General features: G+C 39.6%; 2 protein-coding genes across 2 annotated transcripts in view; one reads left to right on the forward strand and one right to left on the reverse strand.

The window, feature by feature from the left end:
- Positions 1 to 16,078: 16,078 nt before the first annotated feature.
- Positions 16,079 to 93,257, reverse strand: klf7b (Kruppel-like factor 7b). The gene is made up of 4 exons (XM_042494011.1): positions 92,945 to 93,257; positions 37,161 to 37,812; positions 24,961 to 25,084; positions 16,079 to 16,329 (listed from the first exon to the last, which is right to left on the reverse strand). Exons 1-4 carry the CDS (start codon positions 93,044 to 93,046, stop codon positions 16,278 to 16,280), a joined length of 930 nt encoding a protein of 309 aa, XP_042349945.1. The 5' UTR covers positions 93,047 to 93,257; the 3' UTR covers positions 16,079 to 16,277.
- A 29,321-nt stretch (positions 93,258 to 122,578) lies between these two features.
- The window catches only part of LOC121949169 (protein DVR-1-like), a 65,185-nt gene continuing 43,584 nt past the window's right edge, over positions 122,579 to 144,179 (forward strand). Inside the window, exon 1 of the mRNA XM_042494787.1 lies at positions 122,579 to 122,668. Within this exon, the coding sequence (XP_042350721.1) occupies positions 122,579 to 122,668 (90 nt within the window). The remainder of the gene's footprint in view (positions 122,669 to 144,179) is intronic.

Here is a 144,179-nt window from a genome sequence, read left to right on the forward strand (position 1 = left end):
TTAGCTTCAGATAAAGGAGATGGATATCACTCCGATTTTCCTGATACATCTTGTGTGTGTAATGTAAGTAGAAAGAGAAGAAAACATTGTGGTCTTACAATATATCCATGGATGGATTACTGAATGGGACAGGGGGCAAGAGAGTCCCCTGAACTGCAAAATGTCACTCAAATTAACATGTACTGACCAGGAAGAGACTTAAAATGACCAAAAAAAGAAAACATTACCACAAAATAACCAAAAACAGAGACAGAAGTGCGACAGAAACGACTAGAAAGAAGCACAACATGACCAAAAAAGACACAAAACTACCACACAGACACACATCATGCATAAGAAGCCACAAAATGTCTTCAACAATCCACAAAATTACTACAAAGACACACAAAATAGTCATGAAGAAGCACCACATGACCTAAACAGAAACAAAATGACCACAAGTGGAGACAACATTTCCACAAAGTGACACAAAATGACCATGAAAGAAAAAAAGCCATGAAATGCACTCAGAAGCAAAATTACCACTCTCTGATAGAGAGGTGGAGGGGGGCTCCTCCGTGTCTGTGCCCAGGGACCCACTGTCCCATAATCCACCCGTGTGTATCTGTTTGTGTGTTGACAACATAGCTTTTACTCTGACACATGCAGACACCATGCTGTATTAGAGCTAATGCCTGCCCCTCAAAAATGTAACTACAGCAGCTGCAAAGACACCATGTAGAGAGTCAAAACAACATAAAGCAAGTTGAAGAAATATTCCTCAGTAACACACATTGAACAAAGCCCAAACTTCTGCCAAGTCTCAGGCACATGTGAATAAAAGAACAGGGTTGCGACTTTGTGTTCCTTGCTCTAAACACAGACCAAATTCTGCACAACGCCTGATTGCTGTCGCGTTTGCAACAACACATGAAAGAAGACAGTTGGAAAGTGCACCTTTTCAGCAGTTTCCCTGAACTCGTAGATTTGGTGCTAAGCCAGGCCAAACACTGAGCACACGAAAAACAACTCTTGGTCAGATGGCAAAACAGCACAGCATCAGAAATTCACAGCATGTTTTCTTCATGTTTTCTAATAAATCTGAACAGAAATCAAAACATTTCCATCACTTTCTGTCAACAAAGCTGGTTTCTGTACGGACAAATGCAAACTGATGTCATGCTTCTTTCCTGCAACAACATCCACCTCCACACACACTCTGGTAAATGTCACACTGGGCTGATTCTTCGTCATTGTGACTAATTCTCCAACAAAGAAGCTTTAAAGCTTCACTGCTAAAATCATTTTTAGGAAGACAATCAGGTAGTAGATTAAATGTGTGTGTGACAGAGAGAAATTGCACATGTGGTTTTACAGTTTATAATTCAGTTTGTTTTTAGAAACTCAATAGGCCGACTGTGGCGCGCTCACACAGCTCAGATTGATGGGATACATTACTAAATCACCACAAACAAAAAGCAAAAAAGATTAAACGTCTCGGAATTCAATCTACACCTCATTTATCTTTAACAAGACCCTCTCAGAGAGCATTTATCTTACCTGTAAAGCAGACAGACTCCTTCCTTCACTTCCTGGATGCGGGTGGCTGTTTCTCTAGCAGGTGATCTGAAAGTTTGCAGAGTTCACACAAAGGAAGACAGCAGTGAGCTTATTTTGCCTTTTGTATGTTTACATGAATCCACTTTGTAAAGATACTTCACCTTTTTAAATGTGTAAATCAATAAAAAGTAACACGCATCCATCGGGGCACTTTTCTGAAGACAAACATGAAAAAGAAAAAGTGACTCAAAAAGTTGTCATTGGTTCACTTAGGTCATCCATCTGACCCAAATGGACCAATAAGAACCAGACATGGAAAACTCACTGCATGTTAATTTAAACAGAAACAGGGATGCGTTTAACACCCTGTTATGTTACACAAGTGCACCGCCTTTAATACTGCCAGGTTTAATTAACTTCAGCTGAAGTGGCTTTAATCGCATGGGAAACATACATTTATATTAAATTAAAAGGTTGATATTTTTCCTCCATCTTATCCAAGTGAAGCCTAACTCCTACCGTAACTATATATCATGTGCAACACATTTTGACTCACAATTTGTCAAAAGTGACACCTGCAAATTGTAACCAATGTATGTTTACAAATTGGGAGTTTTTTCAAAATTGACGTGTTTCTATCAAGTGTATTTTGTATTCGCAACCTGCCTAATGTGACTGGAGCTGCTCAGCTTTACAGAGTTTCACTGTAAGCTTTACTATTTTGGTTCACTCTCACGGCTCTCATACTGCTAACAACTTGCTGCACACCACCTGCTCCGCACCAAACTGCAGACAGACAGTCAGTAACTAGCTGGTGAACACAGCGGAGCATTTAGCAGCTAAAGAGACAGATAGTCATGGTGAGTAATTTCAGAGCTGCTTTTATTCTGTGCGCGGCAGTCGTGATCCATTTCCTGTCTCAGTACCAGGCAGCATTATAAGGGTAGGTGGTGGTGGACAGTGCGGTCTGAGAGTCACTCAAATGAGCTGACACGGTCCTTCTGGGAGATAAGTACAGAATACGCCACGGGGCAGCTCACCACATTTCTGTTTATTTGTGCTGTTAAGGAAAGCTGACGGCAGCTGTTTCTGTAAACACTTACCAACACTGCGCCGACTAATGCTGCTGAATAAGATTATAAACAGCTCACTCGCCTTCCTTCTCCACCTCTGACAAGAACTGAATAAGCTCGCAAAACTTGAAAATGCCCACACTAATCATCATTGTGAATTCCCATTTTCCAGCCAACACAGCCCACTGCTGAGGAATGATAATAATCCTCCGCGTTTGGCTTTACTGAAATGTCTTCATCCAGCCTCTTAAGCGCTCTGTAAGCAAAGAAAACAGAAGCATGCGTGAAAATGCAAAGTCCGTATTTACAGAAAAGCCAAGTGACCAGTTAAGATGATTTAAATCAGAGGGATGAATATCAAGACTGTCCTTCCAGAGAAATACAATCACAATTTGCTCCCTTTTAATTAGTTAATTAGCAATTTCTATGTAAGAGGACAAACTCACAGAGGCGATATGCTGCATACGAGCTCCCTTACTTCTGCTTAATTGATCCCCAATTAGCCATCAATTATTTGATTACCTCATTTAGCCTGCGTGTCACTGGTTTGTATGTCAGCTCAGTCAGTGACAAGTCAGCTCTAATTAAAGAGCAGGACACTATAAGCAGCTGAGGAGAAGCCATTTACAGGCAGGGGAGAGCTATAGATATTCATGAGATTGTTTTAATCTGTAATAAAGAGCCAAATTAACCAGCAGTGTCGAAAATATGAGCCTTTCTGTTGTAGTAATGCAACGCAGGCTCTCCGTACGTCTGCGCTCTTGCCAGCGGCTGGACAGGACATGTCCATCTGCCTTAAATGGCCATTATGAAGGAATAATGTGCCACCATGTTACTCATAATTAAAGTTGTCTGGGTGACCATACAGGGGCGACTGCACTGTTTTTCTAGAAGTTTATATTCAGAGTTTTCTGCCTGCCTTGTTTAAAGTGAAGGTTTGAGGTGAAATTGAGGTAAAAGATAAGATAAGATAAGATAATCCTTTATTAGTCCCACAGTGGGGAAATTTCCAACATTGCAGCAGCAAAGGGATAGCAAAGTAGCAAGATAACTGTGCAAAATAAACTATATTAATAAATAAGTACAAAAACGTGCAGGATGAAGATGAAGGAAATAAGCACAGAGGACGACATAAACAAACAATATATACAGTATTTATGCGTTCAGGTGGAGTTTTTCCTTAACTCACTGTAAATCACACAGGTATACTTCAAATAAACAGATTGTAAGTCTTGATAATTTGCAAGTTCCTAAAAAAATCCATATCACTTTAAGTGCACACTATAAAGAATATTTTCACTGCTTTACTTTACTGTCAGACAGCCTTTTCTGACGGGGAACTCAGCCTGTTATCTTAAAGCTACCAGACTCCGTTGACAAAAACTGTAGTTTTACTTTGCAGAAACACAGAGCTGCTGGTCTACCGCTGCATCCATGAGTTAGTGTATTAGTATTAGTATTCCAAATATAGTGACACTGAAACTGACACTGAGTTTTAGGTTGCTAAGATGCTAGCAAATCGAGTTGAACCACCAAAACCCTAACCTCCAAAGTTTAGTTGAGGCTTATATGAGGCAAATTATGAATACAATTATCAATTTGCATGCAGTTATACAGGATGCATTCCTCTGCTCTGGCAGGGTATCTTTAATAATAGTCTTTAAAGACTAAAGTCTGACACACATTGCCACATCTACAGAAAATGAGAGTTTTTTGCAAAGACTGGGATCACTAACATTGTTTTACTTACTTCAAATGTATATTTCTTTGTATATTCTTATGCACTTTGTGAAGCTCTTTGTAACTTTGATTAGATAAGTCCTATACAGTAAAGTTATTATTATTTATTGTTTTATCTTGCAGGTTCACTGTTTGCAAGACTAGACCAAGATTCTTTTAGATTATTTTCCATCCTGTTCCTGGTGGAAAATATTACTCCAAACTCTCTTTAAGAAATACAACATATTAACAATGCCTTACGTGTAAGATAAAATGTGTCATATATCATCAGTTTTACTATTAAATCTGCATTAGTATAATCCATAAAGATACACTGTATTTGTGTACAAACTTCACATTTTGGATTTTTTCGCCTCAACCAGCCTCCTTTAGTTAGCTGTGCTATTTTAGAGGGGGGAAACTGTGGAAATGAGAGGCAAACTGTTTCAAAAATTAAGATTTTAAGATAAGTAGTGATACTGAGATTGTTGAATCTCAGATGCTGAGATCGCTACTGGTTATTACTTTGGTTTCCAAGAAAAAAAAAAGAAAAAAAGGGGGGGTGGCTGTGCAGCACTTCTTCTGCCACTAGACAGCAATAAATGTGACCAATCACACCTGAAGCACTTTTTGCACTTACCAAGGGTTTTTTCCTTAAGTCTAAATTCTTGCTTGTGTTGTACGTCGCTTTGGATAAAAGCGTCTGCTAAATGAAATTGTAGAATTGTAGATTTCTAACTAAAATAAGTGCTGGTTGGTGGATCAGATAAACGTAAAACTAAACCAGTTTCTCTTCCTTTTCCACAGAGAACCCAGACTGGTTCGCCTTCATGCCTCCCTGGGAGTCCCTACATGTTTCCCATTTAGCAGGTTTCAACATTTGATTTGATTCATATTGTGCCTTTAAAAAACAAAACAAAACAAAAAAAAAAACAATTTACCATTAACGTTACGAAGTGCTCCGTACATAATGTTAAGGCTTGTTTCCAAAGAGAACTTGTTGGTGTAAAATTAGCTTGCTAACGGTTAGATAACGTTAGCTAGCTGGTCGATTTTATCAAATATCTTCATGGCACACGATACGGGGCACAGTAACACTACGAGAGCAAAAACAAAGACGTCAAAGTGATGAAGTGAAGTGTTGAAACTGAAAATTTAAAGTAGTGACCTGTTTTAATTGTACAAAAGTAACGTTACTCACCCTCCCTCAGCGGAAAACTCACGAGCGCGCACCATGGGCGCGTGCACTGCTCCGTCCTGCTAAACCACGCCCATCCGGGGCGAATAGTACGGTCCATTTTAGGGGTGTCAGATAAATAATAAGATTGCTTGTTATATGAATGAATGTGGAAAATATGTTGTAATGTTTGCAGTTACTACAGATAAGAAAGATAAATGTTTCATTCCACCTCCTAAACTGTTGTTTTTACCTGTTTTGGGGGAGCATAGGGGCAGAAGTCTAGACCCCCTCCCCACACAATCTCCCCAGTAATTCAAACCTTAATTTGAGTATTTAAGCATTAGAAAGCTTTTTAATAAGCTTTGATAGAACAAAATACAAGACAGTCATGACCAGATTCTACCATTTATTACACATATTACATTCTTAAATAAAAATGCTCCACTTAACAGTTCTTGCATAGATATCTTACAATACCAATTTAGAAAAGAATTATGAAACAGACCAGTAACAAAAATAAATTTTCTTCTTCCTTAATAAAGAACATTACCATACTAACATCATATAATACAAATAATATTTTAAACACTTTGTACAGCAAAAAATTGTAAGTAAAACAAAATAGAACTCAAAGTAAAAAAAAAAAAAAAAAAGTCAACAGAGGTGACGGTAACAGAGGAGAGGCGGGCGGGTGTGGAGTGAAGGTTTATGGATCAAAGGTTGATATGAAAGGTATCAGAGTTACAGAGCCCCTGCAGGACGGCTGAGACGGATGCTGCCATGGTGAAAACACGCCTGCTGTCTTCTCTTTTCTCGACTTGTCGACTCATCTCGGGAAATATAAAGTTGTGATCCCTCAACAGTTACGGTTTGAGTTCACTGTGGTGATATAAAGGTGCAGCTTTCACTAAAAGATGACACTGGATTGGTCACTTTTCCCCCCATTATGAAGCAAGAGGATTGGCACCAAAATAATTTCTGTCTGCCAAATTTTTGAAGTCATTTTGGGTGCTAATGCTTATTATTTTGAAGGCCATTTTTCTTTTTGACATGTGTCTGATTCTTTTCTGATCATATCTGTTGATTGCAATAATATGTTACTCATAAGTTGCATTGCAGAGATTTTGGAGATTACATTTGATGTGGCTTTACAACAATGTCCATTTGGGCGAGCAAGCTCAGCTTCATGCACATTCCAGAAACCTCAAGCTTAACCAAAATTAGCTAAAAACGTTTGTTTGGCACTTCAACCTGAAGGACATATATACGTGTGTCCTCGCCATCATGTCCAAGATCTCTGAAAAGCTGCTAGTGAGCAGCAACATGTCGTAACCAACAGAAACGCTGAGCAAAAGTATGAAAATAATAAGACCATCATTGGACAAACGAAGCAATTTAGTTAGAAACTAAAGAATCCCCTTGAAAGTTGGTCATTTATGAAGGTCCGGGAGGAAAAATGTTGAAAGATGAGGGATTCTTTGGTTTCTTTTTTTTGTTTTTGTTCCAATAAGACTTTATGGTATCCAAGAACTTTGTCAAAATTGGTACCAGATGGGAAGTTACTGTCTATCCCATAAGTGAGTCTCAGTTAAATATAAATTTATCTTTCTACATAAGTGTACTAAGTGTACATAAAATCTCAGCTTCCAATAAATGGACTGAAGGAGATAAATGTTCTTGTTTCACTTCAGAATTTTTTCAACTTGAATCAGGACAGGCAGACACATTTCAGATCAGTATTCATACTTGTTAAGGAGTGTAAAATTTAAAATAAGTATGATAGAAATAACCCATTTCCCATGGCAGAAAATCTTTGATCCTGTGAGAATTTAAAGAAATACTTCAATCAACTACTTTCCTTGTGTTGTGTTTGATTTATGAAAAAAATCTTACATTTTCTAGCATGCTTCCATGGTGAACGAAGAATCCACAAGCAGAAAATTCTTGATGAACTGAATTCATAGGGGTCTGCGTTTAACAACAGCAAAACTACTTCAGAAAATACATTTACAAACTCTTACACAACTCATGCAGTATAATCCAAGTCTCATTTGTCCAGTTGTATGATCAGTGCTTTCCAAACACATGCATTTTTGCTGAAACATTTAGTGAAAAGTCATGTTTTGGGGAAGTACTGTGCAAACGACTGGAGAAATGAGACTTGGATTATACTGCACGAGTCGTGTAAAAGTTTGTAAAAGCATATTTTGATACAGTTTTACTGTTGTTAAAAGCAATCCCCTTTTAATCCAATGTATCATTTTTTATTCATTGAGTTTTTGGATTCTTTGTTCACCGTAGAGGCATTTGAGAAAAACAGTTTTATTCAGGAAATTAAGGTAACACGGGGTGAGTAAACGTTTCTCAACGGTTTGATACCAATCCTTAATACACATATGGAGGAACAACTGATCAAAGTCCAAAAAGTGGTTATTAAATGACTACCAGAATGCATCAGGCATTGGGGTCTAACTGAGCAGATAAACTGACAGAGATGGAAAAGCACCTACAAAGATGGATCGACTGAACTTAAACTGTACCGACCGACCGGACATTTAGCTGGTAAGGTGGAGAAATTATTGCAGTCTCATCAAAGAACTGCTTGGCGCTCCCAAGCTGCATAGCTCTTGAGAAATTTTCGCAGTACAGCTGGATATCTGAAGACTATGAGCAAGTTCAGCCCCAGAAGGCTCTGAATGGTGGTGGTTTTGGTGGAGAGGGTTTGGAGTGGGTGAGGTGGAATATACAGACACAAGGAGAGGGGGGTAAAGATCTGTGAATCTCTTATACTGACACATCAAGCATGGACAAACACAGTAGTTACAGACAGACAGAGTCACTCCGGGATGCCACTGATACCAAGAAAGTTCAACTAAGTCACAGCATGACTGAGTGTTTGTAAAGTACAACATACTCCCCCAGAATAACGGAGATGAAAAAGGCATTCTACTGGAGGTTTAAGTCGATATGTCACTCTGATCGATCGTGAGTGGACCAAATCGTTCTTGGGTACAAAGTGCATCCGGGGTGTGTAACAAATGTTAAGTGGATATTTGACAGAGTGCTCCAACAGACTAAGCTAGCAGTGCGTGCACATGGAGAGTGCGATAGCTAAGTATGATCATGTAGTGCAATGTTTGCGTGAACTAAAGCAGATCTATAGAAAATGCTGAAAAGTCTGAGACGGTGCTGTTGCCACATATGGTTAATTTCACACAGAGCGGTCGTCTGTGTGTAAGATCTCACGCTATTTACAAAAGCTGCCAGAAGTGACAATCCTTCTTCAGGGTGATATGGTAGAAAACTGTGGAAACTGAAGCCTGGTCCATCAAAGAACTCGTCCAAACAACTGGCTGTGATCAAAGATGAAGTCTAAAGGCTGTTTTCACACTGGGTTGAGTCCAAATTCTGCAAGAAAGCGTGAAATAATTTTGTCATGACATGCACACAAGTTTTTGCTTGTGTGATATGAACTTCCTTCTGAATGAACTCAACTGGCACAGATTTCAAACAACCTTATTCAGGTGGATTTCGGCACAGTTTCTTCTTCTGCACCCGAGTTTGGAAAAAAAACCCAATTTTATATTTTTAGACAAACCTTTACCAGATTTGAACTAACCTGCCAGTGTGAAAGCACCTTTGGTAAATCCCAAAGGGAAGAACTGTTCCTCTGGATTTCCATTGAACTTTAACCATTGGGTATGGGAATGGTAAACTTGTTCAGAGTTGGTGGTGTAACACTGGTTTCAATTGTCAACAGTTTAGGGCCCTGACACACCAAACGTCACACACCAAATGTTGGGCCATCATAAGCCTCTATTGCCCAAGTTTTTTGCAGTGTGTCGCACATCGTTGGTATAAGTTGGCCTTTGTTGGCTTTTTCGGATGATTCAGTATGTTAAATTGGCATTTGGGATGGCGGAGTCAGTCGGTGAATGAAATCACTAACAGCGCACAAGATGAAAAATGGAGGCGAGGAAAGTGGAAAAAACAGCTCAAGTCAAGAGGGCGCAAATTACCCAAACAAACTTGTTATATTAGGTAATTACCATTTCACCATTGAGCTCTTTCACAAAAAATGGTTTGGAATTGTTTGTTATATTGTTGACTGGCACACAGTAAATATGCTTTGCTATTTCAACATCTAGTTATTTGGTTAATGTGCTAACTGGCTAAGGTTCAATTCATTGATCCTGCATTCCCAAGGGTCTGTTTTGGTCTGTGTGACATTAATATCATTATCCGGCCCTGTCCTCAAAAGTCTGAATGGACCTCGGTGAAGCCCATCTTTTTGCAACCCCAAGTACTGTAAGCATAGCAAGTGCACTGACTGCGTACGCTCCAATCTTTTGTCCCACATTCCACTCCAATCCAAAACACTGCAATTTAGCCAGCGCTGTATCTCAGTTAAGTTAGTTTTAGGTTCAGACATTCACATCAGACCAAACAGCGTCTTCTTAATTTCAGTTTCACTTCATGCTGGCTGTAGGAGGACGGTAAAATGACCCCCAAGCCCTCCTGTTACAGTCAGTTTGGTGTGTCTGGGCCTTAACATCTTAAAAGACTCCATCCCACCCGTGATTTGAAATGTGACACTTGACATTACTATCTGCAGTGTACTAAGAAGCCGACTGAAACTAAAGCTTCTCCACTTCTGCCTATAAGACCATGAGAACATTATTTTACATTTGTGAACGATGAGTTCGGCTCTAGCTGACAGCAGACAAGAGACTGAGAATGTTATGATGCATGGAGAGTCGGAGCGTACCGGTAATTAAGATTTAATGGGACGATCATGTAAGAAAAACGATCCCTCTCCTTCCACCTTCCATCCGACGCTCCTTTTTTCTGCGTCTCTGCCTCTCGGCTCTTTTCCTCTACGTCTACTACATTCACAGCAGTTAACTTGCAAATATGCAAATCTTTGGGCAAAAATGTGTAAAGTGTGCATTCAGCATTCCTGCAGCTGATAGTGCATGGACAACTGCTGTGGACAGAGAGGGAGGGTGACGATGGAGGGATGGAGGGATGGAGGGAAACAAGAATGGCACTTTAACTGCGAAGGAAGAGGGAGGGCTCGGGGACACAGAGTGGATTAAATATCTGTAGGGACTTTGCAGATAAATGGTAATTTATTTTATCTGTAATCCATGAGATAAAAATGCAAGGGCTGATTTAATGATTTGGATATTCATGTGGTTAAATGATTTTTTAAATCCTTTTTTTTTCATCACAGTTTAGTCTCTTTGACAAATATATCTCACTGTCTCCTGGCATTTCTCGACGCTAACGGGATCTTGTGTTTGTTCCACATCAAATCTGTCCACCGGGTACGCAGCACTCAATCGGTCCGGCTCTAGGTCCCTGTTGTTTTTTTTTCTCCAGACCATTCAGTTTCCCTGTGACCCAGAGCTATCTCATTAGCTGTACTGCAACTAGAGAAGAGGACCCGGGAGTGCTAATGCTAATCAGAGCTGTGGGACGGCTGCTAGCTGGCCTGGAGGAGCCTGAGAGACGACAGGAGACCCGGAGCAACACTGTGACAGAAAACCTGCTTCAACGCGATGGAAATGAAATGTGAAATTGTATCTGAAGTGACTTTTAGATCTGTCAAATGTCAAGAAGGATTTTGATTAAAGAGGAGAAGATTGTGAGTTGTATTTGTTGCATGCTGGCCAGAAATTTAATTTTAACTTTAAAAATGTATGCTCTAAAATGGCGACGAAATCTTAAACAACTTTGTATGTCTATATACCGTCGGGGGCACAATTGTTTGATGTGTTATCCCTTAAAACAACAAGCAGTGATGCAATCTTTGCCGAGTGTAGTTTAAGGAATAGATTGGATTTTTTTGAAGTGTGGTTGTATGAGTCACTTATCAATGGTCGGTGTCGTACCTGCAGCAGATGTTGGTCAGCACACCCTCAGTTTGAAGAAGCTGACAGAAGTATCAACACAGAAGCTATGCAATACACTGCAACATCAGAACATACCTGAGCCACCAAAAAAACCCCAATATTAGTTCAGTGTGAGCTATATTTAGAATATTTTCAGCGCTTTACCTTAAAGTCAGACAGTGATTTCCAACAGGAAACTGAACTAAAAGTGAAACTTACTCATGCTCTCTTTAAAGCCAGACTCCATTGACAAAAAGCTGAACATGGGAGCTGCTGGTCTACTGCTGCCTCAACTGTTAGTTAGTGTGTGTTATGTGTGAGTTTAGCGTTTCAAGGGTTAGTTCAGATTCACCAAAGTCACAAAATAACACAAAGAAACTAACTGATCGAGGCAGCGGTAGACCAACAACACCTGTGTTCAGTGAAGTAAAGTTACTGTTTTTGTCAATGGACTTTGGAGGATGTGAACAGACTGATATGAAGGCGTCAGTTCCAAGTCATTAAGAACTGTCTGAATCAAGGTAAAGTGGTGAAAATACTCTAAATATAGCACACAATCAAGCCATACTGATTTTTTTAGGTGGCTAAATTCTGTTTAGCTGCTGCCGTGTCGACAGCAGGGCATGGCTTAGCTTCAGTGGCTGTACTCTGTCTGCTTCTCCAAACTGGAGGTGCTCTAACTGTAATCTACTGTAGCTAATACACTGACTGTAGATAAGCACCTCATATAACCCCACTTCAAAAATCCGAATTATCACTTTAAGGCTCATAATTTTCCCTGTTCATTGATTTCCACCTAAAATATTGGATTTTTTTTAAAGATGCAGATCAATTTCAAACATAATTCAAATGCAATTTTAAGTCAGCATGCATGCACAAATTTTCTTGATGCTGCAAGAGGACACTGATTCCATTTCCATAAATTAGCTCTTGTGATATTCACAGTAGTATAAGAAGTTTAAAGTAAAGTGTTTGTGCAGCAAATTATATTTTTAAGATCTGATTTACATCCAAATGGTGTTGTTTTCCCCCCCATTTTTTTTTTGTAAACACTAATATAAACTGAATTCTTAGATTTTCGGACACAAGAAAAAGAAACAAAACAAAGAGCCAAAAGTATCCTTCAGAAATCTGTCATCTAAACTAATCTGGCAAATACGAGTCTGAGTTTTGCGCATTTTAACATGAAGTGCAAGTTTTTATCTTTGACTGAAGTAATTGAGCTCCATGACTTATATGAATAAATGAGTGCATGAACGAATGAAGGGTCTGAACATAAAGCAAAAAAAACAACGTAATAATCACATTGTCAGCCTTTGCTTAGATTAAAAGCATTTTCAAACAGCAAATGCATCAACCAACATTTCTCCCACACATGTTCAGCAGTTAAACATCTGTTATCAACCACTTTGCTGAATCACTGCTTCCCTCACAGTATACCTAATGGGGACACACACATACACACATATACACATTCATGCCATCAAAAGCATCACAAAAGTGCTACGATCCCCATCCCTCTATGATTGTACTTCCTGTATAGGAGGGCTCCTTCCACATCCCATTGCATGTCTCAACATTTTGGCGTGACTTTGCATCATCCAAGCTGAAGAAAACAACCATCAATATAGCTTTTGTTAACAGAAACCAAACAATGAAACAAAATCAGAAGCGAAACACTGGATATCATCTTAAACGTGGGTTGCTTTACGTCGTATTTAGCAGAAACAGAGAGTTAGTAGAGAAAGCTGCCGCTGGATACAGAGGCCTCATATGGAGGCGGTCTCCCGCTGATCTCTCCTGACCGGGGAGACTCTGCCCGTGGCTAAAGGGCAGTTCCACGCTGGAGGTTTTTGGTATCGATTGTTCGAAGCTGCACCATAAAACCCCCTCGAAGGGGAATGTTTTAACTGTTTCACCTAATGAAGGCTGGCAAGGCCGACTGGCACGATGACTGGGCACGCTGGGATGCGCACCCCCCCCCCGCCAGCCTCAGGAACCCTGCACCCTCACCCAGCTGCACCAGTCACAGCAGCAGTGAGTATCAGACTGTTTGCTACGGGGCATATATAGGTGGTGGTGGGTGGATGGAGCAGCGGTGTCAGTGTTGATGTTGGCGGTATCAGTAAAGCCCTGATTGCAAGGCCAGTTAGTTTTTTTTTCTGCAACCATTAAGCAAAGGAAGCAGGCGCTGTGGATATGTGCTCGCCACAGTTTTTACCTCTCAGGTATCATTCTTTACATCAGAGTTTTTAGTGTTTGTGACATTCAGGTCAAAGATAAAAGTAAATTATTGTAGCTTTAATAAGTCAGCATGGTGCACACTGGCCGACAAGGGCAAATGCACTAAAACTGCTCAAAATATTCGCATTAGTGATCCCAATGTTTGCCTATGAAACCTTTTTTGCTAATGTTTAAGTCATTTTAGTCATTTTTCAGGACTTCCCATGATTGGAAAGCTGTTTTACCAGGTTTTTTAGGAACCGGATGTGATAATGTTATCTTTGTTTAGGTCGAGAGATTGGGATTCATCTCGAGGACATCTGAATTCATTTTATGTGTCAGAATAGAAAGGTCTTTGGGGATTATCGACAGGTTTTCAACACATTTTTGCTAAAAGCCCTGCTGCAGTCACTTCACTTCTTTTTATTTCTGATGGAAACAGCGGTTTGTACGCTCAATTGTAACCAACAATGTAACCAGAGTCTCTGAAGTAAAAAGCGCTGATTAAATGAGAGGCACAAACTGTAGCGAGGGATATGTGGGTGATTGTTGGAACTGAGAACAAGCTGATTTCTCACTTCAAAGGATTTGGACTCGTTTGTTACCTCCAGCCGAGAGCTAAGATACTCTTCTACTAAACAACAGTTGCTAAATTCCTACTGTGAAAAAAGATCTGGGAGCAGAACATATAATTCCAGGAAGAGTGTGCGTGTGTGTGTGTGTGTGTGTGCGTGTGTGTGTTCATGAGCTGATGTGTGTGTGTGTTTGCAATAAAGCCTGCCATGCAGTGTTTTGTTTTCCAACTCTGTTCATTAGTTTAATAATTATTTTCCTAAATCTTATTAGTCTTATCTCAAGAGGAGCCGTGAGCAAAGAAACTGCAGTGTAAGTCTGTCTGTATGTGTGTGTGTGTGTGTGTTTGTGTGTGTCGACGGAGTATGTGTGCTTGTATACAATGTGTAGAGCGAGACAGAATTGTTTTTTGTGTTGTATTTTTTCAAGTCTTTTTATGATTTTTTTTTCTTCGTGTTCCTTTTTTCGCTGTAGAAAATAAAGCACAGATAACATTGGAAAAAAAAGTCAGTGCAGTCAATGGATACGAAACAGGCAAATTTGACCGGGCTGATGCCACTGTGTCTGTTCGGCACCACCACGCAAAGGTCGGTTGGCGTCTTAAGTCCCACGTGAGTAACCAGAAAGCGGCTCCTCAGCCTCCATTCGTGCCCGACAGTGCTGCCGGGGAGATGAGAGTCTGTGAAAGCGCTCCAGGATGACTCTCAGAATCAACGAAAAGCAAAGAAAGAAGAAAAAACAGGTTTCCAGTTTTTAAGCGAGTCCTCCGCCTGACTCCGGTAGAGCGTGGGACCACCAAGGGTCATGCGAGGGTTTTGTTTTCCAGCTGGAGTGAATCGCAGGGCAGAAGGAGCAGCACAAAAAACTGAAGACCTCTCTGCTCTCTGCTTTTATTTCCATCCAAAAAACATAGAAATCCTGTTTCTGAGAGTTGGTGTGATTGTGTGTTTTTTTGTTCATCCACTGGTTGCTTGCAGACTGCAGAAGCAGAGCCGGTGCACATGGGGATTAAAAGACCAACAACGCTCTCCTCCTCATCCCACACATTCTGTTGAAGTCATCTTTCAGTTTTTTTTCTCCCTCAGACACAATTCAGTGAGTTTTAAGACATTTTCTCCAAGAGAGAAAAGAACAAAGTGTCATTCTTTGTAATAACAACAATAAGAAGAATTATCGTCCTCTAAGTAGAAAAAAAGGGAAGAAAGTGTCGCTGCGCATTTCTGTCAGATGGCCTGCGGAGGCGGCAGGCGTCTCAGTGAAGGTGAGAGATGCAAACACCCACTGGAGGAGAGCCTGAGAGCTGCAGCAGCACCCGCTGACCGAGGTCCCATGGGTGCATTGAAAACACCCAGCGTCCGCGCCCTGGGTCCGATTGTCAGCTATGCTAGAATCTGTACAGTCTCTCTCCTGCAGATTTGTTGTTGTTCTTCTCATAGATTACTGACTGCGGCAGATGGTGTTTTCTTATGTTCCGTGTATGAGAATCATTAAAAGAAAAAAGTTGAGAATTTGAGTTCAAAAATCCGGTAAAGCACTAACAACTGACTATATGGTTATTTAAAGTTTCCCCACTGAACTATCTCCTCACCTACAGTGACTTTATGGTTTAAACACACTGACTACAGAGAAAGAAAAAAAGGCGGCGTTAATGTTTTATCAAGCAAGTTAAGTATATGTTGGTTTGGCAGTGTCCAAGTCCCCAGAGCCACGTGAGAGCGGCCGGGGTTCACCGGGATGATGCATTCAAAGACGGGTGTGTTGAGTGTTCACAAGTGTGTGAGTGTGTAATTTTAAAGAAAAACAACAATCTAGCTACTCCTCGTTTTCCTCCGGTCCCAGTCTCCAATGAGAGATCACCGTCAGTCTGTCTGATCTTTATGACCCTCTCAGATGGATGCGCTGCCCTGCAGGCGTCATGGCCGCTGACTGGTTTATGGACGGGGTGAACAAGGCGGGCGGTTGGTAGCTCGACTGCCCATTCCTCTCCTCCTCCTCCTATCTCTCCTCCTCCTCCTCCTCCTCCTTTTTTCTCCTCTTGCTTCTTCCCCTCTCCCGCTCCTTTTCTTTTCGCCCTCAGATGTGCCTCTTCATGTGCAGGGCCAGGTGGTCCGACCGAGAGAAACACCTGCAGAGAGAAACAGAGAAAACATGTCGGGATTAATCATCTCAAATACGTGTGAAAATACAGGAAATGTTGAGATGAAACTTTATTAGCGCTTGGAAAGTGAGTCAGTGGAGAAGCAAAGACAAACAGGACACAGCAGGGGAAAAATATAATTAAAATTTGATTAAAGAAGAAAACAGGTTACATAAATGTAACTATAGTGGCTGTTTTAACATACCAGAGTACGTCTAGCGTCAGACGTTTAGCTGTCAGCTAATTTCAAAGTAAATATATACGTAGTATAAAGAATGAGAAAAATCGAGTAAGGTTGGAAGTTGGGGTGGTGGATGGGTAAAGCAAACACAGGACTTACACCCAGGAGATTGCTGATCATGTCCCGTGTATAATGGCGAAACCTAATATGTGTTCAGTGACGTCACATGAAATACATATTAACTAAAGTTACATGAAAAAAACGTATTTTAATCCAAACTACAGTTTTTCTTCCAGATGTTACGAAGTCTTGGTGACAAAACTTACAATTCTTGTGAACACAGAAATTTATTTTGAAAAACACTTTCATGTAATGAATGGAAATTGACATACTGTCCCTGAGTGTCCAAAAGTGATGCTAGAGGGGTACCTTAAGAGTCATACTTTAAACCACAGAGCCACTGACCACGCTGCCGTGTTTGACTAGTGGGGAGTGAGAACGTGCTGGAGTATCGTGAACGGGCTCGTGAAATACCCGCTGGCTCTGTGTATTTCTTGGAAACTCTCCATAATCTCAGGCCCCTTGAACTTCCCACTGGCTATGTGTATTTGCTGGAAATGCTCCATAGTTACAGCCCCACACACTGCACATTGGTACTGTGTACTGTGTAACTGTCCCCAGTGTGCTCTGATTTAAACGTAAGTGATCACTGACTTCGACACTCATGCAGAATTGTCACTCTGTTTGTTGGGCAGCTAAGCAACCTGTGATACAAACCTTAGACAGGCTGGAGATATATTTGCATTTTTAACCGCTGTGACGACACGTAGCAGCGTTGGAAGGAATTGTTCATATGCTTGGCAGTAGGTCACACCAGAGAACAGCTCTGGATTTGCATTATGTTAACCCTTTGAGACCTGAGAAAATGTCTTGATTTCTTTCAAAAACGTGGCAAAAGGCAATGAGCAACAACAGAAGAAATGACCCCGAAATTAGCAAGAAATTAGTAAAAAAAAAAATAGTACAAGAAAATTACCTGAAAATTACTTCATTAAACCAAACGAAAATCAAAAAAAGGAAAAATGCTTAAAATAATAATAATTCTGTAATATGATTTCAAAGATGTAATTATTATAATTAGCTATAAATGTAGTTTTCCCCTAGCTTTTTGATAATAATTTTCTAAATCTTGCTTTTCCCCCATGTCTTTGGAAGAAATCACACAAACAAACTTGGGGTTCAAAGGTTTAAACAGCTGTGAAAGGCCTCTGAAAGCAGCACAAGAAAAGTGATGTCTTGCTTTTCAAAGGGTTAACAATAACTTTGGCGACAATCCAGGAGGTTGTCAACTCTGGGATCACCACCGTTTAGGGCCTAAAAAGCAAATGTAATGCCATTGTAGATAGTTTGAATCACAACATTGTGACAATGGTGAGTAAGTTTTGCTTGTCCCTCCAACTCTGCCCGTACCATTCATGTGTGTATTGCATTTTGCGGACGTGTTGAATTATTTCTTGGCACAAACAACACTCTAAATGGTTGCAGGGGACATGAGGCAGCCATCATGCCCATGCGAACTCGTAATTAAAGTAAGTATCTTCAGCTTTAGTGACATAAGCTAACTACTTTGTTAGAGAGACCAAACAACCACAGTGTCTCACACAAAATTTAACACGAAACATTCAACAGCACTCTGTTTTCTAATTATTCAAGCCCTTTGGTTCAAACAGCAGTGAACCACAGTGGATAAAGTTTTAAAATTATGCATGCTCAGAAACAAAATGCAAACTTGCCCAGTGTGACTCCACCTCACCTGAGTGAGTTTCTGCTATGGGAGATGAAAATATTAATATTTCACCTCAAATGACTTCTGAGCTATCTAACAAGTTAGATTCTCTTTTAAAAAGCAGTTTCTATGGCTGCCACAGATGTTTCTTTAGACTCATATTTAAGCGAATAAGTATTACCAACCAGAAAAGCTAAAGGTAAGAGTATTACTTCAACGTAAAGCCACACAGAGAGGCTGGCAGAGTAAGACAGAGTTCACGGATTAACACACACATTCATTAATGCAGAGAGCTGCGGAGATTTTCAAACGCTTCATTATAAATGTACAGTGAATTTCAATAGTCTTACTTCATTATGTCACACCAGTGAAACCCAGACACAGAGACGAATACGGGCCAATCCAGGCTCACCGATTCCCTAAATACGACTCAAACACGACCATAAATCACAGCCAGACCTCTACAGCTCTGCAGTCAGTCCTCCAGCTCCGAGTGGAAATACTATTGTAGAAGCTAATTAGATATGCATCGTGAACATGGACACTAATGCAGACAGGCTGCCAGCACTCTCTGACGCTGGGCCATTTAACTCAGCGGTGACTGCACCTGGTGGGAGAGCGGCATAAAAGCAGGTGCTGCTGATGTATGATATAAGAATGGCGTTGTCACGAGTATTTTAATTTTATGACACCATTGTGAGGACATTAAAGCTGAGCATCCACAATAAAATGAATCACAAATGATATGACCAAAGGAGAGGCAAAACAAAACCTAGGCGAGAATAAAATGATAAATTAAAAATTCAATTTGCTGGAGGCTTTATTCATTATTAATTAGTCAAGGCTACTCAATGTAAGTGTGTGAGTGTTTGTGTGTGTGTGTGTGTGTGTGTGTGTTTAGGCAGGCTGTTTATCTATCCAAGCACGAGTAGACTGAGCTGAACACTAAAAGTACAATACAAAGTTGTTGTTTTTTTTCTTGTATGCTGCAGAAAAATAAGCAGAAATAAGCTTCTATTGTGATTTAACCTCTAAATGTCAGTCTTTAGGTCCTGCAGACGCCCCACAGTCAGAGTTCAATCATTAGGAAGCAACCTCACATTGAACAACCGGCTGAAAATGTTCAACTTGAGCAAGAAAATGTCCTCACAAATCAGCTTAAAGCAGAACTCCAAACAGCTGTCTGAAAATGTCAAAGTCCTGCACATAAAGCTGAGTGTCATACCGCAGCCAAGTGATGCTACTGAGCAATCATCTGACACACCTGCAGCGTATTAGCTGTGACCGCCACCTCTTTTTATTGTTTAAAACTGTTAGAAGTATCATATAGATATACTATATTACTCACTGGCTGTGTGGCTTGAAGGTTTGGTGGAAAAGAAATACAAATTGTAGTGACTGAAATCAAGTGTTTCATGAAATCAACACTATCTGATCCAAAAAGATGCCAATAAATGCAAGAAATTGTACAAAATCGGGGCTCAGCCCAAACCACAGGGGGGCCCTTTTCTCAGTAAAATCACTAGTTAAAATTAGTTAAACAAGCAGCCATTATTACTGAAGTCTCGCTTGTAAATGTAAAAACAATGGAAAATACAGTTTACAAAAGTAACTTGTATCAAAAACTGATGAATGTTCAAACATGGTCATTTAAATGCCTTCGAAACAAAAGTGTATTTGTCTAAAACAGGCAACCAAGACAAAACATTTAAGTTTTCTTAGTGCTGTTTTGGTGTTTTTTTTTCAGAAAATTATTTAAAAAGACAAAGTGCGGCTCTTGATGGGTCCATTCACACCAGTTTGTAAGCCTTCAGAGCATTACTGTGAACACGGTGTGAACGCACAGTTGAACTCTGCTCTCATCTCTGTTGTCTGTGATCCAGTGTTTCCCCTCAGCCCTCCGCTGGCCGTGTGCTACCTACTGTACACCTTCGCCAATCTGTGTGTGTCTGTGTGTGTGCGTGGCTGGACAGATGGCCATGCCAGTTACTGTGTCACTGTTGGGGTGCCGAGCAGCCAGACCAGCTGGTACCACCTCCCCTCCCCACACACTCCTCCTTCCCATCCTCCACTTCTCCTCCTCTAAACTCTCCCCTCTCCTCCTCACTTCTTTTTGTCCTCCTCCTCATCATCAGTCCTCCTCCTTCCAGCTCCATGGAAACATCAGGGGGTCCCCGCTTGATTAGGCAGGATTAATGACAGACTGCAGTGTGAGAGTGTGTGTGTGTGTGTGTGTGTGTGTGTGTGTGTGTGTGTGTGTGTGTGCGTGTGTGTGTGTGTGTTTGTTTCCCCTGGAGAAATTGTGTCAGATTGAACAGTCTATCTAATGTTAACCTCTCCATGGCTGCCACTTTTTGCCTTTCTCATGGTAATATTTGGTGAACTCCTCCCACCACAGATGTGTGTGTGTGTGTGTGTGTGTGTGTGTGTGTTACTGTAAGGATTGAGGTACGTCCTGGCTGTGTTAAGTACGTTTCCATCCACTTTGTAAATTGAGCATCAAAAGGCTTGAAGGGGAAATACTAGTATCTAGTATTTGGAATCACACCTGCACACGCTGCCTACCTACTGTAATCTCAATATGCAGCCAAAGTAGAGCTGGTTGTGTCCTAACATCATGGATGTATGAAGAGAACTGCACACAGCTTTGGTTTTGGGGCCGGATCATTCCTTTGAAAGTTGCTCAGTGGCACATAAAGCCAAAAAAGTTTGACATTTGGGTATAAAATCACTAGTCTAACTTCTACTTTAGCACTTTGCTAACTTGGATAAAGATAAAAGGATGTAATTATACGGCTCTTCTAGAATTACAAAATGTTATCAGACCGAATGCATTGAAGACCATGAATCCAATCCATCCGATAGCTGTTGAGATATCTCATTCTGGACTAAGTTGTGGACTGACATTACAATCTTGAATGCTATAATGTTGGCTAGGGTAAAAATAATAATGTGGAAAATTTGGTGTATTGATAAAGGTGAGATGTGAACGCTGCCAAAAGGAACAAATTTTTAAAAAGAAAACAAAGAATACATCTCTTCGTTGATAGTGTCCAGGTGTCTTTTCTGTCTGTGTAAGGACGGACACTTTTTAAAACTTGGAATTAGAGCCAACATATAATTCATGAGTTGAAACTCCTGTAGCATAATCCCAAAATAGGTTGTACAGAGCATTTAGAGTGCAGTTTGATGATTTTCTTTTAATACTACAATACCCATCAGCCTCAGCAGCCGTTGCTATGGCGAAGATGCTAGACAGCAGCCAAATCAGAGATTTATCAAATTATAAATGCTTAGGTGTTGCAATTGGTAACATCACATAGTGTCATTTTTAGTTTTAAACCAGGATTACTAGACCATGCAACAGAATTCATGCTCTGTGATTGGATGTTTGTTCTTGAAATGCCCCTTGGGAGTTGCAGTTTACATCTGTCGGTATATTTTTACATACACTGGCTTTTTCCTCTGATTTTTAACCACAGAAGCAGACATTTTCTACACAAATGTTCATCCTTTGCCGAGCTCCAGCTGTCAGTCACCAACACAGAAAATGAACATTTAACTCAGAAGCCCAAAAATAACTTCTCCCACTTCAATACTCTCTGTAGACTTTGAAGTACACAGAGTCTCAATTGTGAAACATCTTAAATTGTGTATCCAAGTGTGTCGTTGCTCCATCTGGACCTTTAAATGTTCGTGTACGACTTAGCATCTAAACGTCTTTGCATTCTTTATGCATGTGTGTGTTGTGTCTCTACACACTGTGTGTGTGTGTGTGTGTGTGTGTGTGTGTGTGTGTGTGTGTGTGCCAAGAAGGAGCTAATACAGTCCCAGCTCTCAGCCAGGATTAGAAGCTTCCAGCAGGTTTCTGGAGGGTTTTATGTCTAAAACCCAAACTAGAGGGAACCCACAACAGCCAATTACACTGTCTCCAGGGCAAACGTGAGTGTGTCTGTATGTGTGTGTGTGTGTGTGTGTGTGTGTGTGTGTGTGTGTTGTTCATCAGAAAGGTAGTGCAGGCACACACACATACAGAGCGAGTGTATGTTAAAGTGGAGCTGGCATCTGGTGCCACTCAATTAGCTGCGACCGGTCTGCCAATAGCCAGAATCCATTTAACTGCCAGCACAGGGGCATGAGTAAGCACACACACACACACACACACACACACACACACACACACACACACACACACACACACACACACACACACACACACACACACTCTACCTTGAGGACCAAACACCACAACAACAAAGATGATGTGATTTCCCTGGCTTTTGTCCACAAGGAGATTAAGTTTGCTTTTATTTCCAAACACACGTCCCATCATCTTTGTTTTTTTCTCTTTGCTTTCCACTGAGGTCAAACTGCAGCAGACAGGAGTTGACAAAAAAAAAACAATGCATAAAATCTTCCACAGCTGGCCAGATAACATGACTAGAAAGCCAATAATAAGCCAGCATCAACATAACGTTGCATTTCCGTGGCTGCCAAAAAATGTAAACCCATTAGGAACTTTTTTTGAGATAATAACCTTCCTTATCATTACACTGACTTAAGTCTTGAACCTTTATCTTCAGGAGTCCAGATAAGAACTCACCTGAGCTCCTCCTGTAAACCGCTGCTGAAGGAGGAAACTGTCTTTAAGAAAATGATCACGTCCCCTCTAAACTTCAAACGGACTCATTTGCAGTTTTTTGTCTCGAAAAGTGTTTCAGGAATTTTGTTTCCTTGTGCATAAGAAAATAGATATGAACTGAAGTGAACTGCTACGTGAGATGTATGTGGAGCAAACCTGAGTGAGAAAAAAGGTTTTATTTATCATTTATCAGAGCCTCTGTGCAAAGTACCTGCCTACTGTTGTGGATGCATTACCAAGCAATGCAAAGAAATGTACAAAGAAAGAGAGAACAGTTGCACTGTAATAATGTAGTCCCAAATGTCTGCACCACTCTATCGTTTTTAAAGGAGCAGTGTGTAGGAGTCAGATGGATCTGCATATGTTTTCACTACTGTATAATCACCTAAAAATTTGAATGTTGTGTTTTTGTTAACCTAGAATGAACCGTTTATATCTGTACTGGGAGTAGTTATCTACCATGGAGCCTGCCGTGTTAAACCACCGTGTTACTTATAGGGACTTTTGCATTTTTACATTGAAGTGTCAGCTTGAATTTGGTGGCGCAAATACACCTGAAGTTTCTCCTACACACTTGGAAAGAGAGGGGTGAGGCTAGAGTCACTGACAGCCAATCAAAATCCATCCGAATTGTTTGGCGCCATTGTTTTAAAGTGTTATCATTCATCAGTGTTGATGCTCACATCATTATTGTTATAGTTATTATTTGAATCATTGTTCTGTGGACAGCACTTTACTGTTATAACTTTGTTTTTTTCTGACAAGGAAAACTGTCCTCTGTGTTTAAACTTATCAATTACATCTGTAAAATCTTTAAAAATGTTAGCTGCAGACCAATGTTCAAGACCAACTAACAACGGCGACCTCGCCGCACTGCAGCGTGTTGCACGCTCACACTGGCAGCATTGTTGCTGTGAAGCTGCTGCAGGGCTGCCTGCTGCTATGACTTCTGTATTTCCACATTTATAAGCACACATTCAACTCATTTATGAAGTCGTACAACGTTTCACAATAAAATGCCTTGTGTCAACAACTGATGGGATTCTGTCAACAGAGACATTTTCAGAGGACTTTTATTTTGAAATGGAAGCAGGAAAGTTTGAGAAAAAGATATATTCCTATTTCCTTGTCTCTGACATATAAAGACATATAAAACATAATTTTCAATTCTTTATTTCTGCTGACAAACGTGCACAGAATACGGAAAAATTTGGTTTCTCTCCATGTGCTGCGGCTGACAGGCAACTGAGACGCAGCTGATGAGCGCTGCTCATGCAGGCAGCGTGGCTGCTCTAATATATTAACATGGATGCCAAAAAAAGAAAAAAACAGGTTCCACAACACTCACGCGCAGTTCAAGCAGGCAGTGTGTTACAGGCCTTACAATTTGCTGTTTTTCTCTAATTCATACACTTGTTAACTGAATATCTTTTTGTTTTGGACTGTAGGTTGGACAAACAATAAGTCTGAAGACTTTGGCAGGCTGTTGGAAATTGTGATGGGCATCTTTCACTATTTTCTCACATCCTCTAAGATTTCAAAAATTCAACTGATCAACCAAAAAAGGCCCTCTTTTAAAAAATTTAACATTTAAACTTGTCAGAAGAAGCCCAGGTGTTACTAATAACATTTAAGATGGCTTTGTTCCATTTAAGTGTCCCAGTAAGCCGTGACAGTGTGCCAGTGAGCAGCACGCACAAAACCAAGACCCTGAAACTGAATCAGTTAAATGAAATTTAGCCATCGTTCATTTTTTTGTTCACACTTGGGCTGTTGCCACTGTGATGTGTCCAAATGTTTTCTGTGAAAAAGGCAAATTGACAGTTAAAATCATTAGTTGCAGCCCTAATGTTGACAAAAAAGACCCAAATATACGATACACCGGCTGGCAGCTTGTTGGGAAATGCAGGTTAAACACGAGTCCTTCACAGATGAGGTGCATCAGCGTCCTCCAAATGTAAACTTACTGTATGTTTGTCATAGCTTTGTGTTGTCTGTGTGTGTGTTTACCTGTCGCAGTGGTTGCACTTGAATGGCTTCGCTCCGGTGTGTTTGCGGTAATGTCGCGTCAACTCGTCACTGCGGGCAAAACGCCATTCGCAGCCCTCCCATGAGCACTTGTAGGGCTTCTCACCTGAGAGAGGCAGAGAGAGAGAAAGAGAGGAGAAGGTGTCACATTTTATTACAATTTTTTACATCTAATTTCACACATCTACACTACAGCTGTTCACTAATATACAGGTAACAACCCCTGGCTCTTTCCAGGCCAAAACATACACACACACCCACACGCACACACTCACACACAGCCCAGGGGCCGGGCAGGCAGACCAGTTTTAACACAACACCCATTTCAATGAGCCAATACACTCAATTAGCTGTAAATGAAGTCTTTCAGCACTGTGGCGTGTTAATTCATAATCCTAAATTCACCCTGAAATGAATCTCCCCCTTTCCTGCCCACACACACACACACACACACACACACACACACACACACACACACACACACACACACACACACACACAGAGCCTGAGGTGGTGGGATCTGAAATGTAAATGAAGTTTCATCCCCCACTTCACCAGATGGGAGAAGAGATGGTCTATTGTTCTCAGCCTGTAGTTATCTCTCCATGATAGAAAGCCTTCCAGCTGTGTGTGCGTGTGTGTCTTATGGCTAGAGGTGTGTGTGGTGTGTGTGTGTGTGTGCGTGTGCATGTGTGTAAAAGCAGACTGTCTTCAGATGGGATGTGATGATGTCTGACTGTGTAAACGCCCCTGTGAGAGTGTGTTTCTCTCTGTGGGTGTGTATGGGGGGTCAGCAGATAAATCATTCACCACTGCAAAAAATAATACTATGACTAACAATAAGAAGAATAAAGGACTGTTTTCCATCTGTCCTCAATAAGCGACTTTAAAACTGAGTTTCAATTCAATTTCATTTCACTGTATCCCGAAATAAGTCTAATTAAAAGAGCAGTGAGTAAGATTAAGGGGGAATTAGTGCCATTTAGCGCTGAGATTGTAACCAGTTGAAACTTCTCCTAGTTAAAAATTGTTTAGTGTTTTTATCATTAGTGGAATTATTTGCGGAGGTCTCTTAACAAAAACATATGGACCAGGTTAATAATACTGGTAAAAACACTAAATAAAGCAGTTTCACAATACAAATCAGTGATTCTCAGATGCTGTTAAGTTTATCAGAAAATGAAAAATGAAGCTATGGATGTTCAGCAGGGGGACAACTTATTATAGTTGGTTATTTAAACCAGTAAAACACTAAATAAAACAGTTTAACATTAGTTATAGTTTTAACACTAGTTTTCTGATGCATTTGTTGCAAATGGACTGCTAAATATGGTGGCTGATGCAACATCATAACTGGGCCCATTTAGAGCCAGTGTTTAGTTTGTCCATTGTAGGCTACTGTAGAAACATGGTGGCTCAATATGGCAGACTCCTTGAATGAGGGCCCGCACCCTCGATAGAACGATATATCTTTCTAAGTTAATGAAAACACAGCAATTCTTATTTTCAGGTTATTATACAGTAAAGAAAACATAGGCCTATTATCAAATCATATAACATTTCTGCAAATATATTCCCCTAAATTTTACACACTGGACCTTTAAATGACCAGATCTATAACAGAGTTACTATATAGACATGAAATATATATCAAACTGCAAAAAAACCCAGAGTTTCTCAAACACAACTGTACTTGCAGACTAAATTTTTCATTTTTCACTGAATTGAACCCCCTGCTGCTCTAGGTTTTTCTGGGTCTTTTATAGGAAAATCTTTAAAGGTTTCTTTTCTGGCATGACCTTGTGTGTGAGTGTGTGTGTGTGTGTGTGTGTGTAGTTGGTGTGTTTCATTTTATTTTGGGTATATCCAAATGTATTCATTTTGGTTCAAAACCTGAAGGAGTGAGAGTGGCTCTGGGTTACAGAGAGGGTAGCTGCGTTGGTGGGACTGTGACTGGCACCATTGAGTAGATCAAACACAGTCCAGGACGTCCAGCTTGCAGTATGTGACAGCTTATCAGACACCAAAACACCGCACAGAGGTTTATGATCAAAAAAATGTATGATTTTGAAAAAAAATCAACATCGTTTTATGTTCTGTCTTCACAATAAAATAGTGGAATTATGCCGGAAATGTCCACAATTAATCGAAAGCCGTGTTTTGCTGCATGATGTTGCATTGATTTGCAGCAGAAATTGAGTCTGGTTTGACACTTTGACACTTCAAGAATTTAGAATATTGATGAAAAGGAAACCCTTTAAAACACAGACTTTTCTCCACTGCACACCCTGCGACTGGCTAAGCCACACTGCAGACCCCTGGTGTGTGACTGTGTTGTGTGAACTGGGGGGTGGTAACTATAATTGGGGTCTTAATGACTCTTAATGGGGAGTAATACAGCAGCTTACAGTCAGTTAGCCAGATGTCCTGGCAGCCCCGTCGCTCCCACTGCAGCACACACCAATCTTCTTAAGGAGACAAACACAAACACACACCGATCCAAAGCAAAGTGGAGCTAATGTGAAGCATTGCATAATTTGGTGGAAATGAAACTGAATGCAATAGAGAAGGACATGTTAACAAGTACACCTTCTAAAAAAAAAAAGAAAAAAAATTAGCATTTGACAAAGAATCATATTTTATTTAAGTATAACCAGTTTCCAGTCCTGCATTGCCTCCCATATCTTGTCATTATTTTTTTCCAAGCAGGTGCAGTGTTTTGCATAGTGATGTCTATAAGAAACAACCGAGCCAATGAGAATTTTATGGAAAGACTAACAATTTAGTTATCTTTCTGTGTAAGAGACAGAAAAATGATGCCAAACTTAACGAATAATAATAAGAAAAAAATGAATTGCTCCTGGCAACTCGAAGTTTCTCTGTTGAATGAAATTATGTTTATTGGGGCTCAACAATAAGAACTGCTTACTTGCCTGGGGCCAGTAAAATGCCACGTTGGGCTGGTGTAGTGTAGTGCAGAGTCATTTGACCCCGGTGTGAATGCTGATTGTACGCAGTCTGATTGCATTAAAAAGCCAGATGTTAGCAGTGTTGGCAGGGTTTTTTTGCAATGGGAATCAGGCTTAACTGGCAAACTATGACTAAAAATGATTACTCAGAGTAACAGAGGGGTTACTGTTGTTGTTTTTAATTATAGGAATGCACTAAGAAAAACATGATTATGTATTTTTTTCTAATTTTAAGATAAATGCACAAATGTCCATCGAGACACAGGTGCGGCTTCCCATTTTGACTCTCTTGTACCTTCTTTAACTTTCATGCTGTTTACCCATGAGCCCCCAACCTTACTACGAGGCATAACTTCTCCACTACATACCAACTTCTCTGAACTTTAATTGCCTTAATGCAGCACCTTGAATCATCCTGCCTGAATAACAGAGGCTGAAGAAAGTACACCTTCACATGGCCTTAATATCTGAGGTGCAGAGCAGCCCCGACAGCGAGGTGATGCAACGACACGTAAAAGATGATGTGCCACAGGAACATCCAACTGAGAATGATGCCCTCTTCCCCCTTTATTTCCCCCCAGTTCCTCTGTGTCTTTGATCGAAGTCGTCTTTTATCCACAGACACAAACGTGACTGCAAGGTGACGCAGGACTAAATGAATTCCAGATCATGAGCCGCGCTGCTCCGGGATTTGCATATTCAAATTCTCCAGTCAAATCTCATGCAGTCGGTTGCCGATTTCCTCAACGGGGATCTGGGTTTTGTTCACGTCTCATCATTGTGTGTTTTTGAAAGCAGTCAAGTCAGTTTTATTTATATAGCCCAAGATCAAAAATCACAAATTTGCCTCAGGGGGAGCCAGGCCTTCCTCTGCCACCTCGCCTACAGTTTATGATTGGTTGAGAGGACAAGACAAAATATAATAAAGTATTCTTTAAAGTCTCCAAGCAAGCCTCTGTTTCACTAGATTTGTAATTAATTAGGTTTTGTCATCGAGAGTTACTTTCATTGTATTTTCAAAACCTGAAACATGCTCTTAGGGATTTTCCGTCCACATTTTAGCTAAATCAGTATCTATTGCTATACTAAATTGTTGAAAAGTTGAGCGACAAAAGCAACATCAAAATTTCTCTACCATCAACATCAACTGTTGCCCTGAGTCTTCGAGGGGAACTTCAAACATTTTACAGACTGAAGTCTGTTAATGCATCTTTGGTAGTACTGCTGGGTGTGTGAAAAAAGTTGTATAAAGCCTTATTCAGCAGCCATATTGTCAATTGGGAAGTTGAGCAATTACTTAAAATGATGAAAAAGAGTAACAGAAGAGTTACGGGTCTTTTTTAAATGGTAGGATCTAGGGATGTCAGTCTGGCGCATTTTAAAGCACGACCCATTTACAGGTGGTGAAATTTTAATGTTTTGTGATGTAAATGACATGTAGCCGGCTAGCTGTGTTAAAATGTGGCCACTGCGTGAAAGAGCTGTGGCATCATATTCAACGTAATACTAGCAACCAAATAAAAGAAACATCTGTACTTTGATTTAAAGTTTTGTTGTTTTTAATTCACTGTGGAAGGTATTGTAGTTGTTTTACTTTTATTTCTTTTGTATGTATATATATATATACACATAAAATTGCCTTTAAAAAACGTCACTGACTTTTTTGTGCTCTCTTTTTAAAAAAAAGTGTCAGTTCAGGCACCATTTAGGCACTGGTACCATCTTTAAAGTGTTGTTTTAGCCAGATATCAGGAAAAAAACCCAAAAAAACCCAATATCCAACGCTAAAAGTACGTGCTTAAAAAAGTGCTTGAAAGTCCTTTCATTTGACTTGTCCCTGTCCATCCCAACTCTGGATGAATTAAGATGGGAAGAGACTTCTTTTATCCTGGAAGAGGGACCACTCCTCAGTTGCTCTCCCTGAGCCCCCCCCCCAACATTATAGGCTTTTTTTGGGGGGAGTTTTTACTTAGATGATGTGAGGGTCTGAGGACAGAGGGATGCTGTATGCTGTAAAGCCCTCTGAGGCAAACTGTGATTTGTGATAATGGGCTTCATAAATAAAAAAGGAATGCTACACACATTTATTCTTAGAGGTACAACAGGAAGTCCTCTTTTTGGTGTTAAGGCCCCCAATCCTCTGGTGCAGCTGTAAAAATGTGTGATCCTACAACAGATTTACTTCTAGCTCTGTAACGAAGCAGAAAATCCTCCTCGCTGAATCTTCAGCAGCAGTATCTGAATGTGTGAATCCTCCTACTCACTCCACAGAGTCTTCCTCACTCAGGACTGAATACAGGACCAATATTTCTAACATACAATAGCAAACCACTTGGCAGCTTATCCTGCTGGAGAAATGCTACACTCTCAACCTTCCTGTGTGTGTGTGTGTGTGTGTGTGTGTGTGTGATACGGGGTAAGAGTGGGGGCCGCAGGTGCCAGACAGGCGGCCGTTTCACACCCGTCTTCTGTAATTGGCCAGAGCACCCCATCTTCCTCCGATAGGACCCCCCTCAAACACACACACACATACATGCTATAACACACACACAGTTGGAGGAATGAAGCAAGGCCAGCCCGGGCCTGACGCCACAGCAACCATGATGCCAGCCAATTATAGCACGGCAAGGCAAGGATGCGTGATAAAGTCACCTAGCAACTGAGAGAAAGAGAGAGAGGGGGGTGAGTGAGAGAGAGAGAGAGAGATTAACAGGCATGGACAATCAACCAGCTACCAACCAATTATGGAAGAGTGTGATGCAGTTGCTTGGCAACCTAAACTGAATGAGCAAGTGGGAGAGCGAGTGAGAGAGAGCGAGCAGGTTGGAGGTTGGATTCAGTGGGTGTAGAGGAGTACGGAGGTATATATGTGAGCAGAGGTCTGAGGTTACAGCGGGGTTTTTCCTGAATCCACATGAGGCTGCGCTACCTGCTGAGGGTGGGGGCAGGGCGGGGGCTGAGGTCTCGGGAAGTCAGACTCAAGCTGAAGTGGGTTTTTTTTAATGTTTAAACCATGAACTGCATCTCACATAATTTTACTTTGCATCACAGCTAGCCATTTTGCAAACAATGTGTGAAATTAGGTTTTTTGTGTTTTTGTTTTACTGTCTCGCTCTTGAAAACAATAATTGTCACTCAATACGTTATCATTCTGAGCTGCAGCGAATGTACAACTGCCAGATATCATCATTTCTGAACATTAGTAACATTCACAAAAATCAATGCAAACTTGTTCTCTAATGATGGATTATAAACCTCAGTGAATCAGTTGGCTGCCAGGGGAAATAGAAAAACAGACTTATATACATTTTAAAAAAGAAAAAGACTGTTAGGGAACACACACTACACATTAGAGTTAAATGTTCTGTAGGATATCCGGAGAAAATAGAAGATTCAGAGGTCGCTTACACGCAGCTCTCAACATGGAGCTGGCCGAACCAGCGGCTAGAAGCTAACAGTACTAACAACAGCTACAGTGCTGACAGACCTGACGATCACAAAACACCAGTTGCAGTTGACAGAAGTGAATGGAAACCAATGGCTGCTAGAAACAGTTGAAAAGTTAATAAAAAATAATTCCAAAACTGTGTAAAAGCCGGGGATGCAATTACTTTTATTGACAATTATTCTGTTGATTATTTCGATAAGTTGTTGTTTGGTCTATAACAATGTCAGAAAATGATTTTAGTGTCAATCAGTGTTTCCCAAAATCCAAGAGGATGTCTTCAAGTGTCCACAAACTAAAGATATTCAGTTTACTGAGTTAAGAAACATAAAATATTCACATTTAATTTTTTTCTTTTTTTTTTTTGAAAAATGGATACAACCGGGACATCGATTATCAAATAATTTGGCAATTAATGTATTAGCTGACGACTAATTGATTAATCTTTGTAGCAGATTCTTTATGATTTATAGGTTGTCTGCGGACAGCCCTCAACATGGAGGTGGCTGAGCCGGCTGCTAGCAACTAACGGTGCTAACATCACGAACTGCTACTACTAACTGCTAATAACGTTTATAAATTCAGGGTTGTTTCTATGACAACACGTTTCCAATATCATCAGTAACTGCCGTATGATTGCACTGAGACACACATGTACACGTGGCCAGACCACCTTACCACAACAAACCACAGAGAAGCTCAGATTACCACACACACAGGCAACGTGACTTCATTTTCGGCTCCAGAAGCCGTTATTTACTATATTTTTACGTAGAAAATAGTGGTTTGTTCGCTGCTGTATTAATGCTCTGAATATCACATGGAGAACCCTTAAAGAACTGCTAAGGATCAGAAAAGTCTGGTAGTGATATTTAAACGGTTGCATAAAATAAAGCAATTCAATATATAAATCACTCATGACTTCCAAAAATAACAACTTTTGTTTGCAAACATTAAATTTCAATTAAAAATGTTGACAAGCATGTAGGTCTTCAAAATGTGCCGCAACAAAAATCAGTTGGTTTGAATTTGGATATGTGGCTGAGTGAGAAGTTTGGAGAATATTACCCAAATCAAATTCAGACATTTGCTCTTAAGTTTTATTCTATTTTGAATGAATGTCGTGTTTGATGTTGTTTTATGGTGTTCGTATCAAAGCGTCTTTATTGTTTCATTTAAGAGATTCTGTTTTTGTGTTTGTTTTTACTCAAATCTGTTAGAAAGATGGCTTTTATATAAAAAAGGGGGTTTATATTTATGCATAATGAGGTCTTTTAGAGTCATTTTTTATTTTTTATTTTGTGTATTGTCACTGTTGTTTGGGTTTTTCCTTTACTTTGTTTGGAAACATTAGAGCTGCCATTCGACGTGTGTGTAAACCAGACAGCGAAGGAGTTGTTTGAAGGTGTATTTCATTACTGCCGGAGCGAGGCTCGTAGTTTCCACCCTGCATGTCTGTCTTCGTGCTTCGCTATTCTAAACATGTCTCTGTTTTATTCCTGTAATGGAAGCACATCATCATCTGACAGCAGCTACAGTGTATTCCAGCTCACCCACATCCAAATATTGTATCAGGTACAAGTTTAAATTGCAGCAAAAGGTGCCTTCACACTGACGTCTATTTCATTGAGTACAGCTAAGACAAAACACTCTTACACTCCTTCCAAACTGCTCTGCTATCTCGAGTGCCAAGTAGCAGTTAAGTATATTGTTTTGGACTGCAGCTTGAATAACAAGGAGGATACAATTATAAGCCAAGCAGTGTTTTTAGAGATAAAATCAGATCCGAGAGAGTGAAAAAAACAACCAGAAAAACCCTGGCTCAGACTCAGAACAGCACTGCCTGGGTACTTTAGAGATTTACTGAATTAATTTGTGCATCTATTAATGTTACAACTTTCCCTAATTGAGCGTTTTTATATTAGAAAATAAACTCCACATCATAGCTGCAGCTCAGAGATATGGTTTGGATATGAACAGAGGAATATTATTTCCAACATTAGGTGGGATTGCGGCTCATGTGCAGTAAACTCCTGACAGAGCTCCCTATAATGATGTTTCTAATGGCCTCTGGTGTGCACTATGTGACAGTAAGTGTATTGATGCTGTGCAGGCTTTCTGCAGTTGCTCCTCCCTGTAGTCTCTGCTACGTTAATCCCTCCCTACATGTATGTTCAATGATTTATGGTCATAATAACCCAAAAAGAGGATTAAGCTAATTAAACCACAGTGCTGCGCTTGTAGTGAACACATCGGGAGGGAATACACCGCCCCCACAATTATACCACACACACACACACACACACACACACACACACACACACACACACACACACACACACACACACACACAAGGACTCACTGAAGAAGCTGCAGTGTCTCCAGGGTGTCTTTTTTTCTCCACAAATGATTCTGCCTTTAAAAGCTCATCGCTGGTTAGCATGACTCGACTGCAGAATCATCAGAAGATTAAAGATACTGCAGCTAGCGGCCAGGCTACCAGAAAGCTAACCCCTCCGCTCTGGATTAGCTATAATAAAGCTACAGCCGTGGGTTCCCCCGGCTATGCTAGGTGCTGCCCTGGAAATGTAATGCTACACTTAAAGCCACGCAATGGTCGCTGGGATCATATAAGCTTGTAACACGCTGGATTAATGATGCCAAGGTTGCCAGTATTAATACAGTAGAAGGTCTGCAGGCTATGTACTGTAATCCTGATGAACACTTAGGAAAGTGCTAACACTGGATGATGACAACTGGAGGCCATGAACCTCTCCACGTACTGTAAATGACGCTGATGTTAAAGCCAAAGTTGAATAATGCTAGCTTCAGGTGCTGCAAGTCTGCACAGGCCTCATGCTGCAGATAAATGATGGATTCAGCCTCAGTCACTCAGGCTAAATGATGTTCAAATCCAGAAAGCATTTTGACTTGAAAGCAGATGAAAAGATTTATAAGAATGTAGAAATCTGCGGTACACTTGTACTGTCACTTTAAAGGGGAAATAAACAACTTTTCAACTTCAGTTGTTGAAGCGTTGAACTATCACAAAGACACTCAGATCACTTCTCGTTTTTCTTAGAGTCAACATCTACCAACAACACAGGATACATTTTACAATACTACTGTAGCTGAGGGTTGCAAGTTGTGCCTAAACTTTTGAAGGTAATAAAATAATAACTCAGAAGCCTCTGTAATCTGAACCAAGACAAACTTTTTATAATAAAAAGTCCCTGCTGGATTTGGCAGGATGTTTTTGTGAATGTTGTGGCCTGAAATGACTAATTTTACAGCAGGTTTTCTAAAAGTTTGCAATGCAGGTTGCAATATTTAGTTCTAGTTTGTATCTTTTTAAAGTTACAGTTACACAGGATGACATCATGATACTATGCATTTTTAGATCCAACATTGGTAAAGAGTTAAACAAATATTTATATAAGTCTTAGCTGCTCCAAAGTTTTCCTGTCGTTTAAGTCAGAGCCACTCACGTGCTTCACATGTGCTACGAGCGATAATCGCTCAGGAAAAACACAACAGGCTGTTCCTTATCAAGTAACCTTCAAGCTGAGGTTACTTAATGCTGTTTAAACTCAAGCAAATCACAAATTCATCACAATCTGCATCAGTCAAATCCATCTGCACTCATGTGTCCCTTCATAGACCTGAAGCACGCCTCCACACGCTAACGCTTTGGAGAGCTCACGGCAAGCAGCCCCTGGACACATTAGCCTGGTGTGTGTTCTGTCTGAGGTTCACTGGGAGGGCAGCTGTAGTTAGCAGCGAAAGCTGCACGTCTGACCCAGTTGGACACGGCTGAATTACCAATGTCATTTACTACTACCAGTCTATCAATCATCAGGCAATTACTGAGGCAGGGCCTTTTGGCCTGAGCTGGTATCAAGACTCCTGAGGAAATTAATAAATCCAGAGGACCACCTGAGTAGCAGAAGAAGATCAGTGGAGGTCATAATCTCCTAAAAAAAACATAACTGATGTTTTCTTTACAGATTTCTGCAGAAGCTCAACCAGCTCTCGCAGTGAAGTACCCTTTGGCTTATGTGTTTTGGCTTTACTCAAAGCTCCTGATTTAAGCTCGTTGTTGAAATTACTGCACCTCGTCTAACTACAGCACTCGCAGTCATTTAAGGACACCGAAATGGAACACAAACCATGAGGTAAAAATGCTGACTTTCAGCTTTAATGCAAGCGTGTTAGCAGTGCGGGAATTTATATATAGTCCGCTCATTTTAGGGCACAGAAAGTTACTGGAAAAGTTGTGTAAACTTGAATGAGGTCATCATTTTCAATATTTGTTGCCAAGTCTCACAGACACCATCAGATACTTTATCTCCCCAGATGACGCTCTTTTGGGCCTGTACTACATCCAGCTCTGCTTCTTGTGTCTTGTTTCAGGGCTCTTTTCCTGCAGTTGAGTCTTCAGCAGTGAAACACATGATGATCAGCTGGACCGAGCTCTCTTATGCCCCTTTTCTACCGACACAGAACGGGTTGCGTTTCAATCAAATATAAATTGGTTCGGAGCCCAAAAAGTTGCTTCCCAGCTGGACCCAAAAACTACCAGGTTCTCCTCGACCTGAAGTGTGAACCATGTGGTCATTTAATAATCAGGAGGTTAAGAAGAGTCTCGCACAAAATGATCTTCTGAATCTTCTTATTGCTAATAACTAATCCAGGCTTGTTTTTGTGGATAAAAACAAACATCTGTAACAGGTAATCAATGCAATCTGCCATATTGCTACTACTATTGACTTCCTTTGTGCATTGTGCAGTCCCCTTCTGCTCAAAACTGGAGGAAGCGCAGGCTGTCAGATATCACAGATGTTCAAGTATACTCAACAGACAGGTTTAAAATCTGGTGGATTTGGTGGAAAAAGGTTATTGGACAACCAAGAACGTCACAATGTTTGGCCATAAAACTCCTTGGTTGTTTTGTCTGTATAATGTCCTGCTGCACTGTTCTAACAAATGGGCCTGGGTCTTATTTTAACACAAGCAATTGGTGAGTATGTAGATCAGAAATGTTGGCAGAGTCATGTTTCATACAGTTGCTTACAAACTGAAATTAAAAACTACTCACATGCATTCACTATGCTCGTGCATTGGCAATTTTGCAAATTGCACTTTTCATGTTTGCATGTTGCAAATTTGGTCAAAATGGCCCCATGTATGCAAAGGAAAACGACTCTTACACTTCTCAACCAAAATGAAATTATAATTCCCCTTAAAATTATGGCTAAAAGTTATCACTGCAACCTTATGACCACAGTTAAATTTTAAGTCCAAAGTGCTGGACAACAGAGCTGAAATACTGTCTTGGACAGTATTGGCTAGGGATGCATGATAATATTAGCATGTCATCAGTATCATTTTATATTTGCTTTAAAATGAAATATCATTATTGGCAAACATGCTGATTTCTGCCGATATCACAAATCGGTACATTTTTTTTTTTTATTTACAAAGTAAACCTGGACAAAATATCAACCCTAAGTTGATGTATTTTTCTTATTTTGCACAATGAATGAATATTACATACACTGAAAAACATTTTATTTGATGTCTCCATCTGCTGGCGGGCCATCAGGACAACTTGGGCTAAAAGTGGATATATTGATATTGGTATTGGTTATCTGCATTTTTTATAATGGCATATCAGCAAAAAATCCAATATCATGCATACCTAGCATTGGCATCTGAATACAGAGTGCTTGTGGTGACGGTAACTGTGATGAATGCACAGGTCTTACCTGTGTGAGTCCTCTGATGTGCCTTCAGGTGGGAGCTCTTGGTGTAAACCTTCCTGCAGCCGTTAAACTGGCACCGGTGGACTCTCTTTTTGTTCTCAGGTACGTCTCCTCCCAGACTTCCTCCTCCTCCCTGCTCGCTGTCACTGAGGGCTCCCCCTCGGCTCGGAGGTGACGGTAACGCTCGTGCTGCCACCAGTTTAGCCGCCCCCAACCCCACCTTCTTCGCCACAAATTTGAGCGTTAGTGTACCGTCTGCCGTCGCAGTCAGTGTCTGTGTGGGTTTGATGAGGTGGCGGCCGAGCTCTGGTGACGATGGTGGTGTTAGGGATGTAACGGCGGCGCTGAGCTGTGCGGCACTAACTCCTGCCAGGACTTGGTCCTTTGGTGTGGGGGTCTCCGTCCCTGCCTCTGCTATGGTCCTGCTGGGGTTGGGCACCTGGAGGATTTTGGCCTGGACCTTGGGAAGGGCTACCAGTAGTGGAAGTGGGCTAGGCTGGTCAGGGAGGCTGGGAAGGAGGGGGTCCATCAGGTCCTCGTCACTGTCGCCTCCCTGCATGAAGGTCGGCGTTAAGAGACAGTCCAGCTCCTCATCAAAGAGCTCTGAGAGTCGCTTGGGCTCCGTCTGTAGGTACCGCTCCAACTCTAGACATGTCTGCAAGAAGAAGAAGCACACGGACCCAAAGTCAGACATAAATATAATTTAAACCTGTCAATTCAGTGTTTTTACAACTCCAGTCACACTTTCTACACATGCACGATGCTGTTTCACTGCAAGGTTTAAACGGCCTTCAGTCACCAGGGTCATCAATGCAAATATGGCTAATTGATTAAGTCCCATAAAATGTTTTAATATAGCCATTATCACATGAGTTTAATGACCACCAGTTGACTCGTAACATACAATCACATCCAAACATCTGTACAGGACTTTAAATCTGTTAGGTACTGTTGTTGCTTTGCCAATATCTTTGTATCAACAGCGTTTACTTCTGCCAAAATGCCAACCAATTCAAAATGATCATGTTTAAGCATTGTTGACAATGTTAATGACAATGAAGCGTACGTTCCCAAAAGAGGCACAGTCTCGTTAGTCAAACTCTCACTCCGAGACCGTGTCAGCCCACAAACACCTGGTAAAAAGCAGCTGACATTAGAGGAATCATTTTCCCGTTGAGTCCCGTATGAGAGGATAGTGACCCGGAGCAAAGCTGTTACTGATGCAGTCGCACAGCATATCGTTAAAGATACGGTGTCCTTATAAATAATGGAAAAGCCTGGGTTTATCCACATGAAAACAATCGACCCTCAGGTACGTGCTACCAAGCTGCAAGTATTTTGCCGAAGTTGCCCCGCGTCATCTGCACAACTGTACATGTGATAAAAAAGAACGTCCTACTCAACTACAACAAAACAATGGTCCAGTAATTTGAACACAACAAATAACATTGTTTGTTAACATGAAAATAATGTTGAGCAAAGGCTGTATGAGTTTAGAATTGGTCATTTTCATTACTCTACTGTTCAAACTGCAAAACTGTGCAATATGCAATACTGTCTTGTATCCCTTTACATTTTCCAGTTTGCCTTTGTTAATTGAAAGCAACATTTGTTTTGAGTAATTTTGTTTGTCATTTATAGTTTTTTTTTTTAAGAGGGGAAAAAACGATAAATATCGTAACTCGAGTTTGGTGTGAAAAAAGTGGAGATTTTATCTCTAGGCCATATCACCCAGCACTCATTAGAGGTAACCCCCCCCCCAAAAAAACAAATCTGACTGCTTGCAGGATCAACCATCTGCGGTGTCAAAGTCACACGCCTTGTACGTTCAACCTTCCAGGATTTGTACGAGTGAAAGAGGTCGATTGTAAGGAAGATGTAAACAGAACTTGTTTAACTGTTTGAACAAACAGCCAATGCAATTGTTTAGTCTCTTTCAGAGGTTTCTGCAGACTGCAGCCTGTTCAGAGCTGCTGTTTACTAGTCTATTTAAATTCAAATACCCACTGTAGGCTTTATATTTCTCTGCAGCTGTTGACCATGTCACCTGGCACATGGCAGTCCTGGGAGAGGAGGGATTTAGTCTGTGATTGATTGCTGCTGCCTGGCCGAGCTCTCCAGAGCCCTGAACTGTGGAAGCCTTGCCTGTTTCCCTCTGCTCACCCAAATCAACCAGCCGTGGAAGTTATATCGCAAGATAGAGGAAGAAGGGAGAGCGAGATGAAGGAGGGAAAGTCAAAAAGAGATACAAAGAAGGAAGGGATATAGTGAGAAAGAAACGAGGAAAAATAAGCAAGTATCTCTATAACTGTTTATTCAGCTTTTATCCAGAGATAACAGAGACATCTGTACAACAACTATACAGATCCAGATTTGGCAGCAGGGCAGCATCGCCACAGTAAGGGGCTTTAATGCCTTGGTCAAGGGCATCGGCCACATTACCTCAAAGGATTTGAGCCAGAAACCTTTTGGTCACTAACCCAATTTTCTAACCTTAAGGCCAAACACATAAACTTTTATGTTTTCTGTAATTCCTGCTCCCCTCTATTGCACTACCAACTGTACTTTTGAGGTCTACGTGGGACCGTCTAGTCGATCCTGCTTCTGCTTTGATCTCTCACACCTGCAACACTGTTTTCTTTTTTTCTTAATCGAAATCCTGTCTGCCTCATCCCACAGGGAAAATAAGACACATGTATCTGTAACGGCTGATCATAATCTACAGAGATAAAGTTTCCACAGCTGTTTGATATAAAATGCAAACTAAAAACAAGCCTTATTAAATGCTACTAACAGGGTAACAACAGTGCCTGTGATGGTTTAGATTGTTTTACAAAGCAAACAGATGCAAACCAGATGGTTGAACATCAGAATTCAGAGCAGCAGTGTTTGTAATTATTTACAGAATTAAACTGTAAAAACATATGCAAAATAATGTGGTGATTAGATATGGTTACATTCATGGTTAAGGCCAAAAATATCATATTTCCCTTCATGAAATTTCATCCTGCAATGACACCGGTCTGACCGACAGTGGAGTAGGGTCGTATTTAATGAAAATTCTCACCCACATCTGCTCCTCACAAAAAGACCTCCTGGATTTTAAATGTGTGCCTGCATGTTCCCATAGAAAGACAATTTCATGAACTGAAACAACATCATTTCCAAAACTCATTAATACTACCACTCAACTGTCATACGTATGAGTCCGATCTCGAGTATAGTTGTGTGGCAAAATCTGTCAACAAAGCTATGCAGGTGCATCAACAAGTGGTAAAAAATGATTTCTACATCACAGTACAGAGCAGCATTCAACACTGAGTGAAGAAAGGCAGCGTGATTTCACAACTACATGTCCAACAACAATGTTACTCTCAGCCTGGTCTCACTCCCAAGGTGTCTAAAAAATGCTGCTTGGACTGTGGCCCTCAGCATCAGATTTAAACGCACAATGTACCCTTTAGCATTTGTACGAAATGCATTAGGCTTTCATCCAACTCCAATAAAAAAACATCTGTATCATTCTTAGATGTACAGAGAAATGGACATAGTATAAAGAGTGCAAAAGTCTGCTTAGTGCAGGTGGGGGGGAGAGATGGATCGGTCCAACAAGCGCAGGACTTTGACCCAAGAGACAGGTGTTTGTGTCCTGTGTAAAACTAAAAGTCACCTCTGAGTTTTTTTTGTCATGTGAGTCGTTGGTTACAAGAGTTGATTGACAAAACTAACATCAACCACAATCTTTCCCTAAACAGAGCCAAGCCTGAATCTATCGCCAACGCTTTCTGCATCAAGATACGCTGCAAAACGCTGACCCTTTTGTCATAATGAAAGTGGGGGTTTCTGCCTAAGCGCCAAAATATGACGAGTAGGGATGAGTTCACGTTGCTACTCCTGCTGCAGTTCCTCAAACCATTTTCATGGACAAATTTTCATAACTTTTCAAGCACCCATAATTTATTCATTTATTTTTTTAACCTCCCCGCCTGATGTTTTTCAAACATATTAGAGTCAAATTCTATTCAAACATAACTTTAGCTAGCTGGCATACATAAAGAGAGACAGAGCGCAGGATAGTGAACAAAATGTTGTCACACAGTGATGCATATTAGAGCTACATTATGTCAACAGCTATATGTGATATCGCATGGAAATTATTCGAGGGAAATTACCGCAACAATTTCATTACACACGAAGTTCCACGACTATTCCAAAACTTTTACTCGTTTAATTACTGTTCCAGGCCTGAAAAAATGTGATTGTGGAATCCCATGACTTTTCCAGGGTTTCAATGATTGTGGGAACCCTGTGTACGACCAGTTGTAGTAAAACTTGGACCATTAAGAGAATGTGCTTAAAAACAGAGGAGCGGATGATTGTGTATGGTGAGAAGTGTTTTTTCAACTTTAGAGACAGCGTACTCATAATGGTGATTGTTAATATACTAGTGCAGTTCTTTTAAAGTGCTGTATCTTACATGATTTTGATTTATGGATTTGTCATTAGATAGCCACTTAACTGTTGCTTTAAAATGTTTTTAATTGTCATTTTATGCTGAATTGCCTTTCTGACCTGTTTTATGTTCATTCTGTCTGTTGTCATGTGACGCACTGTATTTATAATGCCCTCATGGCAAACCAACACAATGCTACACTTTTGTATTAAAGGTGCTATATAAATAAAGTTCATTATTTTTATTATTATTATTATTCCTACATAATCTGTATACATCACTAGAATAAACCCACTTTTAATATCAATCCATAGTTCAATAAATGATGACTTCCAGGAAAAGAGTGTGAAAGTTTTGATTTCAAAATCAAGCAAAATCTTTTAACGCTATTATCAAGTAAACAAATCCTGTATTTATAACGTTCATGTTTTTGTGATGTTTCTTTCTGTCCAGAGAAAGAAAAAGAGACACACACACACACACACACACACACACACACACACACACACAGAAGAAGAGACAGAGAGAGAGAAGACAGCAGGCCAGTCCAGACCTCTGTAACCGTCCACTCAGCACTTTCCTGCGAGCTACCTGGCTCGAGCACCATCCTGCAGCATACTGCCTTTACTGTATCTGCCTGGAATTGAATTAATTTCCTCTGTGTGGCCAAAGGCCTTTGGCAGCTGAGGGTTCTCATCCTGATCCTTTGGCTCTTTCCACCTCTGCCATCGGAGCAAATTACAGCCACTATAGAAATGTTTTTTTTTCTTAGCAGCAGCTGGTTGACTTGGTCCATTCAGGCCGGCCAGCGCTGGAGCTTTGCTCCGCTCAGCCTCAGCAGCGAGACAGACAAACCAACACATTTAGTCTGAACATCTGTTGAGTGCCGATAAGCTGAACTTCCCTCTCCCTTCTTTTCTCCCTTTCTTCTTCCTTTTAAAAGAATGTCTTTTTTCCTAAGGATGGTCATTTGCATATGAATATAAATCAAAGATATCTCTTTGGGAGGGTCTCACTGCTTCATAAGGAAACTTGAAAATGAGAAGCAAACATGTACAGAAGCAAAGATGATGCCAAGCAACAAAGTCTTTACAAAGCTGATAGCAGTGCTGTGAGGAAAACCTTGGGGTTAGCCTCTTGTCCAGATTGTTGCTGTGATTTGTTGGCACTGGTATTCCTTTGAATAATTGCAGTGTGTAATACAATATCTGGTCAAGCATGCTGAAGGAGGCTATTATACCTCTGTTTAAATTAGATCAGACTTTGCTAATGCATCTAGAAACCAATACTAAGATTAGCAAACTGACATCAGAGTGGAACTTAAACAGACAAGTGCTTTATGTCAAGACAACACAGCTGCGAGTTTTGGGTAGTAGAAAATATATATCTATATAGAATATATATGACCCCTCGGGGCCATTTCACAGCCTTAGATCGTCAGGCGGGGCCCTTCTGGCCGTTCCAAAGTCGAGGCTTAAAACTAAAGGTGAGCGTGCCTTTGCCTCCAGAGCCGCTCAGCTTTGGAACGACTTGCCCGAGAGGATAATTTTCACAGAATCAGTGACTTCTTGTAAATCACCTCTTAAAACCCATTTTTATAGACTTGCTTTTATGCGATGTCATCTATTTAAATTTGTCTGTTTTTATTCTGCCTTAGTTCGGTATTAATGTTTGGCTTCTATTGTTACCGGCGCAAGAAACTCCTCTCACTTCTGCTTTGCTTTGTTTGTCAAAGCACGCTGTAAACTCTGTTTTTAAGAGTGCTAAATAAATAAAGTTATTATCATTATTATTACAGAATGATGAGCGCGCTGCTCATTGATTACTCATTGAGATTATATAGAGTCCGAGCACACATACATATAACAATCCTAAAGTTAATACGATGAAAGTTATTACTTGTAGTAAAAGAACAGTGTTCAATGTTGACCCGGGAAGTGAATCCACATCAGATTTGTGGAGTCCTGAGACTAAACGTCAACTAAAAACCACCTTTATAGACAAGCCTTTCTATAGCAAACCCCACCGGTTATGATTTTCTTTGTTTGTTTTGGTCCCGTCTGTCACTCATTGTACTGTTTTCCATTCTGCAATTCATTGAAACTTAATTAATCATTCCCTCATTTATTTTAGGTGTGTGCAGATGTGTTTGTAAAGTGTTTTGGGACAGCATGTTCTAAAAAGTGCTACATAAATAAAGCTTTACTTACTCGCTTATATAAGATCACTAAATTAAGATAAAGATTTTAAATTTTTCCTCCCATTTGTGGTTTAGAAGATATCATGATCTATCAATCTAGCAATTGTGCTTTATCGACATTTCGAAAAATATCGCTCAAGTTTTGTGCCAATCTGTAATGGAAAGCCGCCTACAGAGAGGAACCATACTTGGTGCTGATAATATCTTCATTTTTTGGTGTGACATGGCATAAATCTGACAAAACCGAGTTCAAGAGGGCCTGAAGGAAAAGTAGCCTCCACCTTGTTGATTATTTCTTTTACTGCTTAGTCACATATGTCAACAGTTACGCTAATAACTAAGCTTTAATTGCTGATGGGAATGTTAACCAAACGTACTACAAAAAAACCAGAGTTATAAAAAAAGACTGAGGACTTTTCCTCTCAAAGTGTGCCACTGCTGCTCATCTGGGTAACTTGGCCATCTGGCTGACACAGCTACAGACTCAAGATACTAGGAGGATGTAAAGGTCATTAAGAGGAGCACTGTGATATATAATTTATGCAGTTTTTGCCCTGAATTTAAGGTTTCTGGTTCATTAATGTTTGCTTTTATCCTGAAGGATTCGGGCTGATGCTGCTCACAGGACACAAGCAAATATATTTATGGAGATAAAAGCAAAGTTTTGCAAGATTATGTTTTTCTCTTTTTTCCCCTTTCCTTTCCAAAGCTCCTTAAATTTAAACTTTGCTACTGCACTGTATGTGTTATATACATTATTCATCATCATCATCAGACACAACATCATTAATATTAGCTCTCTTTGATGCAGTAAACAAGCCTCTATTAGCGATTTCTGACGGCACACTGTTCAATTGTTTTCACTCAGACTAGAAATCAAAAATAGAAAGGTCTGTGTGTCTCCTGGTGGGGGCTGGACGGATGCTGAGGATTGTGGGAGGTGGGCGGGGAGGACAGAGGGTAGAGGGAGCCCGAGGCTTTGGAAGAGGAGCGGAGCGGCAATCAAACCCACGGCTGGCAGCGAACGCACCGCCTCTGACATCACATGTATGACCTTCTCCTTCGTCTGTTTCTCCTACACACCATGAATATCAGGTAACAATGACATGTATGGCCTGCAGCGTGTGTGTGTGTGTGTGTGTGTGTGTGTGTGTCAGCTGGCTAACAGCTCAGACTGATAGCATGTGTAGGGCTCACCTCCTGTGCCCCTGCTCAGTCCCACACCATATGGAGAAAGGTCACAGCGAAAAACACACACACACATTTGGTGGCCAGTAACACTCATTCCTACAGAAGATTTTTTTTTTTTTTGACTGACTGTCGGACCGTTTCAACACTCGCATGGACACAATTCTCTTCTGGTTGAATCACCAGAACAAACAAGGAGACACTGAGCCGGCGAAAATCCGCTTCGCTGACAAAAAGTCAAAAGTACAAGACAGTGAACACAACAGTTTGAGGACAGAAGTGGATAGAGACTCGCTGCAGTGAGAAACATCCAATCACAGAGCTTCAGATTCTGTTGCTGGCAGCGAACGGCGGGCTGAAGTTGGAGACTGAGCTCTATCGAACAACTAAAGAACAAATAAATAACTAATGCTGCACTCACTTCATCTTCGGCACAATGGGATGAAGAGGAAAACCTCCCGTTATTCTGACTTCCAGGAAGGTTAACACTTCTGCTAACCCTGCAGTCAAATTCAGCCAAAATTAGCTATTTGTACCAAATTAGTTGCCCACTAATAAATAAACTTTGTTCGATAAGTAACACCAGTATCAATTCATCCATTTTTTTCCACCTAATCTTAGTGATCGTTAAGTCTCTTCTGTAGTTGAGTTAACATCATATAATGCCTTCTCTTTTCGTGATGGCCGACCGACAGAAGGAGACATGAAATACAATTCTTTCCCATGAATGCAATATTCATTCATTGTGCAAAATAAGAAAATACTTACTTAATACGAGTACTTATTCACTTTGTCAAGGAAAAACAAAAATATCAGTTTGTCATATCAGCAGAAACCAGCATGTTGGACAATTCTGATATTTCATTTTAAAGCCAATATCTGGCAATAGCATTGAAATGTCAATATTATCATGCACCCCTACAAAAAACCCACAAGGACAGACTGTATAGCTCATTTCTAATTAGCTGAATCAGCTGTATTCATGTCCTGGATTTAACCCACTTGTAATTGTCTGCATTGGTGGCTTTGCAGCCATTTGGCCACCAGTTTGCTGACGCCTCTGTAGTTGTTTTCAGCAATTGGGAAATGATGCAGCTGCCAGTAATTCCCAGTTCTACCTTCTTAGAATTACAACTTAGAGGCTGATGTGACCATACAAAACTAAAAGGAGAGAAAAAAAGAGAAATTCTGTAATACTGTGAAATTATCCAGTCGGTGTTCAGAAAACTGAGTCTCAAATGTTCATTTCCAACGAGGAAACTCTTATGGAACCAGTGGCTATACCTGTTTGCTGCAACTTAAAGTGTTCACTTCAACTTCTCAAACCTCCCTCCACACTCATAGCATTGCAAGGGGAATTACTGTTGGCGAAACAAGAAAGAAACAGATCGGCAAGCAACTACCACAATTTCCAAAGTTACCGTAACTGTTCCACCTTCTGCCATTGCCTCAGAAACTTCCATTTGCATGTTTCATATGCAGTGGATACATTGAAACTTTACATTTCTTTGGTTTTGATTGAAAACTGTGTCCTGTGACACTGCTGTGATTAACCTGTGGTTAGGTTTAGGGCACAAAAACCGTTTGGTTAGGAAAACAAAATCTTTTTGCTTAAAATACCCGATTTAGTCACTAAAAACATGGCTAGAAATGCATCTACCCTGCACTGAAAAATACCCACTTTTGTTGGTCTTGAACAGTGGTCTGCTGGCTCACATACATGTAATCTGAACTACGTCATTTTAAAGTTAGAAATGTAATTTCTCTGTGGTCTTTGGTTTAACTGGTTATGAAAATCCTGTTTTGGATGTGAAATAACTGACGTGCTGTCATTGTGCTGTTGATTGAGCCTTCATTTTCCCAAGTGATCATACTCAGTGGCAGACAGAACTGCAGGGTGAACAAGAGGTTTATAGGGACAGAAACTAAAAGCATGATGTCAATATTCGATAGCCACTACACTGTGCATAAACATGTACTACATAATGATAAGTTAAAGCAAACATCTTGCCTGCTTCCACCTTGAGGGGCTCCAATTTCTTTGGTTTGATCTGTGCAACAAATCAGTCATCAATAAAGACTTTTACTCTCTGTTTGTATGACAGCTCACATGTACAGAGAAAAATGGGTTCTGCAGTTGCAGTTAATGTACTCATTTCACAGAATTATTTCCACAGTGTTCATTTCATGCTTTTCAATTAAACTTGATTTAATTCTGTAACTGTATGGAGGTCAATGTCAAACAAGGTCAAACACAAATGCAGCGTCACTGCTGAGGGGAAAGTCAGCTGTGGCACGTTACACTGGATCTAAAAGCTCTTCATATCTACATAGTGATTCTACTTTTTATTTACTTGTAGCATCTGTCATATTTGTGTGTGAACAGTGTGTTTTATATATTTCATGTGAGCTGCTACACTTTCAGCTGAAGATAAAAACAATAGATCCATCTTTTCCTCCTGAACCCCCTGTTCCCTCAACGAATGTTTCCCTTTATATTTTGAGTGTTTGATTTAATATCTCGTCCAAAATAGCTACCGGTGACGTGCAGGTCCTGCCTCTGCGCGTGTGTGTGTGTGTTTGCTGCCTGCTGAGGTCCATTAATAATGAATGCAGAGAGCAGAGGGCTCTGGATGGAAGCGCTAAGAGCTTTTGACAGACAAAAGATCATCGAGGACGGAGCTCAGCAAACAGACTGAAGTGGGTTCAGCAGGAGATGCTCCGTCTGTGTTTGCATGCACACGGTTATGTGACTATTAGCAACATTTCCATTAGGACAATGGTGAAATTAAGCCATTTACGTTCCTCCGTAAAGTGACACTTCCTATAATGGTCTGCTTCACATGTGGTTATTGCCACATAAAAGACCGAGAAACATCAACAGCTTTCCTTCCTGCAAGAGCTTAGATTTTACAAAGCCGAGAAACATTAAGTGAAGAACTGATTCAGCCTATTAAAATATGTCAGTGAATGTTTTGATATCATGACTTGACAGTCTCTTATAATTTTTCTCAACTATCAAGTTTAGTGAACTGAAGCATGCTTTTGCAACTTCTTGATTCAGCATTGTTTATTTTTCATCTCTTACGGCAAATTTCCAGAACTGTCACCATGTTATTCCCATAAAAATCTGAAATGAAATGTGATATTTGTATATGTGCGTGCTGTGACAAATAAACAATGACCAGCTTTGCAAGACTGAGATACAACAAGGAGGCGCATCTAATTCTGTTTACGGTGCTGAGAGACCGGTCACAGAAATCAGTAGCCCACACAGATATAATAAAGGTGAAATCTCACTTCAGAAAAACTCACCAGCATGACATTCGAAACACGCAGAGTTCAGAACAAGTCCCTTCTACACAAACGTCTATGAACAGAGAAAATCTCTGCCAAAACGACACCAATATCAGCCTACCTACTGTGCTTTCACTTTACAATAACTCGTTGCCCATCATGACTTTCCATATAGTGATGCGTTTCTGGTTCTGCTCTCAAGATTAAGACGTCAGAGCGACAGATGAAGCAGCAGCAGCTCTGGGATACATGGTGGGAATCGTGAAGTAAATGTCAGGTAAACACTTACAGGTAAAAAACAACCTTAAAGTAACGGTATGGGATTTTGCAAATGGAAAATCTTGACAAGCTGAGCGGTGATATTATACATTCAAACACTGGTACGTGTGAAAAAATGAAACTAGTGGAGAAAATGAAGAGACCTGCATCTGCACTTTGTCTAAACTCCATGCATCCAGCTACATCTCGATCTTTTCTTTTACTGCTCATCAAAATTTAAATGCTGACGTCAGTTGATAACAGTCAAATAAGCCACTCCGTCTGCAGTGAAATAAAGGCTGACACAGCCGACATGTCCAACACAATTGTCCACTGCATTATAAAACAGCATGCATGTAAATAACAGTAAGTTAAGCTGGTAAAACTCAAACATCTTGTAAAAATTTAAATTTAAAGCCAATAGTTTTGGTAATGAGGTGATGTTTTTTTGCTCTCTTTAAGGTTAAGCAGATTGACTTGCTTAAAAACATTATGTGAATCTGTGTCTTACAGAGAATATTGAAACGAATAATAGTCAGAGCACTAAAAAAAGCTATAGGTTGTCAGAAGAACTACATACATTTTCTGTTCAGTTTACATGGATATAAATGGTGAAAAGGTCATGTAGAGATTTAAAAAGAGAGGTGAAGTCTTTCCTCTTTCGTTGAACAATTACAGTGACATTATTTTTGAAAAAATATGTTTAGTAATTAATAACGAGAGACAAATATTCTTTTGATCTGCTTTGAATTGTGCCATGAATTGAGCATATCATGTCTGCCAATTTAAAAAATAATTTTGCAAGTCAGAAATGTTGGAGTTTGTCATAAAACTGTTTAAGTACAAAACAGTTGTTTGTAATTTTCAAGACTACGCAAATGGTGCAAGTGATACATAGCTCTCGCTCACTGAAACTATGATGCCTGTGTGTGTCATACCAGGATCTGGTGTACATATTTTCTTAAATATGTGTATTTTTTTTTCTAGACCATTTTTGTTGGCACATCGTAATTTTATTTTATTTATGTTACTGTTCTTGCACCTTATTTTTTTTAATCATACTTGGCACCTTGTTTTTTCTTATCGAAAATTTTAATATTTTTATGTTAGCAATTGTTTTTACTATTATATTTGTGTTGTTCTTTCACTGCTTATACTTCTTCGTACCTCATAGCTGCTGTAACATTGTGAATTTCCCCACTGTGGGACTAATAAAGGATTATCTTATCTTATCTTACTTGTACAGTACAGGCAGCGGGTCTCTCATCAGGGTCTCAACATTTCTGCGTCGAAAACGTTGCCAGAAAAATTTGTGTCTTTTCTGCAACAATTTATGGCATACATGTGTAATTTGTAAACAGAAGACTCCGTTGCTACTTTTCTGTTTTTATTTTATTGTTTAAAGTACATGTTAGGAGTAGAAAATTGGTAAAAAAGAGGCAAAAACAGTGGATGTTTCCTTAAAAAGACACGACTCAATTGTCAAAAATGTAGTGCTGGGTCTTATAATCCGTAAATATTCTCGTAACTCCATGTTACTGAAATTAAATCCCACAAATAAAGAACACAACGCTTCAGTGTATGTTCCTCGTATTAGTCTCATTCATCTTAACTACAGTCGTGTCACAGCTGCACTCGTGAACCTCCTCACTGACACTAAACTGATGCTCCCGTATGAGGAATCAGTTTCCCCTCTCACTGCCGTGTACGCCTCCTCTCCTCCAGTCTGATCCTCCAGTTTGTTCCTGTCTCTCTGTATCTGTGTGTGCATTACACAGTGTTTATTTTCACTCAACATTATACAGCTTTTGGCTTCAAATTATGTTTTTCTCTTCGCTTTCTCATACAAATAGGTCCTAATTAAAGTGCTTTGGCTTCTATAAACTGCTCTTTGAAGCTCTACCTCTTGATGGATCTCGCTCTCTCCACACAGCGGGCTCTGATGGCTAATTAGCCACTCAAAGGAAAAGGCAAAAAGAGGCTCTTTATTCAGCTAATTTGCTGATGCGGCTGTGTACACGGCGGATGTGTGTGTTTGTAAGAGTGAGAAGAGCATAATGACTTTTAACTGATGTGTGTGAATATGTAATGCCTCATGCGTACGATATCAAACCGGTGCCATTGGCAGCGAGCTGCCTCCTTTATGTCTGAGCAAGCATCGGTGCTGCAGCGTGGATGTGTGTTTGGTGCTTTGTTTGAGACTGAAGTGCAGTTTGTGTGAAGCTGCCTGTGAAGATGCTGTTTGAGTTACTGAAGCGGCGTCTGTGCAGAGTCACATTGACTTGCAAACACACATCCTGCAATCTGATCAAAATCACGCAAAACAGGATGCATTAATATTCCCTTATAGTACATTGACTTGTGCTAAATCCACTTCCTCCTCATCCACATGGTGTCAAAGTTACCAAACCATTTTTAGCTCAAATTCTGAGTTTTAAACATCTAATCTTTTAAAATCTGCATGTTTTACAGCAGATCGTTTCAAGATGAATACAAACATAAGAATTTTAAAATGCTAGAAGCACTCAGTGTGTTTACAACATGTTAGAAAAGGTCTAATTATTGTGTTAGTCTGACCAAAACTGGACCTTTAACATACATGTAAACAGGTAAGTTGGACTGAAATTCAGTCGAATTTCTCAAAGTGGGACGATCACACCGAGATAATGTGGTTGGGTGTCGATTTACTCGCTCATATATACGCCTCAGTTGGACCTGAACTGGCCTTGGTGTTCGGTGCATGCTAGTCACCCGCACCGGGCTTTGACCCAGAAGTCAAACAGCATAAATTCGCAGAAAAAGATGGGAAAAGTGCAATCAATTGTTTGACTAAGTAGAATTTCAGTCGTCCAAGATTTCCTTTGACTGAAATAAAGGCCTACAGTGCTGAAACATCTGTTTGCCTACAGCTTATTCATTGTGCTGTTAGATCAGCAGTTTTCCAGACAGACGCCGAAGCAACCCAAACTGCCATTGTTTTCGAACCATGAGCATTAATCTGCTGCGATATCAGCCTCCACTCTTCTGGTTTCAGGCTTTTTTTTTTTCACCAACAGGGATTTACTCCCATTCAGCCACAAGAGCATTAGTGAGGTCCAACACTGATGCTGGGTGATAAGGTCTGGCTCACAGCTGGTGTTCCAGTTAATCCCAAAGGTGTTGGATGATGGGGTTGAGGTCGGGACTCTGTGCAGACCAGTTAAGTCATACTAAAGTGGGAAAACCATTTCTTTATGGACCCGGCTTTGTGACTTCCCCAACTGTTTCTGCAGTTGGAAGCACATCATTGTATACAAACATATGTGGACAGGGGTGTCCAAATGCACTTGGCCATGCGGTGTATCACAGCAGCATACAGTACACTAACTATCCTCTCATACAGCCGGACTCTCGGCTTGCTTATGGACAGCTGCCATTTTGGAGACACCAGCTTCCTCCATGCCTCCATTGCACTGAGCCAGCTGCAGAAACGAGCCAATATCATTCTGCTGGATGGCGACCATCTCGACTTGTCTCTGCTCCCAACACTGCCACTGCTACTGCTTCCTACACCAGTGAAACTCTTTAAATACTGCAGTGCTCTGATGTGGTTATGATAGTTATTTCACTAAAGGAATCTGGAATTTTATTTCCCAATCAATCTGGCATTGTACATTTCTGCAAACCATGTCAATGCTACATTTGTACATTTTGTACGTGTCATATCAGTGTCACCCTTGTGGTGTACTTCTGATTTCATATATTTGAGCTGAATTTGTCATCAGGAGGTGGAAGGGATGGTGGATGGCGTGACTCCTATTCGAAACTGCTGCCAATTGCAGACCACTGTTTGAGATCAACAAAACCAGGTGTTTTCAAGGAATACATCAGCTGCGTTTCTAGCTGTGATTGTGGCACCAAATCTGGGTATTTTACGCCAAAACATGATCTTTTCCTAAACATAACAAGTGGTTTTATATCTAAATAATAACCACACATCAACCACAGCGTTGTTGAAACATAAAACGTCAACATATTTGCAGCATATGAAACTTACAAATGTTACATTTCCATGGTTTGCAGAAATGTACGATGCAAACATTTATTTTGGTTACTGACCAATCCGGAAATAGTAAAGTAGCTATAAAAATTACTGTTCCTCACACAGAATCAAACTTTTAAAAAGTATTAAATGATCTGAATCTGAAGAGTTGACAATTTAAATATCATAAGGACAACAATAGAAAATATTTTCACTGCTGTTCTTCTGCTTTATTCTTACCTTTCCTTTTATCTTTCTATTTTATGTGCACATTGTCTGCAATTCAGTAGTAATCAGAGCTGAATCTGCAAACTGAACCTAAAGACACAAAGACAATATTTCCTCACCCTTGTACATAAACTAACAAACAACTGTTGAAACTGCATTTTTCGTAAGATATCATAAAAACTGTTGTATGAAGATATGGTGAATATCTTATCTTATATTTCAACAAATTTGCCTTTGGTTGAGGACCATCTTACATTTTTTCACAGCTCCTCACACACATTTCCTCTAATAAACCCCAAATTAAAAAACCCAGACATCTCTGACAAAACATCATGACACCATCAAACACACAGACGCTACTGAATACCGAGTCAAAAATATGGTCCAGGGTTGCCTCACTATGCACAGACATACTAACAAAAAACATCACAATCAATCAGTTCGGTGATAAAGACGCAGACACAACACTACATTACCACAGTGACTGAGCCGACACTTGTGTGTATGTGCTGTCGGTGTATTCACTCTCGCTTCGCCTTAATTGAAAACGCAGCACCACAAACAGAGCTGAGTCCTGTGGGGTCTGATTTGAAAAGCAGGTGGAGGCTTCAATAAAAAAGGTTAATGGAGACGAGACCTGATGGAGGAACGCGGCGGCATCACTGCAAGCTCTCACACTTTTTGATCTGAGAGGAGATTAGGCTGAAAACAGGGAACATGGCTCAGTTTGGGGCTGCAAGAAACGCATACTTTCATCAGCAACAAATCCTTCTGCGGGGTTTTTCCAATTAGCTAATTAATGACATATCAAAACGCGTTAGCAGAGCCCAAAAAGGTCTATAAATAGCTTTCTTATTCTGAACAACAGTAAGAAGTCTAACTTAAGCCCAAAAGTGTTGAAGAAGTTGGCATTGAATGTCTAGACTGATTTGTACATGTGTACATTTATTAAGTAATTAATGTTTAATGATGTAATTAATATTAATGTGTTACATTTATATATACAACCACTACATTTATTTTGTTGAAACTGTATGTTCTTGAAATTACAAATCAAATATTCTCTGTTTTTGTCATATTGTCAAGACTATCGTTATTGCAAAAATACCCTGAAGTTTAACGATATTGTTATTAGGCCATATTGCCCAGCCCTATTGTATATAAACTGGTTGTGGGAGCACAATATCCTAAAGTAGAGAAATATATATAAATACATTATATTACTATCATAATTAATAATGTTATCACTACTCAATATAGCTGATGTGCTTAATTGCATTTTAGAGTATTAACTACTGTGGGCATGCACAACCAGTATTCAGAAGTAAAGCCGGATACATGCAGTGGCCACTGTGCACACGCTAATTAAACTAGTGTCTCGCAAACTATAGTGTCCGGCAAATAAAAACAAGTAAATCAGAGCTTTTCTCTTAAAACTAGACAGCTAGTGAGAGAGAGAGACAGAGAGAGAGACCAGTTTAACAGTTCAGAGCTGATTAGAAAGCAGTGAGCTCCAGAGACAAAGAAAGATAATTAGCCAATGAGAGTGGGAGAACAGGAGTGAGTGAGTGCATGAGGAGAGGAGGCTCTGAGCTTTTACTGCTCACTCACACACACACACACACACACACACACACACACACACACACACACACAGAGCATCACCTCCGACCTCCAGCCTCAGCCAATGAAATTTTAATCAACAGTCTCTGATGGAGGAGAGCACTCAGACTCTCCTGCTGTGTAACTGCTCTCTCCCCATCTTCTCTCTATTCTCTCTATCTTTTCATGCCTTTGAGCATCCGTCCTCCTCCTCCTCCTCCTCACTCTCACCTCTATAAACACCTCCTCCCTTCTCTCCTTTCTCTTCGCTGCACACATTTCACTTCCTGCTTCCTCATTCACAAAGCAAAAGGTCACCTGCTCCTCTTTCTCCTCCTCATTCACTTTTGCTTCTGTCACTGTCTCACCTCCCTCTATTTTCTCTGCTTTTTCTATTCTTATCTCACTCTGCGGCTCCTCAGCGATACAGCTTTTGCATCACTTTAGTAGAAACCATTTTACTGCCTAATAGCAAATCATTATTTTCATGACTAATCTATACAATAAACAGGTGAAATCCAGCTGATATTTCTTACGATTGATCCTGATTAACAGTAATTATTACACTGATTTTATTGATTTCGTTTGCATACTCTGGCTGCACACAAAATGACAAAACACAAGCAAATGAAAAGGATGTGAAATATATACACAATGAAAAAAATCAAGCCAAAAAGCATCTTGTGTATTTTTGCACAATGTAAAAGAAAAGAAATATAACGAATAGTGACAAAGTAACAATTTTGAAAAAAAAGTCAAGCTATTATTGCTTTGACTGATACTGCAATTGTGATATGATTTGCAATAAAAGACGACATGATCATTTTTACATTTTTGTTTTCATTTTTGCTGAAAAACATAATTGTGGTGTATATGTGTATTGTGTATATTACATTTAAAATGGCATTTTGATGCACATTTTGCCTTTAACAAATATTGCGCCTCCTGCTATTAGAAAATTGTAGTAGTCCATAACTGTGATTTTGCTATAATTTTGGTTAATACTCATCCCTACCACAGAGTCAAGAACAAGAAACTTTAAGTATTGTGCAGTCCTGGTTAAAATAATAAGTGAGTTGTTGCAGCAGCTGAGAGACTAAAAAAAACACACAAAAAAAAACCCCATTGTTACCAAAACCACAAAATGTTGGATATATTTATAGAAACGTGACTGAATGCTTTCTTAAAGACTAATGACTAAAATCATTTCAGAAAATGTGTCTCTGTGGATTTTTACTCATTTGCTCTTTTTTTCTTTCTCCTCCTCTTACATCAGAGACATCCGTACTCATCCTCTCTCTCTCTCTCTCACACACACACACACACACACACACAAACACACTCCATCTTCACTGTCCACGGTTATTAAATACAAGGACATAAAATTAATTAACAGCTTAATCACTCACACGCACGAACACGCATCCATACACACACACAGAGAGCTCTAAAAGGACACGGCAGGTAGGGCCTTTTAATTTGAGGAATAATTTAATACTGCTTAACCAGGCTTATGGCCATTCTCGCTCTCTTTGTCCCCATTGTGTGTGTGTGTGTGTGTGTGTGTGTGTGTGCGCGCGCGCACGTGTGTGTCCTAGCTATTTCATTAATTGGCCGTGATGGAGGGATTGAAATCTGTGGCAGAATCATCTGTTCCTCTGTCTGTTGTGCTTTCTGTTAATGAAGCTACTCTCTCTCTCTCTCTCTGTCTCCGTCTCTCTGTCTCTCTCTGTCTCTCTCTCTGTCTCTCTCTCTCTCTCTGTCTCTCTCTCTGTCTCTGTCTCTCTCTCTCTCTGTCTCTCTCTCTGTCTCTCTCTCTGTCTCTCTCTCGCTGTCTCTCTCTCTCTGTCTCTCTCTGTCTCTCTCTCTCTGTCTCTCTCTCTCTGTCTCTCTCTGTCTCTCTCTCTCTGTCTCTCTCTCTGTCTCTCTCTGTCTCTCTCTCTCTATGTCTCTCTCTCTGTCTCTCTCTCTCTGTCTCTCTCTCTCTCTGTCTCTCTCTCTCTGTCTCTCTAAGTCTCTCTCTCTCTCTCTCTCTCTCTGTCTCTCTCTCTCTGTCTCTCTAAGTCTCTCTCTCTCTCCGTCTCTCTCTCTTTGTCTGTGTCTGCAGGTCATTCGTCATGTCGGACTGCCTGTCCTCCACCATGAGGCATTTGTCCAGCCTGGAAAAATGATGGGCTTGCTGTCTGCACATCACAGCCAGACAGTGCATACACATAAGTACACACACACACACACACACACACACACACTTCTAACCTTTAAGTCTGCTCGTACATGAATGGGTCTTTCTATAAAACGCTTTAGCGCCTCTTTAGTACCACTTGAACTTTTACAGTCTTCTGTAATTTTTTGCAAAGGAGCAAACAGTGCGGTGCATCACACAGGAGTCCTGTTTCACAACAACAGCACGTTTTGCAATTATTGAAAGAATCTGCTGCAAAACATTTTCAGTCTTGACCATCCGAGACTTAGTGGATGTCATATACTATCCCACAATATTTTTTCTTTTATATCTATTACAGTCTTAAAGTTACAGTCAAGATGGCGGTGAAGACAACAATTACAGGGACTAATTTATCTTTCATCACGCCTAACTTTAGTGGATCATAATAAGAGTTGCCCCCTGAAAGTGGGAGATTTGAATCATCAGTCACACACCCCTCAGTCGACTGAGATCACTTCACCTTTAATCTGTCATGAAAATCTAATGTTTTATTTTCATTTATACATGCTTTCTCTTCTTTTTTCCTTGCCTTTGTATGTTCTGCTGATTTTACTGCATTACTGTGCAAACACTGTCACTGCCATAAAGTATATTGATTTCACATGTTCTAGTGTTGAAATAATTTAATGTGATATAATTAAACCCCCCATTAACTACATGCTTATTTATATTTTATTGTTTTAGCTCTATCTTCTTTCATTATTCTGCTACAGTGACTCTATTTCCCCACAGGGATCATTAAAGCTGGGTCTCATCCAATTTCAAAATAAAGCGTTTGAATAAATCTCATCAGTGTTTGTATTCTCATGTAAATACAGCTTCTGTCAGCCAAAGTGTGTCTGAGACACTTGAAGCAGCGAGTGGTTTTCACTCCCGAGTGCTTTTGTTCACTTTCATTCACACCGCAGTCTGAGAGCCACGGACTAAAAGTGAATGTTAAACACTTGACTTTAGGAAAACCATTGACTCTGAAACTTAAATAAGAGTAAATGACAGAGGTAAAGAGACACTTCTGCCAAGTGGTCTGATGAAAGCTTCAGGTAATTCCTGATAGAGGACAAAGAATGATATGAACAACAAGAACAACAGGATAAAAACACATCTGCTTGATTCACAGACTCACTCATTCACATTTTGCAGGCTGTGTACTCTCCACAAAGAGAAGCTGCTCTGTCAGACCAGTTTTGCATATCCAAACCAGCATCTCAAACCAGAAAATAAACTAGTGGGATACACCTGCAGATGTAGATGCTGATGTTTACGGGCCAATAAAGTAATACGCAGGTGCGGTTAAGAAAATTTAAAGGGGACTTATTGTGCTTTTCCTTAGATTCTGTCATATAGGCTATATAATGTTACAATGTCAGATGTTCATATTAAACGTGGCAAAACTTTTAAACAATGAGGTAAACGTATGTAAAAGTAATCCCTGCGAACAAAAACTCTGGCTTCAGACCATTCTGAATATTCTGTTTCCAATGTCTCTTTCCTCTTTCGAGACAAGCTTTCATGACAAATTTCCGACTAAGTTAATGTGCTCCAGGCGCGCTACTGCAAGTGTTAACATAACATACACTGCAACATGTAGCTACATGGTAACGTCGAGGAAATATGTGATCTTGGTTGCCAATGTTGTTAATTTCTCCTTGAATTCAGAACATGTTTCTGCTGGAACATGTCTGGTTCATTTCCCTGGCTGCAGGTGCAATGATGGGTTTTCTACACATTCATTTATTTGTGGAGGCATGCAACAATAACATCTGCTGCCACATATTGATATTTTTTTTTGTGCAACGTTAACATTATCTGCCACCATATTTTGATATTTTTTTTTTTATGCGAATTTTTTTACAATTTGGTTTTTCACCACATTACACTCTCGAAGCACAGAGCGTATTCTGGGCACAGACGGAGCAGCAGAAAATCACGAGCAGTGAAAGTGAAACTTGAACGTTCATCGAGCTGGGTCTAAAAGTTACATTCATTCGACTCTACGGCAGCTGTACTTCTCATCGATCTGATGTGATCAGCTCTGATTAATCAACTGATTAATTAAACATCCCAAAATCAAACTGCTGCTTAGGCAAAAAAGAAATCATGAGGAGTGGTAGAGTAACGCTTCCTAGGGCATTGTTTTCTCATCACATCTCCTACTACATTACCTTGACAAAAAATTTGCTTGACCTTCACATAAAAAAGCAAAAAAAAAAAAACAACAAAAAAAACACGTATTTGTCTTATCACCGACTGAGGCTTTACTTAAAAATGTCATGACCACGTGTTGTGATCAAGCCTGTCATCCATTATTCACATCTCTTGAAAAACCCAAAATATAAACACGAAATCACAAACCCACACAGCCAAATCTCAGCCTCTTAAGACGACAAAAATTAAACACTTGACACAAAATGTTTTCTTATAAATAAATGAAAAGTTTCCTTCAGATGGCACAAACATCATCAACACACTGATAGCAGAGATCTGCTTGTTAGTATTTGCCTCTTGGGGGAGGTCTGTTCATATTTTCAGCCATAACAACTTGCAGTTTGATTCTGTAAATACTTAATGTTTTCATTACTTATGTAACAGTAAAACACTGGAATGTGCTTTAAGAAGAGAATTGTCTCACTTTTGAAAAGGCGTTAAACAAATATGCCTCTGTGTCAAGGTTTGGTAAGATAAAGATGCATTAGACAGTATTTTTCCTTTTCAGCATTTGATTAAATGACTCCAGGATATGTGAACTTAATGTCAGTGCTGCTATTACCAGGAGAATCAATCCACCGAGTATTTCTCAGCACCTTTCAAAACAAAACCAAAAGTGATTTTTACTATTTCTAATTGTAAAAAAAGCAACTCAATCACCACAATAAATGTTGGCATTTTACATTACTGCAAACCATTTGTACGATACTGATAGTGGATATGTTGAAACGTAACACATCTTTACTTACAAACAAAATTGTGATTAACACCTGGTTAGACTTAGGTTAAAAAATACTTGGTTATGATTAGAAGAAGATGTTTTGGCTGAAATTGTCCTGTTTTGGTGGAACAATCCTGGCTAAAAATGCAGCAATAACAGCCGCTATTCATGTCAGTACTCCATCTTGAAAAGCAACGTTTCTGTAAAAAAACAACTGATTTTCGTAGTCCTATCCGGGCTGGGACCACAGCAATGTCTCGGTAAAAAACAATTGCTTTTCTTGGCTCTATCTCTGCTGGAAACACAGTGATGGGCTGCAAAAAGACGACCGCATTTCCCGGCTAAAAACTCTTTGGAAATGCAGTGATGACTTTCTAAAAAAGAAAAAAAAACTGTTTCATAGTTTGTTGGTCTCGAACAATAGTCTGTAGATTTGCAAGTGCCTCGCCATCCACCATCTCCTCAACCTCCCAATAACAAAGTCAGCTCATACACAACTCACGTTAGAAACATTGTTATGAAATGTGCAAATGTAACCTATCCGTGGTTTGCAGAAAGGTAAAATTTAAACATTATTCTCTTGCAACCGAGCTATAAAAAAACACAACAGCTTAGAACTGGAGCTAAAACAATTTGGCTATATGCTACCTGCCAAGCATGAAATGACTAATCCATAATGATGATTTCTTTGAACTGATGCTCCAACCACTGAACCATTTCATTCAAACCTTTTTTTTTGTCTGAATGCATCACCAGAAAGGAGATGAGGCAAACTGTACTACCTGATTTTTTTTTGCAAACTAAAAATATCCTCCACTGACTGCCTGCCGCAACAACTCTCTTAGGGGAGCTACAGTAACGCAACAGAGAGAGTGGAAAGGTGGAGCGTTTCAGTGTGTGTGAAACAGAGAGCAGCATATGTATGACTTAGTGAATATGTCGTGTTGTGTTCTATCTTTAGTGCTGCTCTCCTAAAAATTTAATGATTATCAGGGTCATTTTGATGGGCTGATACTGACGTGACAACATTTTTGGACAGAGCCGTCAGTGCACATTGTTTCGGGCTGTTATCGATGTCTAACAATAAAAATACATAAATCTGTTTGTTTTCATTTTGTGTTCAAGTTCAGGGCTGAATGAAATGGCAAGTACCATTGGTAAATAGGTGAATGGATAGATAAAGCCAACCTTTAGTGATGCAAGACTGAAAAACAGACAATACGTGCCCATATCAAATAAAAGCCCTCAGGTTCAAATGTCAAAACACATTCAACATCACAATTCATTCACAGGTGTCACGACTGAGGGTACAAAGGACTCGCTGAGGCGTTCTGTGGAGCATCTGGTCATCTAATCAGTCAATAAACACGTTTTCTTTTCCACACAAAGCGCCCATTCACGCTGAAGTCCGAACTCTCATTTATGTTCCTCTTCCTCCAGAAACAATTTCTATTAGATCATGGATCATGCCAATAACAGAACCAATCTGTTGTCACGGCACCATGCCCCGATTACACCGCCATTAATTTATAAAAGCAAAATTTTGGACTGAAATTCATGCATTTCAATTGCGATTGGTGCATTTGCCGGCGGAGGCGAAGTCAATTTGAGCTTTTACGTAAGGTTCAACTGCACTGACCTTTGAGGTGATGGAAAACCAGAGAGTCACAAATGATGAAAGATTTTTTATTAGCTGTATCTCTGATTCCAATTTCATAGCCCCGCCATGTTCCCCTTAACAAAAAAGATGCTGCATGGTCTGCGGTCAAGTGCAAACAGCGGGTAGTACAAATGCTTTCCCCTTGAATTAACTGTATTTACTTTATGTCCAGTTGGCAACCAAGTGCACATTTAGTCACTAGGTCAACAAGCTTCGAGCACTACAAGACTGAGGTTGCTTTACCACTTGCTCGCTGGACCAAGTAATAAATTCAAGGCTCTGGCCATCAAGCCTTAAAGGCCTGGTCTGAACGGATTAGTTGGTAACTTGAAAAAATTCAAGAAAAAAGAAAGTCCTGAAGCACGTTTATTTTATTAAACATATAATGCTGGTCCAGCTCGGACATTGATAAATTCGCCTGCAATCCTCTTTCAGCCAGGCTGTTCTCATGCACTGTGAGAATACCTATGAAAAGTAATGCACCAGATGTCTTATATAATCCATGAAATCATGAAGGCTGCCATCAGGTAAAGGATGTGCTCAGGAGAGTAAAGGGAAGTAAAGGAGGTAGTATACAGAATGAAAGTCCATGCAAGGAGGAAGGTTGGGGTGGTGAATGGATCAAACAAACACAGGACTTTCTCCCAGGAGACCAGTGTTTGTCAGTACGTAATGTAACACTCTTTTTTTTGAATACTAATACATAACTTTACTATCCAAAATCCAACATACATAACTTTATGTTAAGTACCAAACATGACGACAGCCAACCAGTAATCTTTTCGTCAACCCAAACTGAACAGTAGGGGTGCTAATTCACTGAGCCTTCATTTGTAAAATACAGAAGAAATGTGACTTCCAGCTAGTCTGTTAGAACTGAAGAAGCTGCACAGATAAGAGGCAAAACGTCTTCAAGAAACTCAAGAAAGTCCAGTTGCCTACAATACAACACCGAGATTTACAATGAGCTGGATGACTGAGAATGTTCCCCAACATATATAATAAAAACTGTTCTTCGTTGACACGTTGATGCAACACACACCTGCCTATGTGAGCCATTTAGCTCAATCTTGCATAGTAGAACTTTTAGTTGAGTCAGATAAATGTCAGATTATGTTCCCACCACGAGCAAACCACTCTTTAGTTTATAAACGGCCTGAGACCACGTCCTCTAAGGGGTCTCAGTGTTGTGCTGTTCCTGAGTTCAATTGCTGTCCTCAAATCTGCCCAAATGAATCGTTGATACTGAATTGTATGAATAGGGACAACAAACCAGAGTCTAATGGAGCAAGACTGAACGACAATAACGATACAACGCCTAGTTATAAATATATATCTGTAAAATATAAACCAGTTTAATTTAATATCAACCAGAAGGCTCAGATATTTCCTGTTGGGCCAATAATCAAATCCTTTGCTAGTTTGTTTTACTTGCGTTGAGATTTAAGTGGCCAGCTTCATCTGTGCGGGTCTGATCTTTGTCTTTTGATGTAAGACCCTCAAGGGCAGAGTTATCTGGAACATTTTTTAAGATTAAAGGACATTCGGACACAGCTGCAGTCAGCTGTGCAAAAGTTAATCAAGAAGGTGATAAGGTGGTTCCACAGGGAGCTTCTGCTTTCATAAAAATAATGTCAAACTTTATTATTCGGTCTGACATACTGAGGGCTGAAGGATTCCCAGGTGAGTATTTGAACCGATATTAGTCTTTTACTGAAAATGTCCACACAGTCATGTATGTTCACCTCGTATACGACAGATACAATCATGTTTGATTGACAGAATATGTATTGAGTAGTTGTTCGGACTGATCAGTATGACACAATCAAGAAATGTGTGGCTCAGGACAATATTGACAAAAACAGGCGTAACTCTGTCTAAAGCTAATAAGCTGATATCAAACACACACACACACACACACACACACACACACTCTAACATCCTCTATCAGGCTTCTCTCCTCTCTCTCCCTTCCTAATTGACCATGAAAGTACCCCATAAATCGAGTTACTGCATTGTGCCTGTCTAGTCATATAAAAGTGCTTTAATGGTTTTGCTAGGAGCTCTGTTGGGAACATTAGGCAGAACTCTCCACATTCATTAGCCCATTAGCCTGTTTCAATATTGACACTGTCTCATTTGTCCCCTCCCCTGTCTGTCAGGGCCGAGACACTCTGGGACCAGGTCTGAAATCTGCCCTCTGGCTCTGCTTCGGTGCCGATCAATCTGCACAGCTCTGCCGTTTGCTAACGCATTCAATAATATTGCTTTGGGAAATCTGTTGAACTTCAATATTGGTGAGGCACTACATGGAAACTAATCATCTCTTATTTCTAGTGGGAACTTTGCACAGTGTCCATTTGTCTGATAATATAATTACAAAAACCTAAAGTTATATTCATAATCATCTAGTGCTTTAAGTGTCTCATGTCCCCTAAATGTAATTGAAAGACAGATAGTTGCCCCCGAGAGATTCAAAATATGTAGAGGAAACAGCTGAGCCAAGTCTTAATTGTTAAACACAACAAAAATAATTTCAAATACCAAATGTACATGTAAAGAAATCACAAAAGAAATTTGGCTAAACTATAAAATGGTGCCCATTTTACACCAGAGCATTTCTGTGTGATATAACGCTGCTGGGTTTTAATATTCTATTCAATCTAACAGGACTATTGTTTCAATGAAACGTCGATCAACTGTAACAGCATATTCATACATAAATACTACACTATAGGGATGTCATGAGAACTGACACTTCATAACTAAGTCAGCGCCAAAATTCTGTCAACATGACAGTGGTTGTTTTCTCTACTCTCCTAAGTACCATAGATGCACCTCCTCTGGATCTGATGAGCTTATAACACTTACAAGTGTTCTGGTCTGCTGTTTAGTGCCAAAGGAAGAAGAAGAAGGCTAACAGCTCAAGATGACGACAAGTGCAGCGTATTTTGTTAGTTCTCTGCAATGTGAGCACTGTGTCTTTACACTTTACTACAAACACCAGCAGGTCGAGGTGCTGAGCATCTATTCGACATATTTAGAGCTGTTTTTTTGTTGAGAGTTGATAAATGTTCAACTTTGGGTAAAACGCTGCACTCACTTATCACTGTCTATTATCACCCAGCCGTCCAATAACAGTGAAGGAGGGGTGGGACAAACAGCTTATCAAAAAGACCAACTTTAACATCTTACATGCACTAGTGCTAAACAACAAAAATAAGAGAGGAAGAATATGTTAATATGTTGTAGGCTATTAATATGTTTCCTCACCCTTAAGAGCTCATGAACCACACAGACTAATACTTTGAGGTGGATTGGAGGGGACAAATAATAGAAGTTTTACGCAGTGTTTGCATATTTGCATTGCTGAGCTTCTGTGCTGGTAGATTTGGTTCATCAAAGACATTAACAAAGCAACACAGAACATGAAATAACCACAGCAGAACCAACGCTTTTAGGCATACATCTTTAAATGTTACAGCCAGCGCTTTAAATGACGACAGAAATATCCGCAATTGAAATCAATTGTCAGTCGTCTATCCAGAAGTTACTGTTGTCATTACCATGACCTCACAGCGATTCGTTCTATAAAGGAGTGTATGTTTGACTACATCGGATTTATAGTTGCTTTTTTGTTTACCTTAGTATTGTATTGGATAGAGAATTGAGAAATTTCACCGGTATTGGTATCAACTCATAAATAACTTACCTGCTTACACTGTTTGCACAGCATATACATTATACAGCGCTACTGCACAATGCAACTCTCCACAACAACAGTGGAGGTTTGAGGGGGAAATGAGGGTTTTAGCAGTTAAAACCACAGAAACATAACTGCAAACAGTTCAGGATTACTTATTCTGCTAATAAAAAGCAAATACCAAGGACATCATCTCATCTTCATAAAAGCTGCATTACTGAATGACTCATAAAGGGCCTCATGAAACCTCTTTAGATATAAAGAGTCAAAGCTCAGAGAATAAAGCTGCGACCGCCTGAGTATTGTCTTTAATGCACATGTATGTATATGGTAATTTCAAATCATTATTACTGTACATCAAATAAATGCAATTCATAACATTAAGACTGTTTCCAGCAGCCTTCCTGAGCAACACTGCACTGAACCCAATGAACCCGCTGAAGTAGAACATTATGTTAATGCTGAGATATGAGACTGCATTTCTGCCAACTAGCCAGAGACCAGATAGCATGCGTGTGAATGCGCGTGCACGCAAGCACTACACACACACACACACACACACACACACACACACACACACACACACACACACACACACTCTCTCCACACTCACACACATTATATCTCCCATCCAAATCCACAGGGGGCTTCTGGCTTTATTTAGGTGTATGAAAGACATACCGCGGCGTGTGCATGGCAGCTGGTCCAATCATGATAAGTATGCAAATTCACATTTGATTACTTTTATACTTGTGCTTTGTGGAGCGAGGTGAGTTTTACTTCAGTATCAGCGGCTGTCAGCAGGTAGCGCCGCTTTGAATCCTTTGAATCCGGAAAATGCTGATATTACTGCTGCATTTTCTCCGCCGTGTGACAATATGACAACCCATCTATAACTCTGTGTGTGTCTGTGTGTGTGTGAGAGATGAAGTAGAGGCCTGTTTAAGGTCAGTCAAGCTGTGTTGAGCATGGCCTTTACCGTCCCGCCCCCCTGTAGAGGGTCCTGCAGGACGCTCTGCATTGCGTGACCGAGTTCACGGACATTTTTTTAATGTCGTGTCGGTGTCACGGAAAAGAGGAGCAAGCATCAGTCTGCACCACCTGAGGCCTGCACATGCTGTCAGAGGGCAGAGCCAGTGTTACATATACGAAACCCTGACGGCGTAACCCTAATTCTATGACCGCACCACCCTGCTGATCCCAGAGCTGCTGACTTTGTTGGGGCCACGTTCAGGTACATGAGCTATTTATGGTGCTCCACTTGTACTCTTTCCTCAAGCAGGGAAAACTGCTTCAAACCTCCTCCCGTGGTCGTTTCATATTTATTAATTCTGTGTTACTTGTCAAAAATGGCCGCCCCGGTGTATCTGATTATAAATCCATGATAGTAATGGAGATATATCATCACCTTAAGTTGTATTAGATCTTTTTGTAAACATTACAAGTTTTGGACTTACTTTATGGGCTGTACACCTCGCTGACCTGAGCTAACTTACTTTTTAGTTAATAAACCTGAGCAAATTAGTTTGATTTGTTTCCACAGACATATGGAGAAGGCAAAGAGCAACTTAATGCATGGCCCAAAAAAAAAACAAGAAATCAGTAAAAAGTTACAAGAAAATAATCTGAAAGTAAGCACAAAAAAAGTTGAAACACACAAGAAAACGACCCAAAAAGGTGCAATTTTTTTTAAAGTATTATTTTGTGTGTAACATAATTTGAAATATATAATTATAATGATTATAAATTGATTTTTTCTGGACCTTTTTTTCCTCGTGTTTGAACATTTTCTAATAATTTAGTCATTTAGGCATAGTCATTTTCTTTATCACCTTTTGCAGTTTTTTTGATATTTGGTTATACAATAAAAAAACCATAGTTGACTGGGGTGACCAAGATAATTCGACTGTCTGACGATGCTAAGGAGCCTCCGCTGCCAATCTCACAGTCAAATTGTTGCAATTGTGGGGAAATGTGTGAAGCACCCTTCTATATTGGGCTATACGGAGGTGCTGAACGTCTGATTTTACATGGAATTGCTTGGCTTCTCTTATGAATCTATTAATCAGAGAGCACTGAGCGCACCCTGAACGTGGTTCTCGCACAGCACAAAATCTTTTTTTGCTTCATGAACAGTCATAAGTTCTGTTTTTAACCACAGAAAGCATGGAGGAACAGAACTAAGTCATGTGCTATACAGACAGTGCTGCACCTACATACTCACCTTACATTACAGTACATACTGGATATTAAGCCTGTGACACTTATTTAAATCAGTAATTTCAAAACATATTAGTAATCCCTCTTTTCCAGTTGCAGTTCCGACTCTCTGTTTTCACCCACACACTGGATGAGAGCTCATTAGTTCACCCAACAGTTATTAGATGAACTGTCGCTCATCGCCCATTTCTCATTCACTTAAATGAGGTTATTGTCGGTGACGATCGTTTGGTTTAAAAGGCTGCTACTCTGAACAACAAGCCTGATTTTATCACCCACACGTCAGTCTGCACACAAACAGACACCACAAGCTGTTAAATGATGTTCTGCATGATGGTGTTTATATATGATGTCAGCACCATGGAGCTCTGTGTGTCTGTGAGTGTGTGTGTGTGTGTGTGTGTGTGTGTGTGTGTGTGTGTGTGTGTAAGGACAGACTGCGTACTACAGCACACATGCTGACTTTTACCCCCTGATGTATTCCTGGTATATTGCTGACAGCCTGAAGTCTGAAGAATACATTCATTTAATGATTGCTGGGTGTGTGTGTTTGCGTGTGTTTGTGTGTGTGTGTGTGTGTGTGTGTGTGTGTGTGTATGTGTGTGTGTCAGCAGTTGGCTAGTGAGCAAACAACAGCCTCCCCACTGCTCGCTGGAGTCAGTGGATCCATGCGTGGAGGTCACAGCACAAAAAATCTGACAGACTTTGATGATCATATATTTTATCGAGGACAGATGGAGTCGATTAAATTCAATCAAGACAGCAGACAGATAAATCAAAAGAATAATAACACATCTGTTTACCTTTAACCACAGACGACCCAACAATGAAAGTTCTGGATGTTGGCATTGGAAGGATTTGAAGAATTAATGTTATCAAGTTTTGGAGGCGGGACTTTCAATTTCTTTTGTGTGTTTGGCAGCTTTGTGTATTATATTAATGAAGAGGAAATACCTGAACAAATTAGAGATTCTAACCTAACTAAAAATTTAAAAAATGAGTAGGAGGCTGCAATTGTGGTTGGGAATCGTTTAAAAAATTCTGATACCAGTACCAATACCAGTTCTCTCAAACCTGGGGTTTGTAGTTAAATTTTGGGCAAAAGTCCCATAATAAACTCTGAGCACATTGTAATTTAAATGGTCTGCGAGAAAACTACATTTCTGCACCTCCGTCTGGCTCTGTTTTCCGGCTTTAGAAAATTTAGAGCCTGGAAACAGAGCCAAGAGGAGGTGAATTTGGCCAATCACAGGACATTTCAGAGAGAGGGCCTTTTGACCGTTCTACATATGCACATATGATTCCCAGACCTAGAGGAAATCGAACGAAAATAGGACAGCACTAAAAAAAAAAAAAGGAAAGAAAATCACAAAGGTTTGTTGTTACTGTTACACTATGGCACAGGTTTCTACAGGTCATACAATCCTAAAAGTCAAGCTTAACTAACAGATCCATGTGTTTAAAGACTCTTCTATCCTACATCTCGACAATTACAAGATAAATTGCAGAATTACATTGTTAAAATCATAACGTTTTTCATCAGGATTGTGCGTTCCTACATACTTGACTGACAGAAGCTGTGTATTGTAGTGAAAGTCTTTTCTTTGTTGCAGCCCTTTGCCTCGGGACCATCACTGTGCCAACAAAGTGAGAAGCTGCATTTATTTTTTATTTTTTATGGATGCAGGGGATATTGTCAGTCTGAATGCAGCCTAAAGAGGCAGAGTTTAAAAGGTCTTTTGGGTAAAGCTGCAGATAAAGTCCACAAATGGACACTGACTGTGGAAACAAACACACACACACACACACACACACACACACGGTTCTATTCATTCGACGTTGTTCATACATCAGTGTATGCATTATCATAAACTTTGCAGACCCTCATAGCTGCATAAATGTGGAAAGTAGGCTATAATTTGGGCTTAAATCCAAGTTCAGAGAGACTGTGTAAAAAGCGTAAACAGTTAAAGCTAAAAATTGTTTTTCAGCGGGTGAATATTTGGATAAAAGAGTTCTAAAAATAAAGTTGAATGCTTCAGATGTATAAAGGCATTGATGCAGTCCACATGTCTGTTGGCGTCTAGACTCTCCACGTTTCCTGTCACTCTGTACTGTCTGTTACCCCAACATAAAGGCAAACGTGCTATAAAAAGACATCATCAGTGTTAATCTTTGTAGACCATCACGACTGCGTGTGATCACGACGAAAAAAGACGCATCCAAAACTCTGAATAACCCAGAAACACAGACAGAGAGAAATAAATGAAATACAGACATGCTGGGATGAAAAGAGAAAAAGATATCTCCTGTTCATTTCGGTAAAATTCAGATTCAATTCAGTCCTTTAGAAGTGAAGCAGACAACATGTGTGTGTGCGTATCTGTGTGTGTGTTTGTGTGTAATCTAATCAGGATATGGAGATTACCATTAAATCGTCCGGCAGGGATTACACTCCCTTTCACCGAGCTGATTCAAAGGCCGCACTTATAAACGGGGGTTAACAGCTTGTTATAAGACGCTGGATTGTGTGCCTGTGTTTGTGTGTGTTTGCGTGTGTGTGTGTGTGTGTGTCCCGTGTGCCGAGCTAATCTTCATCGCTCAGAGCAATGAGAGGGCCAAAGAAAAGCAGCTGGCGCGGTGAACAACACTGAGACAAAGACGTGACGAGAAATGGGAGGAGAGAGGGCAGAACAAAACAAAAGACACAGACACACACAAACGCACGCACGCGCACACACACACACACACACACACACACACACAGATGATGATAGAGACACACTCAATGAGCAATAACAGTGCCGGAGTAAAGGACTGTCACCTTTGCCCTTTGCAAGGTCACATCACTACAGCATGTTACCGTGTGTGTGTGTGTGTGTGTGTGTGTGTCAGAACATATAACATCCTCGCTAAAAGCTTTGGTGTCAAAATGAAACTCCAGTTTCAAGCCTGGGTATCTAATAAAATTCCTTATCAGTCAAATCAAAAACAAAAACAAAAATGACGGCAGGTTTATGTCGACAGCGACAGTTTCACACTGATGTCAGGTGAGTCACAAAAACACAACTTAACATTTAAGCATGCCTTTTTCACCTGTCCGTGAACCGAAGACTTGTGTGCACAACTACTGATTTGTGCAGACAGCTGTGCTCTCATCTTTGTGGGAATTGCACTCTAACACTATAGTTAGTTTGCTGTTTAAATAAACAAGTCTGACAGTCACTATTTTCAAATGTAGGTGACAAATATCCGAACAGCATGGCATTTCTAAAATGGAACAATGACACGCAATATATACAGCATTTATCCAGGTGTTTAGCTAGCATATTTTCTATACTGGACTTCAGAAACCTATTAACAACATAGACTATATATAAAAAAAGGATGACGATTCTCCACTTCCTCCCCATGTACAAAAAATGAAGCCAAAATATCCAAGATAAAAACGCTGCAATGTTGCACTTAAGGAGTCAAGGTCTGTGCGTCCGTTCAAATTGTGAGCAGCACTATTGATCTTGAGCACATAGACTGACACAAAGCTGTCAATGATGACGTCAAACTCCCTCTTTATAGCATCTGATAACTTAAAAAACAAAATCATCAGACTAACAAACACTCAAACAAACACCATGATTATAACTACTACCTGAAACGACAGAAACCGAAAATCAAAATCTAAATGCATTTGATTTGTAATTTGAGTTTTTAGTTCAGCTCATTGGCGGTCAAGATGTTTCTCCACTTTTGGGAAGCTGTTATGTTGTCCATCTTGAGTATACAGTCACTAATTGACAAGCATATCAAAGTAAAATGCAAAAGGTTTGATCATGTAGGATCACTTGATCCTGAACAGATCCTTATTTTCCACCAACATGAAACCGATTCTGTTCCAGTTCCTGCACCTAATTTTGACCTGTTCAAAGCATTTTGACCCAAAATAAAATGGTTTAGAACCGGAAAAATTGTTTGTCCGCTGCAACCAATTCTCTTGAACTGCATCAGTGGGCCTCTGATATTCTACAGGCTGAAAGAGAGGAGGCCAAAGACAACGATAAAGAAGTCAGGTGAGAAATCGTCAGACAAAAAGGGGCGTACGGTAGTCTAATTAACAGTTGGCTCGTGTGTTTTTGGGAAAAAAAACCCAAATATCTGTAAAAGTGGAGCAAAAGTTTGAGGGTAATAAGTGTAATCTGCAATTGTGCAGTGCCCTCCGTTGATGGAACGTCATCATAATGGTTATGCGCAAAACTTGTGGTAAGGGGGTTGGTTTGCAGCACCAAGGTTCGACCTCTATATTTTCAAACATGCACGGAAGACCCCAAAAAAAGTAAATTTCGCTGTGATCCTTTACTGAATATTTTCCTGCACTTTGGAATAGCAGAGCTATCAGGGAGAGTGTGCCGAGGACCTGCTGATGTGTATCAGAGGCAGAGTCAACATCACCGCTGACCGGCCGATGATGCTGTTTGGTAAACTGTTTACAGACCAAAGAGAAGCAGAGAGAGAAGCTTTAAATCAGCACTCGAAGCCAAGTAGAAAAGTATCGCTTTACAGCTCAGCTGGAAATCTGAGTGAATTTTAAACACACTTTCACCAGGAGCCAGCAAGTGTCACAGACATATTTCTGGAGGCAGAACTAAACCTGGAAGCCAAAAACACGCACTTGCTCTTACTTCAGTTTGTGCAAATTTTGCCGTTTTATGCAGAGCTGTCACTTATTTTAACTCCACGTAGCACATCTGTGTGCACATCTGTGTCCTGACTCAGTGCAGGGCTGCTGCTGCGACATGCTTAATAGCACGGAAAAACAGACTGTCCACTCAGTTTTCACATGCTAACCTACATTTTGAGAAAAAGCACATCAAACTTATGTTGGTAATAATCAAAGCTATAAATCAAATAATTATTTCTGCACTGCTCTTGTACTGTTTTTGATTAATGATGAATGAATGAATGTTTTACAGTCTGACGTCACAGCTTTGCTGTAAGAAAATTAATACTGTTAAAGTTGTTCAGAAAGGAGACTGATGTAAACATGTTTTAAGGCAACATATTTTGTATTGAACTATGAAAATATCTGAAAAGATTTAAGAATTTAACTTAGTTTTCCTTCAGAAATGTATTTTGGCGTAAAAGTTGCTCAGACATGCAGACTGGACTAGAACTGCAATGTGAGGTAGATCTTAAAGGGGAAAAAAATCAAAGTTCTCTGATCCAAGCTTCTTAAATGTGAATATTTTCTGGTTTCTTTGCTCTCTATGACAGTGATCTGAATTGCTTTGGGTTGTGGACAAAACATACATGTAAGGGGGCGTTACGGGGGTTTACTGGTCAACTTTTTCCCCCGACATTTTCTGAACCAAACAACTAATCTAATCCAACTAATATAATGCAAGTAAATACTCACACTGATCATTAATTTAAAAAAAGTTAGTTGCAGCTCTACAATGTAGATATAAAGACAACAGCCTTTTAGTTTGTGTTGCCTGCTGATGCTTGTTACCATGGATACCATTTAACAATATGCCAGTTCATGACATTTTACCCCTTTAACCTCAACTTTATGCTGTGTCTCTGCTGGCCGTATCCAGGTATAGTGTGCTGGTAATATAACTACTGGAAGATGTATTTTCTCAAATTTGATGGTAAACTACCAGTTTCCCCGTTTTTCCAATCTTTTGTTATTAAACCAGGCTTAGACATGTCCTGAACTGTCCCTGAACTGTACTGGGCACACAGAGATTAAGCTCATATCTCTCTTTTCATCTCACAATGAAAAAAAGGGAATTTCCTACAATGCTGGACTGTCCCTTCAATATGCCGTATTTGAATCGTGACGTCCCCACGGTAAAGACAGCTGTGTGTTTATAGATACAAAATTTACTGTCCAGAATCACTGAAGTAGATTAGAAAATTAAATTATCTTTCCTTTTAAGATGGGAAACACATTTATAGACACACACACGCACACACTGCTTAAGGTGTAACACTGATCATAAATAAATGCATAACGAGTGAAGTCATCACTTATACACACACACACAGTCCCACTGCCTTTGTTTAACACACACACAAAGAGTCACGCATGCTCACACAACACAATGACCTCATCCCTTACATCGTCCCTCCTCCACCCCATCAAAAAAACCACACACACACACACACACACACACGCGCGCACACACACACACACACACACACTTATATACAGAAAGGGTCAATCCATTAAGACACAACAGCAGCTGATCCCGTCCTTTATGTTCCTCTCATTTAAATTCATTCATGTCATTCTCTGTAATGGACTAATGTAAATTTAACAGCGAGTGCCAAATCATATCAGGATTACACGAGCAGATATATTCGTTGCAGTAACATGTGATCATTGAGATTGAGTGTGTGTGAATTTCACTGTTTTTTTGAGCTGAAACTGTGACTCCAAACCACAGAAGAGGAAAAGCTAAAATAAAAATCGCAGACTTAACAAACGAAATACACCAATGAGCTTTAAACCATATTAACCGCACTGAATAATTAAAGATATGTCAACTGTTGTCACTTTAAGGTCGGACATCTGGAACACAACCATTTTAACAAAACATGACACCACAAATCGACCAATTAATTTGATGCAAAACTAGTTTTTAAACACTATCTACGACTAAGATGTACATTACTTGAGTAGTGTTTTATCCTAAATTACCTCCTTGTTGCTTTTTTTGGTAACACTGTTTAAGTGCGAGCGTTTTTATCTGTCTGATCTTGTATTGTCCTGTTTTACTGTCTCCTACAGTCTCTCTTGCATGAAAGGTCTCTGACTGGACTTTACTGGTTTAATAAAAGCCAAAGACTAAAAAATAAAAACATGCTTTATATAGATTTGATCATACACAGTGTGATCATACATACTGTTTGTGAGCAAGAGAGCTTTTACTCAGGTGAGTTCAGTCTACAAATATGTGACAAATAAAAGGAAAATCCAACATTAAGGCTGTTTGCCGGTACTATCAGATACTTAAATTTGATGTTTTAAGGAACTTTTCAAGATAATTTTTTAACCAGATTTAAAACTTCTTTATATGTCAAATCTGTCTTATTCAAGTACTGCAGGTAAGTATAAAGGTAAGTAGTATGTGGTTCCATGCAAAGGTAGGAATATGGTTATATCCTGTAAGTAGTCTATAAAGTAAAATGTTGAGTGGTAGATATGTATCTATATTTAAAGATATGTAACATCAGAAATGTGGACTTCCATGCTGAAAAGCTTGACTTATTTTGATAAAAAAAAGAAATCAAAAATGGATACATGCGGGGAAAAAAGCTAACTGTGGCAGTTAAGGCCTCACAAACTCAAATTTAGGACATTTTAAGACTTTTTAGGACCTGCAGACACACTGTAGTAAATTGCAATGAGCCTCAACAAAAGCATCACTGCCTCTTATTCCCTAAATTGCTGAATTCAAATGTAGGGATGAACTGCAGGTGTTTCAGGTTTTGCCTTTAATCTGCAACTTATATAAATGATTTAAATAAAAAATAATTATCAATAATATGTCAATAAATGTGTTTCAGGCAACATGGTGCGCAAATATCCTTAGAAACTGAAACGCTGAAGGAAACTTCAACAGCAACTCTGCTCGACTAGAGACACAAACAGCATAAAATGGAGTCAATGCAGAGCCCTCATAGAGATAGATGCACAAGATTGTGTGTGTGTGTGTGTGTGTGTGTGTGTGTGTGTGTGTGTGTGTGTGTGTGTGCGCATGACTCCAGGGAGGCTGCTACTGTCATCACACCTTTTTTTTTCTTACACCAGGGTCTCTCTCTCTCTCTTTACCTCCAGAGGTCTTTGTATTTTGAGGAAGCCACTGATCTCATTGGCCTTGCTGGAAAGCAAAGCGGGTGGACACATGACTCATACATGCCTCTGTGTGTGTGTGTGAGTGTGGTTGTGTGTGTGTGTGTGTGTGTGCGTGTGCGTGTTGTCAGACCAGCCCTCTCCCTCCCTGCATTAGAAAGTTGTCTTGGGGGTAAAAGAGAAACACCCTCTCTTTCTCCGCTTTGCTGTGTCCTGCAGTTCATCCTTAAATAATTCAAATGTCTCCCCTCTTCCCCCGACACACGCACGCACGCGCGCGCGCACACACACACACACACACACACACACACTCTTGATGTCTACAATTGGCATCAAAGTGAAGTTTGCTTCTCATCCAGCTGGAAACTGAGGCCATGTCCACACTAATGTGCATAAATCTGAAAAGGCATCTTTTTGTCTTCGTGTGGGCTCCCCGCCTGACTCTCTGTGGACACACTGGTCTCATGCTGTAACGTGAACTGGAAGACAACTATCCACGCATCAACAATCTAAGCGATTGAAATCTGACTCACTACTTACCACCTCTAACTCTCCCTCCAATTGCTAGTTCGTGCTGTACGCCAATACACCTGGTCACATAATAAAGGTACCGTCTTTGTTACACATTTAGTGATATATTTTTTTTCCTTTATGCTACTCCACCTACAACATATTTTAAAAAAAGTGAGTTGCTTCAGGGCCTCGATGCAGCAGCCCAGAATCTATAGCTCTGGTTAACAGGTAGCATTTATGACCCCCAATCTAATCACTACGTTTTATTTGTGCAATCATCCAGCAATAAAAACGTCAGAAAGATACAGTACGTTAATAACAACACTTGTGCTGTTTGATCAGCTACACCGCCCACACTAATAAGAGAGACAGAGGAAGCAGAATGGAGTTTTAAAGGAACATTTCACCCCAATATCAAAAAACATGTTTTTACTCTTAGCTGTAATGCTGTTTCCCAATGTAGATTGTTTTGGTGTTATCTGCAGAGTGTTGGAGACATCAGCTGCAGAGATGTCTGCCCTCTTTCCAATATAATGGAGCCACATAGCCCTCGGCTTGAGGTGCTCAAAGTGCTGCTCACAACAAGGTCTGTGGATTATCTTGAGTAACTGGATCATGATTTCTGGAAAGAGAAATTGATTTTGAGGTTTCAAATGTATTTTTTGGAGCTTTAAGCACCACCAATCGAGTGTAATCTAGTTCCACTATATTGAAAAGAAGGCAGACATCTCATCAAAACGAGGCAACTTACACCAAAACAATCTAGACTGATAAACAGCACCACAGGAAAGAGGAAAATATGTGCTTTGGTCTAGGGTTGAACTGTCCCTTTAAACTGAAAAGTCCACCTCAACAGATGAGGATTTTCATGCACAACAGTCTTTTTTTCTGAGAGAAAATAAGAGATGTAACCATTCCTTTTAGAAAATGACGACCCTGTTTAACGGCATTTTCAAATTAACTTGCATTACTGTGGACACACCCTCTAATTGCATGTCTTTTTCTCAAATGCACACTGTCTCATTGTACTTTGTCTCTGCTCGTGTCTGCTAACATGTACATATGGACCGGGAGCACATTTACCCGCACACATACACACTACAGCACTTGTCTATTCCCTCAGGTATTGCTGGCAACACTGTGGATTAAAATAGCTGACGACCCACATATCCCAGTATAGCAGGCATGGCACTGCTGGGCCAGACACCACAACCATTTGTCCACATACAGCAGCACACAGCTGGCCTGATTTAGAGATACTTAAATAACATGCAATTACGACAAATATTGAAAAATGGTGACCTGATGAGCCACAACTCAAACATTAATCATGAATCAAGATTGGGTTTGGATGATTAGGGAATAGGAAAGTTTGGCTGGAAGAAAATATATCTCAGTGAAAGTAATTGGATGGGAGCAGTTCTTTTTAGTAACACTTTGAATAAAAATGAATGATTCAATCAGGGATATTTTAGTTCCAAACTTACTGTACGTCTCATCCAAAAAACACTGAGTCAGATGACTAAAAGCTGCAGCAGGAAACACATTAGAGGAAACGACATAATGTGGGTTTCGTTAGTGACTCAGACATTTAACATTTCTGGCCCGGCAGCTGTTTTCATTTTTTGTTTGATATCTGGTGATCAGATCAGGTGGATGTAACCAATGAGAGCTGGAGGAAAACATTAAAGCAAATCGTGACACCAGCAGGAATGAGGCAGCTATAAATTACAAAGAAATCTGAGCTCACGCACACAAAGTATCACAAAGTATGTGATGAGACATAATTTGAAGGCAGGACCAGTGGAGGGAGAACAAGCTTGTGTTTAACATTTCAAACACATTATACTGAATGACATCAAAGACAGCCGGCAAAAGGAAATGAGACTGAACGTGCACTTCCTTGTACACATTATTTAGTGTATTTTGGTCTGGGTTTCGTTTCCTTAGTTCCAATTAAAGGTTCCCTGTGGGGTTTTCTTGTCAACAAAATAAAGCTATATTTACACTGAATGCATCTTTGTTTTGAAGGTACTCATAAAACTTGAGCAAAGCCAAAAAACTTAAAATAAATCAAAGAATTAAAAATAAATAAATGTAAAAAAAAAATAAAAAAAAAAAAAAAAAGACTGGGGTGCAGTTCATATAATGGCCACTAGAGGCAGAAATAAACAAAATTCAGTTTTGGTCTCTTGGAAGCTAATTTCAACAATTATATAATTTCAACGCTACCATGGCGACAACAATGGTCATGTACCGTGGCATAACCCCAGATTCACGTAGTGACGTAGTGACATAGTCACGTAGTCACGTAGTCAAAGATTTTTCAGTTCATGAAAATGTACTGTTGTGGTCGCCTAAAAATGTGTTTGCAGTGTTCGGTTGTACTAAAAGATCAGTTGGATATTCAGTTTTAGGTACATTTTGTTTTAATGGTTATAAACCAGTTTTTGGCTTTAGGGAAAATTAACATTTGCATTCTCACAGTTAACAAAAGTAACTGGGGCTGATCCAAATGCAGCTTTGAAATTTCGATTCCTTTCATGGTAATTAATGTCCACATCAATATTCGAATGCTTCGTTTTTTTGTTTTTCCACCAGGAGCAAATAGAAAGGCAGCCGCAAGCGTGTGACCTGAATGAGGCCAATGTTGTCAGCACAGTCACTGACTCTTGCGTCAAGCAATTAAATTTGATGTCTGATAAAAAAAAAAAGGAACAGATTAATTTAAATGAGGCCGAACCTGTGATATGATAAAACACACTTTATGGAAACATTGCGTGCAATAGTCCACCTTCCAACTTCTCTTCCCTCTCTTTATCACTTTCTCTGTCACACGCAGCGGCACCAAGTCCCTATTTGGTTGGGTTTGAGTAGTCCTGGCCGAATCTTCGAATATTCGCACGTAATTATCTCTAAAGCTTCCAAGCCCCAAAAAGTATTCTTCATAGCACTAAGAGTAATCTATAAATTTGCAAACTGAGCTAGCATCTAGTGTTTCGGTCAGCTCCACTTTCTTGTCCAAATATGATCACTTCTGGCTCCAAAAATCCAAGGTGGCAATGGCCAAAATGTTGAACTCTAGGATTTAAAACGGGAGCTCACAAACTAATGGGTGATTTCACTATGGCTTCGCCCATTATTTTATAAAGTCTACGGTTACCTCCACCTGTGGATAAGTGAAATCGTATGACAGCATTGGCAGGATTGTGTATCGTGTTCTTGTGCACACGGTTTAATAAAACAGATTTGGTAATAGAAAACAGCTCCACAGAGGTCTAAAACTCCACAGGGCCTTTAAAGAAAATCTTAATGCTACAGCATACAATTAGATTTTGAACAATAAGTGTCCTTCTAACTTTGTGGCAACAGTTTGGGGGACAATTTCATCTCCTGTCAACAAATCTAGTTTGGAAATATCTGTTGATTGTCAGTTTTCTGTCGTTGTATTTCTACCTCATTCTCTCTCTCTCTCTCCGAGACAAAGAACTGCGTCGGCAGACTCGTGAAGAAAAACAGGACAAATTCCCAAGGTCATCCTCCTCCACTGCATATGACCCATTTACTGTGTCCCACTCTGCACACACACACGAACACGCACACACCAACCATGCATGCATAAAGGCGCACTGGAACGCTGGCACGCTCCATCCTCGCTGCAACGCTGTTGTTCTGTCCCCACAAACACACACACACACACAGACACACAGACACACAGAGACACACACACACACACATACACACACACTGTATATTATGCTCAAATGCCCTGAAACAATGTGACATCCCTGATGAAACTGTGAGGCAGGAGCTGGTTTCATGCGAACACACTCTGACTGAGAACGGCTCGGCGATAACGTAACGTCATTACATTTTAACATCTAGAGATTTCTACTGTGATGACATGACAATAGTGTCATCAGTTTACACTCTAAATTAATAATGATATTCAAGTTGTATATATAAAAAAATTAGGCATGACATCCAAATGAGTCAGTTTTGGTTTGTACACTTCAGGTAAGTTTTGTCTGATGTAAAACTTAAACAGTGAAACAATTTTGCATCCATTTGTCCACTTGTGATTTATACACATTTTGGGAAAATAAATTAATTCTGTGATACTGATCTTCCAACTAAAGTTTTTTTTTTAATTTGATTTTTTTTTTTATCTTTGATCAAGTAGGAACAATTTGATAAGAATTCTGGTTAAATTAAAATTATATTCAAACTAAACAGTCCATTCAGTTTGACTCACTGGTTTCATACACATGCTTTCACTTTATAGCCTGAAATTTTTGTTCATTTCTGAAAAAAAAAACATAGAAAAGTATAATTTATTTCACTATTTTTATGAAGGTGAACAGAAAACATACCGTGTTGCCTGCTGAAAATGTTGTGAGCTCCATTTAAAGGCAGCTTCAAGCTGCTCAGCTCTGTTTACTCCGGCACAGAAGTTGTGCCTTTGGAAACAATTTCAGAAGGGACACATTTGGCACAATTACAATGTCAGTTACAAGGACGTTTTTTTCTGGGGAAAATTTAGTGAAGCTGCAGCATTGTTTCTTTGTCTTCTCGTTGCTCACTACACAACAGTTACTAAACCACAAACGAAGCCATGTTTTTATTTTTTGTCGGTTGTCAGTAGGTGACATTGGTCGTTATTGAGATATCCCGGCGACAGGGAGAGGAACTTATTGGGATTAAAATACGTCTGACTTACTTTAGACCAGCATAAGAAATAAAACTAAGCAAGGTGTTAGGAAATGCACGCACTACTTTATTAGGTTTTTGTGAAACCAGCAATGAATTTGTGTGTGTGTGTGTGTGTCTGTGTGTTTATCCTGGACACTGTACTGCCAACTGTAGGCCTCGCCAAGCCAGCACACACAACCACACACACACATACGCACACTTCCTCTGCCACTGTCAACATCCTTTGCACACCATGAATGATGTCATTACCAAAACACACACTCACACACACACACACAGAGAACATGTGAGTGCCCTGGTGGCTGTTGGTTCAGCACAGGAGCGAAGCACTAAAGAGACAGGAAGAGGCTGTATTTCCGTCCAGATGTGCAGATATTAAATAAATTCACCAAAAAACAAGTCTGCAAATTAAAATATGGATCATTAACTTGAGCTGAATATTCTCAGAAGATCATAACATTATGAAAAAAAGCTGCTGCCGTAACTCTTCCGGTACATTGTGACATTTGAATGCTGCTTTTTGTTATTTTCATGAATTATTTTGTCTCCTCTGGCAAAACACACCAGGATTTTGTCAGCCTTATTCTTTACGTTTTGGGAATCCTGACAGCTTTCTACTCCAGCAGTAATAAAAGAGCAGAAGAAAAGAGGGGGAAGCAGGTCCTACAATGTCATTGTTTATTTGCAAAATGTGTTTCCATCAGCCTTTATTGCATCTTCTCTTTGCTGACACATCAACTTTTCCACCTCGGGCCACAGCAAAAACTTTTTGCTATATTTAGGCTTTTTCTTTTCCAAATTCCTATCCTCCTTTCCATTCAGTTTTTTAATGTGCAAATTCAAAATGCGCATAAACAAAAGGATGTTTGGGAGCGAACAGGGGGCAGAGAGGGAGGGAGGAGGGAGGGGGAGAGAGAAGAAAAGACAGACAGAGAGACAGAGAGAGGTTGGGAGGGTTGGATGGATGCCAGGTCACAAGGCTTTATCCCAGAGCCAATCGGTCTGCAAACACTGGCTCAGCAGGATGTAGAGACACAAACGCACACAGCACAACACACCTGTGTGTGTGTGTGTGTGTGTGTGTGTGTGTGTGTGTGTGTGTGTGTGTGTGTGTACACGGCTCAGCCTGTGATCTCCACAAGGATTTCTCTTAATAAAAACGAATAAAATCAAACACTCTCTGATGATCTGTTTGGAAAAAACTTCCCAAATACGAGTCTGTTTGACCAACAAATCCAGTCTCATAACAGAAAATAGAAGTTATAACTAAAATAAATACCTACTGAAGATACAGCCTAGAGAACTAGTTTCATTCAAGCAACAAACACTTAACTCTTAAATCCTTAAAGGTAATCCTTAAACTTAATTGCTAAAAAAAGGCAAATATTCACATTTGAGAAACTGAAACCAGAGAGCGAGTGAAACGATTAATCAACAGGAATGCATGATTATATCGGGACGTCATCAGTATTGGTAGATATTGGCTTTAAAATGAAATATCTGAATCTGTCAGCATGCTGATTTCTGCTGATATCTCAAACCAATAATTTTATTTGTTTATTTAATTGACAAAGTGAACATGTAGAAAACATCAAGCCTAAGTTGAAGTACTCTTCTTATTTTGTAGTCTTTATGTGTATTTATGTGAAACAGGGATGCACAATAACATTGGCACATCACCATTATCAGCAGATATTGGCTTTGAAATGAAGATTTCTGCTGAAATTAAAAAAAAAAAAACTTTTTATTTGACAAAGTTAACATATACAAAACATCAACCCCAAATTGTCTTTTTTTTCTTATGAAATAAATTAAGGCATTGTATATCATGTCTCCATCTGCTGGTGAGCGATCATTATTAGAGTATAAATAATATGAAGTTAATTCCACTACAAGATGAGACTTGATCACTAAAAGTAGGTAGGAAAAAAGTGGACGTATCAGATATTGGCAAAAATCCCTGTCAATTATTAATCCCTATTAATCAACTAATCGTTGCTGCACTTTAGTTCACCAAAGTTGACCCTTCTTTACAGTCTTTACTAAATTAGGCTAAACATCTCCAGCCAAAGAGATAAAACTGATATCTGGCAGCAAACAAGAACATTTTTCTAAAATGTTTGACTTTTCCTTGACAAATTCCAAATACAGAAAAACTATATATTAGCTGATGTCCACAGCGTGTTTGAAGCATGGAGAGATGAATGGGTAAATCTCCTTGTAAACTGTAGTAATCGGGCTCCATGGTGAATAGTGCTGGAGAGTTGCCCTCCATAAAAAACCACTCATCTTGAAAGATCAGGGCTATGGCTTTCACAGTATAAGCTCTCTCCATCACGAGTGCAGTTCATTTGTTCTGCTTTCCTGCCGCGGCAGTCTGACTGCTCACTTTCTTATCTAATCTCTGCCACCGTAGACCGGGTGCCTTATTCACTTACTGAATTATGGGTTCTCGGGCAAGAGTGTGTGTGTGTGTGTGTGTGTTTTACTCGAGTGATTTCAAATTATGAGGAGAAGACAATAACTGTGTGTGTTTGGGAGAACGATAAAGAAGAAAATGAATGAATGCAGTGATTAGAGCAGCTCATATTGAGGAGAATATTGGCACCAGCTTCCACACTGTAAGAAGTGAAGACGCTTCTATTATTATAGCTCTGACTTCTTTTACAGCTTTGAATATTTTTCTGTCTTCTGCGGTTTCCAGTTGTCACTGGACTATAATATCTACATGTAGTTATGATTGGCAAAAGTAAGTATCTCCAAATTATGACGATCAAAACGCTTAAAAAGGCCTCATAATTATGTGCTTAGAACTCATAATTTAGACTTCCATCCATCCATTTTCGATAAAGCTTGTCCTGTTCAGAGTCGCAGCGGGCTGCAGTCGGTCCCAGCATGCAGCGGGCAAAAGGCAGGTCACACTGGACAAGTCAGCAGTCAATCACAGCGCTGACACACAGTTCTGCTAATCGACCTGAGCCTGGCGGGTTCAGTTCAGAATGAAACTCAAAGCAGCTGAGAGGTAAAAACCATGTCAGCCTCTTAGCTGTAATTCCAAGCTGTTGCTGTGGGTAATTTCTGACAGCTACAATACAAAAGTGTCAACAAACCAGTGGAAACATGGCTGCAAAACCATCAATGCTGGCACTCCAGTCTAAAAGAAAATCAGAAATTAACACTGATACATCTGATGGCCATAAGGAGCAATATATCGAGTTTGACTTGTTAACAAACATCTGCTTTAAGGCTTAATATCCAGTTTTGGTGGCATGATCTCAGGTGGAAAAACTGCAATGTCTCTGTAAAAAACAACTGCTTTTTTGGCACTATCCCAGCAGAAAACAAGTTGATGAAAATTAGCCACTTGTCACTGTACTTTACCCAATGGAAAGCGACAGATCGCTAAAAAACACCCACACATGGGGGACATAAAGCTACTGAGAATCCGCAATGACTGTAGAAAACAACTGGTTTTAATGTTTGTTGGTCCGAAACCGTGGTCTGCAGTGGTCTGCAGCTTGGCAGGCCTCTGCCTGGATGCCTCACCATCACTTTCACCTCATGATGACAAAGTCAGCTCGTATGTTTTATTGCTTTAGTAATGTTTAAATTAAATGTGCAAATTTAACTTATCAATGGTTTGCATAAATGTAAAAAATATATGGAATGTGCTTTTCGGTAAAATGGCCTCCATTTATGTTGATTACTTTTGGTTGGTTGATCATGAAAAAGCTGAGTCATGTCCTAGAAGAGGAGCTTTTTTTGGCAAAATTGGTTTGTTGGGCCTGGAATAGAAACCAGAGCGTTATGTTTGGTGACTGAGCAGCAAGATAAAATGTATTTTGGACTGATCACCGCAGCCATATTAGAATAAAGAAATCAATCAAATGTACAATGCCAACATTGTTTTTATGGCAACTGGGCTGGTTATCCCTAAAGAAACATGGAAGTCTGCATCAAATTTCATAGCAATCGATGTTATGGTTGTTTAGGATGATTCATCAAGACCAATGAAACATTAGGAGAGCCCAAAATGAGGCTTCAATTTTACTAAATATATCAACGAGGCTAAAAACATCATAAAAGGAGTAAAGTAGCAAATTTGTTGCTTTTAAAAAGTTGAAATCGTCACACTGCAATATTTAGAAGAAGTTTTTTTTCATTCATTTTCTTTAAATAAACCAACAGATTCACTGGTTCAATGTCCCAGCACTAAAAATGTATTATAATACTGTCATACAATAACTGCAGTACTAAAAGCTCCAGTTAATGTTTTCAGGAAAAGTGATGAATTGAGTTTTAAGTTATATTTTACTTTCTGACATTTGGATTACATAATCAGCAGCTATATTCCTTCTTCTCTTCATATCTCTGTGTTTCTGTGTCGCTCTCTGACTTTCCTATCGTCTATTTCCTTCTTTTCTCTCCATTCCTTTGTGTTCCTCCCTCGTCTTCCTCTTTTTTCGTCTACTATGACTATGAGGAAGCAGCTGCGCACCACAGACAATTACATAACTCTGTGTGTGCGTGTCTGTGGTAACACGGGACGGATGGCGAGAGACGCGAGAGGAAGACGGAGTGAAAAACCGTCCTCTCTTTCCTGACCAACTTTCACCTGCATTTATTCATCTCACCTCATGTATTGTCTCTACTGGTGTTTTCTTTCTCTCTCATCCTTTCCTCCACTCATCCTCCACCCCCGCCCCCCTCCATCCCCTCCTTCCCTACATACAGAGTTACTGGGCTGTGAAATGTGAAAAACTGCAGCATGCATGGCAATTCATTATCTTGTCAAACTTCCCAGGGCCAGCCTCAAGCCACGGGAGAGAGAGACAGAGTGAGAGACACAGAAGACCAGTTCATGCAGTGGTCCATGCAGCAGGTTAACAGGTTACAAAGAGAAGAGAGGAAGGGGAAACAATGGACTCTGTACATGAGAAGCTGCACAGTCTGAGTATCCTGGGACTCTTATAATCAACATTTTGATTCATTTATTGATGTGACCAGGACCTGGTCTCATTTTTAATTGTCACAAAGGCTTGAAAAAAAGACATCGATGCACAATCAAGGAGTCAAGTCACAGCCAAAAGATGAGAAAATCCCAGATAAAAAAACGCAAAGAGGAGGAACCACAGCAAGCGAGGGCTGGGTGTCCGCACTCGATACCTCTAAGAAACCAAGTATTAACAAATCTTCTCCAGTCAAACGATACCTGCTTTAGGGCTGGGCGATATGGCTTTACAATAATACTGCGATTTCTGCGAAAATTTGCTGCACAATATATATCCCAAAAATCTCTAAACTAATGTACTAAAATAGCACTAAAATAAAAAATTATTTAATGAACTACAGTTACAATAAAGTCAAATAAAGTCGCTAATGCCATATAATAAATTTAAAGTACTGTTAGAATTAAGTTCAATAAAGTACTGTCAGAATAAAGTTATATAAACTGTATAAAAGCAAGTATCGGCTGAAACCGATGACATGCCGATATAATCATACATCCTTATTTCACATACATACATGAAATGCAAAAATACAAAACAACATAAAGCCAACCCACAAAATCATACTATAAAAGCTACAAATCACATCAGACATTACAAAAAGTGAATGCAGTGCAACAAATAAGTCATTTCCTGTATCACTCAGTGTTCAGCCCAGGCACACTGAGGCTACTAACAAGCCAAACTTTGATTTAATCAGTTGACAGACCTATGCTAGATCCATAATAACGCGTCATACGAATGGATGTAAAAAGCCGAGCAGCTGCAGTGTTACTTTTCTCAGCCAGGTGCAAATGGACAAATTCAATTTGTCTTCCAGAATTATGAGCAGGTCATCATTACAAAACCAGCACCTCAACTTTGACAAGGGAATTAGGTCCAAACAGGATTTTAAATAAGATTTGTTGTGAATTTTGTGAAAGACCTTTAAAGATTTTGATGCATGACGTAAATGTAACCTGTGAGGCAGCATTTCCTCCCAGGCTGGTTAGCATATCCAACAAGCGCCATAAATCAAAAGCTTATGCTGAATTATTGTGTTATTGATGGTTCAGTTTAGGTGCAGTGCAGAGTGAGAAATGTTTAACAGAAATTTGAAATCATGGAGCTTGTTGGAGCGATACACAACCAGAGGGTGAAGCTCTGCCTCGGGGAGAGGTCTTGATTTTATTTGGCCTGCACTTTTAACAGAAGATTTGATGTGGAGAAAAAGCAATAATTAGTGAGATTCCTTTTGCAGAAATACTTTAATGATTGGACAGTACGAGCAGTAGTTCAAATCTGCAGTATACTGACAACATGCACTGTTGAGAGAGATGCAGGGCTGTACTTTGCAGGCTTGTCAGGCCTAATGGAGACACTGTATATCAGTGACACAGAGCTGGTTGGTCGAGCATAGTGCTGTAACGACACCGCAGCAAATAAATCAATCAGCTTGAAAAGAACTACAGACATACAGGGTACATAAATTAAGAGACAAGATGAGACAGAGACTCAGAGAATCAGCATCATGCTTCTAAATGAGGCAGGATACCTGCATGCAGCGTTTGTTTACTGTATATTACGAGTACGTGAATGCAGATCTGTATTCACAACAACCACATGAAGCAGCTTTTTATCTGCACCGACCCTTTGTTGTCACTGTCCATTTTTCCCTCTTACTCATCAGATTTTGGCATGGCTCTGCTTTGAAATAAATGGATTATATCTAATTGGGAAGTCTGGGTTTGCCATTTTATCCTTGGACACTGCGCACACACACACACACACACACACACACACACACACACACACACACACAAATCCCTAAAGCCCATCACATCATTCCAGACCTGCAAAGATGCAGCAATTATATGCAGAACATGGGCTCATACTGTCAGAGGCAACAAGGCTGATAGACAGGCGAGAAAGAGTGAGAAAGACACTGTGTGTGTGTGTGTGTGTGTGTGTGTGTGTTTTCCACATGTTTAGCCATGATGCAAAGCAGCTGATAAAAGAAGCCAGTACAAGGAAACAAAGACCAGGAGCATGATGCAGGGACAGTCGGGAAAGATAAATGACATACACAAATCTGGTTGTTTGTTTGCGTGAGTATGTGTGTTACTGAGTGAGTGTGTGTGTGTGTGTGTGTGTGTGTACGTGTGTGTGTGTGTGTGTCCGTGAGTGTGTTTCTCTGTCCGTCTGACAGCAAACGGCCAATTACTGTCGAAAGTGGCGGGATGAGTCCTGCCAGACCATAGCTTTCCATTAGTGCATGCCAGCCAAGCATGTGTGTGTGTGTGTGTGTGTGTGTGTGTGATGGAGTGAATGAGGGGATAGAGGGAGACAGAAGGAACAAGAGTGGAAAAAATGTGGGTGTGCCTGGTCTTAGTGTGTGTGTTTGTCTCTCTCCTCTCTCTGAAATTGTCCCCACTAGTGCAGATAAAATTGACAAAACACATCTTTTTCTATCAGTTTTGGCCTTCCATCCACAATAAGAGCATTTTCCACTCTGAAAACCAGAGCTTACATCAAAACCTCTGTCTCTGGAGAGAACAAAAACTAACATCCTAGTTTCTGTGAATAAAATGGAGATTTAGAATAAAGCTACATTCACAAATATTCTGGGATATATTCAAGAAGCAGTAATATTAAAGAAAATATTCTGACATTTTAATTGCTGGTTTATAATCTTATCAGGAGCAAAATGAGACATGACTAAACTACATTAAAAATTATAATAATTTGATATTTAAAGTTATGGTATAGAAAAGTACATAATATTATTTTTTATTATTTTCAGATAAATTTCTTTCTTTTTTTTTTTTTTTACTATTTATTTGTGAATTTTTGAGACATGACTTGTCAAGTTGCTGGTTGCTAAAATACATCCAAGAATCACCTGGGTTTTTGTTAGACCTAACTGTTTAACTGTTTGTTAGTTAAACTGGAAGTCTCACCAGAATTCATTAATTTAAAAAACACATCAATCAGACACATGCACACTTTGACTCTGAGCTATTAGCAAACCTTTGCTTTCTTACCAAGCGGCAACTTCAGGAGTTCAAAAATGAAACTGATGCCAAAATACCAAAAACTGCAGTTCCTCTAATGGCCACTTGAGGCTGGCTTCAAAAACGAGTTAATTCCAACAGGCTTGCATGTTAAAATGCCCAATTTAAAGCAGAAATAAACATGTTCACAAACTGGTACAAAACAAAAACAAACAAACAAAAAAACGGCTTGGCTGTCTCTAGCTAGATGACTCAACCAATAAAGGCAATGAGTACTTGCCAAATTAGAGAGAGAGTGAGGTGAGTCATGCCTTCGACATACTAAAAAACACACATTTGCCACCAGTGGGTCAGAAGAATTCAGAATTTAGAATTCATTAGCAGTTACGTTTCTCTCCACATGATGAACATAAATACAATCTCTTCTAATTTAATTTTGATAAGAACACAAACAAGCGTCAGAGTGCCCCTGAGCAGCTTTAAATTACCTCCAATTATTTTTCATTTGCCACGAGTCGTTGCCAAGGTAACAACTAATGGGGATCCAAATGAAAGACAAACTCTGAAAAGGCCCATATGTCATTGTAGCCACTCGCACCAAACAGGTGCTGTCATTCACTTTTGGTGTTTGAGCCAAAACTCTGGAGTCACACTGCTGTCAAATTTCAAACGATACCTCACAGTGCACTCTCATTTCAGTTTGACAGTATAGGCTGAAATATGTAAAACTGCTTTCTGCAAATAAAAGTGTGGATAAACTGAGCGGAATTACTTTTCCCCCTCCAGCTTTACATTCCCGTCTCCAGGCACAGATTTAAACAGCTTTTCCAGCCATTCTGTGGAAAATGAGACATGACATCAAAACCTGAAACTCCACGAAACCTCTCAATCATTTAACAATATGATTACAGACCGAAAAAATAGGTTACAGGGGATGAAACTATGTGCTGTTTGGACTAAAAATAGGACGAGGCAGTGTGAATTTGTGTCAGTAAGACAGTCAGGGAGGAGAGAAGGAGTCTGGGCTTCATTCAGGACTATAAACACATGGTTGGATATGCACATTGGACCGAGCCGGCACCATCTGAGACGGTTTTGTCTCTGTTGGGAGCTAATTCAGGTGAGGCGATTTACTGAAAATTAAATAGCAGATAAAAGGTGAAAACACACACTTACACATGAGGCTGAAGGTGGCTTCCAATTAACAGCTTCTATTTCTCAAGTTCAAGGGGGGAAGTTAGGGAAAAATACTTGTATCACCTGATTCTGATATAATTAATTCTTCATCCTTTTTGAGTCTATCACTGCTTACACTGAATACAGCAGGATTTTACTTAAAAAAAAAAAACAGTGCATACAAGTAATCCATCTCAGTCATCACTTATGACCCACTAAAAGTGTCTGGCAGTGTACTCATCTGCAGAGACTGCAGACTGCCTGCATTTTCTTATTTTCTTCTTACTTGCTTTGTTCAAGACATTATGAGGGTTTCACCCTTTGGCCAGTGGCTGTCCAAAGCTAATAACAGGAGGTTAAAAAGACGAGAAGTCACAGTGTCATACTGCGTCATAATATTGGGATGCAACACATGTGCAGTAATAATCTGGTCTACACATTCTGAGAGGCTCAATACCTGACGTCCTATCACAGAACATGTGGATGACTGATTCAATTCACAGAGGCGTCCGCAGTCAGCCTCGGGTAGGCATATATATCAAGAAAGAATATGGCTGAGAATTACAATTCTGCAATGAGTGAAAAAAAACTTAATTAAAGACCATAAACTTACTCACTCTGTATTAAAACGTTCGGCCGACATCTATTCAAGAACCAAAAAAGTTCTGTCAGGTCCAGCACACCAAAAGAGGCTAAGAGGAACCCACGTGAAGAGCACCTGAGTGGACATCGTCCATTTATTTCTTGTAATTTCTGCTGTAACTCTCCAACATCAAAGATTCAGGAACACTGCGCATCTGTCATACCTCATAGACTGTATATAGACTTGACCAACATGACAGTTTCTCCAACGTAGCTTTTCAATTTGATCACCCCCTGGTGGCTGTCTGCAGTATAGCTCATAAAGCCCGCCCCTCCATGTTAATAAATTAAACAAAGGCCAAACTAAAAACCCAAAGTACAGACCAAATACATTTTTCCCAAAGATGGTATCTGTCACTGAAGGTAGTTTTCATCACCCTGTTGTTTGTTCAAGCGATCATCTTTATGATAAGTTCGGTGTAAATGAGTTTTTCAATTATACAAATAGGAGATATTCCACCATGAATGATGGCTCTGTCAGCCAACCTGTGCACTTGCGTTTTGGCAGGAACCACGGAGGTTGCTACAGCGCAGACTCTGGCTCCGAATGACGTCACCAGTGCAAAATATCTCGGATATTTTAGCTTCACTTAAGTATAGTGAGGGTAAGAGGGGACACATTGTCTATCTTTATTATTTGCAGTCTATGGTCATACCCTATAGCTCCCATGGGGGTCAAGGAGCTTGTCCCAGCATCCTTTGAGTAGCCTTTAAGCAACCAGGTAGCAGCATCCAAAAGGAAGCCACAAAAATTATTAAAAAAGTGCAGAAAAAATGGGAGTATAGCAAGGCGAAATGCCAAGAGGACAAATGAATATGGGCTTGACTTTTACTTTTGCTGGCAAACTCTGAAGGAGAGGATGGGGACGTAGAGCGACGAGTTGGCCTGCTTTCTGTTGGATGGTGCCTAGGTGCCAACAGTTAGCTTTGATAGTTTGCTTAAGTATCAGCTTCTCCCATGAATGTACCAAAAACACTGGACACAAACTGGAGCTTTGGGCACAAGCAGTGTATGGATCAGGGGCAAAGTTTGAATGTTGTGCTTACAAATGGAAACTGACAATTCCTGTACTGTATCCTTTTAAATGCCCATTCAAATTTCAAAATCTTTGCTATAACTGAAAATCAGGGAAAAAGGCCAATTTCAATGTTTTTTGTTATCTACACACACAAAAAACACCCACGTGGTCATTTTTGCAATACACAAATCACTGAAAATCCCCTTTAATCTATTTTATTATAGATACAGTCAGTAATTTGCATGTCAGATAAAGGTTATGAGACGGTCGGTGGGCTCATGCTCAGTCTAGTGTATGTTCTATAGAGGGTGATGATGTATAATTCAGCAGGATTGTCTGCAAACAAACAGTGGCAGATGTAGATATATTATTTAAGAACAAGTCACTCGCTATTAAGCATGTGTCCATCTCCCATGGCCTCTGTGTGTGTGTGTGTGTGTGTGTGTGTGTGTGTGTGAGTGAGTGATAATCCCAACATATCAGGCTGACAGACCGGTCTATCGATCAGATCAGTCACACTAAAAACAGCATTCTCAATCATCGGCTCAGACTGCAAAACAAAAATCAGTCCACTTTCACCCCCAAGCACCTCTCACTCAGTCTCAGCTGTCAATTAAATGCTGCACAGCATCATCTTAAGTCAGTATAACAGGACAAAAAAAGATTCAACCATTGTTTTCCATTGTTTTTCAACTCTACAACCTCCTTTAACTTTTCATTATCATGCTGGGGTAAATTATGCACCAATTAAGTAACTTAAAGGGATAAAACAGCTCATCAGATCAACGTGGAGCCCAAAAGGTTGCTCTCTATCAGCATTTTCAGACTTACCACCTGCCTTTTTAGAGCCTTATCTAATAGCATTTCATACAATCAATTATGTAAAAATAAACTGGATAAGTAAGTGGGAAGACAGGAATTGATTCTTAACAGACCATTAAGTGAAGTGAAGCTCAAAAATCTCCAAAATGCCAACCTTTAAGGAAAAGAAACATTTTTAGACTGACAGCCTACATTATCAGTTTTATCCAACAGCATTTCATATTACCAATAAAGTATATGGTTTAAGTAAGTGAGAAAACAGCTGAAGCTGATCCTTAGCAGAAAGCAAGTGAAGCTGAAAAATCTCCAAAATGCTAACCTTTAAGGAAAAGCAGCATTTTGACCATCTCCATTGTCAGTTTTATCCAACAGCGTTTCATACTAACAATTATGTAAATATAAATGGGATGAGTGAGTGGGAAAAAAGCTGAAACTGAAAGTAAAGCTGAAAAATCCGCTAAATTGCCAACCTTAAAGGAAAAGCAGCATTTTACCATCTGATTTCTCCCCAAACGCCTCTCAATGTTTTAGTTAAAATCTGGATATCATCATGGGGCATTTCACAGGACAGCGTGCTCCTGCTTTTACATAAATGATTAAGGGCTTTAATTTACCCTTAAGTAAGTCTAAGGTACCATTCTTTCATAGTACAAGGCGTGTGCGTAAAGTCAAAGATGGTTTTTACGCATTTTAAAATGCAGTTTGTCCATTAGTGCCATTAGCGCGTAAATCTGTTTGTATCCTCTCCCTCCTCCTCCTCACCTCGCTCCCTCTGTGTGTGTGTGTGTGTGTGTGTGTGTGTGTGTGTGTGTTTTCTCCTGTCAGCGGACCTCGCCGTGCTCCATGTGAGCGAAAGAGAGAGAAAAAAACTAACGCAACTACACGGGGGCTGCTGCTGCCGCTCCAGAGCGCTCTAGTGATGCAAAACACTAAAAACACACACGCGCACACGCACACACACACGCACAGAAAACCAAGCAGCGCACACATGCCACTATTTCATCCCAGTTTGTAACCCACTCAAATTTCCCGGAAAAGAAGAGAAAACGCATCATCTCTGACCTGCTGCCAGTTCTCCTCCAGGGAAGGCATCGCAGAGAAATAACCAGTGTCATGAACGAGTTGGAGTTCCTGGAAAATACTGTAATTCGCCAACACATCCATGCTTGATGCACAAAAAAGGAGCGAAAAGTCAGTAAAAGAAGTCCGGAATCCAAATTAAAAACGCACTTCTTCTTTCCTTCTTCTCAGACTTGTCAGGTTGAAAAACTGGAGATAAAAAATCCCAGCTGGTGCAGATGAGCGCACCTGAGCACTTTAATTTAAAAAAAAAAAGAAAAACAGGAACGAAAGAGTTGATTATTTTATCTTTGTCAATGCAATCCCCTCTCCTCTCTGCTCTGCTCTGTCACGCCTCTCTCCTCAGTCCGGGCTCGGGGGTGCCAGATCTATTTCCGCATTGCCAGATTGCCAATCGGTCTCCGTACAAGCTGCCAGGTTGCCAGGTTTGCTCCTCCAGCAGCAGACTGGACCCCGCTGCAATCCAGGCGACCGGCGCGAGAGGGGAGGGAGGCAGGGGAGGAGCCACCTGTCACTCAATTTCATGCGTGACCTAATAAGGTAAATAGGGTTGATGATGTCACTGGCGTCCAATTAAGGAGGCGCTGAGACTGAGGGAGCGGGCGGAGCTATGGGGGATGCAGGGACGCTATTGGCCGCGGGAGGCTGTCAGTCCGGCCCTACATGGCAGTGAGGGGTGAGTTATTTTTAGAGGCCTATATAAAACCAGCAGCATTCCTCTCTCAGTCATTACAGGCTGCACAGGCAGAGAGGAGTGAAACCGCGAGCTGCCGCTGCTGCAAGGAAACAGCGACTAAAAGACGTAAACATTGGTATGAATGTTCAGAAAGATTCAGCTGAGCGTCATAAGCAGCAGCATTAATGCTGGAGATAAGATGCCGTGTTTGGGGTTTTTTTTCTGAGGTGTGACAGCTTCACCGCAGACTCCTCCATGTGGTCTCCATGTGGTGATGTCTGTGCGGAGAGCAGGGATGCAGTGGAGGGAAGAGCTCAACACGATCCTCCCACCTGTTCGGTTTACAAGAGTTTATCCTCCTTTTGTTCATTTGTGGAGCCCAAATAAATCCACTTTTATTTGCATTTTTAAACCCTTTGAAACCTGTGCACATTGGTGATTTATTTCGTAACATGGGAAGGCAGCCCCCCCCCCCCCCAAAAAAAAACCCCCCCCCCCCCCCAAAATATATATAGCAAGAGATGAGGAAAAGTTAAGAGAAAATTATGTAAAAATAATTTTTTTTTTAAATAAAAAAACACCCCCCCAAGCAAATCACCTTAAAAGGTGCTCAAAATAAAAAAATTATATTTTTTCTGTAACAATTTAAAATGTGCAATTAAAGTATTATAAATATAGTTTTCAAGATATGTTCCCTGTTTTTCAATAATATCTAATAGTTTTAGATCCTTTTGTTTGTTTTGAAAATGCAATTTTTGCATTTTTTATTTTTATTTATTTAGAAAAAATATAATTTTTTTATTTTGAGCACCCTTTTAAGGTGATTTGCTTGGGGGGGTGTTAAAGTATTCTTCCCTGGTTTCTGAGGTTTGAGGTTTAAATGCTCATGAAATGCATCTGAATGGAGCTCAAGAAAACTTGTTTCTGTTTCAGTGATAAATGGTTAATGGTTACCCACTTAGTCATTATATCCATATTATGATAAATCATCATCATCATCTGTGTATGGCACTCACTACATGAGATCCAGCAGATGACCAAACCAGTTATCAAACACTGACCCAAAGTTTATCAGTTAAAAACTGACCTTCAGACGATACAGATGTTTGAGCTGTATTTGGCCAATCTGACAGTACTGAACTGGTTCAGAGTGCATGTCAAAGTGAGTAAAGTCAGGTATCAAACTGGACAATATCTCAAACAACTCAGGTTGAAAACACATACATTTACATCCTTATTATAAAGTGTTGAAATGGCATTCATTTCACATCACTTTCCCTGCAGGAAACGTTGTAAAAGGAGATTTTGTTATTGGGTCCAAAAAATCTAATCTTCTTCTTCTGCCAGTGGGAGTTTCTGTTCTCTCCAAAACAAATTGGTGTATTTGTTTTGTAAATTTAAAATAAAATGATCTGTATTGGGAACAGTTTGAAATAATCACACGCAGTGTTCTGTTTTTAGGATATTGGCTTTGGTTTTGTGGTGTTGTTTTTTAGTACTCAATTTATGATTTAAGTTTATTGTAAATAAGTTGTGTCTTAAAAAGAAAAATACCTTGAGAAATATGGTAAATAACTGTTACTTCAGATAATATCATGTGATCGCTGAGTTTCTATTCAACACTAAGACGACCTGAGCCCCGAGGACAGACCGGATGTTTCCTCTGGTTTGTTATGGAGAATCATAAACCCTTTTATAGGATCAGATGGCGGAAATTATTTCCAACAGGCTCTCAAATCGTTTGATGGGCTGCTGAGTTGTATGCAACCAGAAATGGTAAATTCTTACAAGATGATCTGGTCCGTATCGCGCACGCACGCACACACACACACACACACGCACGCACACACACACAGACACACACACACACGCTATTCACTTTCTTTTTCTTGCGTTATTCACATTTATACTCTATTCTTTTCAACCTTCACTCCCTCTCCTCTGTTCTCCCCTTCCTAACATCTTTCTTCATCCATCTTTCCTCTCATCTTTCATCCCTTCTTTTATGCCTTTTGTTTCACTTTCTTTGTTTCCGTCATCCCTTTCAGATTCATTAACACATTATTTCCTTTCTTCTTTCCTTTTTTCAGCCACTTTCTTACATTCTTTCTTCCCCTTTTGATTCTTGCTTGCTTGCCTCTTTTGTTCTTCGTACAGTTCACTTTTTTCTCCTGCACCTACCTCCACCTTTGACACTATTAGTGTGACTGACATGAACCGCAGCACACATCCAGCCACTCTTACAAATTACATTAATTGGATTAATGAGGATGCAACAATTAAAGGTCAAAATTTGAAACTCAAATGTGACATCCCAGACAACACTGGTCTAATTTTGACAATAACCTGGAGGAGTGATGCCTCTTGGCACCGGATGGAGGTGGAGTTATTAAAGGTCAAAACTGTGAGATATTTAAAGTGCTCCGTCTCCACTCCAAGTTTGATAAAAGTTGAGGAACAAAGACTCTGAAGAAGTAAACATTTTCTAAGGTATGGCATGAAATGTTACCACTAAGGGGATGTTTGCATCATGAATTTATGTCCATTAAAGTGCTTGATTTTGTCACTGACAGGCTCAGATTGTTATTAAAATTGTCAGACACCATTATGAAGAGGAATCCCACAGGGATAGACATTTGAGTCCCTTTTGTTTCACTAAAACCAGCCCACCAAACTTCATGTAAATGAATGTTAACTTTATCATCATGAAACACATTTAATTCAAAGTTACCAGATACAAAATAAAACCCACAAAAACTGTCTTGCTTTGTCTTTCCACTGTTCCAACAATCACCAACTCTGCTTTGGTTGAAATAAACCTTTAATTCACCCAGTGAGATGTGAAAATATGCTGGCTCTCTACACGCTAAAAGTGTTCTTTATTTAAATGGAGTCTGGTGGAATTGGCAGGTGTGCTTTCGGTGCCGTTTCAGGGCAAACAAAAAGGTCTCTGAAGTGACCTTTTCCATAATGTCAGAAAAAAAGATCTGAGCCTGTCAGTGGCAAAAACAAGCACTTTTACTGGATATAAACTGAATTTGGGAACATGCTGTGTTTACATTGCAGCTGGTTTTGCTGCTGCCAGCTGCAGCCCTCTTGCTTAATACTGGACCATTTAAAAGAAAATGCTGTTCCCAATAGTCACTTTGACACAAAAACGTGGAAAAAGGCCTAAGTTGAAAAATACCAATATTTCCCTGTGACGAGAGTGAAGTGCTCAAAAACTTTAAGCTAATGGCTGAATGAAAGAGCAAAAACGGTTATGAAATGTCTAAATAACTTTCTGAATATTTTTGTGCAGCATCGTCAAAGTGTGTTGTATCCAAGAAATCCAACTAAAAGCTAATCTGTGGCTAAACAAAGCTTGTTGTATGCACATATGCCAGATCACTGAGGTCATCAAATGAGCTGCTTCTCGTTGTCCCAAACTCTCGTCTAAAAACAAAAGGTGACTGAGCTTTTGTGGTGGCAGCTCCAAAACGCCAAAACTTGCTGAAGACCCACCTCTTCTTGTTGGCCTTTGACCTGTATTGAGCCATTCACCCCTCATATTTGTATTTGATTACTTTTTTTTATGTTTGTTTTACTTGTACATTTTATACTGCATTCGATGTATTTTCATTGACTATTTATTTTGTTCAGTACTTTTGTACTGTTGTTTTTAAATGTGCTATATAAATCAATTTGACCTTGACCATAACAAATTCTTTCACAGGAGCATAACATTGAAAATGCTTTGTATAGCAATAGTTTAGAAAAAGTTGTGTTTATATGTGAACTTCATTCCATTTTTTGGACCCTCCACTCTCCTAAATGCCATTCGATAACTGATTTTTGTGGACCACAGAGAGCAAGGAGGTTATGGTTTTTAGGTGAACTGTTCCTTTAATTATTTTGCTTATTGGGTTTTCTTTGCCCATGCTGCCCTCAACATCCATTTGAATCTGAATACATGTGAATATAAGTTGTAAGCGGCAGACCTGGCAACATGCAAAATATGTGATATTAGTCTGTCTCCTGGATGCCTCCATATAACTTAACTCTTATGTAACAGCCACATGATGTGAAGCCCACACTGACAATTTGTGTTATTGAGTTAACACTTGCTTTGTGTTATTGTGTGCTTGGGCTTCTTTTTGCTCTCTGTTTCTCTCTCTGAGCTTCTTCCTCGTGTGTCTCGTCTCCTGGGGGACAGACTGCTGGTCTCTGAGGACGACCAGGGCCAGATGGCTTCTAGATCGGCTGTTTCAGGACATTTTCCCCATTGATTTTTTACAGCTCAGTCTGCCACTGGAGGAACAGAGGAAGGAAGAGAGGAAGGAGGAGGGAGGCAGGAAAGAGAGTGTGTGTGTGTGTGTGTGTGTGTGTGTGTGTGTGTGTGTGTGTGTGTGTGTGTGTGTGTGTGTTGTGGGGGTGGATGGTTGCAGAAGTATGGATCGATACTTCTACTGAGTGGCCATAAGAGGCCCTGAGCACTATCATCTCTGTGAGATTCAACATTTAAGTATAAAACAATCATTATGTTTTATTCTTATAATTCCAGGTCAATACTACTTCCACCACAACTACCCTCTACTACCACTCACACCGCTTCTTTAATCCGCTTCCTCCGTCACTCCCACTGGTACTACAACCTCTACTTATAACCTTGACTACCATCATTACCTTTAAATATAGTTACTAATAGCCGGGTCGTAACACCACGACATCAACTGATACTATTATGATTCTACTACCACTACTATCACAACTACTACCACCATCACAATTACCACCACTGCTACTACTACTACCACCACTATCATCACTAATACCATTACTACCACTGCTAAAACCATTACTACAAATACTACCACCACTACTACTACTACCACCACTACCACCACTAATACCAATACCACCACTGCTAAAACCATTACTACAAATACTACCACCACTACTACTACCACCACTACCACCACTAATACCAATACCACCACTGCTAAAACCATTACTACAAATACTACCACCACTACTAACACTACTACTACAACAAGGAGGCAGAGAAGGACTGCTCCTTCTTTCCACCCTCCTACTAGTCTAAGTCCTATTAGTCCTTGTCAGCATCCTACACAGCGTCCTACCACAATGTCTTATCATAGTCCTTCAACACCTCCCCCACAATTCCTAGTCTTCTTCCTCCTCCTCCCTCTACTCCCAGTCCTACTACCACAAGTCCCAGTCCTTCCCCTCTACCTACTACTCCTAGTTTTCCTAGTATTTGTAGTCATAGTCCTCCTGCTCCTTCCTCTACCATTCCTAGTCCTAGTCCTCCTCCCCATTTCATCTTACTACTGCCTTTCTAAGTCCCTCTACTATTTCTAGTCATAGTCCTCCTCCTAGCACTCCTAGTCCTCTTCCTTCTCCCATTTTTCAGTATCCAAGGTCTGGTCCTCCTATCGTTCTAAGTCCCCATCTTTCTTCTCCTCTTCCTCCTACTACTACTACCCCTCCAAGCCCTTGTCCTCCTACCACTCCAAGTCTGAGTCTTCCTCCTCCTACTACCACTTGTCATCGTCGTCCTATTTCTAGTCATAGTCCTCCTCCTCCCACCACTCTACTCTTGGTCCAAGCCCTCTTCTTCTTCCAACTGGTCCTCACCCTAGTCTTTGTCCTCCTACCATTCTTAGTGTTAACTGCTCCTAGTCCTTCTCTTCCACCTATTCCTAGTTCCAGTCCTCCCACTATTCTTCTATTACTAATACTCCTAGTCCTTCTACCTTTTATAGTCATAGTCCTCCTGCTCCTTCCTCTACCATCCCTAGTCCTCCTCCTTCTGATACTCCTTATTCCTTCTTCTACCTCTAGTCCCAGTTCTCCTCTTCCTCCTACTACTCCTAGTCCTTTTTCCACTACTACAACTACTACTACTCACAGCCCTCTGACTATTTTTCATAATAGTCCACCTGCTCCTCCTCTTTCCACCATTTCTGGTCAGTCCTCCTCCTCCAACTACTACAACTTTCAGTCCTCCTACTAGCCCTGGTCCTAGTTCTAGTTCTCCTAACATTCCTTCTCCCTAGTTTTCCTGCTCCTAGTCTTCATAGCCTTTCTACTCCTCCCACCATTCCTTGTCCACTTTTTCCTAATACTGGTACTATTACTACTATTACTACTACCACTACTACTACCTAGTTCTACAGCTCATAGTCATCCAACTCCCTCCCCTCCTACGACTCCTAGTGCTGCTCCAACTCCTCCTACTCACAGTACCACTACAAGTATGAATGCTTCTATAACTTCTCCACCTATTAGTACTTTCAACAGTACTACAATTGACTTCTTTTCTGCTCTTACTGCTACAGTTATGAATGCTAAGATCACAATGCAATCTACTACCACAGTACTGCTATGACAACTACTTCTATCATTAACCTACTACTACTATTACTCTACTCGAACTTCTGCTACTACCATTGCCTCTACTACAACAGGCCCTTTTCCTCTCTTTCTACTACAACTACTACTGCTGTTATTATCAATACTTTTAGAACAATTAGTGCAACTGCTACTAAAACCATAATTACAACTGTTCATCAACCATATATTTTTCTTTTACCCTGAACTCTACTTTTTTTAGTCTCCTTTGTTGCTTAAAACAAAGATTGAGAGAAATTATTAAAAAGACACAAAGAGGATTAAGAGAAAAGGGAGAAAAGGAAAGCAGAGAACAAATTTCACAGTAAAATTGATCTCCAGTGTAATTCCATGTTTTCAGTTTCTGGCTTAAACCACCGAACACCATAAGAGGAGAAAATATAAAAGCTGCGTGTGTGAGTGCGTGTTTTGTGTGTGTGTGTGTGTCTATCACACAACCTTTTAAAATCTGGGCATCGCTGCCCAGCTCCACACACACACACACACACACACAGTGTTGTAATCTTATTATTGTGTTGTTTTGGCACGGAGAAGGACTGGAGGGAGAGCGAGAGGAGAGGAACGGTAGAGGAGAGGAAAATTATTCCATCATCCCATCAGGGCGAGAAATTCAGGATAATGAAGTGGAAATTATGGCATTTTTAGTTTTTAATATTTAAGAATACAGTTTCTAATGTTATGTTTTCTTTATAATAAAATAATAATAATTTAAAAAATCCATTGTTTTTTTTATTTTGTGTAATGGAACCACATTTAAATACAAACATGGTAAAAAAAAAAAAAATGCTAGAACCAGTTTTTTAATCTTCAAGACGTATAACTGCATAGCCTCGAGCAGTCTTCAGCTCCACTGGCTGCTGCAGAGCCGCAGGCTTTGTGAATGTTTCATTTACTCACACTCTATTTTAATTATTTTTATCTTGAGAAAACCAACAGTTGAAGGAATATGTGAGACAGAGAGACATCTGAGTGTTTTGTAGTCAGAATGAATGACAGCAAGATATCCTCATGTTCTACTCTAACTTCTACAAGCTTTAAGGAAATGTTACAGCTGCAGCAAGATCTTACATTTATTAAAACCTCCTCACATGTAATAACATCAATGTTTTAGTATTGCCTATCAAATGGGGCACATATTAAATGACTGAGGATAACGCATTATATAACTGGAATTCTTCGACAAGGCAACCCCTTTAATTCTTTTTATAACAAATTCCTATACCAGAACCACATATTCACTATCTAATGTCTCGTTTATTTAGGATGCAACAGAGGAATAATGCTAAATTCTTATGAGATGGTGGATGAAGAGACGTGGGCAGCAAGAGCTGAACTCTGCAGAGAGAGCTGGAGGTAATTTTATTAGAGTGAGATGATCTGCATTCACTCTGCAGCAAAGTCTGAATAAAATTCTCCAAACCGATCACCAGAAGAAAACATTGGTATGTTCTTGCAAACCACAAATATGTAACATTTATATGCATCATATCGACTTTTCTAAAGTGTAGTAGTAGCTCAGATAAGTCTACATGTATATGAGCTGCCTTTTTCATGCAGAGGTGGAGGGGATGGCGGGACACTTTGACGAGATGCCTGCCATGCTACAGGCCACTGTTTGAGGCCAACCAACAACAAAACTAGTTGTTTTAACGACTTTCTAGCCACCAAACATGAGTGTGTTATAGCACCCCATCATTGTTTTTCACTGGTTATAATGAAACAAAAAGTGGTTGTCTTTTTTACTAAGACATTACTGGGTTTCAGCTGGGATTGTGCCATCAAAACTGGATATTTTAAGCTAAAACATGAACTTTTCCTACCCCTAACCAGGTGGGTTTTATGTGTAAACTTAACCACATGTTAACAACATTGTTGAAACGTAAATTTGCTACATAGATTATGCAAATGTAATGTATGCACTTTGCTGAAATTTATGATGCTAACTACTGAACTATGAATTCATATAGCGCATCCAAGTATTTGGCCTATTATACAGTTTGGTTGCCATTGAAAAGAAGTACTGTCTCTGACTTTGTGACTGTCTGGTTGACTGTTTCTAATTGCAAATATGATCTGATATTTTCAATGAGAAGAACAGACAGCATCTGGATGAGAAGGCCAACAACCCGCATCTCTCAACTGAACAGACTGTATGATTTTATCTGCAGACAGTCAACAACAACTGGCCAAAACCAGAACAATCAGTTTAAATGCTCAAATCCTCCTAATAATTATTCCAACGTGTGCCCTGCCTCGAATTCCAATTTAAAAAATACAGTAATATTCAAGGATATAACACATTTTGCAACTTTCTATTCCTAAATGATTAAACACTACAGGTCAGCTGTCAAAATCTGTGAAGCTCAGTGTTGTTCCTGCGGGCTTGGAGTAGTAGTACAGTTTGCATACAAATATACTCAATAGAGAGAAAAATGCAGGTCATAGTTTAAGTCAGAGAAGCTTAAAAAGTTTTCTAGACATAAAAAAACTGGAACAACTGAACTGAGTGAGATCCCGAGGTGTGCCTACCTCCCGAGCTATCTCCTGCCTCCAGAGAGCCACATCACAAACACAAAGTACTCCTCCCTGCAGAGCCGAGTGCACGAAACCGAGTCAAGGTGGACGATGCACCTAACAACACACAAACTCCTTCCGCCTCCCTGTACCTTACAGGAGACGACACAGACACCATGTTCTGCTGAGAGAGTCACAGCTGGATCACTGAGCTGGACATCAGGATGTAGCAGAAAATTTCTGCCTGCCCGAGAGAACCAGAGGTGAAACCACAAGCTGTGAACCATGAGCAACACGATGGATCAAAAGCCCCAAAATAACACCGGAACAGCTCTGCATATAGCATGCACACAATAACAGCACCGGAAAACAACAGAAATATGGTGTTCAGTGGGCCGGTTATAATGGTAAATTACATTCCGATGCCTTCTTCATGCAGTTTCACAAGATCTTGCTGTTGAGGGCAAAAGTTTGTTTTTATCTTTACATATTGGTTCAATTAAGGCCAAACCTCTGTGTGCAGGTCATGGAAACATTTTTTTTAAATTTATTTTTAAGCAATATGCGGGACATTTCTTTCCAAGTTGCCCATGATGTTTTTGTAATAAATCAAACCATTTTGCTCAGGATTCAAAGGGTTAAACACTGGGAAAAGTGTCTAAATGTAGCATGAGAAAAGTGATCCAGGTTTCAAAGGGTTAAAGCATCTACCGGTAAGTTACAACATTAAAGCCCTGCTTACGAATTAATACATCAGTAATGGTTCAGTAACATAATATATCACTCAAAGGGGTCAGCCTGCATTAATACTTTTACTTTACTTTTAATACTTCAAGTACATAATATTGCTAATACTTATGTACTTTTATTTAAGTAAAACTTTGAATTCAGGACTTGTAATTGAGTATTTTTAGAGTGTTTCGTCTTCCACCGCTGTCATGGATGCCCCATTAGGCTGAAAAATATCCACAACATCCCAAAATTCTCACACACAGCAAACAGACAAAGATACATCCTGTCTCCCATTCACACACCTGCCCTCCTAACACTAAATATAACACAGTCCCCAACCTCCACCTGCTAAACACGTAGCTGTGATATTTCCTGTCTGCTCCCCCCTCCTCCTCCTCTCACGTCTGTGATATTTTTAATAATGGAGAAGAAGAAGCAATATATCCTCGAGCTGAGGGAGCGATACAGGGTTAAGCATATTCCGCAGCTAATTGCGCTTTCTGGTTTTTAATAAAGAAAAACCACACGCCTGCAGGCCCGTGTGTGTGTGTCTGTTTGCGTGTGTGTTTGCAAACCAGCACCAGGCATGAGCAAAGAGTTAAAAGGTGAAATACCTTTTGGCTCAGAGTGTGTGCAGAAAGAGTACTCTCTCTCTCTCTCTCTCTCTCTCTCTCTCTCTCTCTCTCTCTCTCTCTCTGTGTGTGTGTGTGTGTGTGTGTGTGTGTGTGTGCAGTGTGATGCTCATTATTATGAAAAAAAAATCTGATTCTCAACTCTGGCATAGCTACTATCAAATATGGCTGCAACTAAGAAATGTTTTCATTATTAATTTGTCCAATTACTATTTTTCAATTAATCAATTTGCTGTTAAGGCTATTAAATGCCAAGATAATTGTGAAAAATGCCTCAATATCCTCAACTTTTTTTTCTTTTTTTTTTGGTCGAAGCAAAAGTCCAAAACCCAAATTAATTAAATTTACAATGATATACAAATTAGGAAAAAAAGCATTTCAGAAGCAGTGAATATTTGGAAGCCCGGAGCCATTTATTTTCTCTTGATTATCATTCAGCACCACCATTAGAGATTTCTTCCATTATTAAAATTACGACGGGGCATTGTTTAAAATTATTTCTACAGTAAATCATTCTGCAACCTGGTGCTTGGTGAGAGCTACATTCGAGTTACCAGCGATTATCTTGGCCAACATTATTCACTGATTGTGTGTCGCTTTAGGTAAAAGACAGACAGAAAAGAAGAGACGAGGAGAGAGTCAGAAAGCTAAACTGTTGAAACTGAATGAAATTTTTGACTTTAGGTGTTTTGGAGCGGAGCAGGGGTGGATTAGGAGACGAGGGGCCCTCTGGGCACAGACATGTAGAGGGCCCCACCACCTCCTATACCATCCTTTATCCTGGAGCAAGACTCACAGTATTCATAGCAGACTTTTTTTTAACAAAAGTGCAAAATAATTTTGTCATTAGAAGTCAAAAGTTTTGTCTTAGATAAATATCAGCAAATGTTAAAAGTGGTTTACTTTAGGACTGACTGCGCATCTTTCTGTCACTAAGTATGTGAAACCACAAAAAGAAGGATGCATTATGAGGATTTTTTCAAGACAGACAATGGAGAGCCTAGTTAATTTTTATGGAAAATATATACACAAACTGCATGTATAAGGGTTTTTAAGCATCACAAATCTCACAAATTTCACAACTGAATGTGCAAGCTTCATTTATCCCCAACATTTACTGCTGTTATAACACAGGTCATTAAAGACTTCAACTGTCCGAAATAAAATTTTGTGGCTTCATGCTGGTCTTTCTGTGGATTTTAGGAATGTAGCTTTTATGAAAGAGAATCTTTGGGAACAATAAGCGAGAAAGGCAAGTGTGGGAAAAGGAAAAGCCATGAAACTGAATGGTGGGTGGATGCTGGACGGTTGAAGAGCCCGTGGAGACATTATGTTCTTTATGAAGCCGTAAAACAAAAGGCTGCTGCCTCTCCCTCCATCCCGTCATCACAATGACCTTCCTTTGATGACCGGCCCTCTTCACTGGCTCTTTAAAGGCCGGGGAAATGGATGTTTATACAAACCAGACGTATAGCACCACGCATAACCACGTCGTCATCCCTACACTGTCACGTCGCGCTGGGCAATAATCTGCCTCAGGCTCCAGGGTTTTGTGATTGACAGAAGCGAATAAATCTCCTCATTTGGATATGCTGTGACAGGAATTAATTACCAGGCAATTGTGTCTAACATATTAATTTAGAGGAGATTATACAATGCATTAGCCCGGCACTTATTAAGCATGGTTATGTACGCCTGCATTTGTGTATTGAAATCGCACAGGCGGAAAATTCAGTCCAATTTGCCATGCTTGGCTCCCGTTAACACACTGCTGTGTCTCTGGAAACCTCCCTCCCTCCTCACACCCTGCTCCTCCTCTCCTTTCACTCCGCTCTCTTCCACCTTCATCTCTCCTATCTGAGTGATATGGTGTAACCCTGGGGTCCAGACTATATAAGTGCCATATACTCATTTAGATTTTGGTCAAGCTCTTTAAAATTTGAATTTTTTTTTCTCCCCTCAAAGACAGATTACATTATAGGGATGCATCAATTTTGAAATTCTTATCTGATGTTTAAAATAAAAATTTAGCCAACAGCAAACATGAGTGAATGTCCTTTTATTTGCTGAAAGGTCAATGACAGTCAACAAGGTGTATATCGCATAATACCGATGTGCGGCCGATAAATCAGTTCTAATATGAAACTACTCACAACAAGGTCTTTAGATTATCTTGAGTAACCGGATCATGATAGAAAAAGAGACACTGCTGTTGAGTTTTAACCCTTTGAAACCTGAAGTGACATCCCTTTTCTTGTGCTGCGTTCAGACACATTCACCAGTATTTAAACCTTCAAAATCTGAAGAAATAGTTGGGGTTTTTTTGGGTTTTTTTTTTAAACATGAGGAAAAGGTTTAACTTGGTGAGAATTTTTCCACATATCGCAAGACATTAATAGATTTGGAAAATTATTTTTAAAGAACCAAAAATAAAATGGCCAAGAAATTTATCATTCTAATAATTATATATCTTTTTTTTTTTTTTTTAAAAAGAGGAAGTATTGTTTTATTTATTTATTAATTTTTTCCTTGCTTTTTTTTCCTCTCTAATTTTCAGGTAAGTTTCTTGTACTTTTTACATTTTTTTGTTACTTTTTGGGTGTTTTCTTCTTACTTTTCTCCTTGCCTTTTACCTATGTTTTTGGAAGACACCAGGCCAATTTGCACAGGTCTCAAAGGATTAAAACTTTTTTTTGACACTTTGAGCACCACAAGCCAATTTGTTTTTTTTTTTTTTTTGGTATGGGTGGGTGGGGGTTGGACTTTCATCACACGTTGTAGTCTCTCAGCTTGTGTCCAGGCTTTCATCAGACCCATCTTGCACATGCAATCAACCTGCTGCAGGATTACTGTTATCACACAGTGTGTCGGTGCCTTTAGTATTCCTGGTACAACACTGACCCTACAATACTATCTCTCTGGCCTTTTTTTGTTCCAAAGAATGAAACCATGTTGTACGATGTGTGAGAAGTGGTGCTGAGGTCTGATGCTCCTCGAAACTGTAAAGCTGCCGTTCTGCTGGTTTTCATGTTGACTTCAAAACAACTGACAAACAAATGAAGGTATAATTGGAGGCTCTGCTCACGCTGAGAGACGACTGCTGCATCACTGAATAGATTAGCTGTTTGCAGGCTGTTGCTATGGCGGTGTACTCTACTGGGATGTGTGTGAGGGTGTGTTTAGTGTCTGGTGTGTGTGTGTGTGTTTGTGAGTTCTCCATAATGGAGCTGAATGCTTGTTGTTTCCCCGAGTATTCTTCTGTGTGTATGTGCTCTGATTTTGGTGCATTTTCTGTGTGTTATCTTTTTGCAAGAATTCGTGTTTGAGTTTTTCAGTCTGTCTGTGTCAATGTGCGTGTGTGTGTGTCTGTGTGTGTGTGTGTGTGTGTGTGTGTGTGTGTGTGTGTGTCCCTGGTGTGTTGCTAGTAAAGCGTGGCGTGTTGCTCTAACAGGCTTGTCCTCCATTAGTGGCTCAGCACTGGGCTTAAAACTGGGAGGGAGGAGAGAGGATAGATGGACGGACACACACACACACACACACACACACACACACACACTTACTTACTTACTTTAAATTCTACTCGGATAGAGCTTAAAAATGACATTGGGGCAATTGGACCTCATTGCAGTTAGCTGCATGTGATGGACTACAAAGACTGATCAAATGTGCCATCCCTCATGCATCAGGGACAACAAATGTCACTAACCGTGCCATAATAACAAAAGACATATTCAGCGTATATTCAAAGAAAAACCAAAAGTTTAAATATTTATATGCAGCCCAGTGGCCAGCAGAAAATATTGGTATTGTAGGATTCTGCAATCCACAAATACATTACATTTGTCGATTTCATACGCATCACACCAGCGTTTCAAAAGTGACAAAGTATGTAAGCTGTCATCGGGAGGTGGAGGAGATGGTGGATGGTGTGACACCCAAGACACCTGCTAGGCTGTAAACCACTGAGGTGTTGCTGTTTTTCTACCAGGAATATTACCACGTTTTTATTTTAACCAAGAAATTGTTTCGTTTTCAGCTAGGATAGTGCCACGAAAAAGCATTTTCTGACACGTCACTTTTTTTAGCAGCTGGGATCATGCCATAAAATGTTGTCGTTTTTTTACCGAGACATCACTACGTTTCCTGAAGCGATGGTGAAACTAAGTTTCAACCAGCTACATAATAACTTACAAATATCCAGGGTTTGCAGAAACAATGTCAACATTTATTCTGCCGATTGGGTTGTCAGCTGACGTGCTATGCACTGAGTCGGTACCTCTTGTAGGTTTTCAGTTTTAACAACTTTTTTTGTATGTTTTTATTAAGATTTAGACATAATTACATTGCGATGAGGTTAGTTGCAAGTTTGTTAAGCCACAGAGAAACACATAAGTATTATCTATAACACTTATTACATTTACCAAAGTAAAGATCCACAAGCTTACACTTAACAAGAAATGAAAGCAGCTCTATTGCATCCCATCTTTTCTCTCATAATCCTCCCTCCATCCTTTCAGAAACCGTGAAATCCCCTTTAAAGCACCACCACCCCACTAATGCAGACTTGGTACTTATTGAATTTAGTATAAAACATTAGTTCACCTTTTTTTTTTTTTTAAACATGAATTCTGCTCTACAGTTTTGGAAATATTGCACTGACATTACATAAGATATTGCAAAGAAACTTGCCAATAAGGCTGAAGTTACATGTCTATCCATAAAGCGTGTCAAAGTGTCTCAAAAATGATAAATTGCCGAGTACCCACATCAACCCCTTGAGGATAAATTTCAACATTCGCCATGATTATCCAATTTTACACCTTTTTTTTTAATAGTGGTGCGATGCCTAATTAAAGTTCATGAGACCAAACTATAAAATCAGACAAAATTTCCTCAAAAATGATCATATTATTCACACAACTAAATGTTCAGATAATCAAAATTATCCAAATAAAGTTATACTTTGTAGAAGTCAAAGCAACAATTTTAGATTTTGTCCTCAGCTTCAGTAGCAGTCAAATAAAAGTATGTTTGATGAAGTTTTTTGACAGTTTTGTGTAGTTGGAAGGTGTATTTTTATTTCTTAGGAGAGCTTTTAGTTTGTTTTGTTTTGTTTTTTTCCTCCTCTGCTCATTATACTAAACTGGGCTAAACACATGCTGGACCTCTCTGCATAAAACATACAGATGAAAGTGATCAGTTTTCTCATCTGACTCGAGATAAAAACCTGTTTCCTAAATTTTGCCGGCATGCTCCTTAAAAAGCTTCGACTACCAGTCTCTGCCTCTGCCTGCTTTCCAATCATCCACTGCAGTTTGTAATCCAGTCAGTCCATAGCGGACCATAATGTAGGCAGCCGGAGTGTGAGGAATGTAACACACACACACACACACATATACAGTATACTGCAGTGCTTCAGGCCAGTTACTGTACTCCATAAATCCTGTATTTACTGACAGCGAGGAAGCTGTCAGACACACAAGGACAGTTCATCACACTGTTGGAGACACACTGACATCCCCTGCTGACTGTGTATATGAATGGATGTACATGTATAAGACTGGCTTTGATAGAGAGCGGAGGTGTAAATCACTCTCTGGATATTTCAAAGGGAGAGAAGTGAGACGAAGGAAGACGGAGCATCAAAAAGGACATATTTACATCCTTGTTCCTCAATTCTGAACTGAAACAAATCCAAGATTTTTTAGAGATGCAATAAAAATAACTTGTAAAAGAAACACTTGACTAACATTCAAATTAACATTCACCATCTCTTGGCTTATAGACAGCACTGAAAAGGACATGTTTGCTGACGCTGGCTGTGAAAGATGAAATGGCTAATAGCATTAACGATGTATTGAAACAGAAATAGGTCTGTATTACTGATGTCTACATTTTAAGTACCACCACAGAACACTTTAATCCAACACCACACACTTCCACATCTACATGCAGGATGAACACACACAGGCTGAAAAAGACAGCCGGTAAACTGTTAGACAGATTAAATTGCCAAATATTGAATGTATTTACAGAGACAGAGTTATGAACAAGGCAAACATCATTGTGAGTGACAAAAGGCATCCACTGGCCTCTTTATTTAACCGATCAAGACGACGTTATTGCCCCACTCTTTTTACAGAAAACAGATTAAGGCCATTCAATTTTTAAACATCCACAAATGATAAGCAGTATATCCAGCAGGACTGGTAAAACGTCCACCTCTGTCCTGTCTCATCTATCTACTGTATCTGTCTGATCCGACACAAAACCTCACACACAACAGGCCAAACTTACTGACACATAAATGTTCAGATGAAACAGAAAACATTTAGTCCACATGCAAAACACATCCTGCTGCAAAGTCCAGATCAACATCATCTTCACTTTTATCACAAATCAGCATTAGGGAGCTAAATATCACACACACAAAGGGACAGTCGGGTGTGCAGAGCTGTGCTCACACCCACAGATTTGAGTGTGTAAAATTAAAAAGTAGTCACTGGAGTGGGTGACGGTGGCTTTTTTAAATGTTTCAAGTTTGAGAGAAAACACAGATACATATAGTATATATATATATATATATATATATATATATATATATATAGTCAATTAAAGAATCCAAAAGTTACCCGTGCCGCAGCCCCCCTGGACCCCCCCCCCACTTATTTGCCCTGAAAGTGCCATTAAAATACATCACAACTACTATGAAACCAAACTGTCTATAGCTGCAGTCATCTTTTCAGAGACTTCATACTAAAAAAAAAGGTTTTCAGTTTCTTAGAAAATAAACATTCACAAACAAATGTGCGCACACACACACACACACACACACACACAGAGAGAGAGCGAGCTAGAATATAATGTGGTAAATTTTGATTGCTCAAAGCGAAATAAATAAATAAAATGCAAAATAAAGTCCACCTCAAATTACTCAGTGTATATAATGAGTGGTTCATGTGAGACGAGGCAATAATACCAACAAGAGATGAGCTTATCTTTGCAAGAGTCTCATCCTTATGTATGAGCCAACATGACAATCACACAGAAAAGATTATCCCTCTTGATTAAAACTGTTAGCACACTTCACTATAAGCCATATCAAATGATAAATATATAAGAAATAATTTGTCCTGTGTGTTGTCGAGGTGATAAATGATATGGAAGGTTTTTGCAGGGCATTAAAATTCGACATGAATATTTAGTGTATTTAAATTATATTTGCTTGAATGTGCATCGCTGAGACCTAATTTGATATTTTTTAAATGGAATGTATTGATGTTTTTTTATTTTATGTTTTCATATTTTTAAGGCAAGTCTTCTAAGTTAGGCAAGTTTCACATTTGTGGACAATAAAGTTTTCATAATTCTTCATATCAGGATTATGTGAGAATTTCTGGGGGGGAAATACAGATGTTTTATATGATGGCAGCTGTTTGCCTTATGAATTAGAAATACCAAAGTGGACACCTGAGATTAGTTTCATCAATTCAGTATTTGACCAAATGTCTGTTGTTTCTTGAGTTATGACATCGAGGAATAGCCAGAAAAGTTTTTTTGCAGAATATTACGATGTCACATCAAAGCTGACCTTTGACCTTTTGGAAATAAAATGTCATCACTTTATTATTATATCCTAGGAGACATTTGTGTGACATTCAGTCACATAATAATATGTTTTTTGAGGACACAGTGACCTTGATCTTGGATCACTAAAATCTAATCAGTTTATTTTTGAGTCCTAGTGGAGGTTTGTGCCAAATTTGAGTTAACTCCCTCAAGGCCCGCTTGGGATATTGTTTTTATAAGAATGAGACAGACGCAGAGTCACAGTGACGTTGACCTTTGCCCCGTAACCAGCACACTTCAATCAATTCATTCTTGAGTCCAAAAGGAAGTTTGTGCCAAATTTGAAGAAATCCCTGCATGGTGCTCTTGAGATAGCCACAGCTATCGCCATCGAGGCGGCATTAAAATGAAAGAAGGATTATTTTTTAAAAGGTGATTTTTAGTGTTGCATTTTTTTTCTGTGTCTGAGGGATATAACTGCTAAAAGAACAACAGATGAAGAAGAAGAGGGGGAGAGAAAAAAGGGAGAGAAGAGGACCTGACATCCACTTCAAGGGAACTTACGGAGAGAGAGAGAGAGAGAGAGAATTTGACCCTTTTCTCCTCTAACCCTGGCTCACACACATACACACACTTCCCAAAAGGTTAATGTGATGCTAATGTGGCCTATATTGAGAGGGTGATCATTATTTTCAGACCTTTGCTGTGCACCTTCCCGTGTATAAAAACTGTTTGCAGACGCTGAACAAGCGTTCACATCCCTCGCCCGACTAAAAGTTGCAACACAGTGCAGAATTACTCCGTCCTAAGTAAAAGACAAACGTTCAAACTTTTTGCACCTTAACGACATTTTATGTATCAACTAACAAATTATTCAGAAACTGACATGCTCTCAAATTTACAGATTTGGTGGACTTTCAAACTGCACAATGAATGTATGAAGTAAAAATGATTGTTTCAGACTGGATGCTGGATGTCACTAAATCCTACACACTGGACCTTAAATGTTGTAGCTGGTGCGGGTGGAGCTCAAGTCAAAAAAACAAAAGGAACAATATTTTATCTCCTTATTGTTACCAAATCCTGTGATAAGACATTTTTCCCCATTGTCATAGACTTGTTGTCAAACACAAATGAAAAACAGATGAAAGAGTAACACTGCTGCAATAGATGACGTATGGATGACATGTCTGAACATGCCACTGGCCATGTTATTCATTATAGAAACTCTATGCCATGGTATGGTTTGATAGTGTTTTTTAATAAATTAACATTTTTAAATTATGTCTGCATCATTATGGAACTGCATCGTTATTAAACTGTGTGAATGTTGAACCGCAGCGGCAGTAAATGTAGCAAGTGAACTTAATTGCTGCAGATCATTAGTTTCATGTGAGGATTTTTATTGTTTTTACTGGCTTTAGAGAACCACTAACTTCAAGGTCAATGCTTCTTTCATGGGCGTCATAATTATATAAAATATATTTATATGCAAGGAAGACGAAATCTCAAATCTCTGCCACTAATTGACATGCTGTTGTATTAAAATTTTATGGTGCTAAGTAAACATGTTTGTCTTCATCAAAAATAGCAAGCACTTGGTTGACCTTTTTACCTGAAGTAAAACATGTCAATCCACAGAGCATAATAATATCCATACCATCAGACTAATTAAACAGAACAAATTAGTGCATTGATGCAAAAACATCTAATTATGAGAGTTATTATAATGTATAAAGTTAATTAGTGTTTGTACAAACTATGAAATGTGAAGCGCAGCAAATTAAGAAGGTGAGGGTAAACAAATGAATGTCCTCTTTCATTTGAGTTAATTAAAATGTGGGAAAAACAACAATTGTCTTAGCGTGTATCATAAGAGCCTTCAATGTACAGGGCCACATCTGTGTACATGTGTGTTTGGGTCAGGTGTGTTAACCCTTTTAAACCTGAGAAAATTAGCTTGACTTCTTTCAAATTATGGGCAGAAGGCAATGACCAACAAAAGGCAAAATGACCCAAAAATTAGCAAGAAATTACTAAAAAAAAACAAGATAATTACTTTAAGTTTTTAATTTTAATTAATAATTAATTATTTAATAATTTTAAAATTAGTTTTTAAAATATAAAATGAACAAAAAACAAAAATGAAAAAGAAAAAAACAAAGCAAACAAGACTCAAAACAAAAAGAAGAAAACAAATAAAGATGCTTACTTTTTTTTTAATATATCTACTAATTTGCAATATATTTTTTACCAAGTTGTTTACCTTTTTCCCTATGTTTTTGAAAAGAAATCACACCAATTTGCTCAAAGGTTTAAAAGGCAATTTAGCATTAAAGGCTGCAGGTCAGATATCAGAGCAGCTGCTGGTTTAATGGGATCAATGCGTTTTTGTTTGGACAGATGACCAATTTAATACAAAGAAAAAGACGCACTGCTGTCTCAGAGTGTTGCTTAATCCCATATTTCCCACAACTGTCTATGTTACATCTACTATGAGTGCTGGATGGTCATGTGATCAGCAAAGGAAAAAATGTTTCTATCTATAAGTGCAGACTCCAAAAAGAAAACATCAAAAAATCTTCACACTTACTTCCATTGCAAACACCCAATTTAGTGCCTGTGCTTTCAGTCACATTAATTGACAAACTGTCGCTAAGTTTGCAGAAAACACATAATGAGGCCGAGGCACTGAGAGCAAGATGAAAGCAGCCATTTTCACCCCGAATTGTCACATTAATGCACTTTAGATAAAAGCAGGATGGAAACATACTCACAGTTTGCCTCTGAAGTGTGGCTCAGAGTGTTGATCATCGCCCGGTTTACTGCTGGAAAACAAAAGCAAAACAATGCAGATACGGAGTTAGTGAAGTAAAACTACAAATTTATACAAAGTACAAACAATTAGGTTAATCACTGATTTATTCCTTCAAAACTCTAGATGTCAAATTAGCCAATGTGAACTAAACTTCAAACTACTCACATTTGATTTTAGGAAAAAGCATCAGAGTAAGGCAGGTGAGTGTGAAGCAACATGGAGAATGAATCCAAATCCAGGCAGACAGTAACAGTTCAGTGATTTCTTGAAGAAGTGAAGCTTCCAGACAGGTACAGATAGGATTCAGGAAAAAGACAGATACAGAAGGCTTAAAAGCAAAGCTAAGAAGCAACAGAAACACTCTGACAAATGTGGGAAAGAGGTGCAGTGCAGGGTCACTGGGAAGTGAGTCACAGGTGAGCAGGATGAGGGAAGTCTGAGGGTATCTGGTGGACAGGTGGAGAACGGCAGCAAAGCAAAGTGACCATAAATAACTTCACTTTTTCCAATTAAAAATCATTAATAAGACTTCCAAACAAAAAGTCTTCACAATAGGACATGTTTTAGCCATTGACAGATTTTGAGACAGGTTTCTATAATGATGCCACTATATTTTAAATGGAAAAAATACATTATTTTCAATATATCACACGCAAAGTAGATTTTTTCAATTTTAAATTATTATCTCAGTCTGGGATATGTCAATGACTTGCAGCAACACTGAGACAGTGCACCTAGTGGAAATAGCATGTATTTTCTCCATATGCCAAAAAATGGTAAAAATGACTTCATCAGGTGGAAAATAGTAAAAATTCCTAGGCAAAAGCCCATAATTACACCCAGAAATAAAACAATGCATGTTTTCATGCTTTGATGGCTGTGGGATCAAACACTGCAGTTTGAATGTGTTTCAATGTGGCATTTTTGTACTTAATAGTATGAATGTTGTCATTGTGTTTAAACCGTGTATTTTAGACTGACTGGAGGACCTGAGCAGAAAATTTCAACATTTCACAAAAATACACAATCTTGCAAAAAATGTATCCCATATGCATGAACAGCCAAAATTATCCAAAAAAAATTGAGAATGAAAAGCGCGTAAAATGCAACAAACAGTCCCTGAGGGTTAAATAAGAACATCCGACACTGTAAAGACAAGAAATAAGGAAAAGTGTGAAAGGTCGCATTTAAGGTGAGGCAACTAAGATGACTTGGTTATAGAATGTGAAAAATTGTTGTCATGGCAAAGTATGTTTTAAACAAGCCAACAATAATTAGGACAAAGGACGTGAAACGCAGTTGGTTGCATCAAACATACTCGTATACACCGACAGTACTCTGCTGCTGAGTGCATTGACACAGATCATTGGCTCTGGACTGCCTGCAGTAAAATGCATGATAACTGAGCCAGAGCTCCCATCTCTCTCCCATCTCCCATCTCTTTATAAATATATATTTTACTGAGCTTAATACTTCATTGCTTGTGTGAAAGGAAGCCTTTTCACTGTGTCACATCCTGGGAGGTATTGATTTATCCTAGCTCTAATTGCTATGCAACTGCCAACTGCTTCAGTGCTTGAGTTTTGCACTGGAGGATAAAAAAGATGGTGGCTCTTGATTTGGGTTTTCCGCCCCTAGGCTGTGAATGTGTTGACATTTCCCTCTTAGTTAACCAGTCTTCAAACACTGTTATAACCCATAACTTTTCTTTTTCATGTTAATTCGCATGTCTCTCTGGCTGGGTGAGATCTGTTAATGAGTGGTGCACACATGGAGCCGGTGCTGTCTGAAAAATACATGGCCTGTGGGCTATATGAGCAGCGTACATGTGCAAGTGTCTATTCTTTCACTCTCATCTGTTACTGAAAACATTGCGTGAAATTGCTTTTTTCAGTCAGACCATTTTTTTCCTGCAAAAACACAAGAAAATTGGGTTTTATTCATAACAATTTGGAAAAAAGCCATTAATGATCAAATCCTTATTTAGAAACTATAATACCTGTTCCTGCCAGTCTGCACCAAGTCCAACTGGTCTGTCATATTCAGCTCTTAATGACAAAATTTGGTGTTTTTGTCCACTCTTAGTGATATAGAGCAATGATTTTGTGAGTTGGCTTCTGTTTTGTGTGTATTATGTATGCTCACATGCACATGTGGATGCATGCAAGAAACAAAAACAAATTCCCGCTGATAGTTGACAGTTGGTGGTGGTGAAATGCAAAGAAGTGTAGCAATGCACCCACAAAGGCAGGGAAGAGGGAAATCAGTAGCTAGACAGCAATTGCATGACTCAAAATATGCAAAAAACTGCTCAACAAATATTTAATAAGGAACAAAAAGTATTCAGCACAACTGCTGAACCATAAAGACACATATAACGTGTGTGTGTGTGTGTGTGTGTGTGTGTGTGTGTGTGTGAAAAACTGACTGTAATCTGTCTGTTAACAGGGAAAGTAACCTTTAAAGAAACAGTTCACCCCAAAATAAAAAATGCAGATTATTTCTTGATCGTATTACAGCCAATATCTCCAACACTCTGCAACTGACACCAAAACAATTTAGATGGATAAACAGCACTACAGGTATGAGGAAAAATTGGGACTGTCATCGGATCGTATTGCTGCTGATATGTCTGATCGTTTGCTTAAATCAAAATCTATGTAGGGCCAAATCAGAGCACGTTTTCAAAATATTAAAATATTCACTTGAATGTTTTCACTCCTGAGATGAGTTTGTTTTTACATTATACTTTACATGCTGTATTGTCTTTGTGTTCCTTTTAAAAGCCCTGATTAATTACAGTTTTTTGAATGTCCCACTTAATCAGAGTTATTTATTGAACTTTTATTAATTTATTTCTTTGCACAATTTGCAAAATAAAACCACAACAAAAGTAAAACAACGGATTAAAACAGATTTTGCAGGTGAGATTTAAAAAACCCATATTAGGTTACAAAGATGTCTTACCAAAATAAACAATGCAAACAGTAACGTAGACAAAACACTGGCAAAATACAGAAAAATTATAATAAATAAAGCAAAAAAAAAAAAAGCAAAAAAATCAAAAATTAAAAATTACAATTCGTAGTCAGCGCCCTCTCCTGTCAGATCTTTCAGCAAATCAAAACTGTTTCTAATGAACTGATCTGGGCTCAGCTGCTCATTGCATTCTCATTTGCTTAATATTATAATCTCTGTTTTGTGTTTTGTGGGCATCTAATTGAATTGCTTTGATGTGTTTATGTATTTTTCAGACGGGAGGGAGGGAAGAGACCTGCAGTTGTTACTGAAGTGTTTTATTGTGGGAGAGGACACTAATTGCTAACTAAGAGCCAGTTAGTGTTGGACACTAATTGTGAAGAACAGTAGAGCTAACTGGGGAATAGAAAACTAGGTTAAATCGAGGCATAAATTGACTGAAGATAAATACTGAGTCTGAAAAGCGCGCAGGGTGGTTGAGTTGAATTTAGAAACCTGAAACAACTAGACACCATTTGAAACTGGAGTAAAATGGTTTAATGGGAACTCCATTACCATTAAAGAGTGAGCACAACAGATAACACTGGGAAGAGGGAAATATGTGGTGAAGAGGAAACAAGACAGTTACATAGAAAAGTGTGGCGAGCAGTCAGTGTGTGTTGTACCTGTTTGTAAGCTGTGAGGAAACATGGATTGTGAAACTTTAAGGAATGTAATGAAAAAAAGGTGAACAGAAAAGGGGATATAAGAGTGAAATGGCTGGATTTAATATAACACCCTTTTAAACCACTCAAAACTGTGGATTTGCAACTGTTTTATACAGCATAACTGCAATATTAAAACATCCCTCTCCAGTAATCACACAAATCCAGTAAATTTGCAGGACTTGCAGAAAATCTGACATCTTGCTAACCTTCAAAGAACCATATTAGTGGTACTTTGTGCTAAATTGGAGCTGTAAGACCAATATTACCTTCAGATCAGAGCAGTGTGAGACTTGGATAATGGACTTTGGCTGACATAAATCATATCTGTGCGCTCCTTTTCAGGCACTTTCATTTTGTAAAGTAGCAGCTCTGATACATCAGAGCTTTGAGAAAAATCTGAATCTGAGTTCCTCAGTTAGAATTACGACTTGGATGCTGACTTGAGTCGGATATTGGTCACAGGTCACAAGTTGTTATCTGTCCTATTGATTGATTGATTGTCAGATGACAAGAAAGATGGTGGGTCTAATACAAGCAGCAACCACCGGGGCTGAAAAATGAGGCCAATGCAGAGGTGCCATTGGTGAGCGTCTGGCCTTGTTTTTGCAGCGTGTCCCGCACCGTTGGCACCGTTAAGCCTGATTTAGCGTGTTGTTGGTGAGAAAAATGACATGAGGTAAGATTATCTTTGGAAGTCATTAAGCTTTTTAGCAAAAACGGTTCAGAATTCTTTGTGCCATTTTTTTTTGCTGGTAAATATTTATTCTTTCAAAATGGGGTTGTGTTGTTAACATGCGAACCAGCATCTTAAAATCATCCATCTCCCAGTTTTCCTCTCTGAATGACGACTACAGACGACTGACCTGCTGCCGTGGAGAGCACAGGTGCAGGAGTGCATGCTTGTTGGTCTTGATCTGTACTTTTTGCAGTCTATTTTTGGCTTAGACAAAGGCTATGGAAGACAACACAACAGGCGGCCTTTGTCACCATTACTTCTTTGATATCATTTTGGTGTGTCTGGGTCTATAGACTGTAGTAACAATTTGCAGACAGCCTGTAACTCAAAGCTGCCCAGCCCTGATTCATGCATAACTTTAAGTCTTGAAACAATTTAGTTGCTGAGTTAAATAAAAATTCAGCTCCCCTACATGTGTCAAGAATGTTGAAATTAGCATTAAAGGTTTTTTTTTCCTCTTTTTTTTGGTACCCAGCAGTAAACATCTTTATTTCTGCTGTGCAGTTGGGCATTTTAACATGGGGGTGTATGGGGGTTGACTCATTTCTGGAGCCATTAGGGCTGCATATTGTAAGCACTTTCCTTAATTGATTAATCTGTAAAATTAACAGATTAATCTGTTTGAAAAAACACATAAAATTTTGCTACCAACTTTTTTTATCCTCAGTCAGAGCTTACAGCAACATATCGCATATGTTTTGCAGCATTTTATAGCCTATCGATAGCATACCTCTTAGTTCAATCAAATTCTTAACGACTGATTAATCAATCACTGATTAGTTGTTGTCATCCTTATTGGCCAGTCAAGGAACCACAGTTTTTTGCACATGGCGTTGGCTTCATTTTTAAGCCTTGACCTTTCACTGCACAATCAATACAACACAGCCCGAATGTGACCTTTGATAAAACATTTTCTGCGTGTTCCTAGGGTTCCCAAAACTGCACAAAACCACCCTAAAATCACACCATGATCTTTAAAGGAGCTCTACACCATGGTTGAATGTCAGACATGTATAGCAGTAGTAAGCAAAGGTGCTTTCCTGCTCTCTGGATCACATTGGTAACCTACTCTACACCTTCATCTGCTCTGCGCCCCACCCTGTGAGCACTGCTCTCACCACTGATTATGTCTAGAAGGCTCAAGGCATGAACTGACGGCGGCGTTGAATCCTCAATAGACTGTTAAATTTGGAAGGACGTGCAGGTTCAGCCCGCTGACCTTCAGCCCTCGTAAGGACAGGCTGCATCCTTCGCAGGAGGAGGAGGAGGAGTCTGAAAGAGGACACAGCTGCAGACAGTCTGTATAAGAGCAGTCCTCATTATGATCCGTCTCTCTCTCTATTTTTTTCTCCCTGCAGCTTTGTGTCTCTCCTCAGGTTTTCTTTAGGAGGGGAACAGGGGCTTCTCAGTGTTTCTGTCCCTGGGGCTTCCAGATGCTAATTTGTTGTTGACATGCTAGCTGGAGAATGCATCCTCTCTTCTGCAACAACTCGAAAGCTTAGCAACTCTGGGTTGTTTGTCTCATTCATCTTTGTTTTCCATGAATACATTCATAGAGATGCTCATTTTGAAAAATCCTTCTCGATACCACCCTCCTCCTTCCCAAAAAAACCTTCACCCCATCTGACTTCTCCAAAATCCAGGACTGTTGGCACCTTGGCCGTGCTGGCAGTGCAGAGGTGTTTTTGAGTGGTTGGGGAAGCGTCATTAGCATTGACATTAGCAGCTGCCACCTCGCAGCCTCTGAACTATAAAGACTGCCGGGGTTCAAAGACTCTGCCTCTATAAACAGATCTTTGGGAAAGGGGGGTGGTGGGAGAGTTGGAGAGAATATTTGAGGGAGATTAGGTGAAGGAGAAAAAGGGCAAAGTTGCAAAACAAAAACGAAATCCCAGCGGTAGCACAGGGGAGTGGCTGTGCTGCTTTTGTATATAAAATCCACTGATGCATCCTTTTTCTCTCCATTTCTGTTGCATCTTTACCAGTCTGAGTCATCATTGTTTTCACATTTAAGAATTTTGCCATACACCTCATCAAATATTTAAGCGGAGTAAATTCATTCCACAAACCTTATGCATCTTTAAAGACGCTTTCACGTTTAATCAGGCAACACACGTTTTCCATTTTCATAAAAATCAGAAAAACAGCATCATGATCTTTTCTCGTCCTGCCCGGGGTGTACACTGCCTCTCGCCCCATGTTAATGGACTCAATGTTTCCGAACCTAACTCTGCACTGGATGCACACAGAGGAAACCGATATCGATCTGTCTTTGCAAGCCAAACAAGCACATTTTGAAAAATGTCAGCGCTCCTTTGAAACGGGCAGAGAATGCAGCGCGTATGCACAGTGGTGAAAACGCTTGTATGTGTCTGCATGAAGCCACAGCAGCTGTGAGAAGAAAGTGGGATTAACAAAGCTGATTTAAAAGGATTAGAGGGTCCGACAGGAAACAGAGGACCACCAGGACACCTTCTGACGGGCATGCGCACATACACACACATACAAATGTCAAGTATCCCATAATCCTTTTCAAGTGCATTTCCAGTCACAAATTGTTTGCCCCCCCCCAACATATTCATTGTGATTTAATCCATAGAAGCCGGCGCAGTTGACGGATATGAAAGCTTAGGAGGAAGAAGAGGACAACATACATGTGGAGAGTGACAGAGATTACTGTGGAGAACGGAAACATAAATCAATGCGACTTGAAACTGTGATCACAGCAGAACAAGTGCTGCTAATGTGGCTCTTGTAAATAAAGATAAACCGTTACAATACCTTTTTTACATAACCAACTGCATCTCCTCCAAAATGCAGCTGCCAGAGTTTTAATCAGAATAAAGTAATTTGACCATATAACACCCGTGCTGACATCACTACACTAGCTTCCAGTAAATATTAAACTTAAATTTAAAAATATATTGCTTGTTTTTAAGGCTTTGCACGATACCTCGTGAGCTAAGAGCCAACAGTGTCATCTTTTACGTTCCTTTTTGCTGATACAGATACCAATTATTAGTAGTTAACTGATAACTGATATTTGAAATCAATAAGCATTTACAATAAAAAATTAAATATTTCTGTCAATATTTAGAATTTGGAATATCCCAAACTCCAATATAAAACTTCATTTAAATGTCTTTTGCAAATGTTTAATCAAAACTGAAACTTCCAACAAGTTTTTTAAAAAAAAAAAGAATGAATAAATAATCGGCAAAACGCCAAATATCAGCCGCAATAATTGGCCAGGCCAATAATCTACCGACCCCTACTACTGAATGCACAAATAATAACCTTTTTTTTTTAATCTAACGCTGGGTAACCAAATTTCTTAAAATGCTGTAGATTTCTATTGAAAACTACAAAGGGGTTTCTTTTAGATGATTTTAAAACAACTATTGATCTGCCTCTGCGAGCAAACTAAAGGCTTCCGTTATATCTGATCCTGTTTGTCGTCTCTGCTCCGTAACTCCAGTTTTAGCTGCCAGTTATTCAGCAGTGACACAAAAGCTGCTTCAGGACCTTCACACACACTTAGAGAGGAACGACACACACAGCAGCTTTGAACCTCATCATGCTGAGTGGCACTTAATGTGTTCACGGTGCACAAACACATCTGTGGATGTTATAGAAATTCAATTACTGAAGGTTGAGACACCTTCGATTTTTTCATGTTTTGTTAGAAAAACGGAGAGAAATCAGATTCACACCTGCCTTCATTCAACACATTGTGTTTTTCAACTAGCTTTGCACTCAGGTTGACGATTTTAACCTTGAAAATCCTGATGACAGTACCGAGACACATTCAGCCAGTCACATAGTTCAGCTTCCAGATGTGTCGAGCAGCTGACCCTCACATCTGCTGCAGACTCCAGGTGACCTGGGAGCTGATGCAAAACCCAGACCGCAGTTTAAAGATGGAGGTGAGTTTAACTTCAGCTGTCTGTCACACTTCAACAACAAGCCTGTCTTCTGAAAAAATGGATGCATATTCTACTAATCTGCAACAGAAAATGCACTTTGAAAGACACATATCATCTAGATTAGAGATGATTAAACTTAACTTAATTGCCAGAATAAATGTTGGCATTTAACATTTCTGCAAAGCAAAGATAAAAAATAACGGCACATTATAATTTAGCGTATATGTTGACCCTTGAAGTTGTTGTTTTTTAGGTTGTTGGGTTTTTTTGACATTTCAACAATGCTGTGGTCAACATGTAGTTAGGTTAAGGCACAAAAAACACTCAGATCATGTTTTGGTTTAAAATAGCTGCTTTTGATTGCACTAAACTGACAGGAAATACAACAATGTGTTACTGAAACAGACAATTTTCAGAGCACTGCCCCTGCAGGAAATGTAGAGATTACTGGGTAAAGCACAACTTTATTTCGCTGCACTATCCCCGAACAAAACAAAGCGCTAACACCTTAAAAATCAACTGCTTTTTGTGATGCTATCCTAGCAGGAAACACAGCGACAGGTCCCTAAACCACGCCCATGTTTGGTGGCAAAAAGCCACCAGAGAGTCACAACAGAAGAACTGCTTTTGTGTGTGTGTTAGTATAAATTATCTGTGGTTTGCAGAAATATAGACAGCAAACACTTTCTTATGGTGACCAGGCTACATAATCCAGGCAACAATCATGAGTCTTCCACAATATATTTGGCATTAAGTAATGTTTAAACATCATTTTTAAGAGACACGGTTGCCCCAAGTGAATCAAACTTTTTAAAAACAAAAACAGCTTTGAACATGTTGTGGATTAATGAATCCTCTCCGTTTTAGCGATGCTCATCACTTTGCAGAACATATACAAACTTAATTAAATTTTCAGCACATTCAAAAAAAGCTCATTTTTGTAAATTCCAACATGATTATTTTTTGGGCAATTAAAATCTGAACTGTAGTCAAAAAGAGAAAGTTATTCAGTTCTTGGATACCCACTGAGTCAAAACTGAATTTCAATGTGATTTAATTTACATTTTGCTCAAGTTGATTCTGAGTTGATAAGAATCACAGGATGTAACATTTTAAGGACAGATAACCCAACTTGACTCAACCATATTACCTGCAGCCTAAAGCCGTACCTCACATCATTCAGACCAATTACTGCATATTCACGCACACACACACACACACACACACACACGCACGCACGCATGCACACAGTCTTTCCTCATTGGCTAACTGCTGCTTGACAACCGGGGGGGTACCCAGGGGGGGAAAATCTTCTCATCGCCATGGCTACAGGGACCGGGGATGACGGCGACGGCATTAATTATTTTAGCATCAGGAGCGACTGAGGCTGACGCCCGGTGGGACGGCAGTGGAGGGTCAATAGTAATTAACCAATGCCTGCTCTCACGTGTCACTTCCTGTGCCCGGGGTGCGTAAGCAGGAGGTCGTGATGTACTCCTGTAATTACTGCATGTTCAATTTCTCCTCTTTGCTCTCATTAGTTTGATTGCTCGACTAAAATGATCAGCGGAGGAATTGATTGAACAGGTTCAGATGTCAGCTTTCCTGTTTGATTGGCTTTTTTCCCCCAATTTTTTTCTAAACTCCATTTCTTTTTTACTTGGTTTTGATGAGGCGATGTTAGCACTTCAATCCTTTTGCACCTGCACAGCTCGGCCTTGAGTGTGATTTCACATCACTCTTGGATAATTTTATGGTGCTATTCTTGTGCCAAACCGAAATGAGTGAGCTGGCTGCAGATCATGCTTCCATGTTCATTATTGCATTTCTGTGAGATTGTGTGTGTCTCCGAGTGTGTGTGTCTTTGTGTGTGTTTGGCACTGGCAAACTAACAGACAACTTTCAAAGATCCCACAGCCGAAACCACGTAAAAATCATGCTTTGTACTTTTTTTTTGTTGTATTTCAGTTCACACTACATGGAACAAAATAGATTTCATGCCATTACATCCCCTAATGATATCCTCAAATTTCCTCCCGGCTCATTGCTGACATTATATTAAACCGTGGAAAAAATTCACAATGCTTTTAGAGCAGGGTATGGATGCATAATGGTTTCACTTTTCTGCTCCATTTTTATGTACCTAACAAGATCATTATCTCACAATGATGAGAAAAGTTCATGGAAAAAATTCTGCTCTTGAGATTATAATTGTCTTAATTCTGAAAAACAAGAGCAAAATAAAAAAGTCTTCTTACAATTCTGAGATAATAATCCCGATCAAGCTCCAGTGTGTAGGAATTGGGGGGATATATTGGCAAGAAATGTAATACAATATCATAAGAATATTTTATTTAGTGTATAATCAGCTAATCATCAAAATAAGAGTAGTTGTCTTTCATTACCTTAATCAGGCGTGTATCTACATACAGAGCAGGTCCTTTTCCACAGAGTCTGCCATGGTTGCACCGCCTCGTGTTTACAGTAGCCCTGAGTGGACAAACCAAACAGAAGCTTTAGACATGACCATTTGCATTTTTCATGTCAACCATTGTAGGTACCATCTGTGACAACCGAAACAGCATCAGAAAAACACTGATTTTTAATGCGAAACTGCTTTATTCAGTGTTTTTATGGGTTTAAATCGCCTGGTCCATGTGTTTTAAAGAGGAAGAGACATCTGTGGATAATTCAACTCCTGCTTAAAACTTCCTGAACATCTGAATCTTAAGTTATCAGAAAAAAAAGTGAGCACACGTTATGAAGTGCTGGCCTAGCAGCACATCTGCAACAAGCCAAACAGCATTTGAAAAACACTGATTTGTAACGTGAAACTAGTTTATTTGGCATTTTCCTAGTTTTATTCACCTGGTTTGTTTATTTTGGAGAGGAAGAGACCTCTGTGAATAATTCGGGTACTGCTAAAAACCTGAACAATGAGCACTGAGGGACTTCTAAGCGGGAGAAATTTCAGCTGCTTGAAATCTGCAATCCTCACTGCTACACGTCTCTAAATCCTGTACACTCCTACCTCGAATAAATAGTTCAACATAAAAAGAAATGTTTATTTTCTTTCTTTTTTGAAGGTGGGATGACAAGATTGATCTCATGTTTGTTTATTAGATACAAAGCTGGAGTCTATTAGCTTAGCTAAGCATAAAAACTGCAAACAAGTGCAAAAAGCTAGCCTGGCTGCATTTGAAACTTAACCAGTTGGAGGGAATTAAGGGATTCAAACAATGTGTGACAATCACAGTGTGTCTTTGAGAATTGATGATATGACATGAGTCATGTATGTGCGTGTGCCAGTGCATATACCCATCCATTGAAATGAAGCCACAGTTTATTTTTAGATCTGATGTGATATGGTGTGATGACACTGGCATTTAGATCTTTTTGTGCGCAGGAGAATTTTTTTCCAGTTAAACGATGAGATCATTTCTCCAACAGAGAACTCTTGCTCTGCTCCAACATGTTTTATTCAGAGATGACATCATGTTACTGGAAGACTTTGCTTCTCTCTTCAATGAAGGTCATGCGAGGCGGAAACCAGGCGCAGAGCTTGGAGTGTGTGGTTGTGGGAAAAAAAAAAGAAAAAAAAAAAGAAAAATTTTAGTTTCAAATCTTCTAAACTGCAGTTTTCTAGTTTGTGCTTCTGGTGATTTTCTCCAAACTTCTGTGAACCAGAAACCTTATCACACATGCTGCAACCACCCACACATGCAAGCACACACAAATACACACAGACACCTACACACACACACACACACACACACACACACACACACACACACACACGTTATGAGCTTTCCACATGGATAAACACAACACGAACACACATGCCCAGTTGCCCCTCTGAAACTCTCCGCTGTGCAGAAAGTTCTCAAACTGCTTTCCGCCTCCTCACCTCCTGTCTGTACTCCATCTCCATCTATCTTTCCATCTTCCCATCCGTCTTTCAATCCACCCATCCCTCATCTGTCCTCCTATTTCTCCATCTTCTCTTCTGCCACTTTGTGAGGTGCTGGCATGAGAGTTTCTTTTGGGAATAAAAACTTGTGGAAAGCTCTGATTTGGCCTCTCAGTGTGTCTGTGTTTAGTTAATGTGAGCGTAAAGAGAGATGAAAGGAAGAAAAAGACTGAAGTCCAGAGTTTGAGGGTGGTAAATAGAGAGGGAGAAAAATGCAAAAGTTTAGTTTGCATGTTTTACATGCAGAAACTTTACAAGACTGAGGGCCTTTTTGTGTTAGCCATGATTGATTTCTATTGTGCCCAAGTGCGATTGCCCTCCACCGCTCAGCTTTCATGAGTAAGATTGTTTTGCACCAGAGAACACTTGCAGCATTATTTAAGTTGTTGCTGCAGCGTAGAAATTAAACCAATTGCAAACCCAAATTTCACACAGTGGAATCAATGCCTGCATGTCTGCAAACAGATATCTGCATATGTTTGCAGAGTCTGTAGGTGACGGGATTTTGGTGTGCAGCATTGACCATCGCATTGAACAGCAGTTTTGCAGTTTGTGCGGTGAGGTGAAACACATTGGCTGAAAAGTAATTTCAGAAAACATTGGCTACTGCCTGACAATGAGTTATTTTTATATTAGCTTTGTTTAATTTATCTGCATTCACATGCAGATATCTGTTTATAGAGATTAGCCGAAATGACCGGCACACAAAAGAGGATGTCTTGGCTTTGGTATCTGCTGGCTGCATTGGATGAGCCTGAAATTTTGGCTGTCACCTCCAAAAGGCTTTATCATTGTCAGACTGATGGCTGATGTGTTCTGAGATTGAACTTTGCATTACACCTGCTATTGTTTATATTCTGGTTAAAGAACGACCCTCTTGTCCACTTCCTACTGTACCCATGGCCGTACAGTTCAAAAGATGTGATGCATATGTTGCAAATATTTCCAGAATTTGGAGGAGACCAGTAATGCTAAGAAATGGCTTTGCAACTCCACCAACTGCTGATGTGAACCAGACCCAAGTACTCATGAACTGTACTTGAGACCACCTTTTTTATGCCTCGGGCATAGGTCGACCTTCCATGTATGGTACAGTGTTCACACTAATCAAACAAAATGTACTTTGGGGTCAAGTGTACTCAGATCCAAGCCTGGATCTCCGGTGAGAAAGCCTACTAGAGTCTACAGCAATGGCGGCTCTGCAAGGCTATACTTTAAGTTTTATGAATGAGACAAAAAAGCAAAGTTCAGAGACATTAATTCATGGGCACCATGTATCGCTGAACCCAATTTGGCAATCCACTCAATGGTTTTTGAGATATTCCACTCAAAATATGATGGAATATCAGAAGTCCAAAGTCAGTAGGATTCATCTTCTTCGTGCTATAGATATTGGTATAATATCTATGGCATATCTGTAGCATTTGTATAAGTTCAAATACTAGGGATACAAAAATAAATCGAATTCTGCTGTCACTTAAAAGTAACAAGCTCTGTCTTCTCTGTTTACCTGCTGTTCAAAAACAATATCATTCATATTACCTGAAACTGTATTACTTAAATGTATTCTTGTTTGGATCCAACAGCTTCCAGGCAAAACACATTTTTCACAACTCCTCAGCTGTTAAACTGACAAGAAAAAAAGACTGAAACTTTAAGCTTGAAAGCAGTAACAAAAGTTATTGGCAGCTTAATTGGATGATTCTGTAAAAGGTGGCTCAACAGACTGAAAAGTTGTGGCTGGTTATAAAAAACAAGCTTTGTACAAGCCATACAAACTGTTGTTACTATCAGAGCCCAACAAAATGTTGAAGTCTTTTTTGTCTGTTTATCTTGAGTGTATCAGCTGTTTCATTAACTGTAAATCAAGGACAAAAATGTTACAAAATGACTTCAAAATAAAGTAAAAATGTATATGTAATTTATTTGTACTGAGAAGTATTACAGTTGCACTTTCCTCTAACATTGTGTTTGTACTAAAAACTGCCTGTCGTTCATGTCCTCTGAACCGTCCACCAACATGCTGGGGTGTTTAGATCAGGACACCAAACAGACTCCACGTGGAGTTCGCTTATCTCTCCTCTCAGCTGCTGCTCTATCTGCTCCGCACCATCTGTCGCTCATTTGAATAAATGCCACAGGTAGTTAGCTTGTATTTTTTATATCTCTGCCTGAATATCTGCCACAGGTCTCCTGGATTTTTGTCTTCAGGTCTGAACACTCTGAGGAAGATACTATCAGGACATGAAACGACCATCTGCTGCTCATTCTCAGATACGAACACACATGAATGTCACATGTACAGTGTTAGCAGCACTGATTTATTTTCTTACAGCAATAACCAGAACCTGTTTACAGTAGAAATGAGAAAGTCTGTGTAGTTTGGAGTTTCAGATGTCATGACACTTAGAGTTTTATTTACAGTGTCTCGTGTTTTTTCTTGGTTCAGTCGGTGACAAATTTACGCCCCACAAAGATGTCAGGTTACGTACTTGAAGTAAAGTTAATGTAGGTCAGGTACATTTTTGGGAGGAGAAACATGGTTGGGTATTGGTATGTTACATACTTAAGGTAAAGTTACTTAGCATAACAGTTAAGTTTAGTAAAGTTACGTAGGTCGGGTTTAGGAGAAAGAAACATGGTTGGGTGTCATCACATGACGTACTTAATGTAAAGTTATGTCCTTAGCATAACGTACTTGACGTAACATAATGTAATTCAGTAAACGTTACATGAAGTTACAGCTAGGTTTAGTAAAGTCAAGTAAGTTTAGAAAAAGAAACATAGTTGAACATCATCATGTAATGTGCTTATTGTAAAGTTACGTAGTCTACTTAGCAGAACATATTTAACCTTCCCTACAAAATTTTATGTTAATTAAAGTCACGTTATGTAGGTTGGTTTTCAGAAAAGAAACTTTGTTGGGCATTGTCACATTGTGTATGCTACCTAATGTAAAGTTACGTTTTTAGCATAATAAACTTAACATACCTAAGGTAACATACTTCATGTAACAATATTACCATAACATGCTTAATGAGACATACATAAGTCACATAATTTAGGTTTGGGAAAAGAAACATTGTAGGGAATTGTCATGCTGCGTACTTAGGTACTTAGCATAAGGTTAGGTTTAGAAAGAGAGTCATGGCTGGACATTGTCATATTAATAATGCAAAGTTCGTTGCTTAACATAACACACTTTAAGTAACATACTTTGTGGTCACTTGGTTCCACATGGGGTAATGGGACATTATCACAAGTATCTTGGCCGAAGTCCAGTTTGTTTCCACCACCCCGACCTACCCCTCTATGTGGACTTCAGCTCTTTATACGTCTTCCTTCTTTACTCCCTTCAGACGCATTGGTCACATGATCACAGACTTCCTTATCACTGTATGAGGGTTATGTACAAATTCTGATGCGTTACTTTTCGTAGGTAAACAGCGCATCAGAACAATATGTAGAACAATGTTCACCATTAAACCGCTGAACTTTGGCCTGTTCTTCATGATGTATCTAAATTAACACTTGGCTTCCCCCCTTGGTTTGTCCATTCCTCTTACTGTAAACCTAAAATTATTTGACTTTACAAATTAGTGAGAGTTATCTGCCGTTTAGGGCCTTATTAATACACCATCAGTTTGGTAGTAGGCTGTCTGATTTAAGAAGCTACAGCACATTCAGCCCTCTTATCCTTTAATTCTTTGTAAACGGCGACCATCAAAGGAGTCAGAAAGTGAACTGCAACATCGCTACTGTTGTCTTGCTGCTCTGAGGCTGCTGTGTGTAAAGAATTAACAACATATTTGATCACATGTCTACAGTGAATGTAATTATATCAGAGCTATAAGCTGGCAGACCGAATGTTCATCAGCCCAGCGGTGACATCTGCAGTGTTTGGTAGCCAAGGATTCATCTATTAGGTATGTGTTTGTGTGTGTGTGTGCGTGCATGCGTTCGGTGTGTGTGTGTAGGTGTGCGTCCCTGCTGTAATGAACTACAGGCTACAAAATCTGTCTTGTTGGAAGGATGGCTGGAGGTTAAAGAAGAATCTGAAACAGAAGACAGAAAGCTCTTTAATTCCATATGAGCCAAGGCAGAAGTGGTATTATTTATTTTTTATTTTTTTCCTTCGCTGTTGTCCCTCAGGACATTACCACTGAAATCTGTGTGTGTGTGTGTTTGTGTGTGTGTGTGTGTGTGTGTGTGTGTGTGTGTGTGTGTGTGCAGCCACCTGCTGAGAAACGCATAGAAACTAGACTGGGATTTTGGCGTCAATACTTCAGGGTCTGTCTGATAAGCTTGGCCTTAGGGGAGAAACCAAACCAAAATAACAACCCAGAGATGGAGAGAGCTTTACTGTCAAAAAAGAAAAAACATGTCGAGGGACAAAGATGACAAGACAGCACAACAGTGCAAGTGAAGAAGCGCTTAGATCATTTAGCTTTTTTGTCATGCACGAGGGGAAAAAACTAAATTGCCAGCTAAAAATATAATTTGACCCAAAAAAAAAACCCAACAAAATTTACAGGCTCACTGTTTTTTCTTTTGTCTTTGTTTTGTTTTTTTGTTTTTCTTTTCGTAAAATGCTACATTGGCATAGCAGCGCTCACGCAGGTGGATAATACTGAATGGGGTTGCGTAGTGTCAAGAATTTCTGTGGTTAAAGTGTGGTTAGCTTTAGGCACAAAACACTCGGTCATTGTTGGGAAAAGGTCATCTTTTGGCTTAAAATACCTGTTTTGTTGATGACATAAAACAAGGAGGAAATGCAGAGATGTCTTACTAAAAAATGATCTCTTTTCATGGCACCATCCCCACTGGAAAGACAGTAATGGTTCCCTATTAAACACCAACGTTTGGTGGCTGAAAAAGCATCCAGAAAAACAGCAATGCCTTGCTAAATCACAACCAATTTTGTTCTTTGTTGGTCTCAAACAATGGTCTGCACCTTGGCAGGCATCATCCACCCCCTCCACCTCCCAATCTAAAACCTGCTCATAAACTACGTCATTTTAGAAAAGTTGATATAATGCATATGAAATGTGCAAATATAATGTATCCATGGCTTCTGAAATGTCAACGTAAAATAGCGCCAAAACGCCAAAAGGCACCTTTCCTGTGCGAATGGAACGCCACTGGACAGCATCAGCTGAGAACGTGGCCGGACGAGTCAGTCGCAATGATTTTACACACTGGCTGACGGCCAGATGGCACCTGCTGTGCCCACATGCTATGCACACGGGTGGCTTCACTTGAAAATGCGCCTGGATGGAATCTGTTGCTTGCATATGAAACACGGCAGGATGGCGTCAGTTTGAAACGCTGGCAGAAACAAGCTAATATAAGAAGCATAAGGGTGCCTATAGGGTAAGCAGGAGGGGCGGTGAATGGGTACAACAAACAGACTTTGATGCGGGAGTCTGGTGTTCACTACCCATCTGAATGTGATGTTTTTTTGGGGGGGGGGCAGTTTCTACACCTTACCATGTGCCTCCTTCCTGTAATCCTAACCATCTGTGCAAGTAGTATTTGTTGTTGCTCTGGCATTGGTTGCCATGTGCTGTTGTTCCCTAAACATACCCGCATGCTGTATAATCCCACCATGTTCATTTGTTGACATCACGGTAGCAGCATCCTGGAACGTAAACTGCAGATGCAGAGGGATACCTAAAACCAGATATGTAGAAATTCTACTGCAAAGCGGCAACATGTGACGAGTAAGGACAAGAACGTGTTGGAAATGTAAAATGTCAGTATTTTATAGGCTGGAACCCCCTTACAGCAGGACTACATATTTTGTCAGTGACTTCCAAAATCATGGCAAAAAAACATCTTGGTTATATTTAAGGAAACAGCATGTTTTGGCTTAAAATTGCAGTTTTGCTTAGGTTAGATCTTGGTCATGGTATTCACGCCAACCTCCTCCCTCTGGTGGCCATTGGGGCTACGAATAGCCCCATGATAACGGCGCAGGATACTAATCAAATTATTCTGGTTCGAAGAGACCTGTCTAACACAAACCCTGCTCCCTGCTGGCCTGACTACAAACATTAAGCACCACTCAGTCTAATGACAGCTCTCCTTCAACACAACTGTTCAAAGCAGTCTGTCGAGCAACAAGAACTGAGCTCTATAGACTGGAGACACACACTGTCTGCACACCCTCTGTAATTCAGCATCACTTAATGAGAGACTTACACTTTGGATTTGCATGCATGGTCTTAATTATATGAACCTTTTACTTCAGCCAAGTTTATACATAGATTTACTTTAACTGTGGAATTACAAAGTGAACTAAAACTGAACCAAGCAGTCAACATGCTGCAGAACCAAGAAGAGCTGTGGAGCTGCTGATTTCTTACTTAGTATGACTGACCCCTTTTTCATTATATGTAGTCAATTTTAATATATAACAAAATATAAAAATGCAGCTTTATATCACGGATTACTTCTGTCTACAGCATTAAAACAACATAAAATGAGCAATGCATGAAATATAAAATGATTTTAACTTTAGTGCATATGATCAAGTGCATCTTTGTGTAAAATCACTAGAGTGGGACTGAAGCAGAGTCAGCTGGAGTTAGGCTTGAAAAAGGACACACTGTCGAAAAAAAAAGAAAATAATAATAATAAGAATAATAATAATACATGAAGACAGAAACAAAAAATGACAGTAGCAAGAAGAGAACATGCTAAAATGCTTAAATCTGTGAGGTGATTCGTAATTTCCACCTCTACTTTAATCTACTCCAGTCCTGTGGAAGACCTGAGGATGGAGGGACAGTGTGTGTGTGTGTGTGTGTGTGTGTGTGTGTGTGTGTGCGTGTGTGTGTGTGTTTTGGCAGGAGGGGTGATACTGAATAATTCAACTGTTCTGCCCAAATTCTGTGGTGAAGCCAGGCAGAAAGAGGACAACATGGTGTGTGTGTGTGTGTGTGTGTGTGTGTGTGTGTGTGTGTGTGTGGAGGGCCAGCAGAGAAGGTCAGACATGTTGGGGGGATTTAAATGGGATTTCTTTTCCTTGAGCTTTAAAAAAGGTACAGCGGAGACACAACATTGAAACTGGGTCAAGGAAATGGGTGAAGGTGAGTGTACCCCCCACCCAAACATACCCACCCACCGACCCACACACACACACACACACACACACACACACACACACACACACAGAGTCACAGGGGGTCTGGAGGAAGCCTGCAGAGTGATGGAGAGATCACCCTGACAATGGTTGTTTTTTTAGTAAAAGAAAAGAAAAGAAAAAATAACAAATAACAATGCTCAGTATATTTTTTTCTTGTTTTAGGACACTGGCACTCACTTCTAGAAAAATCCTGAAAAACACAAATTTAACACTCAAATTGTAATTACGTGACTAAGTAAACTGGGAGAATTTTTTTCTTGTATTAACAAAAATTAGTGTTAAATACTGAATATAAGACATTTCACAGTAGACATATGTTTTAAGTGTTTTTTGTGTGTGTGTCTTGTTTATAAAGTACTGTAATGCAATGAAGCATTTCCCCTGTTACCTAGCCGACAGTATCCATGGATGCAGTAACAAATGTCTGTGGGGCTTTCTCTTTGTGTTTGTCTCCTTTGTAATCTCAAAAAAATGAAGAGACGAGCTCATGTTGAGAAACAAATTATATTTTCCGTGTTCTGTACTAAATGTAATTTGTTTATGAAGAGGAAGATCAGAGAGGACCAGAGGCAGTATTGTGACATTATGGACCCTGCAGTCAGAGGCAGAGGAGACCACCATGAGATTAAACTCAAGTCTCTTTACTGTATGTTTATTTAGTCAGAGGATTCAATCATAAAAAACTGATTTGATTGATGTATCAGTGCAGCAGAGCAGGAGTTACTGTTTGACTCGTTAACAGGCAGCATTTATGAGCTGCGTTTAATCATGTTTCTCTGACGACTGAACTAGAAAAACAAACTGTGAGCTTGGCTGTATTTTTTAAGCAATCTCTCATGACAGGCTGCGGTATATTGTGATAGACATATTCCAATTTAAACAGTGAGCTGCAGTCAGGATCGGCAGTGTCTACCCCATCTCCCTTGTAAGTTACACTTTCTAAACCAATAATATATCATAAAATAAACGTATTTACAATATTAGTGTTTATGCTTGTGATTTCCATTATTCATTTTTATATTAATTCAGTTGTTTAGATAAGAAATGTAGCAGTCGTGCGTCACTGAGTATCAAAATAATTAGAAGAAAGACAATGCTTTTAGTCCTCATTAACTATAAATGCAAGCCAAAAACAACGTGCTGTGCATGTGGACTTCTTCTACAACATCGACATCAAAAAGCAAAATTCCCTTTTGCCTTTTTACGTTATTTTGACAGAAATGCCCTTTGTTACGTACTATAAGTATAGTCAAGATTCCACACTGGAAATGTGCACAGTCGGATTTTAACATCACCACGTCAGAGGTCATTGTCATCATTAACAACATTAGTGATTTTGGCGTAAGATACAGACGCCAAAAGCCATCTTTCCGGCGGCATGATACACAGCCGTAACAGTTTGTAACATGGCCAGAGGGAACCTGTCCTGGCCATATAATACGGTGTCGGTGGGCACATGGCTCGGCAGTATGACACGCTGACAGGCAGCGTCAGCTTACAATGCGGCTGGACAGAACCCCTCCACGGCCGTATGATACGCTGGTTGAAACATCACCAGTAACAACATAATGTAAAGAACTGGAGAGTAAAGGTGGGGGTAATGGATTGACTTTCACCCGGGGGCGCCATTTTCACTATCCCGTACTAATGTTTTTTTCTTAACCTAACCACATGTTTTTGTTGCTTAATCCTAACCATGTTGTTGGTTGTGGCATCCCGAAAATGTCAACAGCAGATGGAGGAGGATACCCAGAGAAAGTCTACTGACAAAGTGGCGATATGTAAAGTCTTGGGATGAGAACATGTTGGTATACGTACATCTAAAAAAATATAAAACAGGTCATTTTTTTTACTAAATGTGGCCCAGCTGGGGAGCTGTTGTTGAGTTGTTATTCTTGTAAATTACTGTTGTACATAACTGGTCTCATCACAGGCAAAACTATAAACTAACACTAAATTATGTTGTGTGTGTTTGTGCACGGACCCCTGTATCTCTGTGTAATTGTGTGTGTATTAGAGCATGTTTTCCTTTGTGTGTGTGTGACAGTGACAAATGGACACAGTCTCCAGTCCATCAGTGAAGTGGCTGCTGCTTTGTGTGGCTGATGATAGCTAACAATAATTGCTATGAGACTTAAAATGACTTGTAATTACATCGTGAATTTCATAACCAGGTCCCAAGCTCGTTACACAGTGAGATTTGTTTTTAAGTCACGTTAACATCATCACTTCGGTGGCACTGACAAACGACCGAGTCTGCAGAATACTCAGCATGGGCAGCCTCAGCACGAGGTCTAATTCAATTTAGTCCAAATTTGTTCTAGCGAGCTGCTCATTAAGTTGGAGGTTTGTTTGTCTTCAGAAAACATTAGCTGAAAGTAGATCTATACGCTGTAATTGAACTCCTGTGTAAACTAGGCGAACACAAACTCATCATTCAGTGTAATGACTTTCATCCATTTCACTGATAGTAATAGATAAGACAAACAGGAGGGGACACTGGCATATGAAGATAATTAATGTCCCCCCAGAAAAGAGTGCAGTGGTCAAAAACTCCTGCTGAACTGTACGTGTCATCGCCTCCTACAAGCTGTCCCATCACCAAACAAATTAAATTAGGGACTTAGCAGGCTATTAAAAAGGTAATCTGGGAGTTTCTGTTTTTTTCACTGATGGATTACATGTCCAAAATAAGTTTTAGGTCTCTAAAAGTTCAGGAGGGGTGTAAAGTTTACGGAACTGCAAAAATTCAGACAGCAGAAAGCTTTAACAAATACAGTGCTTTAGTAACGCTGTAACATACACACAACCTGTGTTAAGTCATGCATGTTTCACTAAAAAGAATAAGAGCTCCTGTCAGATATTCAGACCTTTGTAAGAGTTGTAGTAGAGCACAGCAGTTGTGCTTAGGTGAAGAATTTTATCTTTTTGCAAGATGCATGAAGAAGTAAGTCTTTAAAACACAATGTTTTTTTTAGTTTGTACCATATCCTCCCATATTTTGGTGGCTAAGTAGCTAATAGGCCAACAATTCGTGAAATTGGTCTGAAACGATGACACAGGCTGCGATGTAACGTAAAGCACCGTCAATTTTACATCCACTACAAGCCCTTATTTTTAGAAAATGATAAATTGGAAAACAAAACATTAAAAAATAAAATAAAAGTTAAAACTAAAAGAAAACTCACATAATCCATCTTGGTTCATCTTTCCACTGTTTGAACAATCACCAACTCTTCAGTTAGATGTGAAAATCGCTGGCCCTACCCTCGCTAAAATGACTGTTTATTTAAATAGAGTCTGGTGGAATTGGAAATGGCAATGTTGGGCCTGTTTCTGGTGAGACAGAAAGGATCCTACTCTTTAACAAAAAGGTCTATCTTTGTAGGGATCCTTTCCATAATACTGTCAAATGCAGGAGTTTCCTAAACTTTGGGCCAGTTTCAAAAAATGTTGTTCCTATATTAATGACTTAGACACACAAACATGCTGATTACCCTTTAAGTAACAGCTAATTTATTAACTTCATTTATGCTGTGGACTTTCACTTAAATGTTGCATGTACTGAAGTGATAGATCTTTAACATATTTTTGTTATATTGTATGTTGTCCAAAACAGGTCTCTCTTGAGAATGAGACTCCGTTTCTCATAAGATTGCCTGTATAAAAAAAGGTTAAATAAAAATAAATAAAACTTTCAATACTGCAATTCTTGTTTTCAATACTGCAATTCTTGTTTAGCGTTGATGCTTCAAGTTCCTTTAAAAGACACAAGTTTAAAATCTCTACTGCATCCAGTTTTGTAAAAAAAATAAAAAGAATAATTTAGCAACAAAATGCATATACACATGATGTCAGTGTCTTTGTGACCTCTCTGGTTTTCTTACATCGTGTTCTCAACACAAACTTGATGGAAAAATCTTAACTGCAGGTTCTGTATTCATAGGTGTTTCATGATCTCACAGATGTCTGCTGTCTGACAGGAATGATAAAATGCGAGCCTGGGAGCAAACCACCGTGTAAATCCAAAATTTCCACAGATTGTGCTTCTTCTTCTGTGGTGTGCTAGAGCGAAGGTCACAATTGGTGCTAGGCTAAACACTTAAAGGTATGGATAACTCCTACCCACTCTCCCCTGCTGCCGTCTCCTGCTAACGCGAGCGAGAACACAGCCAGAAGACGATGTGCTTAAATGCACATTCGGTTCAGCAGCCTCTGTCTGATCATTTTGGCTAAGCATCAGTGTCAGCAGTAAAAACAAGACTGCATGTACGATACAATCAGTGTCTGTCGATAAAATTAATCATTCTGTGTCATACAGATTAGTTTAAACAGGCCTAATGTTCTGCCTAAAGTGTTTTTTCCCTCGTTTTAATATTTTCTTTTATTATATAGCAGCAATAAATTGATAAACTCTCTTTCTTTCACTGCCTTCTTGTTGCTTTTCATTGTTCTGATGTGTTGATATGACAGGTTTATCGCCTTAAAACACGCAACTCACCAGAAATGAGCTTACTTCTCAACTTTCTATATTGCTTTTTAATGTTGACACATTTTTATCTTGACGACGAACGCTGCATTCAGCTGCTGTTGAAGAAATGGTGCTAATAATACCGAAAATATGTCATTTGTTGTAATTCAGACATTGGTAAGTATGCACACACACACACACAAACCCACACCTAATTTCCCTCTTTAACTTAGGACACAACTTGCAATACAAACTAAAGTCTCCAGCAAAGTCCATTAATCTGTTCCAGTTAGACCACTTCCTCTCTCTCTCAGGCAGCTGTGTGTGTGTGTGTGTGTGTGTGTGTGTGTGTGTGTGTGTGTGTGTGTGTGTGTGTGTGTGTCTGGTTGTATTGATCTCTGATGCTCTCTGTGTCCATTAGTGGCCCAGGAGGCAGACGCTCTGTCTGTCTGAAGTGTGTGCGGGTCTGTATGGAGGTTTATCAGATACTCATCAAACACTGCAGAATCCTCCGCAGCAGAGGCCTCATATGGAATATGTCACAATTTTGATAAACCTTTTCAAGAGCCGATTTAAAGTAACCCGAGTTTTGGTCGATATTTGGGAAGTGTCATAACTTAGTTAGAATGAATTACTCCAATCCTGAAACTCAGTTAAGATGCCATCATTCACGGGTTTTAGATTTCATCAATTCTGACCCCAATTAGAATTCTGATAATCAGATGTTTAAAAAAAAAAAATGCGTTCAAGGAAAAGATATCCCCCATTTTAAGCCCATTTAAGCTGCTGTTAACATTTAATAGTCATTACATGTGAGATATTTGCTGATTCGTTTTGGTTAAAAGGCAACATGAAGGAATATATTAACATTCTAGCACTGAAACACAAATTAATCAAATACCTAATCAGCAGGAAAGTCATTAGCAATTTTCATGATCTATTAATCACTGAAGTTATTTAGAGGCTACCCCCGCAAACACTCTCCTACTCCAGAGTCTCAAATGTGATAACTTGCTGCTTTTCTTTGTTTAATATCATTGTAAGTTGAATATTTTGAGTTTGAGACATTTGTAGATTTGTTCTTGACTCTCTTTTTTAATCAGTGATACTGCTGAGTTGCAACCTTAAAATATACTCTATCCTGCCATGCACAAGTTTAATATTTTCAATTAGTTGGGTTTTTTTCAGGAGCTGGACAACCTTTGCTGATTCTTGGGCATCAGGACACTTATGAATACTGATCAAGCAGAATACTGCCTTCAATTCCTTGATGCAAGTGTCTACAGCCCAGTTCAGACCAAAGATTCAAAACAACAAGAGTGAAAACTTACAACATCAACGTGACTAGATAGGATGGCGTATCGTCTCCATAGCAACTGAACATTATTTGTAGCTTTCTGAATTATGAATGAAGATGGTAACAGTGGGGGGCAGGTAGTCTTTTTCTTTCCAAAATGAACAAAATGAGCCTATATGCACCTCAAAGCTCAATAATAAACACAATATAACTTTTTTGTTTTATCCGTATAAAAACCAAACTGTAAAAACGAAACATCAACTAAGAGGCAGATGTTGTTTTGGACTTTGTTTTGACACTTGTTAATCCAGTTATGAACAACAAAGACAGACAATTTCAATCCATCACATCCAGCTAAGTCTACAGGGAATGGAAGAGTTTTTTATGACTTCCCCTGTCACTAAAATCTCTCACCTGCCAGCATGACAGATTACTCTAACTTTGACAAAAAGAGCTCCCTGCACAGTGTGTACCATAGAGCAAGAGGTGCTGAGAACTGCAAGATAAACTTGATGGGAAAAAAAAACACAAATTCACTCACATTCAGCCTAGAAAAGTTTGTGAAAGTTCAGGCCCTATGTATGACCTCAACCACAAACATCTGTAAGTTTTTTCCTCAAAATCCCAAAGCAAAGCTATAGCCAGAGAGTGTGTGCAAAGTAAACAAGTCTTTCTATAGGTAAATTTATCTAAAAAGTGGCTCCCAGCCAGATACCAGCAGCCCTTCTTAAGTGGACACGATGTTTTCCCTTGACCTAATATCACTCTTATCGACTACTTTGGCTATTTATCTGGATGCACCATAGTGTTTGTGTAAGAGTGAGAGTTCGATACGGCACTTAAAACACAGCAAATATTCAGAGCGGCTACAAGAGGCTCATTAAATTTTGATGCTCTCCTCTCTCTGCAGCTCTTATCCAAGGTAATGGAAGCTAATTAGCGCTCACACATACACAGCATCATTAATGGGGAGTAACAGGTTCTGTCCTCTTGATTCAGATGACTCTCAATGCTTCCTGGACCGCAGGGAAACAAAATGAGCGCTGAATGCCTGAACTGTGTCTACCGAGGAAATAACGCGCTCACATTGGAACCAGGAAGTGTTGATGTTTTCTGCAACTAAACCGCATATAAACTCATTCCTTCGAGTTCTTTTTTCACCGCAATAATCTTTTCAACCAACTAAGGCACTGAGGGGTTTGGCCTGAACTTTGGCAGCAGGAACATATAGCTCTGTATCCATTACTGCAATCCAAAAAGTCCTGCGGTGGTGCCTTTTGATGGTCAAGATGGTCACTGGTTCAGACTCAGAATGAGTACAATAAGAAGAGGAGGCTATAAAAGAGAACAAGTGAGAAATATTAAACTTTACTTACCAGATCCAATGAAAACTAAAAAAGGTTGTACTTTGTAGAGAGATATTTCCTCTTTCTGGTGTTTTTAGTGCCCTGTCCTATCTTAGACCGCTCTCATTTTTAAGTCATCAAATACTGCTGCTTTCAGTGTAAGATCCAAATGACAAAAGCCACCTTTCACGTCTGCATGATATGCCGCGAGAGTGTTATCTGCCAGTGTTATTATACACTGGCAGATGGTCAGATGGCACCTGCCACATCCGTATGATACGCTGACGGGCTGCTTCACTTGAGATTGCGGCCGGATGGAACCTGTCGTGTGCACATGATATACGTGAAGAGGGGTTCACGTTGAAACACCGCCGCTGAAAGGGTTCAACGAACCTTGACTTTCATGCAGCCGTCCAGTGTTCCCTTCCCTTCTGATTATTCAAAGTCACTCACTTAAATATTTTACTCTGCTTGTGTAAGGACATCGACAGCCTGGTTAACTAAATGCTGCACTTTATTTTTTAAATGTTGCACTTTATTTCTTGTTTTGTGCATCAGGTGTTTGTTAACCTGTGGCATTTTGTGCCAGGTGATTGTTGGCGTATCCATGTTGGCACTTATTTCTCTTATTATTATCATTACTCTTTGCTATTTTATCATTTTTTTTTATAATTCTTAGGTCTTTTTAACTTATATTGTATAAATTGTGTATATATTGTCTTAGATGTCTGTCTTTATGCTGAGCTCTTGGAACCTCATTCCAATGCTGTTTCTACTGCAAATGGCAAATAAATTGACTGACTCAGTATGTGATGGAGTTGTTTTGTTGTTTTTTTTACCCCTAACCATGTTCCTCCCTCCCCTAATGTTAAGCATCCATGCTTCTTATTACCTAATTATGACCCCCCACGCCAGCAAGTGTGTGTTGACTTCCCAATGTTTGCTGCCATGTGCTTTTGTTGCTTTGATATAACCAAGTGCATCGTAATCCCATCATGTGCTTGTGTTGACATCATGTTAGCGGCATCCCAGACCGTCACCAGCAGATGCAGAGGGACACCTGGAGCATAATACATAACAAAGAAGTCCATAACAAGCAGCAATATGTGACAATTTGGGATGTGTCGCCACTACTTTAAATATACTGCCTTATTTATGGAATTTCTTTAGGACCTGGTCCAAGAGTAACAACACTTCATTCAGCTGTATACGGTGTACAAAGATGAATGACAATAAAGCTTACTAAAACTTGAACATAGTTCGGAGTACTTGTTGGGTGAATGTGTGGTTATCGTCAAGCATTTTGTCCACTGAGGTCAAGGCAAGATCCGCTTTTAAATGATGGTCAACACTCGCACGACTACCTTTATTGCTCCATTAAAGTGACAGTTTGGATATTTTTACACAACGTTCCCTGCATGTTCTTCGCTGCTTCATCTGTTCCTCTGTCTTCCAGTGAGAAGATCTTGTCATATGATTTGATAAAAGCGTTAAGACAGCAGTTTCACCATCTTTCATTTCTGCTCAGAGCAGCCAGACCTGAAACGTCCTGGTCAGGAAAATAGAAATCACTTCAGATCTTGTTTGACAACTTCTCAGCAGCACTGGACATATTTTTTCTTCTTTCTCTCCTGCCTTCCTCCCATCCTTTACCCTGATTTTTAGGATTTTGCAGCCTGGATTTTAGAACAGCTAAGCCTCTGTCTACCATTATTTTGCTCTCATTACCTGAATTACTGTCATTTTCTGTTCCAGCTCACCACAACACAATTGCATGCAGGGCTGAGAGACAAAGCAGCAGAAAAGCTCATCTCTTTGTTTCCACTGATGATGCAAGTCTTATTTTCTATAGTGTGTTTTTTTCTTTTTGTTTCCATCTTATTTCTTATTTCTGGTTGCTTAAAAAACTATGACCATGGACATTAAATATGATTATATTTATCTATGACATTTTTTATGTTTTTCTACCTTTATCTTGACATTCAACATAAAAAATGCTGTAATGCCTTATTATATTTCAAAAAATATATATATATTTTTACCCAGCATACTGACGACAGATAATATTAAGATTTTGTTGGCTTTAAATTGTGTTGTTAAGTAGCCAAAATCCAACATCTTCCAAACATTGCATGTCAACATCATCTTGACATAGAATAGTAAAATTAATAGCAATAATAATTTGTAGAACAGAAGCAGAACCTAACATCTGCAAAACGTCAATTACTTCCCGTTTTCATTCTATAGTCGTCAAATACTGCTGCTTTGGCTTCGGCATAAGATACTGATGCAAAAAGCCACCTTTCGTGGCATTGTGATACACTGATGAGCTGCATCAGGTTGTAATTTGGCCAGACGGAACCTTTTGCGGTGCTATGACACGTCGCAGGTACAAAACGTGCACCGGCGGCATCAGTTGATGACAGAACTGGTCGCGGCTGTATGATATGCCGCTGGAAGGCGTCACATTTAAACGTTGCCAGTAACGATATAATATAATGAGCATGAAGATCCTCATAGGGAGGGTGGAAGTGAAGGTGGTGAGTACAACTCACCCCGGACTTTCACCTTGAAGCCCGTTGCTTGCTTCCCATATGAGTACAGAGCCAAACCATGATGTTTTTTCCCAAACCTAACCATGTGCTTTTGTTGATGTCCCGCCATTGGTTACCAGTTTAGTTGTTTAGTTGCCTAAACATAAACACAAAACACAAACGCTTTTGTAGCCTAATCCCACCATGTTGTTGACATACAACTGTTGGTAGCAGCATCTTGGAATGTCAACAAGTGGATATCAAGAGTGTAATATGTAGACTTAAAAGTCCACTGAAAAAGCGGCGATATGTGATGACTTGGGATGAGGAAGCAAATTCTAACATTGTTAGACATTTAAAAAATTATCAACCTTATATTCATTCAAACCAAAATTTGTTTGACGTAAGAGTCCAACATCTTTCTGACATCATACATCCAGTGCCAGCTGGGAAGAAACAGTTTCGGCAGCACAAGCCAAGTGCCACCTAGTTCAGTTAAATTCAAGAGAAGGCAAACTTCTCTATCGCTGATATCTCAACACTCTGCAACCCACACCAAAACATCCAATGGACCGATAAGTAGCACTATAGGACAAGTGTGTATTTTGATTTGGGGTGAACTATCCCTTACATATGGGCAGTTTGAAGCTACACTGAAGTATTAATTTTATCTTGAATGATCAAACAAGATATCATCACAGCTCAGAGGGGAAGATCAATGAACTGTGACATCCTTTATCTCA

This window comes from Plectropomus leopardus, chromosome 10, assembly GCF_008729295.1.
Source record: "Plectropomus leopardus isolate mb chromosome 10, YSFRI_Pleo_2.0, whole genome shotgun sequence".
NCBI lineage: Eukaryota > Metazoa > Chordata > Actinopteri > Perciformes > Serranidae > Plectropomus > Plectropomus leopardus.

Coding starts and splice junctions, on each gene's coding strand:
- klf7b (XM_042494011.1), bottom strand. CDS start 93,046: ATGGATGTGTTGGCGAATTACAGTATTTTCCAGGAACTCCAACTCGTT. Junction 37,813..92,944: donor TGGAGGAGAACTGGCAGCAG/GTCAGAGATGAT, acceptor TTCTTCTTGCAG/ACATGTCTAGAGTTGGAGCG. Junction 25,085..37,160: donor ACATCAGAGGACTCACACAG/GTAAGACCTGTG, acceptor TGCCTCTCTCAG/GTGAGAAGCCCTACAAGTGC.